General features: G+C 44.0%; 2 protein-coding genes across 7 annotated transcripts; both read left to right on the forward strand.

Annotated features, from left to right (window-relative positions):
• Positions 1-12,504: 12,504 nt before the first annotated feature.
• On the forward strand, positions 12,505-104,820 carry TMEM67 (transmembrane protein 67). 5 transcript variants are annotated; one of them, XM_073679596.1, is made up of 28 exons: positions 12,505-12,637; positions 36,413-36,443; positions 51,257-51,342; positions 52,843-52,933; positions 60,154-60,223; positions 62,382-62,456; positions 62,542-62,604; positions 65,096-65,250; positions 65,355-65,463; positions 65,866-65,958; positions 67,507-67,572; positions 69,344-69,500; positions 71,578-71,701; positions 74,653-74,758; positions 76,009-76,065; positions 76,143-76,241; positions 78,112-78,210; positions 79,024-79,110; positions 83,500-83,596; positions 89,727-89,863; positions 90,989-91,129; positions 91,213-91,293; positions 95,432-95,548; positions 97,369-97,485; positions 97,574-97,678; positions 99,527-99,629; positions 104,270-104,412; positions 104,497-104,820. In XM_073679596.1, exons 4-28 carry the CDS (start codon positions 52,875-52,877, stop codon positions 104,575-104,577), a joined length of 2,541 nt encoding a protein of 846 aa, XP_073535697.1. In that variant the 5' UTR covers positions 12,505-12,637; positions 36,413-36,443; positions 51,257-51,342; positions 52,843-52,874; the 3' UTR covers positions 104,578-104,820. The 5 variants fall into 5 exon arrangements, with proteins under 5 accessions (XP_073535697.1, XP_073535693.1, XP_073535694.1 ...); XM_073679592.1 differs by lacking the exons at positions 12,505-12,637; positions 36,413-36,443 and adding exons at positions 47,131-47,455; positions 54,747-54,846 and having other exon boundaries at positions 89,730-89,863; positions 104,497-104,819; XM_073679593.1 differs by lacking the exons at positions 12,505-12,637; positions 36,413-36,443 and adding exons at positions 47,131-47,455; positions 54,747-54,846 and having other exon boundaries at positions 65,099-65,250; positions 104,497-104,819.
• On the forward strand, positions 12,517-19,397 carry LOC141265910 (RNA-binding protein 12B-like). 2 transcript variants are annotated; one of them, XM_073679599.1, is made up of 2 exons: positions 12,517-14,420; positions 19,163-19,397. In XM_073679599.1, the coding sequence occupies exon 1, from the start codon at positions 12,517-12,519 to the stop codon at positions 14,398-14,400; it is 1,884 nt and encodes a 627-aa protein (XP_073535700.1). In that variant the 3' UTR covers positions 14,401-14,420; positions 19,163-19,397. The 2 variants fall into 2 exon arrangements, with proteins under 2 accessions (XP_073535700.1, XP_073535701.1); XM_073679600.1 differs by having other exon boundaries at positions 19,168-19,397.
• Positions 104,821-144,179: the final 39,359 nt, after the last annotated feature.

A 144,179-nucleotide genomic window follows, 5' to 3' on the forward strand; every position in this document is an offset into this window, starting at 1 on the left:
AATTAACTTTATTCCTCCGGGCAGCCAAGGGCTTTCATTCATAGAGGCGCGGCTTCAGTCACTCAATGCTCAGTGAGTGAACGGTGGCTGTAACTGCCCCCTTGCACTGACTGTCGGCTCGGCCCTGAGCAATGAGTGACTGAAGCCGCGCTGACCACGTCTCTATGAATGAAAGCCCTTGGCTGCTGGGAGGAATAAAGTTAATTTCCTCCCAGAGTTCAGTGCGGCGCCCACGCAGCTTCATAATGCTATTAACCTGCAGATTGACCCCATATCTGCAGGTCAGTGACTCTTGAGGATGTAACAGGTTGCCTTTTAACCAGGGCTGTGGAGTCTGTAAGCCAAACCTCCGACTCCTCAATTTCCCAGGCTCCGACTGCACATCCCTGCCTCACTACTGAGCGTGTATATAAAGTGCAGCACAGATTCATCTCAACTAAAAGCCAAGACCCTTAGATCAGGAACAGAACAAACATTTATAGGACATTTCATAACTTTCCCAAATTCTTATGAAAACATTTACAGCACATCCTGCATTGTACTACTGTACCCAATGTATTATATATTTTAGGAGTCGGTCCATTTTATACCGACTCCAACTAAACAGCCCTGCTTTAAACGTCTCGACAGTCTGGCTCCTACTCTGCATTGATGTTGTAAAGCGTCCCTGCATAGTAGAGCTGCTACCCGTGATTGTGCGACTAGGGATCAGGCTGTCTGAAACAACCAGAGTCCCTATAGAGAAGGCACAGGAGGTTTATTATCGTCTGTGCCTTCTTCATCACTATACACAGTGCTAAACAAGCTCTGTATGCAGTAATGGGAAGCGCTGACATCACTTCCTCCACCATACACAGCAGTCATGTGATCACTGTGTATAGGGAGGGAGCAGGAGCTGCTGGGTCATAGGAGACTCGGACAGCTCTGCTATGCAGCCAGAAGGCTGAATGTCCCCTGTAACTGGGGGTAATAGACCAGCTACAGTTACAAGGTAAATAGGATGAAGATAAAGATTTAAATATTGAAATTCCTCTCCCCTAACAAAGGTCTTTTATGATCTGATGGGGGTAAAATGTTTGAAATAAATGAAGAATAAAAAAAAATAAAGTGCCACTGTAAGTCCAAATTGCTGTTAATTAGCTCTGGCCCTGTAAAAACAAAAAAAAGTGCCCGATATATAACAATAATTGTTACAGAAAGGGGAACACATTTTTAAATTATATATTTTAAAGGTTTTTTGTAGTCTTTAAAAAAATGGGAATAAAAGTAATTAAATTTCCTTATTTTTCCACTGATTTTTGCTAGATATCAGCAAAAAAAAGACAATGTGACATAAAAATGAAGCCCCACATGTGAAAAAAAGAGGCAAAAACCACTTGAATATCCGAACGCGAAAATATTGTAAAGCTTTTTAAACCACTTGTACGATAAAACAAAACTGAATATGTGCCTGGTCAGGGACTGGTTAAACGGGCCCGGTCTTGAACTGGTTGCATATATTTTTTTCACCTTGTAAAAGAATTTATGCTCTCCTCCCGTACCGGCACCATTCCAACATTGTTGGTGCTGGGTCTCCCAAGGCTCATGTGACGTTGTTATAGCATGTGAGATGTGCGGCTCATGGGCTGCAGTGCTCGCACCTCCCCCAGTCGTCTGAAGGAAGTGAGGGCACCGCAGCCTAATATTATTGGCCACAGGGCTCACGTGACATAGTGTCATGCAAGCCTTGGGCTCTGACATCGCTGGAATGATGCCAATAATAGAGGTGAGTTCAGGGTATTTTTATTTACAAGGTGGAATATAGTATTTAAAGGAGTTGCCATAGTAGTGGCATAACCCTCTTTTTTTTTTTTTTTTTTTTTTAAGAATAGTCCTTAATAGTGGACAAGAGGTATAATAGGTTTCCTGGGCATTCTATACATGTTATGAACATAAATCCCATATAAAAATATGCGTTTTGAGCAGGGCTTTGGAGTCTGTATAAAATGGACCGACTCCTAAAATATGTGCTGTAAATGTTTTCATAATTATTTTGGAAAATTATGAAAGGTCCTATAAATGTCTGTTCTGTTCCTGATCTAAGGATCTCGGCTTTTAGTTGAAATCAATCTGTGCTGCACTTCACATACAAGCTCAGTAGTGAGGCAGGGCTGGGGATTCGGAAGTCGGGGAAATTGAGGAGACGGTGGTTTGGCTTACCGACTCCACAACCCTGGTTTTGAGTATCCTTTTAGGCAGGGCTGTGGAGTCGGTATAAAATGGACAGACTCCTAAAATATATAATAAATTAGGTACAGTAGTTCAATGCAGTTTGTGGGGAATATTTTTCTCATAAGAATTTGGGAAAGTTATGAAATGTCCTATAAATGTCTGTCCTATTCTTGATCTAAGGGTCTAGACTTTTAGCTGAGATGAATCTGTACTACAGTAAATTTATCCCTTAAACATGAGCCATGTATGGGGGAGTCGTGGAGTCAGAGTTGGAGTCGGTGACATTGAAATTGAGGAGTCGGAGGTTTGGCTTCACGTCTCCACAGCCCTGCTGGCAACCTCATTCTCCCAAGTCAGGCCGATTACAGAGATACCAGATTTATAGAAGGTTTTTTTTGTAGTGAAAAAAAGAAACATTCTAAAAAATATATTTATTTTGTCTCTGTTTTCTCAGACCCATAATTTTTTTTCATAGCTTTTATTGGTACCATTTTGGGATACATGCAACTTTTTTGTAGTTTTTTTTTATGTTTTTTGGAAGAAAAAAAAACAGCAATTCTGGTGTTCATTTTTTTATAGAATTTATTATATACATAATTCTTTTTAGGTTTAGGGGATTTAAAAAATATAATACATTTTTTTTATAGAATTATCAGTGCCTGTGATTTATTTGTCTTTTTTTGTGTTTGCAGGTTCTTGTACAAACATAACTAGCAAAGACTGCCAGAGATATCGTACAGGTAAGGCATGTTGGAATGTAGCCTCCAAAAAAAAAAAAATAGTTGTTTGTATATGGAATATGAACCATCATTGTCCTGGTCATGTCATGGATATGCAGGTGCTTGAGAATGATAGGTGGTACTGCGCATATAGCAAGCCCCCTTTTGTGTGTTCATCACATCACCAGGACATATTTTTATACAGTGGAAATAATCCACGTAAATGACTAAAGGCAGTAAAGAATTCTTACAGAAAGCAGTAACACAAAGTGGTGGTCCAAAGGAAAAGTACTTTTTCTCCTAACTCCATATCTATTTGATGGCATGAACAAAGCTATTCTATTATACTTCTTTTAAAAATTCCTTATCGTTCTCCAACTACACTGTCTAACAGCTATTGTATTTTTTTCTGTTTCCTGTCTGATGACGATAAGTTTAAGTATCAATAGTGCATGCTGGGGTACTCAAACGAAGCGTCATCCTTTGCCTTTGGACCACTCCTTTAAGGGATTTACCAGTGAAAAAATTGTCTGAGTAGCCATTCTCTGTGAAATGAACATTTTGCTTACTTCATCAGTAAGCGTTTCCAATGCTTTCTGACCTTTTTGGACATCCCCTGTTCTGACCTGAAGTTCAACAGCTCTTGGGAAGGGAGGTCTGGGGACTGCCCATTACAGGGGGTGAAGACTCATGCAGTGAGAGAGGGAGATACATCGGGTGGGACACATTGTCACCAAAGATGAGGGGAGGTTGAACAAGCTAGTGCAAAGGAATCTGCAGCATGAATATCATAGGGGCAGGAAGTAGTTTACAGCCCACAAATGCTGCAGCAAGGCTGACGAGAACGGAGGCTATAAATATGCAAAACAAAATTGCACAAAAATTGCTAAAGGGGAAGTGAAGAACATTTTGATTTGATATACAATCTCTTTAAAAGTATTCTCATTTATGAAGTAATGGCATATTATCCAATTATACCATCACTCTATGATCAGTGAAGGTCCGTCTCTTGGCATTCCCACCAATGCTCAGAATAAATGCAATGCGGACCTGCACTGGTGGCTCCTCAGGCCCCTGCTCTTTAGGGGATGCAGCAGTCTTTCCTTGCACAGACATATGACCAATGTATAGTTCTGGTGGAAAAAAGTTAGGAAGGGGCCTCTGTGCAGTTCCTGTTTAATGGGGTATTCCCATCGCAGCCATTCATGACTAAGGTGGGAATACCAGTCTGTGTGGTGGGCAGGAATATGGAAGAAACAGTGGGTCTAATGCCCTTATAGAAGGGGATGGGAGTAAGGCCAGTTTCACAAATTTTTATACAGACTGTTATTTCTGCATCAGCCATGGGTCTCCTGACCAGAACTCAGCAGCCTCTTATTTGCTTATGAGGTTGCTGAGTTTGGCCAGGAGACCCACAGCTAGTCCAGAAATCCCTGTCGTAAAACTCATTCATGTGGCACTGGCCTTATGGAATCAGCTTGGCACGTTCTGCTCAGCTGTTTCCATAATTGTGGCCACATGTGGCTGCATATTTACAGGCAGTTTTATGTCGAGCACGAAGAATAGGGTACTGCTCATTCTCTTGGTTGCGGAGGTTTTAGAGTTCAGTTTCCACCAATCGTAGTTTAAGCTCACAACAAAATATAAAAATGGTCCATTTTTGATCCAGAAAAAAGGGCAACTTTTCATGTGTGCAATTTATGTGGCATCCATTTTCATACATCATCAGTTATTAAAATGTAAAAGATCAAATACAGTTTCCTATGTATAGGAGAGTCTGGTCTTAAATACATAAGAAATATTGCATGTTGTTCGTTTTTTTTCAGACATACGTTTCATGATTTAAAAAAAAAAAAAAAAAGTCATGTGAACAGCCCTATTGAATAATATAATAATATTGGTCTGAGTTCTCTGGTTTTATTCACGGACAGCACTGGTTCGAAAATTCCCTTTAGTCCAGCATCAAATAATCCAAAAAGCTTTGGAAAGTAAACCTCAAGAGATTGTCCTTGTTTTTTTGTTTTTTTTAAATTTGGTTTACAACTAAATTTTAAACGTTTTAGCCAGTGTGCCGATCTGTGTTGTGGTTTTAGTTATACAAGCCACAGCGCTCTGTTGGGTCTATCACACGATGGGAGCAAGCAGTGCCAACTAGGTCCTGTTAACTTACAATAGGGTCTGTTGGATCACGTATTACTGGTGCCTTACTGTTCATGATTTCTGTTACTAACTATTATAGCTCCATTTATTCCATGGCGCTTTACATGTGAAAAGGTTTATACGTAATAAAAAAAAATATGTACAATATTCTTGAGCAAAACAAGTCACCGGCTGATACAGGAGGAGCTAGGACCCTGCCAGCGAGAGCTCAGTCTACAAGGGATGGGTGAGGATACAGTAGGTGAGGGTAGAGCTGGTCGTGCAGCGGTGTGGTGGAGCGAGGGTTACTGCAGGCTGTAGGCTTGTCGGAAGAGGTGGGTCTTCAGGTTTCTTTTGAAGGTTTCCAGGTAGGCGAGAGTCTATGTTGGGGTAGAGCGTTCCAGAGTAGGGGGTATGCACGGGAGAAAAGTTGTATGCGATTGTGGGAAGTGGAAATAAGAGGGGAGTAGAGAAGGAGATCTTGTGAGGATCAGCGGTTGCGTGCAGGTAAGTACCCGGGAGACTAGGTCACAGATGTATGGAGGAGACAGGTTGTGGATGGCTTTGTATGCCAAAGTTAGGGTTTTGAACTGGAGTCTCTGGGCAATGGGGAGCCAGTGAAGAGATTGACAGAGGAGAGGCCGGAGAATAGCGGGGGGACGGGGGCGGGTGGATTAGTCGGCCAACAGCTTTTAGGATAGATTCCAGGGGTGCGAGAGGGTTGGAAAAGAGGCCACAGAGCAGGAGGTTGCAGTAGTCATGGTGGGGGATAATGAGGGTGTGCACTAGTGTTTTTGCAGTTTCTTGATTTAGGAATGTGCAGATGCAGGAAATATGTTTGAGTTGGAGTAGGCATGAAGTGGAAAGGGCTTGGATGTGTGGTTTGAGGGAGAGATCAGAGTCCGGGGTTACCACGAGGCAGCGAATTTGTGGGACTGGGGAGAGTGAGCAGCAATTGACTTTGATGGATGGGTCTGTTGAGGAGAGGGGTATTGAGTGAGATGGGGAAAAGATGAATTCTGTTTTATCCATGTTAAGTTTTAGAAATGTAGCAGAGAAGAGATGAAATAGCGGACAGACATTGTGGGATTCTGGTTAGTAAGGAGGTGACATTGGGTCCAGAGAGGTAGATCTGTGTGTCATCAGCAGAGCTTTGTTAAAGGGTCACTATTGACTTAGGATTGCTACTTCCTTTAGGTGGCACTAGAGTTCTAGTCCTCTTCCTCTCTGAAGAGACAGTTTGCTGTAATCTGTGGGGCTCTTTCAGCTGTCCTAGGCCAAAGGTGTAGATGGAGAAGAGTAGAAGTCCTAGAACTGAACTTGAGGGGACATAGACAGATGGGGGGCGAGATGATGATGAGGAGGTGGTGTGTGAGTGGGTGAGGCTGAATGTCCGGTCTGTTAGGTATGATTAGATCCAAGATAGGTCCAGGTCTGTGATGGCAAGAGATGAGAATCTGCAGTAAGGGGGAATGGTCCACTGTGTTGAAGGCCGTTCCAGGAGGGGGAGGACAGAGTAGTGTCACTTGGATTTGGCGGTTAGTAGGTCGTTGGTGACTTTAGTTATGGCAGTTTCAGTGGAATGATGTGGTCGAAAGACAGATTGAAAGTGGTCAAAGAGCGAGAGGACCGTTCAAGATGGACGTGTGGTTCAAGTAGTTTTGAGGCATAGGGGAGAAGTGATAAGGGGCGATAGCTAGACACTGAGGATGGGTCAAGGGAGGGCTTTTTGAGGAGGCGTGTGATCAAGGTATGTTTAAAACATGAGTTGTTGGTGACTGGATGAAGAGAGTGTTTACGGTTGAGATGAAGACTGGTGAGGTTTGGGATGAGGTGGGACGGGATTGGGTCAAGTACAAAGGTGGTGAAATGTGATCTGGAGAGTAGAGGAAAGTTGATCTTCTGTAATGGCAGAGGAGCTGGTTTTGGAGGAGGAGGGCTGAGTAGTTGCGAGAAAGGGCTGTGGGGACTGTAGGCCAAAGCCTTTTGATATTATCAATTTGCTTGAAGAATGAAGCAAAGTCCTCAGCTGAGATGAGGAGTGGAAGAAGAGAATTGAAACTGAATAGCTGTTTAGGGTTGTGAGTCAGGGATTATATGAGAGATGAGAAGAAGGTTTGTTTTGCTGCAGTGAGTGTGGACTTGAAAGTAGTGAGGGACTGTTTGAATGTGATGAAGTGCTTGTCGTAGTGGGATCTTTTTCATCTCTGCTCGGCAACCCTGGAAGCCTGCCACAGTTCTTTAGTCAGGCTGGTGTGCCAGGGTTCCCTGTTGATTATGCGAGCTTTGGTGCGTGTGAGGGGGGTGACCGATTCGAGAGCTGCAGCTGTTGTGTTATATAAAGTAGTAGAAGCATCTTCATTGTGTAAGGAACTTATGTCTGCAAGAGTGAGAAGGGATTCAGAAAGTGAGTGTAAATCAAGATGTTTGAGATTTGAGGGTGTGCAAGTTTGTGGAGTGGGGATTGTGCATCTGGAGAGGAGAGGGAAGAGAATGTGAGTAGGTTGTGTTCAGACAGAGGGAGAGGTGAAGTTAAGAGAGGTTAGATGGGGAACAGAGGCAGGTGAAGATGAGGGCCAGTGTGTGGCCATCTTTGTGAGTGGCTGCGGAAGACAATTGAGCGAGGACATAGGAGGAGGTGAGAGTTAAAAGCTTGGAGACAGCGGAGTTGGAAGTGTCAATCGGAGATGTTGAAGTCACCCAAAATGATAGTGAGGATGTCAGCAGAAAGGAAATGCAGTAGCCGCGTGGTGAAGTGGTCAAAAAAGGTTGTGGCGGGCAGTTAGTGACAGCCAGTTGGAGGGGAAGTAAATGCACACTGAGTGCTCCTCAAAAGAAGTGAGAGTAACAGAGCGGCAGTGGAATTTGGGTGAAGGGGCAGTTATCTGACAGGAGAAAACCTGCTCCTCCACCATGCTTGCTGCTGGGGTGTGAGAAAGCTGGAATCCACCATTTGAAAGTGCAGCTATAGAGGCTTTGTCAGAGGGGGTGAGCCAGGTTTCAGTGATGCCGAGGAAGGAGAATTTGTTAGTAATGAAAAGATCATGGATGTAGGAAAGTTTGTTGCAGACAGAGCGAGTGTTCATAGAGCTCCTGTTAGAGGAAATGGGGAAGTGGGGGCTGGGCTTATGAGTATAAGATTGGAGAGGTTGCATAAATTTGTGATAGATTGTGGATCGGAGGTGGAAGTGACTGTGGGGATGTGGTGCGGAGGGCCAGGATTGGTAGATATCGCTGGCAGTGAGGAGGAGCAGAGAACCTGTTAGTAGGTGGGAGGGGGAGAGAGCATGAGGTGGATGTCTGTTTAGAGACACAGGATTGAATGTGGAGGAAGAGAGATCCCCAGTTCATTATTAGGTGTAGGGATTAGGGTGGTTAATAGGAAGTGAAGGACTATGGGGGTGAGAGTGGAAACAAAAAGAAACATTGTTTAGTGTGACTATATATCCAGTTACCTTCAATTCAAATTCTGTTCAAATTCATTGCAGTACACTTAAGCTGCACTTGGATGGTGCATTGGGAAGACTGATGTCTATGCAGACTTGGTCCTCACAATATAATAATCTTTATTTTTATATAGCGCTAACATATTCTGCAGCGCTTTACATACATTATCGTTGCTGTCCCCATCGGGGCTCACAATCTAGATTCCCTATCAGTATGTCTTTGGAGTGAGGGAGGAAACCGGAGAACCCAGAGGAAACCTACGCAAACACGGGGAGAACATACAAACTCCTTGCAGATGTTGTCCTTGGTGGGATTTGAACCCAGGACCCCAGCGCTGCAAGGCTGCAGTGCTAACCACTGAGCCACCGTACCGTGCTAACAAATGCATTCAGGTCTGAAACAGAGGGGAGAGACCTGTACTCCTCTACTAATACCGTTTTCTCTCTTTCATATATGTAGCCAATATTGGTTTCAGACAAGTTATGGAGTATACTTTGTGGATTAAATGTGTATTATCAATGTGTTTTTTTTTTTACCTTAATTTTCTAAACTTTTGCATATTTTGACTCCTAATCATGCCTAATAACTTTGCATATTTCATGTGTGTGTTTTGTAGATGTCATCCATTTAAATAAGTAAATTTGCATACAATTTATGCTAATTTATAATATATATGTGTGTGTGTGTATATAGATAGATATATAGATATAGAGTACAGTACATTTTGCCAAGTTATTCTCATGTGAAAATGTTACGGCTGTTTGATTGCTAAAGCTATCATCAAGGTGTTTCCAGTGGAGGTGGGCAATACAGCGTGTGATTTTATCTGCATGGTTCTGTTACATGCAGGGCTGTGGAGTCAGTAAGCCAAAACTTTGACTTCTCAATTTCCATGATACTGACTCCGACTCCCTCATACATGGCTCATGTTTAAGTGATAAATTTACTGTAGCACAGATTCATCTCAGCTAAAAGTCTAGACCCTTAGATCAGGAATAGGACAGACCTTTATAGGACATTTCACAACTTTCCCAAATTCTTATGAAAAATTATTCCCCACAAACTGCATTGAACTACTGTACCCAATTTATTATATATTTAGGAGTTGGAGTCGGTCCATTTAATACCAACTCCTATTCCGACTCTGACTCCACCAAAATGGACTCCGACTCCACATCCCTGGTTACATGTATGTGAGATGGCTCAGTAACAGTCATTGTGAAGCACAAGACTAAATGTTCATTTACACTGCACTGTCATGAAAGAGCATTCCTAGAAAAGCTTGTTTTGACAATAATTACGCTTTCTAAACATTCTGTGGATCACCCGACAAACAAGGAAAACGCTTATTTGTCGGGTGGAATGATCTTTTTGTTTGCAAAATACAGCATTGTGTAAACGGACCTTCACTGCCAAGGACAATGGCAGTCTATGCACACTTGGCGATCTGTAATAGATTGTTCAGTGCGCATCTGAAGCACGATCTGCCTGCCCTACAAACAAGTAGCTGATCAATGGTCATTTAGTGCCGCTAATCGTCAGATGCAAACACATCTTAAAGGGACTCTGTCAGCACAGAATGACTGTACAAACCAGTACAGGCGCTCAATGCTTCACGGCGTGGCCAGTCATTTATATACATCTTCCCACCTGCTTGGTTTCCATCTATCTCCTCCCTTATCTGACTCCATGAAGCCAGAACTGTCAATCAAAGAAGGGGGTGGAGATAGAGGGACAGCAAGCATGTGGGAAGGTGTATATAAATGATTGGCTCCGCCATGAAGCACTGAGCGGTGGGGCTTAAAGGGGTATTCCCATCTCCAAGATCCTATCCCAATTTGTAGTAGGTGTAGTAATAATATTAGCAAATACCTCCAATTAGAAATATATAGTTTTCCGGATTCGCTATGTCTTTCTTCATGTGCAGGCATTGCAGAACCTTGGGCATCCATGGTTACGACCTCTGGCAACTGTCACTATATCAGTGGTCACAACCATGGATACCTAAGGTCCTGCAATGCCTGCACCTTTCTCCACCAATTGTACATTTTGTCACTAAATTAACTACTGTATAACCCACAGTGATAGTTACGTTAGGTTGAAAAAAGACCTACGTCCATCATAGTGAATCAAAAAAACTATACTAAATTTCTAATTTGAGGTATTTTCTAATATTATTATTACACCTACTACATTTTGGGATAGGATCTTGGAGATGGGAATACCCCTTTAATTCGAACATGTCATTCTATGCTGACAGCATCCCTTAACCCCTTCATGACCGGAGCATTTTCGGTTTTTGTTTTTTGCTCCCCTTGTTCCCAGAGCCATAACTTATTTTTTTGTCTATATGGTCAGGTGAGAGCTTTTTTGCGGGACGAGTTGTACTTTTGAACGACATCACTGGTCTTACCGTATCGTGTTCTAGAAAATGGGGGGGGGGGATTCCAAGTTCGGTGAAATTGCAAAGAAAAGTGCAATTTCACAGGTGTTTTTTTTTTTTTACCACGTTCACTGAATGATAAAACTGACCTGCCATTATTATTCTCCAGGTCATTATGAATTCGAAGACACCAAACATGTATAGGTTCTTTATTATTTACGTGGTGAAAAAAAAATCCAAAGTTTGCTATAAAAAAAAAAATTTGGGGTAAAAGTAATTTTCCGAGACCGGTAGCGTCTCCATTTTTCGGGATCTGGGGCCGGATGAGGGCTTATTTTCTACACGCCGAACTGATGTTTTTATTGATACCATTTTGGGGTAGATCTGATGTTTTGATCGCCCATTATTGCATTTTATTGCAATGTTGCAGCGACCATAAAAACTTAATTCTGGCGTTTTAGAATTTTTTTTTTTTTTTCTCTTTACGCCGTTTACCGATCAGATTCTTTCTTTCTTTATATTGATAGATCGGGAGATTCTGAACGCGGCGATACCAAATGTGTGTGTGGGTTTTTTTGTTTTATTTTGAATGGGGGGAAATGGAGGTGATTTAAACTTTTATATATATATTATATTATATTTTTAAAAACTTTTTTTTTTTTTTACTTTCTGGTTGCTTAAATAGTCTCCATAGAGACTAGAAGTAGCACTTGCCTGATCGGCTCTGCTGCATACAGGCGACGAGCAGAAACTGCATTGAACTACTGCACCCAATTTATTATATATTGTCGGAGTCGGTCCATTTTATACCGACTTCGACTCCACCAAAATGGACAGGGACTCCGACTTTAACTCCACAGCCCTGATAACGTCACAGGCCCTATTAAACACCGGATGTGCCAGAATGCTGCAAATCTTTATGCTTAATTCTAGTCTGCTTCCTTTTTTTTCTGTATAGATGGCATAGTCTGACCTCTCCTTCACACCCTAGCTGATGGTTGTTTATACACGATTACTATAATGTAGTTTTACATGCTTTTAGTGAGTTTTATTATTATTTTGTTTCTGCAATCCTAAAGCTGTGTTTACACAGCAAGATAATCGTGAACAAGCGTTGTTAAAAAACGCTTGTTCCACCATTATCTTGCTGTGTAAACAGCCTACTGATCACGCAATGAACTTGCAAAGCGTTCGTTCTTCGGGTGAAATGATCTTTTGCACAGCTCAAAAAATCCACGTTTTCAGCGGCGCATCGTCCTGTGTAAATAGGACTCATTCCTGAAAACTATGGTAGCCTGTAAGTGATCTTTTACAGATCGTTTACTTTGGTCTGTTTGTGTAAGCAGGCATGTAAACGACCGCCTATCTGTATAGTGTACATTTCTTGTCATACTGTCTCAGTATGTATAAACAGGCAAGGATGTGGGAGCAAATAAGCAATATTTCTTTCTTTTCTGCCACATGCTTGTGCTATGTATGTCTCAATCACACAGCATCCCATAAAGTAGAAATTAGCTTTTATTACTGCCGCATATCCATTCTTTTATTGCAGAAAAATTACAGATTTTTATATACTTCTTTTTCCTATCTGCAGGTATAATTGCTGTTGACCTGAAAATGTCGCTAGTCGTCCGGCTGCAGGGTCTTCCTGCCGTAGCAGATTCCTTTGATATTCGGCAGTTCTTTTGTGGATTGAATATTCCCAGAGGTGGAGTGTATATCACAGGTGGAAAATACGGTGAGGCTTATATTGTATTTGCAACGTATGAAGATGCCCGTCACGCCTTGAGCCTGTCGTGCCATCTTCTTAAGGATTCATGTGTCCGTCTAACATACAGCAGTGAAGAGGAAATGAGACAAGCGCTGGAAATATACCAGATAGGTCTAAAGCCGACAACGAGTGCTCCGTATAACTCTGAGGTCAACGCAAGAGGTTATGAATCCTATTTGCCAACGTTTTCATATATTTACTTACATGGCATGCCAATCAAAGCCACAAAGGTGGACATACGAGAGTTTTTCAAGGGACTCCTGGTGGTAGATGTCTTGTTTTTGAAATTCATAAATGGCATAAGGAATGGAAATGCTATTGTCAAGTTTGGAAGAAGCACTGATTCCAGTGAAGGGCTGAAACTTCACCAGATGCCCCTTTGTGGTTCGCCAGTGACACTAAAGCTTTCTAATGAGGTTGAATGGAAAAAGAATGGTGGCGTACATATTGATGCGAGGCGGAATTCTCCTCCACCTGTACCTAGCTATGCAAGACGACGGAGCAGAACTAGATCACGATCACCAAGAATTAGAAGAAGAGCTAGAAAAGGATCACCTTTTGTACGTGAATGCTTTGTGCATATTATTAATTTGAGCTACAGAGCTGAGAAAAGAGATATCAAGAAGTTCTTTTTTGATCTTGACATGAAGGATTCTCAGATTACCTTCCTTGTTGACAAAGAAGGTAAAAGGACAAGAGAAGCTTTTGCCATGTTCACAACAGAAAAAGATTACAAAAGAGCACTCAACTTGGACAAGGAAACCTTCAAGGGTCACCGTTTAACCATAGTGCCCGTTTCCAAAAAGAACATGAATGTGTTAATCGATCGAATGAAAATGAGAGTCTGCAAAGATCGCTCTGACAAGAAAAAGTCTCCAAGTCGTTCCCCGCAAGAACGAAGGTACTTATATCTGCGAAATTTTGCATTTGATATCACTAAAAAGGATGTTAAGAATTTCTTTTATGGGCAAAGTATAAAAGAAGAAGATGTCATTCTGTTAAATGACAGTAAAGGAGTCGGGCTTGGGGAAGCATTGGTCAAATTTCCTAGTGAAAAATATGCATTGAAAGCTGAAAAAGATAACAAACAAACATATCTGGGGATTAAAGTAGTCTTAAGCCGCATCAGTGAGGAACAAATGAAGGCATTAAAGGAGTCCAATCAAGCAGATGAGTCCATGGTTACTGAAGCCGATGACATGCCTGATTTTACTTCAGATTCAACGTTTAATATGGTTACCAGTGTGAATACACCTCCAGCTCCAGTACAAACCAACGGAGAGGCATCAACGCTGGACTCCAGTGAGGTAGCGCTTCCTTCCATATCGGAAAGTGTGCCACCTTCAAATAATGAACCGGAATCCAAGGAGAAACCGGAGGAACCGGAATTGCCTCCGAAAGCACAGGAAGTTACTTTGACCGAGAACAATTCTACAGAGGACACTGTGGATGACGCCAACGCTGTCGATGAAGAAATGTCCTACGAAGGTGATGAAACCAAGTCCGCTGAAGTAACTTTACTGTTCGTTAGGAACTTGCCCTCTTCTGTCACCACTGCTGAGCTTATGGACTTTTTTCATGACTACAAAGTGAGCTCTGTGAATCTGAAAAATATTGAGAGAGGCATTGCCACTGTACTCTTGCTAAGTTACGGGGATGCGATATCTGCCATAAATACCCTTAACAAGAAAGAAGTGGGCTCTAAGCCGGTGTTCCTCAGTTTAATTTGAGTTCTGGTACAGTTCCCTTGGTAAGTGTTTGCCTTTAGCCATTCCCTATTTCTTAACATTGGGCTGTTTTCACTCTTTTCAATATTAACTTTTATTTTTAAGACATTAATTCATTGTACAAAGCGAAATAAGTAGTAAAACCAAGAAGGGGGGTTCATTTATTTCACATTTTTGTAGATTAGGCTACATCTATACATGTTACAAAAGCAGCAAAGTATCAGTTTGGAAAATAACCTTTCTGATGTAATTTTGGTAGCACTTGCCATTAAAATGGCTTTCATGATCCCTTGCGAAGGATGACATGTTAGATAATTGTTCAGTTCTACTTTTTTATGCCTTGCATCTTTAATAGTAGTTTGAAGTTGATTGTGAGCATCACCCTACAAAAGTCTTGTATTTTAAGATTATTAGTCCCAATAAAGCAACGTTTGCTGTATGTTAATACCTGTGCACGTTTCGGTGTCACCTCAGAACTTTATTATGCGGAAAGTTAGCTACAATTAAAAATGGCCTTTGTAGTAGAGATTTTTTGTTTATAAATAAGCTGTCTATACAGTAATTGTTCAGTTATTAAAGGGAATCTGTCATGTCCCCAAACGCTATTGACCTGTAGATATGGGGTTATTATGTGCCAAAGCCTAATTACAGCCACCGCTCACTGTGTACCGAGCAGTGACTGATTCCGCGCCTCATTGAAAGCCACAGGCTGCCGGGAGGAATAAAGTTGATTTCTTCCTGGTAGCCGGGCTTTCGGTGTGGTGGCCGGGCTGCTTCAGAACACTATTAACCTACAGATTAACCACGTGTTTGCAGGTTAATAGCATTTGGGGACATGTGATGGGTCGTCTTTAATCTGTAAAAGTCATCTGCTGCACTTTTTGCGACAAACTACAGTACAAAGCCAGTTCATGCAGTTATACAAAGCCCCGCTCACATTGACAAATACGCATGACCACATTGTATAATGTCCTAGCCATTCCTCATTTAGTTTCCATATTTTGTATCATGCTGCAATTAAATCTGAAAAATATATATAATTTTTAATGTTTGTGCCCTCCTACTTTTCATAATTTTGTCTGACTGTAAGACAGCTGGCTGCAAAAGGTGCCTGTCCTATCTGCAGTAGGACAAAAAGATTAACTAAGCTTCACCCACTCAGTCGTTAATATGTATGATTTTTTCAAACACTGTTTTAGACACCTGCAGAAAATCCTGTTGATTGACAGTGTTTATCTCCTGTTATTTCTGAATCATGCCAGGTTTAGTGTTTCTTTTCTTTGTGTGTGTTTCAGACTTTAAACTGGTTACCCACTACTCAAACAACTCCGTTTCAATCCGCATGTTTGCCCCAAGTAAAAAAAATAACCCTAAGGCCACGGCCCCACTGGGAGTGGGGAGCCAAAACCAGGTGAGGAACAATCAGAGAAAAAGTATAATAGAAACAAGTCACCAATTCTACATTTATCACCCACTCCTGGTTTTGGCTCTCATTCCTGAGAAAAAATACTGATAGGGGTCCGTGGCCTTAAACTCACCTCCGGTGCAGATGACATTACAGCATTGTCGCACTCCTCTCTTGGGGCCCTGTGAATCAAGAGGAAGAGCTGCGGCTGGCCGGTCACTTCCTCTTGATGTCTGATACTTCTGAAGGTGGGGAGAGTGAAGCCAGCGCTGATTGGGTGCCAGGGTTCATGTCACATAATGTGACGCGAGCCCTGGGAGAGCAAGAGCCGACATCGCTGTAACGCCATCTGAGTGGAGTGTTACCTTACGTGGGGCAAACATTCTGATTCAGACAGGGTTGTCCGAGTAGTGGAGAACCCCTTTAAAATCCAGAGCACTTCACAAATTATTTTTCATATATGCAGCTGATCTAACTTGGCGATATAGTGCAGTATTATTTTGCCATGTCTGGCAGCATTTACTGTGAATAACTAGTATATAAATACTCATGTTTGAGACTTGAGAATTCTGATACCGAAATCTGAATATTATAGCCCTATATTAAAGGATACCTCCAGTTGTACTGAAAAACGTTTATACTGCTGGAGTATACATACTATTTTTTCTATATACAGTGTATAGCAGATTTTGCTTGTAAATAGCAGCATTGATTATGCAGCTTTCTGTTTGCATCAGTGCAATATAAATGTGAATTCTACATTGCCCCAAAAGGGACCACTCCATGTTCATGCTGCTATTTTAAAATGAAATGCTTCATATTTAGAAAAATTATTATACAGACTACTGGACAATTTTTTTTTTTTTAATGTAGCATTTCAGGTTTGTTTTTTTATTCCTCCTATTTTAGTTCCCCAGTATATACAATTCAGCTACTATTATTTTTCTATTTAGTATACTTCCCTTCAGTTAAGTCATGAAATCTCATGGTGACCCCTGAGAAGGGGATCACCATCACCAGAACTTCCTGTATTGTGAGACTGCCTAGATTGTACCATACACTTTCTTCATGGGTGAGAGAGGGCAGAAACTCTTATCACAGTTACTGATGATGATCACATAGCTCCTATCATACTGGAGTAATGTGTTAGATGCCACCTCAGACTCCCTGACTGTATACTTATAATCTGTTAGCTTTTTTTTTAGCACAATATAAAGGAAAGGATAATAACTGTGTCCTCTCAGCTGGTAGGGATGGTATTGACTCTTAACTGGTAAAGGAGAGCACAGAGGAATAAAATGCAGAATGAGAGCTTGTAATGAAAATGAAGGCTGAAGGGAAGAAAGCAGGGACTGGGCTACAGGGAAATGAGTTCATCATATGAGAAGTGCAGAGTGTGATAGGCAGTCAGGTGGGGGTTGGAGTGATGGGGGGGGGGGGGGGGGATTGATTTCTTTAAAAGGTTACTCCCATCTGCATGGATGACTATGGTCCGTGTTTGTAAAGACAGGCACTTTGTAGATCATGCAAAATAAACTTATTGTGAGAGAAAATGACCTGTTGCCAGTACCATCTAGATTGCAGCAGCGTGATACCATAGGTTAGACCACTAATTAAAAAAAAAACAAAAAACTTCAGTGTGTGGTGAGGGTGGGAGGGATAAGAAAAAAGGCAGTAGATAGAAATCTTCTTTATACAAGGAAACGTGACCTCCATGTGGTGATGTGGAAAGAAGTGGTTGGCGAGGAGGATTCCTAAGGACACTGGATGAAGATCGTGACCTGCTGGTATACCATACGCTGGCTTGTTGCTGCTGAGGACAAGGATGTGCTGAAAATTGGCGTTTCTCGAGGAGCGTTGTGTGTAAGTATCTTTGAAAACTTGAGCTTGCAAAACTTGCATCAACTAATCGATATATTCTCACATTATACCTTTTACAGAGTTGCTTTCCTGTTTATTTACATGCTCACATAATTTAACAGCTCTAGAGAAGTTATTAAATACTATAAAGTACATAGATGTGCATACATTAGCCTTCATAGCATTGCCTTACAGGGAAGGGCCACCTTGGCCACAAAAATAAAATCAGAAGCTGGAAAAAGTTTTAACCATATTGTTTAGATAGGGTAGATATATTGTAGATCATGGTGAAAAATCCACACGGTACTGCAGAACTAGCATATTGGATGAGTATTTAGCCAAATCTCATCCACAGACAAACATTTGAGGAAGCACTTAAAGGGGTATTCCCATCTCATAGATTTATGACATATCGACATGATATGCCATAATTGTATAGTAGGTATGTGTCCTACCAATGGGAACGGCATCTGTCTTTAGAATATAGGGTGCTGATGGGCTTGGCTGTCAGTGCAGAGGTGGTCTGCATTTCTATGAAAATGAATGTGAATTCTGACTACTTCTGTGCTGACACCCCTTTTAGAGAGCGATGTGGGCATTGGTGGGACCTATAGCTACTATACTTTTACCACATTTCCTGTTCATATAGCATACATTTGTGAGATGAGGATATGTCTTTAAACAGCATGTTACTGACCCAGCAGGGAGTCCTCAGCTAATAAACAGCAGCAATTAGAGGAAAATACTTATTACACCTGATACTGATCCACTTACTAATGATTGAACAGGCAGCCAAGATTCGGGTGCATTAAAGAAGTTGTCCACTACTTTTACATTGATGCTCTATCTTATGGATAGGGCATCAATGTAAAAGTAGTGGATAACTTTAAGTATATTTGGTACTGTGTTAGTAGAGATTGTGGAGAATTAGAAGAACATGGCTGTTTTATTCTTTTAAAGAAAAAAAAAAAGTCCCACCAATATCCAGCGGTGGTTTGTGGTATTACAGCTCAGCTCCATTTACGTTGATGAAACTAAGCTGCTATACTGCTCATGGATAGTTGTGGTGCAGTATCTGGAAGAAAGCAGACATTTTTTTCTAAGTACAATCCAAGCAACTAAGGGCGAATTCACACACTGCCGATTTTGTTGCAGAAATTCCCACAACTGAAAATCTGTTGGAGTCATCTTCTTGGGGTCCCTTGGCTCATTTAGGTGAATGGAACTGATTTTCAGTTGCAGAAATTTCAGCAACAAAATTGGCCTATCGTTTTCCCTGGAGGCGCTAGAAGCACAGCTGTAAGTAATCTTACCAAGTTGTATTCTCTGCTGTTACTATTGCTGAAATACCAAGAAACATCACCCTGTGATTAAACAACCCAAGCTAGATTAGTTCCCATGGATTATTAGTGTATAGGAATATGAGAATCACTGCCAGGTACCAAGGTCAAAAGCCCTGTTGCCAAAAAACAAAATTCTGATGTATTGGGTTTGTCACAGGACAGCGGCGGACTCGAAACCTGTAATGGATGTGGTCTGGACCTTACACATGATGCTCCACTAGCTGATGTTGCTGACCCAGGATGTCCAGGAATGATAGAACCAAGATCTTAGGCCAACGTGGGATCCTATGCTGGAAAGACATGCAGCCATTCAACTTGCAGCACCGATTATTTTAATGGTTGACTTTCTCTTTGAAAATCTGTTTATTAAAAATGATTCTCCTTTACCATAAGCTGTTCATTTTTTTGGCTTTTTTGCATTGCTTATTTGATGGAACAGAAGTGACAGCACAGGTTTGTACCAAATTATGGCTCCTCAGAGGTCTCCAAATATGCTTTGTCTATCATCTGCTGTATTATGGAGTTATCCTACCCAAGAATCATTGTCTTCATGGGTTCTTAACTTTGTAATATATTGGCTCACAATGGCCCTGATTCTTCAGCGTTTTTTCCAGAAATCTGGCATAAAACGCTTGTCTCAAAATGTTGGTGTTTGTATGCCGGTATCGCCCTATTTCACCAAAACTGGTAGAATGGAGGCTTGACGCCGATGATCATCTATTTCTTGGCGATTTGTGCCTTACCCCAGAAATGTTACTCCAGTCACAATCCGGAGTAAGATTCGTGGAGTGGGCGCAGGGAGGGGCACACTATTTCTCAGACACGCCTGATTCATTAAGAGGTGTGCGACTCTTGAAAAATCAGGAGTGTCTGACTCATGACACACCGCCTCATCAACACAAGTGTGAACAGCCCCCTTTCTTGATGAATCGGAGCCAGAGTACTTACTCCCTCTACAAGATGTCTGCCATATCAGAGCCTGAGCAAAGTTTGAGACTTATTGGGCTCGGTTCACATCTGTGATGTTTTCCACCATAATCAGAAACCATTATGCAGTGCCAGAACCTTTAAGATTACAGTAAACAATGGTGCCTGATTGAACAATGGTGAGGGCACAGGGTCCTACTGCGGTGAATATGCAGAGTTATAGAAGCAGATGGTGAATGTCAAACTCCTGAGATTTCAACGCTGGACCAGAAGATTATGCCCCTTCACAGGTGTCTGGTTACTGCTACTAAGAGATGGAAATGGTTTTCCTAAATCGAAATAAGCAATACCATCCGAGACTGGAAATCTTCCTTCGCCTAGTTCCAATGTGGTTTGTACATGTTTTATTGTGATACCTGCGGGGGATGGATGTTCCTGGACTTTGCAGACATCCTGGTCTTGGTCACCTATTATCCAAAGTTGCAGTCAATCTATGAAGAAACTGATAGAGCAGATGGCAGGTAAGTGTGGAAATGGTCTGTTGCTGTTGATGAAATGGATGTCTCTCCTGCAGTGGAACTAAGGTAAGTGTAAATCATGGACTAAGTCTCATCCTGAGACAAAAATTGGAACAGTACATAAACTAAGAATATACGGTGGTGTGAAAGTAGTTTCCCTTCCTGATTTCTTATTCTTCTGCATGTTTGTCACACTTACATGATTCAGATCACAGAACAAATTTAAATATTAGAGTAAGATAACACAAGTAAGCACAAAATGCAGTTTTTAAATGAAGGTCTTTATTAGGGGGAAAAGAAATCCAAACCTACAGGGCCCAGTGTGAAAAAAGTGACTGCCCCTAAACTCAAGTGGTTGGGCCACCCTTAGCAGCAACAACTGCAATCAAGCATGTGCGATAATTGGCAATCAGTCTTTTACAGCGCTTTAGAGGAATTTTGGCCACTCATCTTTGAAAACTGTTGTAATTCAGCCACATTAGAGGGTTTCCGCCTTTTTAAGGTCATGCCACCGCATCTCAATTGAATTAAGGTCAGGACATTGACTAGGCCACTCCAAAGTCTTAATTTCGTTTTAAGCCATTCAGAGGTTGTCTTGCTGGTGTATTTTGGATCATTGTTCTGCTGCATAACCCAAGTGCGCTTCAGCTTGAGGTTATAAACTTATGGCCAGACATACGCCTTCATAATTTTTTGGTAGACAGCAGAATTCATGGTTCCATTTACCACAGCAAGTCTTCAAGGTCCTGAAGCAGCAAAACAGCCCCAGACCGTCACACTACCACCATCATATTTTACTGTTGGTATGATGTTCCTTTTCTGAAATGCTGTGTTACTTCTATGCAAGATGTAATGGAACATACACCTACCGAAAAGTTCAACTTTTGTTTAGTCAGTCCACAGAGTATTTTCCCAAAAGTCTTGGTGCTCATCAAGATGTTTTCTGGCAAAACTGAGATGAGCCTGTTCATTTTAGCTCAGCAGTTGTTTTCGTCTTGGAACTCTACCATGCATGCCAGTTTTTTCCAGTCTCTCTTAGGCCACGTCCCCACTATCAGTATCTGGTCAGTATTTTTTCTCAGGAGTGGGAGCCAAAGCCAGGTGAGGAACTATCAGAGAAAAGGTATAATAAAAACAAGTGTGCCAATTCTGCATTTATCACCCGCTCCTGGTTTTGGCTCCCATTCTTAAGAAAAAATGCTGACCGAATACTGATAGTGGGGCCGTGACCTTATGGCGGAGTCATGAACACTGACCTTAACTGAGGCAAATGAGGCCTGAAGTTCTTTGGATAACGTTGTGGGGTCTTTTATGACCTCTTGGATGAGTTGTCACTGTGCTCTTGGAGTAATTTTGGCCGGCTAGCTGGCCACTCCTGGGAAGGTTCACGACTGTTCGGATTTGGATTTCTTTTTACCTTAATACAAACCTTCATTGAAAAAATGCATCTTGTGTTATCTTAGCCTAAATATTAGACAATGTTCACATGTTGTGTTTTTTTAACTTTTTTTATGCCAATCTTCACCTGTCTTTTACAGTGCAGCAAGGTCTATGAAATTTCAGAAATCTCATGCACACAGCTTGGTTTTTTGTCCTCAATATTTTGTGCAAAACCTTGGCCTCTGCAAAATGCAGCATGCCAATTTTCAACGTTTTTTAAGCATTTTAAACCCATAAAAAGCAATGGGTGTTGCAAAAAACGCAGGTATCAGGTTTTGCTGCGTTTTTAGTGAAGGGGGAAAAAAACAAAGTACAGCAGTATGTGAAACAATTCTTTTGTGTTTTTCCTAAGTTTACCATCTTGTCTTGGTCACTGAGGTGGAAGTTTGGATTAGTACAGTTTAATTAACTTAGTGATGAGTACAAAGTAAACATTGGCTGACCATGGTGTGAGATTGCACAATATCTGTGGCTGACCAAGGTGTGAGATTGGTCTGCCATTGAGTTTCTCAGGTATTGTTCAAAGTGTGAAAGTAAACTGTGTCTAACTCGGTGCTCTGCCATTGGTGACCTGTGTTCATACTTCTGTGGTGAATGCAAAGCTCAACTTTGGCATCCTGAAAAACTCAGCGAAACCTGTGTTTTTGATGCTGCTGCTTTTCTACCAAGAGAGCAGGTTTTCCTGTAAGGAAAAAAAAAAACAGCAAAAACGCAACGTGTGACCATAACTTTCAATTTGTTTTGTGATCTGAAAGACTGAAGTGTGACAAACATAAAAAAGAATGGGAAATCAGGAAGGGGGCAAACACTTTCACGCCACTGTATGTGTTATGACACACAACAGCAGAAACTTGTAGGAATAAAAAGACCTTTCACAGCAGCAAGACCGCTAATATGAGGCATACAGGTAAATATAGAAATGTAAATCTATCACCTGTATACCTATATTAGAGGTCAGATAAGTGCCAGGGGGCTGACAGATTCCCTTTAAGATTTGGTGTGTTCACTTTCAGTGGGTAGGCAGCATGTGCATCTTCTAGGAGTCCATTTTAGTTATCTGCTAACCTGTCATCCACTTCAGACCTGAAGAGAAAATGGTCCTGTACACTGCCTCAGTGATCCCACTAATACATCGGACAAAAATGATATATCTTTTTATCCCATATTTATCTACAGTGGATATTAAGTCTACACACCCCTTTTAAATTGCAAGGTCTTTGTCATGTAAAAAAAAATCATACCAAGAAGAATCATTTCAGAACTTTTTTGACTGACTTTTTTATATCGCCCATAATCTGTACAATTTTTAGGTGAAAGACAAATAGTTTTTTTAAGTGGAAAAATTAAACTACCGTATTTTTTGGACTATAAGACGCTCCTAGGTTTTAGAGGAGGAAAATAGAAAAAAAAATGTAAGCAAAAAATGTGGTCATGATGCCCTGTTAAGGGGTAGGGGCTCTGCTGCTGACACTGGTATAGGGGTAATGTCCCCCAATTCTGTTACTATCCCCCATCCTGGTATATATATAGCCCCCTCCTTCCTGTTATACGTGGCCCTCATCCCCATCCTGATATGCATGGCACCCAAATCCCCCATCCTGGTATGCATGGCACCCAAATCCCCCATCCCTCTTCCTGGTATGTATGGCACCCCTCATGCCTCATCCCTGTATGTCTGGCCCCCTCATCCCAGTATTTATGGCCCACCTCATCCTCGTATGCATGGCCCCCTTCATCTCTGAATGTATGCCCCTGATCCCCGTTGCGCTGCACAGAAAAAAAAATAAACAATCATACTCCCCTCCTCTCTCTCCTCCAGCGCTGTTTCCAGCTCTGTGCCGGAATTGGCACTGCTCCCCACGATGGTACTGTCTGGTGAATATTCATGGCCTTTAATAGCAGGCATGCTGAGCTCAGCAGGAGCCATGCTGCAGCTACAGTATGCGCGCTATTAGGGAGAATGAATGGTCACTGCTCCCCACGCACGCAGTACCGGCGTGGGGAGCAGTGACTATTCCGGCACAGAGCTGGACAAAGCGCTGGAGGGGGAGTATGAAAGTTTTTATTTTTTTTTCTGTGCAGCGTGACGGATGAAGGGGGCCATGCATGCAAGGATGAGGCATGAGGGGGTCATAAATACAGGGATGAGGCATGAGGGAGTGCTAAGCATACGAGGATGAGGGTGCCATGCATACCAGGAGCCGGTTATTAAGGAAAATTAATATGCTTTTTGCTTCCCCCCCCCCCCCATGTGTAGTTTTTTTTCTGTTCTAGTTTCTTTCCCACTTTTTATGTATTTTATTTTGATTTTAATTATATGTCAATAAAATTCTATTTTATTCCACTGGCGCTAATCTTCCAATTGATTTAGCCCAGAGAAGACTGCATTGTTTCTGGATTGTGTTGATGTACATCATCTTTGCATGATAGTGCTTTCGCTTTCATTTGTGGATTGCACAGCGAACTGTGTGGACAGACAAGGTTTTCTGGAAATATCCCAAGTCCATACAGTGATTTGCACAACTAAATCATACCTGTTGGTAATGCAGTGGCGCCTGAGGACCCATAGATCACGAGTATCCATTATTGACATTCAGTCTTGTGCACATGGATTTAACCATAATCTCTGAATCCGTTGATATGTGCTGTAAGTGGTGGATATTCAAAGTCTTTGCAATTTTTTGTTTAGGAACATTATTCTGAAATTATAGATGTGACACATCTAGCTAGCTGCAAATACCACCATTTGTCCAGTTATGGATATAAAGAATCTGTATAATTCGCACTTCAGTAGAGCTGATAAGGCGACAGGGAACGTAGCAATAATGTAGACCATGTGCAATTTAATATGAAACTAGACCTAAGATCCACCGAACTGAATAGCCACAGATTATGCCACAAAATATCTGAGCGCATAGAACTACGAGGGATTGGCACTTAGCGGACTATTTATATAAAGTGCATAGTGATTAGCAGCATGAAGGATAAAAAAAAAGTCCAGCATTGGGAGGCAATGCACCTTGTAGTGTCAGTCCAGATCTTGAAGTAATGGCGTTGTCATACAAAGTTTTTCAGTTATACACTCGTGGCCGTCCAAATCCTCAGACTGGGCATCGCTCATTAACCTCGTTTTTAGCATGCAGGTTTATTATCACTTGAGCATCTGGACTTTTTTTTTCACCCTTCATGTTGCTAATCACTACAATTTATATAAGTAGTCCGCTAAGTGCCAATCCCTCGTAGTTGTATGCGGTCAGATATTTTGTGGCAGAACCTGTGGCTATACGGTTCTATGTATGTTGGGTCTAGTTTCATATTAAATTACACATTGTCTACATTATTGCTACGTTCCCTAACTGTCCCCTTATCGGCTCTAGTGCAGCCGAATTATACAGATTCTTTATTATTCTGAAATTGTTTTGCTATTTTTAGATTCAGTTGTTCAGTTTGGTGAACTTCTGACCATCTTTGCTTCTGAGAGACTCTGCCTCTCTAACATGCTCTTTTTCACACACTTATGTGACTGACTTAAAAATTGACCCTCCAGCTGTTTTTCATTAGTGACCATTCTTTTCCTGACTTTTGTTAACACTGACCCACATTTTTTGAAGCATATTGCTGCCATCAGTTTCTAAATGAGTTAAGTTTTTTTCAAAGGAAATGGGAATATTTCCAACGTCCACCTTCTGACCTGTGTTCTGTTGTGAATAATAATTATCTATAAGAGATTTCCGGATAATTGCGTTCTGGTTTTCTTTACATTTTATACAGCGTCCTAACCTTTTTGGGATATGAGTTTTATATCTTTTTCTTCCTCTCCATTGCATCCTCACTTGTTACATCTACTACCATTTCTCCAGACATTACCACATAGTACTGGCCTCTTTGCTGTTAGAGCACCACAAATTGAGGCGACAGCAGGAAAGCTGCTCAGCATGTTTGTTCTGTCCATCATTGAACACAGGAAAAGGTGGACCCGGCTTTCAGGGGGACCTACATTAAACAATGTATACATAACACCACAGACTATTTTTGATGGATGTATTTTGCAAATGTACATTGTTGCAGCGGTTTTTATTCTGACCCAAAGTCAAATATGCCGGATCACCAGTGAGACGAATGTCTTCTTGTCACATACAGTGGACCACTCCTAATGGAACCCCTTATATCAATCATGGACTTATTTATTGGTCCCTTATACTCAATTACTCATCACTCATGTGATTCAGAGATTCTCTTAAGCATACATACAAAAATTCACAAAAACTCACAGCCTGCCTATTCAACCTATGAAATAAGTACAAATTTATAAGGACTGAAGTGCTCCCTGACACTCCAGTAGCACTGAAAGCCACTTACATAAACACAGCCTATACAGCATTAAACAATGTACTACCAATCCGAGATGGCCACAGCAATAGAATCACAGAGATTGCCCCAACTCTGCAGCTCTGCACAATGCAACAAGTTAGTAGAAAGACAAATAATACAGATAATCCTTATCTTAATACAGGCATGAAATCACAAAACTCACTGTGATCTGCTTTTACTCAGATATTGCAAGAGTTCCAAGAGATTGAAAGCACAATGACAAGGTGTAAGAATAAAGGCTTCTTACCTTGCTGCAGCTGGAATTTGAAGTTGCAATCTCTAAGAAAATTCCCACATATGGCTTCTAAATAGGCTAGTTACCGTGGCCCCACGTTGGGCGCCAAAACGGTTGTAGCTATTTTTGTTCTGACCCAAAGTCAGATATGCCGGATCACCAGTGAGACCGAATTAAGAGATCAGGCCCTCCAATATAATGAGCGCTCAGAGAAAAGACCACACTGGTTGTGAGCGAATCAATTTGTTTATTCACACACACAATACTATCTCTTATACCATTTACAAGCAATGCGACTCAATGTAGCCCTCCCTCTACCCAGATCATGATGACTTTATTCACCCTGTACCCATAACATGTTTTTGCAGAAATCAACAGAATATTGCATATGAGATAAGAAGCATAAAATCCTTGGCTGCGAGACTGATGCTGGATATTTCTAAAGAAAGTATAAAACAGAGAACAGACAGAAATGTAGAGCAGAGAGGAAAAACATTAACCCTTCTATATCAACATCATTTGACATACTCTGAGTTTTGAATAATTCTTTACTTGGGACAGACGCTATGATACTCATACAAAATTGGATTAGATGTATGCCGCAATCTTTAAAAGAGTTGTACAGGACTTTTATATTGATGGTCTATTCATAGGTCATCAATGTCTGATCAGTGGTAGTGCGACACACCCTGCATCTCCGCCGATCAGCTGTTCTCTGGGCTGGCTGAATGTGCCGAGTTGTAGATCTGCCCAGCTCCGTCAACAGAATAGTGGCCATGGCTGGGTACTGCACATCTGCCCCCTACTCAAATCAATAGGTGGCAGATGTGCTGTAACTGGCCACAGCCAATATGCAGTTGACGGGACTGTGCTGTGCAGTTCAGCAACCCAGCACATCAGGCTGGTACTGGGAACAGCTGAAGGTGTCAGGTGTTGCACTCCTGTCAATCAGATATTGATGACCTATTCTAAGGATATAAAAGTCCTGTACAACCCCTTTAAAGTTTTGCATAAGATGATAGTATCCTGTTGATGGACACACATACCATTATTTGGAACGTTCGAAATCTTTTTCTTTTTTTTTATTTACTGCTCGTCGTTATTGTTATAATTGTACTACTAGAAGAACTTTGCATTATGGAAAGTACAAACCGCTTTAGTGTTTATGTAGAATCTGGATAGTGTAGAAGTTGAAGCTAAGTTAAAGCTGGTGGAGGAAAAAAAAGGGTCCGTCCCCCCCCCCTATTTTGAAAACACTCCCTTCCTTTCCCTGTGACTGAACAACTATCTGTGACTTAACCCCTTCACGATATTTGACAAACTTATACGCCAAGATCGGGTAGGGATTCCTGACCATGCATAAAAGCACAGTCAACCACAGTTTTATGCTCTTCTGAAAAGGACACAGCTGAACAGAGGCTAGACTGTGTCCACAGTAACTCTGGTGCCTCATTATAGTGAATGGACCTCTTAGGGGTTTCATCTAAATTACGTCATTCAGAGATTTAGATGGAAACCCGATGTAAGTGCTCAGCGTAAAGCGCAGGATGAATGTGATCCCAAATGTTATGTAAAATGTTTCCAATAAAAGCATCGCATTTCCAAAAAAAAGCCCCCACTCAGGTCCGTCAACTGTCAGTGGAAATATAGCAGCTTCCACGTTACTGGTAGTACAAGTACAAAAGCTCTGGAACAGTGCTTTGGCTCCTCGCCCCGCAAAAGAAATCCAGCAAATGTTTCTCTGTCAAATCCAAATGCTCCCTTTCCTTCTGAGCCCCAGTGTGCCTAAACCAATTTTACTGTCCACATGTTTGGCATTTCTGTAGCGATGAGAGCCCGCTTAATTTTCAGGTGCATGTCTCCAGAAGAACGAGCTGGGTATAACACACTGGGCACTAAAATGGCATATTTGCAATTTTCACTTTATCTACATCCACTGCTGCTTGTTTCTGAAAAACACCCATGGAATCAAAATCATAATTACACCTGTGGATGAATTCCCAGAGGGGTGTAATTTCCAAAATGGGGTCACTTGAGGTAGGTATTCTGTATTTCTGGCCTTAGGGGCTCTCTGTATATGGAGTCCACAAACTAATCCACGAAAATTTGTTCTCCAAAAGTCAAACTTTGTCATGGATTATTATTCAGAATATCACAGGCCGGGAGTCACTCAGAGCCACCCGCTGTGACCTTTGGAGCGAACAGCTCTCTGCTGCCCCCTATCGTACAAACAATTACACGATTGACCAACAGTTAATGGAAGAGGCTGCCGGCTGTTTGCACTAACAGGTCGGTTATCGGAAAACTAACAGTGAGTGTATGGTATATACACCTTCGGATTCCAATGTCTGGAATATATGTACATACTCCCCATCACCGCTGTCTCCACGATAACCGCTGACTGCTCGCCGCCACCACCAATCCGTTTCAAAAATGATGCTGATGTAAATTGACATATGGGAAAAGTTAGTTTATCAACTATTTTGTGTGATATAACAATCTGATTTAAGGGTTTATTTGGCCCTCGACACTAGAACCACCACCCCTATATGGAACCATTATTCTGTATGAAGGAGTATGTGGGGCCATTATTCTGTATGGCAGACTATATGGGGCCTATATTTTGTATGGAGGACTATTTGGTGCCCATAATACTGTATGAAGAACTATGGGGTCATTATACTGTATGGAGGACTATGAGGTCATTATACTGTATGGAGGACTATGTGGGGCCGATTATACTGTATGGAGGACTATATGGGGCCATTATACTCTATGGAGCACTATGTGGGGCTCATTCTGTATGGAGCACTTTGTGGATCCATTATACTGTATGGAGGACTTTGAGGGGCCCATTATACTATATACTGGTTGACTTTGTCCAAGTTTTTCATTTTGGCCCTCAGTGCATTTGAGTTTGACATCCCTGCCTTAAAGGGATTGTCCACTTTTTATAGCAAAAATCAATATTTCTGAATATGTCTGTCCATATGATGAGCATGGTACCGGTCAAATGATTGTACTGTGATTTTCTATCTGGCTGTCTTTAGAATCTTCCTTACATTGACAAGTTAAGCACCTGTGCAGAAGTGGGGGCAGCCCAGGGGTAAATTGCATGGTATAGTGATCATGGCTGCTACCATCTTCATCACATTGAGAGTTGACACATTGTTTGCTTAGTGGGAAGATGAATAGCGGGGGGGGGGGGGGGTGTCTTTTTTGGCACAGCAGGGATGGCATATGCAGGTATTTATACTTTTCCCAGAAGAGGGTCACTTTTTAGTACCTGTTCCAATTTTTGTCCTAAAAGTGGACAACCCCATTCATTATTAATTTCAGAGAAAATCTACTTTGAAAAGCCGGCTGTGGACGAGGCGTCTCAACGGACTAATCCGAGGCATGTCCTTAGCGCCTTCTCCTCACCTCAGTCCTTTCATTGACACTCAAGGATAGACCTGTCAGTCTAGTGGAGTCAGATGGGGAGAAGCCACTGTGGGCCGGTCTCGGACTAGTCATCCAAGAAGCATAGTCCCCGGACGACTTTTCAAAGTAGGTTTTCTCTGAAACGCCGTAACGTTTCAGAGTGAAACAATCATGGCTGTAATAAATCAGATGACAAGTTTCCCTTGAACATGTGTCAGGAATGGGAAATTCTGTAGGCAACCCATGAAGATGGGCTGCTATACCATAGTTTCTCTTAGACCTCATTTAGATGTCGGTATTTCACCTACGTGTTTTATTTGTTTTTCACGTATAGAACAACACTTTTGCATTGCTTTCAACAGTGAAAAATACATTCACCGGTAAATGTCATTTTAACACTTTACTACTTTATCTGCCCATGTGGTGTGTGAGACATGATCAGACACATCCTGTTTCATTTATGGAGGGACTCTGAAAGTCACAAAGCCTATTTTTATAGGGCCATCAGGCTGCCCTTACTATTGTTAGAGGGCCATCAGCTGTCTATGCTTTGTTGCTCCCATTATTAAGGAGCGGGTTCCCTATACTGTTATTGCGTATGCAATGAGTGCAAGGCCTGCCTAAAATTTGGACAAACCCCAATACACCTTTGAAGAGACATAGAGGAGGGCCCCAGGAAAAATTTTTTTCCCATTATAAGGCAGCGGGTCTCATATAGTGGTAATGCCCATGCAGTGACTGCAAGCGCTGCCCAAGAATTGGACTTACTCTAATATCCCTTTGAAGAGATGTAGAGGAGGTCCTCATTAAAAAAAATTATTACTATTGTTAAGGAGTGGGTCTCCTATACTGGTAATGCCCATGTACTAAGTGCATGGGCTAAAAAACATTTACCCCTAGGGGTATACATGAACATACTGTGTTACATACAGAATGTTAGAGGTAGGCCTCTAAAAACATTTCCTACAGGCATCATAAACACCCTTAAAAATAATTATGTGGGTGTTGCATCACGGTCACCCTGGTGATACGGTGGCGGAGGATGAAGAGAAGGAGGAGGACAAAAGAAAATAGACAAAATCAGGAAGCGTATACCCATGTCTGGGTGTGAAGAGGTGCATGGGAATAGACCCCTCACCCCCCCCCCCCCACCCCAAAAAAAAAAAGCCACTGGATTTGAGTTTATTCCGCTGCTATCGTCCGGTGGTGTTGAGAAGTCTGGCCCTATCCAGGTGTTGTTCATTTTTATAAGAGTCAGCTTGTCAGCATTTTCAGTTGACAGGCGGATGCGCCTATCGGTTATAATGCCCCCGGCGGCGCTAAAAATCCGCTATGACAAAATGCTAGCAGCAGGGCAGACTAGGACCTCCATGGCATATAGAGCCAGTCCTTGCCACATGTCCAGCTTGAATACCCAATAATTATAAGATACAGAGGAATCACGGAAGACGTTGGTACAGTCGGCAAGGTACTCATTCAGCATCTACCAAAACTTTTCCCCTCCTTATCAGAGTACCCTGCACATCAGGGCCTGGGCGCTGGGAGGGTCTAAGAAAACTTGTCCCACACATTTGACAGGGTTCTCTTGTCTCTGCTGCTTTGTATTTGTGTCTCCCTCGCCTGTACTCCTTAGCAGGGCTGTGGAGTCGGTAAGCCAAACCTCCGACTCCTCAATTTCCATGACACCGACTCCCTCATACATGGCACATGTTTAAATGATAAATTTACTGTAGCACAGATTCATGTCAGCTAAAAGTCTAGATCCTTTGATCAGGAATAGGACAGACATTTATAGGACATTTCATAACTTTCCCAAATTCGTATGAAAAAATTTTCCCCACAAACTGCATTGAACTACTGTACCCAATTTATTATATCTTTTAGGAGTCTAAGTTAGTACATTTTATACCGACTCCACCAAAATGGGCTCCGACTCCACAGTCCTGCTCCTTGGTTGTCCAAGGAACTGTGACCTCTACCGTCAGCGTTTTCAGATTGGAATTTTTTTTTAAAATTCCGCATCAAAAGCCTTCTGGTACTGCACCATTTTACCAGACCTCTCTGCCGCGGGAAGGAGAGATGGAAAGTTCTCCTTGTAGCGGGGATCTAGAAGTGTGACCAACCAGTAATTACTGTCTGCCAAAATGCGTACAACGCGATGGTCATGGGAAAGGCAGAGGAACATAAAGTCAGCCATGTGAGCCAGACTGGTAACAGCCAAGTCTTCCCTGTTATGACCAGGAGGACGACTGTCCATGCTCTCCTCCTCCTCATTCTCCCTTTCCTCAGGCCATCCACCCTGAACAGACTATATGACCGTTGTGTCAGTAGTACCGCCTGTAGCGCAGGAAAACCGCTCCTGTTCCTCCTCATCACCCAATCCGTGTTGGGATGAGATCAGGCTGGGATGTGTGGCGTCACCCTGTATGGTTCCTTGCTCCATCTCCTTGTGCTTGCAATGCCTCCTCTTTAATTGTGAGCAGCGAGCATTGCAGAAGACAGAGAAGCGGGATGGTGACGTTAATTATGGCGTCCTCACTGCTCACCATCTTGGTGGAGTCCTCAAAGTTTTGGAGGACAACACAGATGTCTCCATGCCCACTCCTCAGTTCTTATGTGCGGAGGCTGACCTGAATAACGACAGGCGTCTTGAAGCTGGTACTCAACAACTGTCCTCTGCTGCTTACACATCCTTCCCAACATCTGCAACGTTGAGTTCCAACACGTGGCGACATCGCACACTAATTGGTGAGCTGGAAGCTGCAAACGCTGCTGAAGCACAGCGAGGGCGACAAAAGCTGTAGGTGATTTTCGAAAATCGGCACACACGCGGCGTACTTTGACAAGCAGCTCAGTCAGGTAGGTTTTGAGAAACCGCTGAACCACTAGGTTGAGCACATGGGCCAGGCATGGTACGTTTGTGAGGTTGCCTAGCTTAAGAGCCGCCACCAGGTTCCTGCCATTGTCACACACGACCATGGCTGGCTGTAGGTTCAGCGGTGACAGCAACAGATCTGCCTGCTCTGTTTCAGCTGTCAACAACTCTTCAGAGGTGTTTTGTTTGTCCCCTATGCATATTAGCTTTAGCAGTGCCTGTTGCCGCTTGGCCGAGGCAGTGCTGCAGTGCTTCCAGCTGATGTCATTTCGGAGATTGAGGCTGAGGAGGTGGTGCAGGAGTGGGGTAGTGACAACTGAACGCTGCTCTGGGACAAGCATGTGGACAATGACTGTGATGGTTGCAAGTGTGCAACGACAGATGCAGGGTGGGAGGCATCTGCTCCATGGACAGAGGATTGGCGTGCACACATAACAGCTGAACAAGCAGTGGTGTCACCTGCAGACACTGTTTCTGGACCCTGGTATTCGGCCCAACTAGTCGGGTGCTTTGCTGTCAGGAGCCTGAGCATGCTGGTAGTGGTCAGGCTGGTAGTCTTGCTACCCCTGCAGATGGTGGCATGGCAGAGGGTACAAATGGCCTTTTTGGGGTTATCTAGACAGCCTTTAAAAAAGAGCCAGACTCTGGAAGACCTAACACTTGGGCTGGCAACTTCCCTCGTATTGGTGTTTCGGGGAACAGTTGCCCGCCTTGTGTCTGTGGCCACACCACTGCTTGTTCCTCACTGTTATGGTGCTACGCCTCCCTCCCCCTGTGTGCTCCCATCCTCTCTATGCATGTCACCTTGCCAGGTTGGGTCAGTGACTTCATCGTCCACCTACTTGTCTTCCACGTACACACCCTGGGCCTCCTCCTGACTTGGTGGCATTTGTGTCTAATCATCAACATCTACCTCTTGCGACAGTAATTGCACTTTCCCACCGTTGCCTTCGTGTGACCGTGGCTGCTCAAATATTTGGGCATGACTACATGCGATCTCAGCTTGCCCCGCTTGAAGCAGGCTGGGCGAGAGGCCCGAATCGATAAGTGGAAAAGTGAACAGCTCTTCAGAGTGTCCAAGTGTGGGATCAGTTGTCTCTGGGCACTTGGCATGGTGGGAGGAAGGAGGATCAGGGTGAGGAATATAATGGTCCAGTCTCACGGCTACTGAGACTTGACCTTGTGGAAGACAGGCAAACTGACTGGGAGCATTAACTGCTATCCAACCAACAACCTTTTCACACTTCTATGGCCTCAAGAATGGTGTTCCGTGGCCCCCTAGTAATTGGGACAGGAAGTTAGTTCATCATGATGTGGGTGTTTGTTGTGCTCCCTTAGCAGGCATAGTTTCATCTCGGCCTCTGCGTTCACCCTCACATTCACTTCCCTGTCCCTTGCCACGCGCCTTTTTTACCATTTTAAATGGAGTGTAATATTTGGCCCGCTCCACAAAATGTCACAATTATTACCACAGTAATATGGGATCACGTGTGATGACCAAAGTTTTAGAAAGTGGCCTTACAGATGTGCTATTTACTGATTTATTGCTATAGGGTATATGCTAAATTTTGTTTTGTTCTTTGGTTGTGTCTATGACTTGGGCATAGTGTGAACGTGCGCTTACACTTTTGCACATATACCAGTTTTATAGTCCAGCTCAGTTTTTTGGTTTTGAGTGATTGCACAGCAGCTAATCGGAGCACAGAGCAGTTTCCTATCTGATTCAGTAAACTGCAGTTACTGATCACGACATCTACCACCATTAAAGAAGCTGTACCTGTATGGTAATCGCTTGAAAATAATTATAATCTCAAGTAGAATTTTGCTATAATTGGAGTTAATTTTAATTGCTATAGAGCTCTTATCGCTAATCTCGTAGACACTTGTATGTTGAAATCTCATCAGCCTGTGGTTCATGCTAGAGACTAGTTTCATTCTGACCTTTCCTTAAAGGGACTCTGCACGGAACGACTGTTCAAACCCAGTACAGGCGTTCAGTGCATCATGGTGTGGCCAACCTTTAAGAGCTCCTTTGCTCCTGCTTGTTTTCCCTCTATCTTCACACCTCTTCTTTGATTGACAGCTCTGGCTTCATAAACCAGAGAAGGGCAGAGATAGATGGAAAACAAGCAGGTGGGAAAGTGCATTTAAATGTTTGGCCCCACTATGGTGCACTGAGCTCCTGTACTTGGTTGAACAGTCATTCTGGCAGACTCCTTTTAAACCTGCTGCCGATTGTTCCTGTCCAAGACTAATCAATCAATCCAGTTGGATTTGTTTTCACGAACAGTGGAAATCTTACAATAAGGCCTACACTTGCATTGAACGAGGCCAAATGCAGACTAGTCGGCATGTGACCGCATGTATGCAAATCTTATACTTGTACTCGCGCCCCCTCCTCTTCTGACGTCTGCATCAGAGAATCCTCAAAGTGCGTGATGTGGGGATTCACAAGTCTGCAGACTTGTAATTTAAGACTAGACAGCCCCTTTAGAGATCAAATTCGCCAATTTGATTGAATAGAAAAAAAAAGCCACATGGATGTCATCAGTGCTGTCAATGTTACTAATAAGTATAAAAAACATGCCTCGCTGATGGTAAAAAAATGGGGGTACAGACCCAAAAACATGAAAATTGATCCTTTTGTCTTGTTAAAGTTAAAGGAAATCTGTCAGTAGGATCAACCCTCCTAAGCTGTCTATATGGGCATGTAGGTCATAAGAAGCTGAATAAAATGATAGCTTGATATCTGTGATCTGATCTGTCTTGTTCTAGAGAAATTCACATTTTTCTTAAAATGTAAATGAGCTGTTAAGATCTACAGGCCGGACATAGATCTCCCTGAGAATCTGCCTCCAGAGATTATTATAAATGAAAGGAGGCATTACCAGTGTGAGACAAGTAGAACAGGAGAGCAGACTGTCAGTCACTACATGTCTCACGCTGCTAGTAACGCACTGTTTCATTTAAATTAAGCTCTGGAGGCAGGTTCTCAGGGAGATCTGTGTCCGGCCGATAGATCTTAACAGCTCATTTACATATTGAGAAATATGTTAATTTCATTGCAGACATATTCACATTTGTTTCTCCTTGAATGCAGTATGTGAAATCTCTGTTTGCAGTTTAACTAAGCATTTCTTCAGTTTTTGGGGGGGGGCGAGTGCTTTCTCCCCTCTCTCCCAGACACAGCTAATCACAGTTCGATAGCTGATCTAGCAGTCTCAAATGCTGGTAACCTGTGATTGGCAGTGTCTAGGAGGGAAGGGTTAGAGCCTTCCCTAAAGAAGACTCTGAAAAAACACAGAGCTGGCCTGCAAGCAGCTTGAGGAGAAACAAAAGTGAATATCTTTGCAATGGTGTGACGCTGCACAAAATGGATGAGTGGTAGAATAATGGGAGCTCACGGATTTTTACAATATATGTAACTCAATTTTTTGACCAAGTGACAGGTCAACTTTAAAGCAAGGTCTCGCAACTCAAAAAACATTGTGTAGCAAGTTGAACTGTTGGAAAGTGACCTGTAAGTGAGCTAAAGTAGATGTACAGTGTGTGGACTGTTGTGCCATAAATATTCTGTTTTTATAACTTTTTTTTCCATATTTCCTTTTTTTTTTACAGGTGATAAGTAAACAGCCGGTGATATGGATCTGTAAGTATTGAACATCGAAAAATCAAGACACAAAGAAAAGGTGGTTCAGACCTCAAAGGGGTTGTCCCACAAACATAGTGCTCTTTGAAAATTAATAGATATCAGAATAATAAATTCCATAATTGGATGTGCTAAAAAATGTTTCTGTGCTGAGATAATCTTGTAAGGCTATATGCACAATGTCCAAAAAAGCTAAGTAATCCGTCTGCCAGCTAATGCAATGACAATCCTGATGCGGAATTTTCTGCTCAGGATTGTCATTGCATTTAATTCCGCAGCATGTCCATTCTTTGTAGCGTTCCTGCAGCGCAAAAATGCACAAAAGAATGGCACGCGGGCCGGCCGGGAAAGAAGACTACTTCTCTCATCATTGGACTGCCGCTTGCGCTGTTGAAAAAAAAAAGTAAAAATCAATATTAAACACCTTATTCTCACCTGTCCGCCGTCCTCCCGATATCCCCCTGCGACCCTATAATCTGGTGGCCAGCGGTACATTGACGGGAGCGCGCTCACTCCCGGCAGTGTACATCGCTGCTGCCGGAGACTGAGTTAACCGGAGTTCATCAGTGGAAGATCAGCTGATGAGCTCCGGGACCTCACTTTACGGCATCTGTGCTGTGTGGGAATGTTTCCACGCATCACTGATGCAGTAAATGTGGTCACCGAGGCTGATCAGCTGATCTTCAGCTGATGAACTCAGCCAGCAGCACAGCGATGTACACTGACAGGAGTGATTACACTCCCGTCAGTGTACAGTGCTGTCTTCAACAGCAGTCACATCAGTGATTGATGTAGCTGTTGTAGAAGTGACCCAGATCGCTGTGGAACAATCGCATTACGTCATGACGGCGGACAGGTGAGGGATATGGTTGGTTGGTTGTTTTTTTACAGGAGACGAGGGATTCGGGAATTAGAAGAATATTAAATTCTTAAAACCATGTGTAATTTTATTTCAATAAAAGACTATTCTGACCGTGTCTTTATTGAAAAAGCATCGTAAACCTTACTACGGGGTTAGTAATGGGAGCGTCTTGTAGACGCCTCTCCATTACTAACCTGGGCTTCATGTCAGTCGCCAATAAAAGGCTGACATTAACCCCAACCTTATTACCGCACTTGCCACCGCTACATGGCAGTGGGAAGAGCGAGGATCCATGGCCCCTTCCCTAGCTATTAATATCAGCCCGCAGCTCTCTGTTTAGCCTTTGCTGGTTAGATTTTATAGGGTGACCCTACGTTAATTTTTTTTTCCGGGGTCCCCCTGTAATCTAGCCAGTAAAGGCTAAGCAACAGCTGTGGGCTGTAATTAATAGCCAGGAAACATTTTGGCTAATGGCCCCTTCCCCAGCTACTAATATCAGCTCCCAGCAGTCGGCTTTCCCTCTGCTGGTTATGAAAATGATGCAGGAGCCCACGCCATTACTTTAATTTCATGTGATCACAATCTGGACGTAGCAGCATTTTGGACGCAGCATATTTTTGCTGCGTCCAAAACGTTGCGTTCTATTGAACGCAGGTAAATCCGCATGTGTTCACTGAACCATGCAGATTTACCGCATTCAGTATTTTAGTGGTGAAATTTCTGTTGTAGAGACTAGCGACTCTCGCAAGAGAAATTCACATGCTGATGTCCAGAAAGACGTGCCGCATGTCAGTGTCCACGGGTGATCTGTAGCCTCAGATGCACGCATAGTGGACATGGGATTTCTAGAAATCCCATCCACTATGCTGTAACATCTGGATGCTGCGGGTTTGACGCTGTATAAACACGCAGCCTCAAACCTGCAGCGCCTCCTGATTGTGGCCACGTACCCAAACTCACCCGCAGCATGTCAATTTCTGTAGTGGAGACGCGAGTCTGCGCTGCAAATTTTGACCGATTGAAGTGTCAATTACATGCAGTGGATCTGTATGTATTGACAAGAAAATTGTGGCATTTTGGACGCAGCTAAAATACTTAAAAGACTTAGCGGCTAAACAAACAGCTATGAGCTGTTAATAGCCAGGGAACATGTTTGCACCTTCCTAGGCTAAAAAATAGCAGCCCACTTCCCCAGAAATTACATGAATGGGAATGCTAATGAGATTTGTTTAGCTGACACCTAGCCCTTTTGTTTAGTGATGACAACGTGTCAATCAGACCCTTTCATTACTAAGCCTAAGTAAAACACTTTATTTGAAATACAAGAGACACATTCTTTAATCATTTAAATTTACCAATATACTCACCCCAGGTCTGAGGGTAATCCAAGGCTTAAAGCGATGTCACACGTTTCTTTTTTCAAATATCTTTATTTAGCTCCAAAAAGCATTCGTTGATGTACAAAATCGCATCAAAATCATGGCAAGACGCACGTTTTTTTCTGCAGCACTTTTCCTGCCAAGAGATGCAGAAATTTCTGCAATCAAATCCTGAACATGCGCACATAACCTGAATGTGCCCCTACTCTATATTCTTATTTGCTGTGTCCGACCATGTAGAGCTGCTCCAGTTCATGGTCAACACATATGACTGCTCCTGACCAGGGTGGAAGTATAAGTCACTTACAGTTAGGTCCATATATATTTGGACAGAGACATTTTTCTAATTTTGGTTCTAGACATTACCACAATGAATTTTAAACAAAACAATTCAGATGCAGCTGAAGTTCAGACTTTCAGCTTTCATTTGAGGGTATCCACATTAAAATTGGATGAAGGGTTTAGGAGTTTCAGCTCCTTAACACGTGCCACCCTGTTTTTAAAGGGACCAAAAGTAATTGGACTATTGACTCCAAGGCTATTTCATGGACAGTTGTGGGCAATCCCTTTGTTATGTCATTCTCAATTAAGCAGATAAAAGGCCTGGAGTTGATTTGAGGTGTGGTGCTTGCATTTGGAAGGTTTTGCTATGAAGTAAACATGCGGTCAAAGGAGCTCTCCATGCAGGTGAAACAAGCCATCCTTAAGCTGCAAAAACAGAAAAAAACCATCTGAGAAATTGCTACAATGTTAGGAGTGGCAAAATCTACAGTTTGGTACATCCTGATAAAGAAAGAAAGCACTGGTGAACTCATCAATGCAAAAAGACCTGGTCGCCCACGGAAGACAACAGTGGTGGATGATCGCAGAATAATCTCCATGGTGAAGAGAAACCCCTTCACAACAGCCAACCAAGTGAACAACACTCTCCAGGAGGTAGGCGTATCAATATCCAAATCTACCATAAAGAGAAGACTGCATGAAAGTAAATACAGAGGGTTCACTGCACGGTGCAAGCCACTCATAAGCATCAAGAATAAAAAGGCTAGACTGGACTTTGCTAAAAAAAACATCTAAAAAAGCCAGCACAGTTCTGGAAGAAGATTCTTTGGACAGATGAAACCAAGATCAACGTCTACCAGAATGATGGAAAGAGAAAAGTATGGCGAAGGCGTGGTACACCTCATGATCCAAAGCATACCACATCATCTGTAAAACACGGCGGAAGCTGTGTGATGACTTGGGCATGCACGGCTGCCAGTGGCACTGGGTCACTAGTGTTTATTGATGATGTGACACAGGACAGAAGTAGCCGAATGAATTCTGATGTATTCAGAGCCACACTGTGTGCTCAGATCCAGCCAAATGCGGCCAAACTGATTGGTCGTCGTTTCATACTACAGATGGACAATGACCCAAAACATAAAGCCAACGCAACCCAGGAGTTTATTAAAGCAAAGAAGTGGAATATTCTTCAATGGCCAAGTCAGTCACCTGATCTCAACCCAATTGAGCATGCATTTCACTTGTTAAAGACTAAACTTCAGACAGAAAGGCCCACAAAGAAAACCGCAACTGAAAACTACCGCAGTGAAGTCCTGGCAGAGCATCAAAAAGGAGGAAACAGCGTCTGGTGATGTCCATGAGTTCAAGACTTCAGGCAGTCATTGCCAACAAAGGGTTTTCAACCAAGTACTAGAAATGAACATTTTATTTACAATTATTTAATCTGTCCAATTACTTTTGGTCCCTTTAAAAACAGGGTGGCACATGTTAAGGAGCTGAAACTCCTAAACCCTTCATCCAATTTTAATGTGGATACCCTCAAATGAATGCTGAAAGTCTGAACTTCAACTGCATCTGAATTGTTTTGCTTAAAATTCATTGTGGTAATGTCTAGAACCAAAATTAGAAAAATGTTGTCTCTGTCCAAATATATATGGACCTAACTGTATAAGTTAGTATACAGACAAAACAGCAGGTGCTCACAGCTGCTGTTTTCTGAGGTAACACGTTTCTCCTGTGATACCTCGGCCAGGGCAAGTGTTTCTGCCAAGTGTTCAGCCGTCTGCTAGAGTAGCGCCGGCGCCCCTGCACGTGTCACCTTCCTCCTCCCAGCAGGGACGCCGACGTGTTCACTTACCCGCCCACGCTCCTGCGGCATCTGTTTTCTCCCAGAACCTGCATACAGCATGCACATCACCTGGGAAGAATTGCATAGGGTGTGCGTGCGTGCACTTCCCTGCTTCTTAAAGAGGCCGCACGCACTTCTGAAAATGTCCCCAGCCAATGGCTAGGAGACATTAGGTGCTCAAGACACCCTCCCCAAATGGGTGGTGCCTTAGCAGCATCAAATATCGCAGTATAGTCCTGTTACCAGGTTGTAAGGTCCTTATTCCTGTGTTCCCTGAATGTGACTCTGTCTGCACGTGGTCCTGTCCATCACGTACCTGAGCCTGTTCTGTTTCTACCTAGCCCCGAGCCTGATCCGCCTTGCCTGCACCTATACCGCTACCCTCATTTGTCCAGTCTAAACTTGCACCTGTGATCCTGTACCCAAGTCCATCCCTTGTTCCAGTACCTATCCTGCTCGTGCCTGATCCAGCAGCGGTTGTCTAGTTACATCTCTCGCGTTATCCAGTTCCTGGCCGATCCTGCTTCCCTGCCCCCTTGGGGGTCAGCTGCTGCGGCTCTGCGCTCTGTCCTGGATTAGCACCTGTGTTCAAGTCTAACCACATCATCAAGGGCTCTAGTGAACTTATAAGTGACTTACATAATCTCCTGGCCAGGGGGAAAGCATATATCAATCAAGAACTGGAGCAGCTTTGCACGACACAGCCATTACACCACATGGTCACATTTATAAGATTATCTCAGCACAGGAATATTTTTTTAACACATCCAATTGTGGAAGTTATTATTGAAAGATTTATTGGTTAAAATGTAGTATGTTTATGGGACAAGTTTGTGTTTTACCAGGCAGTAAGTTGGAAATAAAGATAGGCAGCCACACGAATATCAGTGCGTGGTCTAAGGCAACAACTTGGTTTCTGGCTTTTTTGGCAGTAGTGCGGCAGGCTGCTCTATACTTGCTGTTCTGGAAAACGGACATAACATAGAATAAATCTCATTCAAATACTCAACCATTTGGTTTTTTTTGTTAAGGAAGCTTTGGCCAGGTACACACAAGATTTTTCCATTGTGAAGTTGCAGAAAAATGCTGATTTAACCCTTCACATTGAAACTGGTTGAAAATCAGCATGAGAAATTGACAGGCTGTGGATTTACAGCTTTGCAAGGAAGGTCAATATACAGGATGCAAAAGTCTGCAGCATGTGACTTAGATTTGTGAAATCTCATCCATATGCCTCATGGTATAACCCATTTCCGATTTTATCTCCACAAATCCACAGATAAAATCTTAAACATTTCTGACCCATGTGGATGTAATCGTTTAGGCAGAACTCCTGATAATTGATTTGTGCCTGTATTTTTTTTGGGGGGGTGGGGGGAGGTTGAAAAGAATTGCAAATTTTGAGCTTAAAAAAAAAAAACTACAACTTTTTAAATATTCTGCAACTCACAACACATCTCTAAAAAGTTTGCGGGGGGCTGGGCATTGTGTGGCTTGAAAAATCTACTTCCATTTAGGTGAGGAAGTGGCTTGAGTTCATTTGACTTCCTGGGGAATAGATAGGCAAGGAAAGCAAATAGTTTATTAAGAGACATCTGACTAGATTTATTGCATTTAAAGGGAACGGGTTGGAAACTTTACATCTTAAAACCATTTATATGACTGTGTAGCCCTTTAAAAAATGAGCAAGTCGATCTTTTTATGACCTCAAAGCGATGCTCCAGCAGTGAGAAATTGGGCTTTGAACTTTTATATACAGTCGGTAGTCTGAAAGTGCATTGGGGCATAATGATGCACTTCCAGCTCCTCAGCCTCACAGCTTTATTCTGTGCCTAGCACCACCCTCCTCAGGATGATTGACAGGTCATTGGCACTGGTAGAAGGTCGAACGGCTTGTTAATCGGACAGAAGAGTGACAGGTGGAATATATGTGGATACACAATCATCTAAATTGTTTAAGGGGTGTTGAAGTTTTTGCTGTTTCCCTTTGCTCCAGCTGGCTCAACCCTACAAACTGCATATTAAACGCAGGAACAAGTAAATTCCACCCATTGTCTGACCAGTTAGTGTCAGGAATTTGGCTCATTGCAGTGTTACATTATACATATCAGTAATCTCATCATGGCCCACGTACACTGGTGAATTTTGTCTTTCAGGACTTATTCTGCCTTTCATTAGATTACAATGTTGTAAATAAATTAATTTTCTAAAGCCAAATGTGTTGTTTCATTTTCTTACATTTAGCTACATATAGACCTCTAAATTCATGTACTGGTGATTATGCATATGTGACTGCAAGTGTGCAATATGCATACGCCTGGCCACATTCCGACTAGATGGGCAGAGTGAGGACAGGAACAGTCTAGTCAGAATGTGGCTGGGAGTATGCAGATCACAAACTTGCAGTCACATGACCGCTCGCTACCAGAGAATCCTCACAGCATGCAGTGCGCGAGATATGGAGATTTCAGCAGTCTGCAGTGAGACTTCACTCGATGCTGAGGAGGATGACGCGTGTCAGGGAGTGTCAGAAAGAAGAGGCTGGAGCATGCAAGGGGAAGGGTGAGGGCCACCCTTTCCTGGACCTCTACAATTCTGGCCACAAAGAAGAAGAAGAATGCACACAAAGTGGATTCTGAAAACTGGACAATTAAATTCTCAAATTCACTCACCTCTAGTATACACTAATGTAACAGGTGTAGAAACAAGAGAAATATTAGGGGGAATTTATCATTCCCTGTACCAGTTTTGTTGTGTAGAAAAAAATAAAATTTAGAGCTAGGAGCATTAGAACAGTGTGTTGTAACTTTTTGCCTTTTGCGACTGTGAATCAATGCACAACAAATTTTCTAGTATGTACACTTGAAAACTGGTGTAATTTGTAGCTGATATCTATGGCAGCTCATAGCTGTCAAAAAATCTTATTTTCTGATACAGACAGTCCAATATTGTGGTAAGTTTCTTAAGAATTGTGCTCCTCTTAATAAATTTGGCTTGTGGTTCAAGACTGGTGTCCTGATACTGGGGTACCAACAATTTTGACCACGTGTGTATAGTATAATGGCCCCCACAGCTCCCTATATACAGTATCATGGTCCCAGAGCCTCCTATTTGCAGTATAATGCTCCCCACAGGGCCCTATATGCAGTATGATGCCCCCCCAAAGCTTCCTATGTACAGTGTTATGCCTCCATACTGTACTGCATTATAGATACACTATTATATCCATGGCAGCCCCTTCTAATAGCCCCCATGTTGTAAACACAAAGATTGCAGTCATCTAATTCCCACTTCCACCGCAGCCTCCTCCCATTTGTATAATCAGTAGGTAGCCCAATGCTTGACGTTGTTGAGATGCTGATGTCTTGCAATGTGCAGGCATACAGCAACCTTCCAGACAGTGAGTGATATCAGTCAAAAAACAAACTACGTGTGAACAGCCTCAGTCTATAATAGTTACAAGTTATAGCCACGAAAAACACGGATGTCTAAATAAGTCCTGCTGAGGGAGTGAAGATGTTAAACATAAGTTGACATTGGTGATCACAATTTTTTTTATTTTATGAGCTTAGTTGAAAGTAAGGCCTGTCCTGTTGGGAGCATATCCTGAAGATAAATTATGTAAGTAAACTACAAAGTACACGCATATTATGGGTCATACAGATGTCCAAATTCTACTTTTGTAAACCTTTGACTGTTCACACACACACACACACACACACACACACACACACACACACACACACACACACACACACACACGAGTGCATGCATCACTATTGTTAATAACGCCTTCTACAATGGATGATTAGAGCAACGTAATCTCAGACAGTAAAGAGGGGCAGTTCAAAGTTTTGTTTTTTTTTCTTACTTATTGAAAATGATTTTGAGTCATCCCCAAGGGACTCGCTGTACAGCACCAGTGTGCTGTGTACTTGTCAGCTGGCCCGTAAAACCCCACCCAACCGTAAAACCAGAGAATCCTCTCTTTGTGATGATACCTACATTCATACTTTGAAAGGCCTTACCTGGATCATAAAGCGAAAACGGAAATTGTGTGCCCCTTACAGTAGATAAATCAGACAGAATTAGAGTGAATCTGTCAGCAGGGTTTTGATATGTAATCTGAGAGCAGTATGATGTAGGGACAAAGACCCTGATTCCAGAGATGTGTCAGTTACTGGGCTGCTTGATGTAGGTTTTGTAAAATCACTGTTTTATCAACAGGAGATCATCATTAGAGGACTAGTAAACCTGCTGCCAGGTAGTCAAGCCTATTCATGAGCTGTGTATAACCTCCCCCCACCACTGATTGGCAGATTTCTGTGTACTTTGTACAGCAGCAGACAGTGCTGTAGGCGGATTATACAGGGCTCAGCATTCAGAGAACTGCTAGATCTGCAGCAAAGAGAACAGATTTTTATCAAAATGTCAACAACCAGCAAAGAAAGTGACATCGCAGCCCCTTACATGATGCTCTCAGATTACATGTAAAAAAAAAAAAACTGCTGACAGATTTCATTGGAGAGATGAGCGAATAGATTCCCCAGACAGCCCTACACACTGCCTCCTACTGGCCGGATCCTCTGACTCTTCCTCCAATTTGTCACACAGCATTGATGGCATGAAGCCGGGTTTAGTAATCCAGACAGGCGCCAGCAGGTAGGAGGCAGTTTGCAGGGCTCCAGTCTGGCAGCTACAGAATACTGATCTGGCTGCTGTACCAGGGTCTTGTCTGGCAAATCTATTTGATCGTGTACAAAAGGATGAAAGTCTGGGTGCACATTTAAAAGGGTTGACCAGTGTAGAATGAGACATCTGCAGTCACCGTGTGTGACTGTAGACTTGTGAATCCTCCCAGTGCATACACTGCACTGCAAGGATTTGCCGGTGTGGGTCGGGAACAGCAGTCTAGTATGTGGCATACATACTCACAGGCAGAACTGCCACGCCCCGTCTAGTTGAGCTAGCCTACACCCAATAGATGGGTTCTGGCCAGGAGTGTGCATATCACCACTCCCCAGGTAGCCACCGGCGAATGCTCGCAGCAACTTTACGTCCACTGAGAGGATTCGTAAGTCAGAGTGACTGCAGACCTGTCATTCTAGATCGGTCAGCCCCTTTAAAGGGGTTGTCCACTACTTTTACATTGATGCCCTATCTGTAGGATGAGAACCAGCTGTTATTGGTGCAGGCGGCCGCCGGCCGGAAGTGCTCACCTGTGGGGCTCCACCGTCAAGTGGTAGTGGCCGCTGCGGTGTACTGCACATCAGCCTCCTATTCAATTGAATGGGAAGTGTGTGTGCAGTACACCGCGGCAGCCACTACCACTTGACGACGGAGCCCCGCAGGTGAGTACTTCCTGCGGCCGCCGCTGCCGGCACCGATAACAGCTGATCGGCAGGGGTGCCAAGTGCGGGACCCCAGCCGGTCATACATTGATAGGGCATCAATGTGAAAGTAGTGGACAACTTCTTTAAGAAGAGAGGTGTAGTAACATCCATTAGCGAAATTAAAAAGTTTTTCCACTTTGGAAAAGCAGACAAAGTAAAATATCTAAAATAACAGACACAGCAGATACTCCCTCCCCAGGTCCGGCCTGAACTCACTGCCACCGCTCTGGTCTCTGCGTTGTGGCTGGAGTGGTGACATGACGTCGCCATCGCACATAACTGCATAGTCATTCAGTGAGCTCAGAAGCTGTGCCAAGCAGGGCTGTGGAGTCCGTAAGCCAAACTTCCAACTCCTCAGTTTCCACGACTCCCTCATACATGGCTCATGTTTAAGGGATAAATTTACTGTAGCACAGATTAATCTCAGCTAAAAGTCTAGACCCTTAGATCAGGATTAGGACAGACATTTATAGGACATTTCATAACTTTACCAAATTCTTAAGAAAAAATATTCCCCACAAACTGCATTGAACTACTGTACCCAATTTATTATATATTTTAGGAGTTGGTCCATTTTTATACCGACTCCAACTCCACAGCCCTGGTGCCAAGGTAAACTACACAAGCTGGTGATGAACCAGGGGTGGGTGAGAACCTGCGGTTTGTTATTTTACAGCGTTTGGTGATGGTGAATAGTAGTAGAAAGGCTTCCATCATATCACTTGTCATTTTTGTCCATAGTCTCCATGGATAAAAATATTGGACTTTTGGGTGAGATGAGGCTGATTCATGCAAACCAGTGCAAGAACCAATCAGGAGCCAGTTCTCATTTGACGGAACAACGAAAGCTGCAGCTAATTGGTTGTTACGGAGAATTACCGTATATACACGTATAACTGTCCCTTGAGTCTGGAGAATTACCGTATATACCCGTATAACTGTGCCCAGCTCTGTGTCCCCCTCTGCACGTGTTAGAGGCGCATCCTCCTCATCCACCCTCCTCCGCTCTGGGGCCGCCGCCTGTCGTATCATGGACACAGGGAAGCGGTTCATCTCAGGCTCCCGATGCGGAGGTCTCAGGCTGCTGCACTGCTTGTGTGTAGCCGTGACATGTCTGCCGCGCTCCGGCCTCGGATACTCCATCCCGCTGCAGCGTCCTCAGGACTGCACGGCGCAGCAGTACTACCACCCGGGAAACCTCTCCTGCGTGCAGTGCCCGGACACACAGAGGCCCAGCCAGGACGGTACAGACAATGCGCGACCATTGTGGTGTGAATACTGAGCGCTACTGCTGATATATACACGGTGGGCGGGACATACCGACCGGCCAGCTGCAGCCAATCAGATTACTGTTTTGGGCGTTTACCTGCTCGGGAAAAATGAAAACAAGAATCTGATAGGTTGCTATGGGCAACTGCTCCGCCTATTCCGCACTTCTGCGTATATATGAGGCATTTTGTAGCCACATATGTATATAAATGTATGTTTCACGTCCCTGTGCAGCACAGCGCACACTATAGATGAATAGCAGGGATTCGGTTATGTTGATCATATGTAATTATCTTTAACAGCCAGTCACCATGTTATTACTAATTATCACCCATTCATTACATAAGGGCTGGTTCACACATCCAACCTGTACATCTCCCTCATTTCTGCTTATCGGCCTACCCGTTCTCTACGCTCCGCAAGCGACTTTCAACTAACATCCGCACTAATCTGTACCTCCCACTCCCGGCTCCAAGACTTCTCCCGAGCTGTACCTATTCTTTGGAATGCTCTACCCCAAGAAATTAGGACGAACCACAACTTACACAGTTTTAGGCGCTCCCTAAAAACACACCTGTTTAGGGCGGCCTTTCACGTTCCCTAATTGAAGTCCTTTTAGATTTTTATAGCCCATTCATTATTTCTCCAAACATAAGTCTCCACCGCACCCAAAAACACTACAGATACTGGCTGGTGATGAGCTCACGCAGCCTTTATCTATCCCTCATCCCCCTCAAGATGGCTGGACCATCGTTGTAATGTAAATAAGCCCCTGTATTTTGTGTCACCCCCACCTCATTGTAGATCGTAAGCTCTTACGAACAGGGTCGCCATTATTTTTCCTGTAATTATTGTATTATCTTTAGCTATGTTACTTACACTGTTGTATATGATCCTCTGAATTTTAAAGCGCTTCGGAATAGGTTGGCGCTATATAAATAAAGATTATTATTACTATTACTGTCTGGGTACACACTATAGAAGTCAATGGGAAGGGTACAAACACACATGGAAGCTTTCTGGGCATTTTGTAAGCATTTTTGAGGCATTTTCACTTAAAAAAATGCATTGAAAATTGCTTAAAGGGGTTGTTCACTTTCATTAAAAGTTATTCCCCCACTGCAGATCATTATAAAAAAACAAAGTACACTGTACTCATCCTACCCAGATCCATCAACTATACACTACTCATCCTACCCAGGCCCATCAATTACACCACTCACCCTACCCAGATCCACCAACTACACTACTCACCCTACCCAGATCCACCAACTACACTACTCACCCTACCCAGATCCGCCAACTACACTACTCACCCTACCCAGATCCGCCAACTACACTACTCACCCTACCCAGGTCCACCAACTACACTACTCACCCTACCCAGGTCCACCAACTACACTACTCACCCTACTAAGGTTCACTGGGGAGTCTCCGCCACTGCTCCTGGTGTCTGGCTTTGGCTACGCTGTTGTTATGTCGGCAGCCAATCAGTGAGCTCGGCGGCTCTGAGCGAGGAGTTTATAGAAAGACAAAACACCCCGCACAGAGCTGCTGAGTTCACTGATTGGCTGTCGACATGCCGGATATCGGGTGCAGTGGCAGAGACTGAGTGGTGGACTCAGGGCGAGCACAGTGCTGTCTGCTTCTTTATAATAACTTGCAGTCAGGGATTAATTTTAAATGAAAGGGAATGCCACAAAAAATGCCTAAAAAAACACCCCAAAAAGTTTACAGAATAAGCCCTAGAAAAACATTAACAAGCCACCTCAGGAAATGTTAACAAAAGCGAATCAGAACAAAAAAATAAAAATAAAAACGCCAGCATTCTTTGAGGCGGTTTTTATGTTGATCCATTTTGAAAACCCATAGTTTTTAACACCTGAAAATAACATGGTGTGAACATCGCCTTACTGGTAGTTTGGTCAGGGTGCCTTGAATGGTTGGACACCTGCTACGTCTTTATTTATTGTGCGTGGGAGCGTTGAATTCCCTTCTTGTAGGGGGAGCGTTGTACTCCCTTCTTGTAGGGGGAGCGCTGTTCTCGTCAATCTTCGTCAGGCCCAGGGGTGGACATGTCATTGGTGTAATCTGTTCAACTGCACAGGGGCCCAAGAGGTAAGGGGGCCCATTTATACCTCCAAAACAGGCGCAATTTTGCTCTTGGGCTCCAAGGGGCCCATATATTCTTGCACAGGGGCCTTTTTCTGTATGTGTCCGCCAATGGTTAGGCCCATAGATAGGAACGGTAGCACTCATGCTCGACCACTGCTCATTTCACACGTTGGATTGGGAACCACCGTTCTTGTGATCATGAAGGGGACCACTCAAAAGACCCCCACAATCTATCAGTTATCACGTATCCAGTTTATAGGTATAAATTGATTACTCTTTTCCACAAAAATACCCTTGAAGGGCCTGCACACCTTCAGAGACACTTTGACCCCCTATTCATCAGAGCGATTACACGTTGATGATTCTAACGTACATCGCTTTGAAAAGTCACACAATGCGAAGATGAGCTGAAATTTTTAGACTTTTGGCATTTTCACGCTAGTTTTGCACAGCTCTGTCAAAATGAGCAGATAGGGGCACAGAGGGGGCATGAGGCCACAGCTCGCCTAATTCATCATGAACCGAGGCGTTACTTACTGCAGGCCCTGACTGGACTAAGATTTGTGGCTTGTTGCACGAAGGCGCTCACCACTATTCATATACTTCTGATTCATTAATTGGCAGGCACTAGTGATGAGCGAGCTTGCTCATTTAACCCCTTCGCCGAGCACACACGGATTCTTTTCTGGTATCTTCGGTGTGCTCGTATATCAAGTTTGAGTCCCTGCGTCTGCATGATTTATGGCTGTTAGTCAGTGTCAACACATGCAGAGATTGCCTGTTTGTTAGGGAATCCTCACTGGTGAAGAGCGAGCGAGCGAGCGAGCGTGCTCGTTTAACATTTTCGCCGAGCACGCTCGGGTGCTTACCGAGTATCTTCGGCGTGCTCGTATATTAAGTTAGAGTCCCTGCGTCTGCATGAGTTAGTCAGCCTCAACACGTGAGAATTCCCTAGCAATCAGGCAATCTCTGCATGTGTTGAGGCTGACTAACAACCATAACTTATTATATATTATTATGGCGCTATTTATTCCATAGCGCTTTACATGTGAAAAAAAGAATTGGGAATACATACAAAAACAATTTCAATGGTTACAATGATCTTTAACAAAACGAGTCACCGACTGGTACAGGAGGAGCGAGGACCCTGCCCGCGAGGGCTCACTGTCTACAAGGGATGGGTGACGATACAGTAGGTGAGGGTAGAGCTGGTCGTGCAGTGGTATCGTGGAGCAATGATTACTGCCAGTTGTAGGCTTGTCGGAAGAGGTGACGCAGGGACTCAAACTTAATATACAAGCAAGCAGAAGATACTCAGAAAGCACCCGAGCGTGCTCGGCGAAAGGGTTAAACGAGCACGCTCGCTCATCAGTAGCAGGCACCTCTTAACGAATCAGGAGCATCTGTCTACACTATGTCCCCTCATCAAGAGTGGCATGAAAATCACTGATCTTGATGAATCGGGGCATTTATTGTTACTTAACCATGCATCTTCAGCTAAAGGAATCATTTTTGCAAATGGGTTTAATTTAAAATTTTGCACTTTTTGAGTGATGTGAATATTTCCAGTAGACTTTTATATTCAGTATTAATATATGGGTATTGCAGCTGAGGAATATTACCTGCTGCCATAAGAGAACATGCTGCTCTCTTTCCCTCAGGCATCACGTGTGAGTGTCTCCCGGGATATAAACTTCTATCCAAGAATGACCACAGTGTCCATTGCCAGAAATGTCCTGATAATCTGGTGAGTATTTGACTTAGCCCTTATTCAGACATCCATCCATTGCTGTTTTTTCTATATTTGAAGAAAAGAACTAACCATTATTCATCAGTGCACTGGATCCAGTTTTCATCCATTTTCAGCCCATGTATATATTTCCAAGCTTTTCCTACCCATTACTAACAAATAATGTAACACTATAGCATGTAAACATGAAATATATGAAATTTGAATTGTATTACTGTTCTAGATAATAGGTAAAAACGCAGATACTTAGCACATAATTTGGCCAATTCATGCATGACCAGCATCCACGGCAAGGCGATCTCCTTTTGCTGGGAACCTATCCTAATGTGATTCCTCTCCTGGGCTGAAGCCTACACTTATATGGGTAGGTAGGATCCTGCTGTAATTAAAACCGCCTGAGGCTAATAGGTGGAGTGCCCAGTCAGAGAGTCTATGTATACAAATATCAAAAGACTGATCGTCACTTCCAAACAGAATACTGGTGTGTACAGGTGCTTACTAAGAGTAACCATCTCCATATATAACTAACAAATAAAGTAGCTCTCTGTAACGCTATAGCATGCAAACATGAAATATATGATATTTAAATTGCATTACTGCTCTAGATAATAGGAAAAAATGAAGATACTTGGCACATAAGTTGACCAATTGATGCATGCCCAGCAGCCAACTGGATCCTTATATGGGTAGGATCCTACCTAGGTTTCAACCTAGGAGAGGATTCACATTAGGATAGGTTCTCAGCAAAAAAAGATTGTCTAGTCGTTGGCTGCTTAGCATGCATGAATTGCCAATTATGTACTAAGTATTTTCCTACCCATTAAACCATAAAATAGAGACAGCACTCGGGTGACAAATAGGTGGTATCAAAGTGCTATCTGTTTTTTTTCGGTCCCATTCACTTGAATGGGTGAGATTGATCTGTACCTCAGAGCAAAAACGGATATGTCTCTTTCTTTTCTTTTTTTTCGCACGTGCAGAAAAAAGAAAACGGACATGCAACTGGCACATAGACTATAATGTGTACATGTTACATCCATGAAAAACACTGACATCTGAATGAGGCCTTAGTGAGAGTCTAAATTTAGTTAAAGGGGTTGTCCAGCCGTAGGGTACAAGTCTGCAGTCACTTTGAGAATTCTCCATGAGCAGTTGGTGCGTGACCGCAATTATGTGATTTGTATACATGCTGTCACATGTCGTCTAGAGGTGTGGCCTCACTCAATACAAATGTACTGACCGAGGCCGGACACGTCTAGTCGGAATGTGGCCAGAAGTATGCCAATTTGTCACTTGCTGTCAAATGACCACCTGTTGCTGGCGCCGGAGAATCCTCACAGTGCAAACGATGTGAGGATTCACAAGTCTGTAGTCACATAAAGTGTCTGCAGACTTATAGCATAAGGCAGACAACCCCTTTAAATCAAAACTACATCTTCCATCAGTTCTATCTTCTCTGCAGAAAAATAAAATATATGAACTGATGTTCTCTTTCAGGGCGTTACAACCGATGGGTGGAATTGTATTAAATGTCCTGGTGGATTAACTTTATCCGGAAACTGCCAGTGTTCAATTGGGAAGATTTTAGGTAATTTTTTTTATTTGTTACAAATTGTTGGTACTGTGATTTAAATGTCGTGGATGGACACCTTTACATCTTTTTTAATTGCTTGTATTTTGTACTAATAAAACCTTTTTGCTAATTGAGTGTAATTAAATATTTGGCTTTGTTTGGTTTCTGAGGCTGAGATTTATTTCTATGTAGTACATAAGAAGCTGCAGAATGCCTTGGGGTGAGACTGGACATGCAAAACACCACCGACCTGGGGCGGTCAATGGCGGCACTATTTTGTCAGTAGGATAGAGGACCCCTTGTGGTCTCCCCTTCTGGCTAAGTTCATACGAGCGTTTAAATAAAAAATCGCTTATGGGGCAGCATGTGGCTCAATGGTTAACACTTATCCGTGGTTGAGATCCCACCAAGGACAACATCTGCAAGGAGTTTGTATGTTCTCCCCTGGTTTTTGTGGGTTTCCCCCGGGTTCTATGGTTTTCTCCAACACTCCAAAGACATACTGGTAGGGATTGAAGATTTTCAGCCCCAAAAGGGACAGTAATTATGTCTGGAAAGCGCCGTGGAATATGATGGCGCTATATAAGTGAGTAAAAATATCTGCTCAGCCTCATTGAATAACATTGGCTTGAGTGCTGTCGGTTTTTTCACGGACAGCACTCAGATCAAAAATACAGTCATGTGAACTTGGCCTATCTGGCGGACTTATCACAGTGAGGCCATCTTGATTTCCAGCCCCTTTCGCACATCTGATATTCATGGTTTGAGTACGGAGCACAATATCTATACCAGTCGTGGGTCTCCAGACCTGGACTCAGCAGCCGCACTTATAGCTATGACGTTATTGAGTTGAGGTCAGGAGAGCCGTGAGTCCTCATGACATGGTAGTCTGTACACGGACCGTAAATGTCATGAATGTGAATCCGGACTGAGACATAAATCATCTTCCAGGATCATTCAAGAAAGGACAGAGATGTGACGCCGTCTATCCTTTGGAGTTCACATACATCCATTCTGCCTCTATGTGCTATGTACTACATGTGCTCCAGAAGTCAAACAAATGAACACATTTAGGTGTTTTTTTTACTACAAAATACATAACGTTTATTAATAAAAAAAAAATTTAATGCAAAAGTATCCATACCCTAAAGCCTTGTTAACTACTTATCCACCATATCTAGCTGACCCTTTTCTCTCTTGAAGGCCACGTTCACATGTTCAGTATTTGGTCAGTATTTTCCATCAGTATTTGTAAGCCAAAACCAGGAGTGGGTGATAAATCCAGAAGTGGTGACGTGTTTCTATTATACTTTCCCTCTTATTGTTCCACTCCTGCTTTTGGCTTAGAAATACTTGTGAAGCCGCATTCACCAGTGTCATGACAAACGATCACGAGGAATTTTGTTTCTCTTCTGCAGCCTTTACTCTATTACTCTTACAATATTTGGGCAAATGTGTAAGTTTAAAGGGATTGTCCATTCTTCTTATGAAAGTCTGCAGTGACTGCAGACTGTTATCAGAAGACCGGGCGACCCCTTAACTTATGACAACCCTTTGTGTCCTTCAGATTTTTCATTGTTATGAGGTTTCCTGCCGGGATCCTTTTTGATGTCAGTAACTCAAAATAATACAATTTTACAAGCTTCATAAGTTTTATGTTTTTCCCTTTTACTGGTAGGTTGTTTGGACAATGCTGCCAATGCACAACCACATCCGAGATTAGGACAGCTGGGGGTGTAAAGGAATTGGAGAAGGAGTTACTTATAATGAGGGTTTCAGCGTATGGACCCTAGAATTTCAGTTTTTATCTTCTCATTCATTCATTTAGTGGAGAGAGGCATTAACGGGACATTGCTGCACGAAGCTGAATGTGTCGACTGTGACGGGTTTGAGCCATCCTTTACATGGCCTGATGCTTCTGGATTCCGGTATTTTCTTTGCACATTTTTTATATTATGTTATATTTTGTGTTCCTTACTAAAGCATCAGTTGAGTAGTGTTCACTACCATTCATTGCACACGTGCAACATTCAGGCTACAGGTGTTCACAATTCGGGTGTTAAGCCATGTTCACACTATCAGTATTTGGTCAGTATTTGTAATCCAAACTGATAAGTGATTGATAAATGCAGAAGTGGTGACGTTTTTTCTATTATATTTTTCCTCTGATTGTTCCACTCCTGATTTTGACTTACAAATTCTGATGTAAAAAACTGACCACATACTGAATGTGTGAATGTGGCCTATAAGGGATAACCCTCCCCTTTGTCTTCTCACATTTGCATACTTTATAAAGATGTATTATAACATTGAAAGGTGCAAAGTTTTGGATCTTCAAATGAATAAATAACATGTTTCCTGAACTAACGTCTTCACCACCTAAGATCATCAAGGATGGTCTCATTAACCACATTACTGGCCATGAATACCACAAATTAGGTTAGGGCTACATGTGAATCTCTGTATGGCATCTTTTAAGGGTATGTGCACACAGCTTCCTTTAGACCAGGGGTCTCAAACTCGGCTGGGTATATGGGCCACAAATGGAAAAAATTTGAATTTGGGGGGCCGCATTTTTTGTTCAATGTGACATTTTTAGTGATACCATTTTTTTTTGTATACACCTTTTGAACATTTTTCCCGTGTTTATTTTTTTATAGCTTGGGTCGTTATGGATGTGGCGATAATAAACGTGTACTTTTTTGTGTTTGCTTTAGTTTACATATTAAACAGCATTTTTAGTGCCCAATATTTTTTCATGCTTTATTTTTATTTTTTGGATTTTTACAATTTTCTTTCCTCCAATTGGCCACATACAGTAAAATTGTCATACCATTAGCATCATATAGTAATAATGGCAAACATCTTGTAGTAATGTCCCCATCTTGTACTAATGTGCCCCAACCAGGTCCCCATCCTGTGGCTATGTGCCCCATCCAGGTCCCCATCCTGTGGCTATGTGCCCCATCCAGGTCCCCATCCTGTGGCTATGTGCCCCATCCAGGTGCCCATCCTGTGGCAATGTTCCCGATCCAGGTCCCCATCCTGTGGCAATGTTCCCGATCCAGGTCCCCATCTTGTGGCTATGTGACCATCCAGGTTTCCATCTTGTGGCAATGTTCCCCATCCTGGCCCCCATCTTGTACTAATGTGCCTCATCCAGGTCCCCATCCTGTGGCTATGTGCCCCATCCAGGTCCCCATCTTGTGGCTATGTTCCCGATCCAGGTCCCCATCCTGTGGCAATGTTCCCGATCCAGGTCCTCATCTTGTGGCTATGTGCCTCATCCATGTCCCCATCTTGTGGCTATGTGCCCCATCCAGGTCCCCATCTTGTGGCTATGTGCCCCATCCATGTCCCCATCTTGTGGCTATGTGCCCCATCCAGGTCCCCATCTTGTGGCTATGTGCCCCATCCAGGTCCCCATCTTGTGGCTATGTGCCCCATCCAGGTCCCCATCTTGTGGCTATGTGCCCCATCCAGGTCCCCATCTTGTGGCTATGTGCCCCATCCAGGTCCCCATCTTGTGGCTATGTGCCCCATCCAGGTCCCCATCTTGTGGCTATGTGCCTCATCCAGGTCCCCTCTTGTGGCTATGTGCCCCATCCAGGTCCCCATCCTGTGGCTATGTGCCCCATCCAGGTCCCCTCTTGTGGCTATGTGCCCCATCCAGGTCCCCATCTTGTGGCTATGTGCCCCATCCAGGTCCCCATCCTGTGGCTATGTGCCCCATCCAGGTCCCCTCTTGTGGCTATGTGCCCCATCCAGGTCCCCTCTTGTGGCTATGTGCCCCATCCAGGTCCCCTCTTGTGGCTATGTGCCCCATCCAGGTCCCCTCTTGTGGCTATGTGCCCCCTGTGCTGTTCTTCACACACATAAAAAAAAAAAAAGATGATTCTCACCTGTCCTCCGTTCCCTCGGCGGCCTTCCTGCAGATGTGGCCCGCAGGCACCACAGAGTCCGACCCCTTGACGATCCCGACCTGGTCCAGGAGGAGCCGCCGACAGCAGCGCTGCATTGCCGCACACAGAGACTGTCTCCCAGCACAGCATTTCCAATGCCAGCCGCCGGCCAATCAGAGGCCAGCAGCTGACATCTGCGTATGGCAATGACGTCATACTCGCTGCGCCGACACGCAGATATCAGCTGCTGGCCTCTGATTGGCCAGCGGCTGTCATTGGAAATGCTGTGCTGGGAGACAGTTTCTGTGTGCGGCAATGCAGCGCTGCTGTCGGCGGCTCCTCCTGGACCAGGTCGGGATCGTCAAGGGGTTTGTGCCTGCGGGCCGCATAAAGCAGCCTCAGGGGCCGCATGCGGCCCGCGGGCCGCGTGTTTGAGACCCCTGCTTTAGACGCTGGTGAAGTCGCACAGATTTTAAAGCAGAAGACGCTGCAGGAGAAATGGCAGCGGTGTTTTTCCTGAAGTACAGTATGTTCTTTGTATTTTTTTTTGTCATTTTTGCAGGGGCTTTGCCTCCAGCATTTTTTTTTTACTTTAGATAGTGGTGGTTTCCAAGCAGAAGCCACCTGAAAAATATAAGAATATACAGGTCGCTTTTTTCAGCTGCTTCAAGGCTTTCGAAGTCTGAAGCGGTTAATAGAAGTTAAAGGTAACTTGTCACATGAAAATATGCTATTAACTTGCTATGGGGGCATTGTCATTGAACCATTTCTTCACCAATCTCAACGTATACTTCGGGTCGTTGTCATGCTGAAACACTATGTCGTCCTTTTCATACCCATACTACTCGAATGTATGAAGTAACTCGTCTTGTAAGATACTCACATATAGCTTCCTCCACTGAACTTGACAGTTCCTTCAATTTGTCGATCCATTGTCCCCTTTTTCCCCTTGTTTCTTCCAGACCCATTTGCACCCATGAGAGTCTAGTCTATTGACTTTCGTTTCATCGCTTCAAATCACCCGTTTCCAATCGTCTACTGTCCACTTTTCTTACTTTTTTGCAAACTTGAGCCAACGCTTCTTATGATGATATTGAAGTCGAGGTTTCTTCACCTTTTTTCTGTCCACCATTCCAGACTTATGTAACGTGCATTACACAGTGCTTGCATGGACGTCTGTGATCTCAATATTACGAAGCATACGAGCCACCTCCACTGCCATGTTTGTCGGGCGAAAACTGATAGACCCTGTGATGAGCCAACTTGTTGACTGAACGTTCACCTCTTGGCTTTTCAATGGATAGACGAACTTCATTTTGTTTTCTTCCAACTGTCATGGCACTCACATGATGCAGTTTGGCAATTTTCTTTGCCAAGAGGCCACTATCGATGATTCTGTTTGTCTTTTCTTGGGAAATCTTCTTCATTGCTGCTCCTCGATTCGAACCAGTGACCTTTCGCTTGGGAAAAAACCTAATATCACACTGAGCTATTAGGGAATGTGAGAACAGGTTGTAAATGTGATGCTAGTCACTACTCATGTACAGACCTTGAGGCAGAAAAGTCAGACGTCCCGTGGCCATTACCAAGAGAGCATGTAGAAAACCAAGGGGAAAGGCAAAGGCATAAGTCAGGCCACGGTCCGGGGTCAAAATACCAGGAGATAGCGGATCATAGCAAAAGGACAAGATGAAGGGATAGTCAGAACACAGTCCAAAGGGTCAGACAGCTGAAGATCAGCACAACAATCAGGCAAGCACTCACCAGGAAGCACAAACTATGTCTGGCAGGGATCAGAGGTAGACAGCTCAGTTAAGTAGCTGGGCAATCTCCAGAACAGAGAACACCTGGAGAAAGCCCAGCACCTCTCATTTATAGATTGGACGGCTGATCTGTCAATCAGAGTACCAACAGCTCACAACGCCCATCACAACCTTGGACGACTGAGCTATCATTCAAAACACCGACAACTCAGCATGACCCAGATTCCATTGGGCAGCAAAACAGTCACTCACTGAGCGGAGGAATCATGACAGTAATTTGTAGCATACAGGAAGAAAACGATTTTTCCACCACCAGGAGCAAAACAGTAACAATGCAGTGACATGACAAGAATCTGCATAACTAATCATATGCAAGTCAAATTTATGTATGAAACAGCCAAGATGATTGTCTATAAAATGATGGTAGTCTCATGATCGAAGCAGTAGTGGATGGTGAGATATGGAGCCTGAAAATCAAAAGTTCAAAACATCGTTACCCTATTGCTCGTCAGTGTAGGGGCGGCGCCAGCACAGGTTCAGTGACTGCTTTGTGTATAGAGAGCGTCAGCTGCAACCGAGCCCCCGATACTGACTGACAACCGGCACTAATGCTGAGCCTTCTGTCAGTCAGTGCTGGGGGTGCGGTGTCGCCACTCTATACTCAGAGCCTTGACTGAAACTCGAACGCTGCCAGGGGGAACAAAGTTCATCTCCTCCCAGCAGCATAGCTCAAAGTGCGGGCGCCAGGGAGGTTCAGAACGCTATTAACCCCTTATCTCTAGGTTAATAGCATTTTTTCATGTGACAGGCTCCCTTTAAAAAAGACGGAACATGTGCATAGCAATTATTTTTATGTCCATATACCCTAATGTTTCTCTGCTGGGAAAATAAATCTAGAGGGACCTTGAGACCATTAAAAAAAATCTCCAATAATCTCTGTATAACTGTAATAGCATGCACTGCTATGGTTTTAGGCCTCAGTCAGACATTTGTTTTATTTTCTCATACTTGTGGGGGACAGACCAATTTTTATCAGTGTATTGGATCAGATTTTCATCAGTGTTTGGTCTTTGTGTTCATTTTTGACCATCAGTGATTTTTGGCTTATGCCAAAAGAAAAAAAAAAGATTACAAAGTTTATCCTGCAAGTTTCAATGTTAAAAATGGACAGCACAGGAAATGCACATGGATGACCTCCATATGCATGCTCCGTATGCCGTCCTTGATTTTCACACTCCCATAAACTTGTATGGGTAATTTTGATCCATGACTCGGAGTAAAAACAGATGATTATTTGTAGATGAACTGCATTAAACAGCGGCATAGATGGATCGGTCACATACATGAAAAGCAATCATCTGAATAAGAGTCATTACCATCTAGGCCACCTTATTACTCATCTGTGCAGTTTTTTTAACCTGTAAAACCATTTTATTCAGGCGCTATCACTATATACAAGAACATAATGACTTTGGTCTTAATGCAGACCTTTATTTCATCCATGTATTCAATATCCTCAGGGACCCTGTACTATTGAGGTTTAAGGTATTGTTTTATGTTATCATCCTAGGTGCGAGAGATGTCATGAGACGTTCATCAATAAGACCAACTCTTGCAACTGCAACCTGCCAAATACTTTGGTAATTAGCTTAAAAATACTATTGTTAAACAATATTCACTCTATGTTTCATGGCCACCGCTGGAAAAAAAAAACTCCCAATTTATAGATTAAACTGTCACGCCAGGTGTGGGGAAGTCTTAGTGCAACACATAGGGAAAAGGGAAAGGGAGCCCAGACACTAGGGAAAGGGGGGGAAGTGGAGACCTCCTAGTCTAGTCTAGCGTCACCCTGTCTCAACTATCGTCCCTATATTACCTCCTCATCAATCGCAGCACGTGTGCCTCGCCCTACTCTCCCTGGCGTATGGCTACGGCTAGGGATGGGAGGAGATGAGCACTAGTCAACCTCCACTAAATTCAACAAGGCAACAAGACAACAAGGGTGGACAAAATAGCGGAAATAGCTTAGCTTTAGATGAACTCCAAATAAGCACACGGCCTCAAGCTCCAGAGAGGACAAAGTACTGCTCCTGCTAAGCTTCACAAGTAGAAATGGATATAACCGGCGACTCCCTCTCAAACACACCAGGTATATATACACCCAGGCCAGAGTGCTAATTAGCAAGAGAGAGGTAGCCACTCGGTCCTAAAGACAGCCTCTTATCTAAGAAACTGTCTGCAATGCCAAATGTAGAGATCTCCTGCAACCCACTGCAGGGCGACTGTCTGACACACCCGTGACATAAACAGAGGCTGTGACGGCTGCCTAACATTGTCATCCGTCACTAACAGACTTGTTAAACAATAAAAACATATTCCTTAATTTTCATTGGATCTTGCAGGATGGAGAAGCATAGTCTACTTCACTATTCCGGCCAGACAAAAGCCAAAAAGTCACGGGCCCTTTTAGCATGTACACTAGGACTTTCACATATACACAATACATATATCCCACGTACATATTTAAAAAGTAGTTGAGGATCCAGCACTCGCAGATACAAAATAAATTAATAATATTTATTTTTAAAAAATTGTATAAAAGGACACATCAGGTAAATCCAAAAGCACATGTTAAACGTGGGAGTGTTTATGCGTTTCAAACCTTTAAGCTCCCTGGTTCTGAGTCATAACATCACACATATTTGTAAACCTCTTTTTTTATTTTTTTCTTGTCAAAGGCATCCATAGTTTTTAATTGTGACAGATTATTAAAAGAAGGATTTAATGTTAAAGTTTATGGATCTTGTAGATTTATCATACACTTGATAAAGTGTTATTGGAGTAGTGATTTGTCCTCCCTAGAAGGCGGCTGAAAGGCAGAATAACCAGAAACGCCGATGAAGTGTAGAATTTTCTGAATTATTTCAATATCATATATCTTATTCTACCAGGCGTGCGTTGTTACCTCTGCTCCGGTGCGCCTGCTCACTTATATGCTAATATTGTATATTTTATATACTGTACATGTAGAAATAATTCTTGGAAAAGTTCAGTATCTAGGTAAAAATGTTAGAATATAATGAGATGTTAAAACATCGGGAGGCCTAGCTACTGTCGGTAATATAAATAGTTCGCTAGTAAATTCCAAAGCTGAGCATAATACAGAAGCAACGGGAAAAGGTGATTAATTCGGAGCGTGTAGAAATCATGTTTAGAAAATATTAGAAAACCTTGCTTGTTGAAATATCAAGAAGAGATTTAGAAAGATAGAAGAGAAAAATATACAGATCATACAATACTAAATTTTAAAGGGGGTTGCCTACTACTCGGACAACCCCTTCTCAATCACTATATTTTAAGCTATACTGCCCTCCGGTGTTGGTGCCTTTCCAGCGCTGTCGGCGCCTGCTCTCCCGGGGTTCACGTGACATTTTTATGTCATGTGAACCCTGCAGCCAGGCAGCGGCCACTACATTGTCACCTCCTTTGGACATTACTGACACCCGGAGGACGTCAAAAAGCAGCAGCACACTCTCACTTCTTCTGGGTATCAGTTGAGCCCAAAGGAAGAGAGAGTGAAGCGGTCGCTGATTTGGCTTCATTATGTCACACAAGCCCTGGGACAGCACCCAGACCGGAGATAAGTATAGCTGCTATCATTTTACATGGGGAAAATGCTTGAGAAGGGGTGGTCTGAGTAGAGGACAATCCCATTAAGTAGCATTTCAAAGAATTGAAATGTGGCTTAAGGCTTATTTTACTCTAACAGGCGCTTTAAAGGGTGCTTTATCTTCCTAGGCTGGCGGCATATGTTTTAATGGAGCAGGTCATATCTTGTCCAGAGTTGTTTCAACTATTCGATTTGGGCAGCTAGTAAGTATTTGTATTTGGCAGAATCGACTTTATACATAATGTGAAGACAGTGAAGCCAAACTTCTGCTTATGTTTGTGTTTTCAGGGAGTATTATTACGCTCTGAATGGCTTTCCGTGCACTTGCAGGCATCGGCGGCAGCTTGTCTGGTAAGAAGTATAGTACATACAGTATGTGCAGTATATTGTAATGTCTCATATTTTGTACAATTAACAATATAATTTACAGTATAGATGTTGGAGATCCATTCCAACATCCAATCAGCGGCTGCATATTATTTCTTTAGAACGGACATCCGATCTAATGGATATTGATGAGCTGAAGCTGATCCGCAGCTGCTGATTGGCTGCAGCGGTCATGTGATATAACAGTGTCACATCACCCACAGGGAACACCAGTGCTGACATTGCTGGAACAGCACTGCTACTGGAGGTGAGTATACATTTGTTTTTATTTTCTCTGGTACCCTGAATTGATTAAAGGGGACCTCTCAGTAGGATCATTCCTCCTAAGCCGTCTATATGGGCCTGCAGGTCATAGGACGCTGAATAAATTGATACCTTGATATCTGTGATCCGATGTCTTATTCCAAACAAATCCACATTTTTCTTAATATGTAAATGAGCTGTTAAGATCTACAGGCCGGACATAGATCTCTCTGAGAATCTGCCTCCAGAGATTATTATAAATGAAAGGAGACGTTACCAGATTGAAACATCTAATGACTGACAGTCTGCTCTCCAGATCTACATGTCTCACACTGGTAACAATGTCTTTCATTTATAATAATCTCTAAAGGCAGATTCTCAGGAAGATCTATTTCTGGCCCATAAATCTTCATAGCTCATTTACATGTTAAGACAAAATGTGGATTTCTATGAAATAAAACATAGGATCGCAGATCTCAAGCTATAATTTTATTCAGCTTCCTATGACCTGCATGTCCATATAGACGGCTTAGGAGGGTTGATCCTTCTGACAGATTCCCTTTAAGCAAGGATTGTTTAGAGGTGGACACTCCCCTTAAAAGATAGCATGATACAGTAGTGCATACATGTCAAACTCTGGCCCGTGGGCCAAATCTTCCTCGCAGGGTAGTTTTATTTGGCCCGCGTCAGCAGATCCACCTCCCTTATGTGGGGCAATTATTCTGTATGGAGGACTATGTGGGGCCCATTATTCTGTATGGAGGACTATGTGGGGCCCATTATACTGTATGGAGGACTATGTGGGGCCCATTATTCTGTATGGAGGACTATGTGGGGCCCATTATACTGTATGGAGGACTATGTGGGGCCCATTATACTGTATGGAGGACTATGTGGGGCCCATTATTCTGTATGGAGGACTATGTGGGGCCCATTATTCTGTATGGAGGACTATGTGGGGCCCATTATTCTGTATGGAGGACTATGTTGAGCCTATTATTTTGTATGGAGGACTATGTGGGGTCCATTATTCTGTATGGAGGACTATGTGGGGCCCATTATTCTGTATGGAGGACTATGTGGGGCCCATTATTCTGTATGGAGGACTGTTGAGCCTATTATTTTGTATGGAGGACTATGTGGGGTCCATTATTCTGTATGGAGGACTATGTGGGGTCCATTGTTCTGTATGGAGGACTATGTGGGGCCCATTATTCTGTATGGAGGACTATGTGGGGCCCATTATTCTGTATGGAGGACTATGTTGAGCCTATTATTTTGTATGGAGGACTATGTGGGGTCCATTATTCTGTATGGAGGACTATGTGGGGCCATTATTCTGTATGGAGGACTATGTTGAGCCTATTATTTTGTATGGAGGACTATGTGGGGTCCATTATTCTGTATGGAGGACTATGTGGAGCCATTATTCTGTATGGAGGACTATGTGGGGCCCATTATTCTGTATGGAGGACTATGTTGAGCCTATTATTTTGTACGGAGGACTATGTGGGGTCCATTATTCTGTATGGAGGACTATGTGGGGTCCATTATTCTGTATGGAGGACTATGTTGAGCCTATTATTTTGTACGGAGGACTATGTGGGGTCCATTATTCTGTATGGAGGACTATGTGGGGTCCATTATTCTGTATGGAGTACTATGTGGGGTCCATTGTTCTGTATGGAGGACTATGTGGGGTCCATTGTTCTGTATGGAGGACTATGTGGGGCCCATTATTCTGTATGGAGGACTATGTTGAGCCTATTATTTTGTACGGAGGACTATGTGGGGTCCATTATTCTGTATGGAGGACTATGTGGGGCCCATTATTCTGTATGGAGGACTATGTGGGGCCCATTATTCTGTATGGAGGACTATGTGGGGCCCATTGTTCTGTATGGAGGACTATGTGGGGCCCATTATTCTGTATGGAGCACTATGTGGGGCCCATTATTCTGTATGGAGGACTATGTTGAGCCTATTATTTTGTATGGAGGACTGCGTGGGTCCCATTATACTGTGTACTGGTCGGCCTGTGACTTTGTCCAAGTTTTTCATTTTGGCCCTCTGTGTTTGAGTTTGACATACCTTTTCTAGTGTTATCTTCGAAACTTTACAGCTATTAATCAGAGGTAAATCAGTAAAGTTTAAACCTATGCATAAATGCGCTATTTTTAATTGTTGTTCTCTTTTCATATCCATTTTGTAGCAGGACTCCAATCAGACGGCATGCCAAGCATTAGGGAACATGTGTGTGATGAACATGCATTCTACAAGCGCCCAGAGCGCCGACGCCTGCGGTCTCTTCCGATACGTATTCACCAATACGGCTGCACTCGGAGTCGTCCACTCCATTTCTTTCTGGTACAATAAAAAGCCCACATAAATGTAACCTATATGGCATCATCATGAACAAGACACAATGTAGGGGCTGTTCATATCATTTTGTTTTTTAATGTGTTTCACAGGAGAACCAATATCCCCTGGTTGTATTATGATGACCAGCCAGGATTAGCAGCCCGGGTCCTTACTGCCTTTCCATTTCCGGAAAACTTCAGCTTTAAGCTAAATGACCAAGTGAGGAAATCTAATTTTATGTCTGGCCTTACCGGTGTGGTTAAAGAGAGGAAATAGCGGATCATATTTATTAGAGGGGTTATATAGGTGTGCGCTTAGTATATTAGATTGATGGGGTCCTCCTTTCCGCACTCACACTGGTCGCAGAGCACAGAAGATCGACACCTTCCTTTTCATTCCTTACCACCACAGCGCCGTCCTTTAACAGTGGCTAAGTCTGGAAATGCGGCTCCATCTTTTTCACTTAGAAGGGACAAAGTTGTGAATTGTAACACCAGGCACAGACATTATTAAAAGTGCGGAGCTGTGCCACATAATATTTGGTGTCTCTAAAATTATCAATTGTGTTTTCTTTTCTGACATCTCTGATATGCGGATTAACCCCCTCTTTTTGTTTTACAGTCACGAAACACAAATATTAAACTTTTAGCGGCTCTATATGATGTTCGCGGGCGGTTCAGTGGATGGAGGTCATTAAATAGAGGCCTGTTACAGGTAAAAGAAAATATCAGTTTGTACTGAGCTTGTTTGTAGTCTCTAACTATGGAAACATATAAGTCAGCGTAGGAGCTGCAGGCAAGTCTTTTTTTTGGTTCATTGTTATTTTGAATGAAATAATAAAAAATAGTTGCAAGCCTGCACATAGTTTTTGAAGGGGTTGTCTTCATGGGGAGGGGACACAGTGCCAACATTACAGGAACCGTGCCGGTGCGGGAGGTAAATTTGACGTTTTTTTATTTTATGATGGGCTTTTAAGAAGGGGTTGTCCAGTCGTGGCCAGGCTCTTTAATTAGTTTAGCAATGGACCAGTTTTACCTTTTAATGACCTAATAGTTTTACCTGGTTTAATAAATGTCCCAAGCTCCCTGACTGACGGGTCACTCTTGTATAGGTACACGTTCACACTGTGGCCACCTTGCAGACAAAAACTAAGATAAAAACAAAGTGAGCAAATACCCTGCAGTAAACAAGCAAATAAATAGTAAATGTAAATAACACAGGGCAGCTAGTTGACACTGTTTTGATCATAAATGCACAAAAGCCACCCCACCACGACAAGGTGCACCCAACGGGAACAGTCCCATCTCTAGTATTAAACTTCACCATGTGTCAGCAGACGTCAATGGAGATAGGGGCAGAGCAGGACCCAGATCCAACTGTTGAGGCACGTATACCAATATATGTTCTTGCTCATTTCTTTGGTTTTTCATTTCAGTTTTTTTGTACAAACAGTGGCGTGGCTCCCTCCTTTTTGGGCTGGGCATTTTGTCTATAGTAGCTTCTCATGGCAGGTGTCTGAACAGTCAGGTCTGGGTCTTGCTCTGCCCCCATCTATATTGAGGTCTGCTGACACATGGTGAGGTTTAATACCAGAGATGGGGCCATCCCGGTTGGGTACACCTTGTCGTGGTAGGATGTTTTTTGTGCTTTTTTGATCAAAATGGTGTCAACTAGGTACCCTGTGTTATTTACATGTACTATTTGATGTTTACCTCAGGGTATTTGCTCATTTTGTTTTTATCCTAGGTTTTGGTAGGTCACTCTTGTCTGAGTAATCCGCCTCCCCATGTGAAAACTTGCGAAGGCGCCTTCACTCCCTACACCATTCGTTATCTCAGAGGGGGCAGCGCATGTGCAGATGCATAGTCCTGATCTCGCTGCGTCATCAGGAATTAACTGTGCATACACAGCTCTGGGAATGACGGCACCTGTATGAGATTTCGGACGGGGTTGCAGGTCACTCAGAGAGCTGTGGGCAGTGGTGGGCAGGGAAAGATGGAAGGAGACCAGAGAGCTGTAAGTGCTGGGTCTTGTGCCTCGTTTGTATAACAGTTGGATAAGGGATTACTTTGGAATGGAAGCGAAGATCACAAAAAATAAGGTATAGATTTAATCTGCATTACAGTGACCTAACATAGTGTCTGGTGTATGGTGCAAAACCTGCTGAAGGTTTCCTGGAATATAACATTATAAAAGTGTTTTATTTTTTGCGAGTGAAACGCCGTAGATATGTATATTTTAATTGTCTCGATTTCTTTGCAGCTTTGTCCCGACATTGACAAACGCTTGGACGCTGCATTTCTTTTCGGAACAGCATATGAACAAAACGTAAGAATTGTATGATACCAAAGGCACAGAGAATTGCAATTTCATTAGCGCGATCGCGTTTCTGAGAGCAAGGAAAATCCATTTATACATACAAGTGCTTCTCACTAAATTAGAATATTATCAAAAAGTTAATTTATTTCAGTTCTTCAATACAAAAAGTGAAACTCATATATTATATAGAGTTAATACAAACAGAGTGATCTATTTCAAGTGTTTATTTCTGTTAATGTTGGTGATTATGGCTTACAGCCAATGAAAACACAAACGTCATTATCTCCGTAAATTAGAATACTTTATAACAACAGCTTGAAAAATGATTTTAAAATCCGAAATGTTGCCCTGCTGAAATGTATGTTCAGTAAATGCACTCAATACTTGGTCGGGGCTCCTTTTGCATCAATTACTGCATCAATGCGGCGTGGCATGGAGGCGATCAGCCTGTGGCACTGCTGAGGTGTTATGGAAGCCCAGATTGCTTTGATAGCAGCCTTCAGCTCGTCTGCATTGTTGGGTCTGGTGTCGCTCATCTTCCTCTTGACAATACCCCATAGATTCTCTATGGGGTTAAGGTCAGGCCAGTTTGCTGCTAATCAAGCACAGTGATACTGTTGTGTGTAAACCAGGTATCGGTACTTTTGGCAGTGTGGACAGGGGCCGAGTCCTGCTGGAGAATGAAATTTCCATCTCCAAAAAGCTTCTCGGCACAGGGAAGCATGAAGTGCTGTAAATTTCCTGGTAGACGGCTGCACTGACTTTGGTCTTGATAAAACACAGTGGACCTACACCAGCAGATGACATGGCTCCCCAAACCATCACTGATTGTGGAAACTTCACACTAGACCTCAAGCAGCTTGGATTGTGGCCTCTCCACTCTTCTTCCAGACTCTGAGATCTTGATATCTAAATAAAATGCAAAATTTACTTTCATCTGAAAACACCACCTTGGACCACTGAGCAACAGTCCAGGTCTTTTTCACCTTGGCCCAGGTAAGACGCTTCTGACGTTGTCTATTGGTCATGAGTGGCTTGTCACAAGGCATGCGACACTTGTAGCCCATGTCCTGGATACGTCTGTGTGTGGTGGCTCTTGAAGCAATGACTCCAGCAGCAGTCCACTCCTTGTGAATCTCCCCCAAATTTTTTAATTGCCTTTTCTTAACAATCCTTTCAAGGCTGCGGTTATCCCGGTTGGTTGTGCACCTTTTTCCTTCCACTCAACTTTCCATTAATATGCTTGGATATAGCACTCTGTGAACAGCCCGCTTCTTTAGCAATGACCTTTTGTGGCTTTCCCTCCTTGTGGAGTGTGTCAATGACTGCCTTCTGGACATCTGTCAAGTCAGCAGTCTTCCCCATGATTGTGCAGCCTACTGGAACAGACTAAGGGACCTTTTTAAACACTTGGGAAGCCTTTGCAGGTGTTTTTCATCAACATTAACAGAAATAAACACTTGAAATAGATCGCTCTGTTTGTAATGACTCTATATAATATATGAGTTTCACTTTTTGTATTGAATAACTGAAATAAATTAACTTTTTGATGATATTCTAATTTAGTGAGAAACACTTGTATATATGTTTCCGATCTCTATTGCCTCTTTAGTGACTGATCATTACTAATTGCAAAATGTTAGAATAATGAATTGTCTTCACATATATATGAAGGTGCTGCAAGCCATGTAAAGGTTCCTGGGTATAAATATATGACAAAAGTAGCACAATTTTCATTATATCTATAGTAACAAAAACTTATTTCCTCACTTTTGTTCAGTGTGAACTCTCCATCTCCAATCTTCTGCGTGATCATCCTGAACCTGTGTTCTTTGATGTGTATCTAACCTATGGGGGGACTGACGGACAGCAGAATATCTGGCCTGTACCTGTATTAAACCGAAACCTGCAGCACAATGACCAATTTATTAATTCAGGTAAGTTTTAAGGTCCATTTAAATATTGTGGATTTAAAGGAGTTGTCCACCACTGAACATCACCGACTTAAAAGCTCTTCTGTACAGAATAAAATGAAAATATACGCCCTGATGGAATAGTAAAGGCTGCAGATAATCTACTGATTGGCTGCAGCAGTCACGTTACATTGTCTATGTAACACAGCCAACAGGTGACAGAGCAGAGAAGGGGGGAATGGTGCTGGTTTGAGAGCTAATTATACAGTTTTTTTTGTTCTGGACAACAGAATTATTAAGAATGGGTTTTCCGGTGCTTAAAGAAACCCTCCCATAAAGTTTATTTTCACTAAATCTGTGTATATAGTGTAGTGTAGTGTATGTGTTAATATACTCACCTTCCGCTGTCCTCTCCGGTATCCAGCGCTGTGCTGCTCCTCCTCTCAGTGACGTCACCGCTCTTCAGACTCTCCGTATCACATTGCGCTCTGTCTGACCCGGAAGTGGCTTTTACAATATACAGTCATGGCCGAAAGTGTTGGATCCCTTGAAATTGTTCCAGAAAATGAAGTATTTTCCCAGAAAATTATTGCCACTACACATGTTTTGTTATACACATGTTTATTTCATTTATGTATATTGGAACAACACAAAAAGAGAAAATGGAAAATTGAACATAATTTCTCACAAAACCCCAAAAAATGGACCGGACAAAATCGCTTCCTATAACCATCAGCAAGTTTCTTACACCTCTCAACTGGAATTTTGGAGCACTCTTCTTTTGCAAACTGCTCCAGGTGTTTCATATTTGAAGGCACCTTCTCTCAACAGCAATTTTAAGATCTTTCCACAGGTGTTCAATGGGATTTAGATCCGGACTCATTGCTGCCACTTCAGAACTCTCCTTCGCTTTGTTTCCATCCATTTCTGGGTGCTTCTTGAAGTATGTTTGGGGTCATTGTCCTGCTCGAAGACCCATGACCTAGGACGCAAACCCAGCTTTCTGACACTGGGCACTACATTGCAACCCAAAATCCTTTGGTCATCTTCAGATTTCATGATGCCTTGCACACAGTCAAGGCACCCAGTGCCAGAGGCAGCAAAACAGCCCCAACACATCTTCGATCCTCCACCATATCTGACTGTAGGTACTGCGTTCTTTTCTTTGTAGGCCTTATTCCATTTTCGGTAAACAATAGATTTTTGTGCTTTACCAAAAAGCTCTATCTTGGTCTCATCTGTCCACAAGACGCTTTCCCAGAAGGATTTTGGCTTACTCACGTACATTTTGGCAAACTGCAGTCTAGCTTTTTTATGAGTTTGAACGAGCATCACATGCTTGAAACAAAGTTGTTGACCCACAATTTTGGAAAGGTGCCAACAATTTTGTCCAACCCAGTTTGGGGGTTTTATGTGAAATGATGTCCAATTTGCCTTATTTTCTCTGTTATATTGTGTTGTTCCAACACACACAAAGGAAATAAACATGTGTATCATAAAACGTGTAATTGCAATAATTTTCTGAGAGAAATACTTCACATACATACACACATAGGCAGGGATTTTAGGGAATAATAAACAGCTAGGCGGGGATTTCTTGGCGTCCGGGGGACGCCAAGCCTGTGGAAAACAGAGGTGATAAAAACACTTTTCTCTGCAATCAGACCTCTACCATGAACCATACAGGTAAGTATAGATTTACTTTTCTATAACCTGTATGTCCATAGTAGAGGTCTGATATCGCCTAGGGGGGTGACACATTCCCTTTAATATGGAGGACTACAAGGCAGTAGGTTTCCCAGTCCTCTAGTGATAATCTCCTGCTGATAAAACAGTGATTTTATCAAAACTGCACTAAGCAGCCCAGTCAGTGACACATCACTGGAATCAGGGTCTCTGTCCCTACATTATGCTGCACTCAGATTAGGTGGCGAAAACCTGGTGACAGATTTCCCTTAAAAAAAAAAATCTAATTTTATTGTTCAAGACAGCTTCAGAAACAATCCCAAAAGAAATAGATTACTCGGTGACGCATTTCGGGCCAATTGTGGTTCTTAAGACGTAGCATGAGTTAACCTGTCTGTAACTTTTGTTCTCCAAGGAAACAACATTAACAATTGGATCCTGACGCGGCGCATACTCCTGGTTGACTCACTGAGTGGGAGAGAAAACACCCTAACCAGTTTGCCCCATGTAATCCGAATTGCCAGGAAAATAACAATCAGGTAAAGGAATAGCGTTGAATAATGTGTAACTGTCACCTGCTCACAATGGAAATTCCTGTTTGAAGAATGACGTATATACAAAGTAATAGAAATCATAAGGCCATGTATCTTACTACTGTCATATATTCAGTGGTTTAGAAAATGGAAAGTTATCTGTGATAACTGCCAAGAAGACTTTATGCCTAAAACTGTCTATAAACTTCATATCAAACTAGAGTAGACTGAACGCGCCTTCTATTAGCAGAATCGTCGTTTAGTCTAATGTGTATCGCTTCCTGGTGCCAGATGTTGTATAGAAAAAAGGATTGGGCATGTTGGATTTCAGCATGCCCAGTCCTTTGTTTCATAGTAGATAAACTGCTGACAAATGTGTTTAGCACTTTTTTCTCCATTGAAATCGCATATATCAGGGTTGGGCATACCATAGGTGCAACCTTTGCACCAACACAGGAGCCCAATAGGTCAGGGGGCTCTCTTCTTCCTCTGAAGCAGGTGGAATTGTGCATTATGATGACCTACTAGAGTGAGAAGGGCCCATATACTGTTCTTGCACATGGACCCACCTCTGTCTGACATACACTCTCATCAGATGAGTATTCAGCTGGGTTCTCTTGAATTACTTTACCCAATCACTGGGAAAACTATGTGTCTGTAGAGTTACAGCTGCACAGTCCTCTGCATCCTCACCCTGCCTTCATGGAATTGGTTAATGCAGTGAGGAATCAATACTATCACCAGGGATTTTTGCATTGTCCCTTTTACTGCCCTAGACCACCAGGGATCCTTACATTACCTCTCCATGGCCATAGATCACCATTGATATAGGAACCAGTCCCCCAATTCCCTGAATCACAAGGGATATTGAGTTTAAACTCTTCTAGGATTTCTAACACTAACCACATTTACTGCCGTAGACCACCAGGGATCCTTATATTACCTCTCCATGCCCATAGACCACCATGGATACAGGAATCAGTTCCCCAGTTCCCTGGACCACAAGGGATATTGAGATTAAGCCCTTCAATGACCTTGACCACTAAGATTTCTAACACTAACCCCTTTACTGCTCTAGACCACCAGGAATATTAACATTAACACTTTACTGTCCTAAAACCAGCAGGTATACTGATAGTAACCCTTTTTCACTGCCTTTGAGTATTATAGATAACTTTCAACTCTGCCCTAGACAACCAAGGTACAGACAGTAAAGACACTCACATAGACTAAAGTTGGGGGAAGAAAGATCTACCCTGTTGGAATTTCAACATCTGATCTTTCTTTTGGGAAGGAAGATAAGGCGCTGCCATAGAGAGTGCAGGAGCGCTTTGTGTATGGGGAGTCAGTCGTATGTCGTACAGCGGACAGCTATGTAATGTGTATGGGGGGGACCTTACTTTTCACTGTGCTAGATGTGGATGCTGTTTAATGCTATGGTGGGTTTACACAGCTAAATGTGTCAGAACTTTGGTGCAGTTTACACCAGCTAACAGGTGTTGTAATCTGAGACTAGACCAGGGATGTCAAACTCAAACACACAAAAGACTAAAATGAAAAACTCGGACAAAGTCGCAGGCCAACCAGTATACAGTATAATGGGCCCCACATAATCCTCCACACAGAATAATGGGCTCAACATAGTCCTCCATACAGTATAATGGGCCCCACATAGTCCTCCATACAGAATAATGGGCCCCACATAGTCCTCCATACAGTATAATGGGCCCCACATTGTCCTCCATACAGTATAATGGACCCCACATAGCCCTCCATACAGTATAATGGCCCCACATAGTCCTCCATACAGTATAATGGACCCCACATAGTCCTCCATACAGTATTAAGGCCCCACATAGTCCTCCATACAGTATAATGGACCCCACATAGTCCTCCATACAGTATTAAGGCCCCACATAGTCCTCCATACAGTATAATGGACCACACATAGTCCTCCATACAGTATAATGGACCCCTAATAGTCCTCCATACAGTATTAAGGCCCCACATAGTCCTCCATACAGAATAATGGGCGCCCCATAGTCCTCTATGCAGTATAATGGACCCCACATAGTCCTCCATACAGTATAATGACCCCACACAGTCCCCCATACAGAATAATGGCCCCACATAGTCCCCCATACAGAATAATGGCCCCACATAGTCCTCTATACAGAATAATGGCCCCACATAGTCCCCCATACAGAATAATGGCCCCACATAGTCCTCTATACAGAATAATGGCCCCACATAGTGCTCCACAGAATAATGGCGCCACATAGGAGTGGCTGTTCTTGTGTTGCGGGCCATATAAAACCACCCTGCGTGCCAGTTTTGGCCCACGGGCCAGAGTTTGACATGTGTGGACTAGACGGTCTAAAATACATCGTTTATCATTTAGCATAAGCCACTGTAATAAATTTGCGACATTTTAAAGGGATCATCTATCCGCTGAGATCTGCACCCATCATTGGAACAGGGAATTATTATCCCAGAAGGGTCAGTTTTATCCCTGTTACAAAATGGAGCACCGGGTCAGATGCCCAATCGCTGCTCCATTAATTTGTTATGGGGCTGCAGGAAAATAACAAAATGCTGCTCTTTGTAGCCCTGTTGTGAATTAACGGAGCAAGGGTTGAACATGCGCACTGCTGCATGCTGGGATGAAAGTGCCCCTTTCTACCTAATGGATCGGACCCCCACCAATCAGTCAGTTGTCACTATCTTGTGGATAGGTGGTAACTTGTTTTCACCAGACAGCCCCTTTAAGACTGTTATGCTGTCCTGATTATCTTGCCATATGTGATTTACTACATGTGATTCTGTATTGCCCAGCTTAGCGGGAACAGTATCTAGGTCTCTAGCTAAAAAGATTAAAATACTGCTCCATATTTTGTATATTCTAACTTTCCACAACACTGATTTTACATATATTAAACTAAATTTATCACCCTTAGTATCAGCCTTGTACCAGAAGCTCATAGAGGAACAATCTACCCTCCACTGATGATTGTTGAATACACAGATGTACAAGTACAGAACCCAGACAACCAGATTGTACAGGTACGGTCCACATTGACAGAAGCACTCCTCCTCCTCCTCCCATCAAAATTTTTATCTTAATATATTGCAGTCATCCTATTATATAGCACTGTGTACTTACAATTGCTCATTTTGCCTTTCTACCAGTGAATTGTTCTCTTTTCTCTGCTCTATGTAGAAACAGGAAGTCTCTTGTCCCTGCATTTATCATTTCCCTCTTCAACTCCTGACCCAGCTGCTCCCTTCTTGCCCGCTGCCAGGGATTTTTTTCAGTGATGACTCATGCACGGAAAAGTGACTTCCTGTTTCTACATAGAGTTTAGTCAGTGTTCACATGTTGCGTTTGTGCTGCTTTTTTTTATGCAAATTTTCAGCGGCGTTTTACAGTACCAGCAAAAGCTCTGAGATTTCAGAAATCTCATGCACACACATTAGTTTTTTTTTCTGACTGATTTGGAAAACTGCTGCGCTTTTGGAAACTGCAGCATGTCACTTCTTTCAGCGTTTCTGGAGCGTTTTTACACCCATAGAAAGCAATGAGTAAGTGCAGAAGCGCACGTATCAGGTTTTCCTGCATTTTTGGTACAAAAGCCTAAGGAAGTTGCATCATGTTTTTTTGAGGGGGCACTAAACTTTATCAGAATGCACAAGAGACAATAAGAAGCAGCAAATACGCAGCAAAACCTGCTTTTTGTAAACAGAGAACAGGTTTTACCTGCAGAAAAAAAACACAGCAAAAACGCAACGTATGAACATAGCCTTAAAAGGAGTCAGCTAGTCTGTTTTTAATCACCGGATGTCATAGACCTAATGGAAAAGAGAAGAATTATCTGAGTAGAAAGGCAAAATGAGCAATTGTAAGTACACAGTGCTATATAATATGATGACTGCAATATATAAAGAGGATACAAATTTTGATGGGAATAGGAGGAGTGCTTCTTCAAATAATTATGCTCACAAATTATTTCCTAGAATAACAAAATATCATGCAGAGTGTGTCACGTGTCAGATTCCTATATTTCCTTATGGAAAATTAGTATGGCTTTGAAAAATCACAACATGAATTAGGGTTTATAGAACACGTCATATTCTTTATGGATCACTTAAAAACATGGACCAATGTGTCCAGAGCTCGGTGAGACCCAATCTGTGACTCCCCTGCTTTTGTCTATGTTCAGCTCCCATCGTGCCTTAGCAGCTGACACGCTGAGGGTTGTAGTTCTACAAGCAATGAGGATCATGTAGTTTACAGGATGCTTTTCTTGTTCCAGGTTTCTTTTTCAGTAAAGTATGAAATGAACCAGTCAGACTCCCTCATCCAGGCAGACGTAAGTGATCTGTTATTAGCTTTCTCTGGGGTCTTTCACCCATTGGGTGCATGTTATAATTGGCCTTAATTTTACAGGTGGCTTTGGGGGTGCTGGGTGGTCTGGCTGTATTGTGGTCCCTTCTGAAAACTGCAGCCTGGAAAAGGAGAATCGGTAGTCAAGTAATCGACCTACAGGTAATAAGTGCAAAAATAAGCGTTTGGTATCATAATATAGAATTTCATAAACTTGTAGTTCCTTCATATAGCAGCAAACATTTAGACACTTCTTCTATTCTGAATAGTAGTTGCAATCAAAATTAATCAACGCCCATTGAAAATTAGGTTAATTAGAAAAATGTACAACCGTTCTGCTGTTTGCTATGATCCAAAAAACATTCCGGGAGTCTTTGCCTCCAGTTTGATGATATTCTTGGCATTTTCCTTCTGCAGCCGCCTTCTTCAAATCCCACAAAATATTTTCTATGGGGTTCAAGTCAGGCAACTCAAGAAAAATGTTTGGAAAAAAATACAATAAAAAACAGAAGTAACCTAGTTTAGCTAATTGGTACAAAAATGCTACAAAAAAATCTGCAATATCAAATACTCATCATGGGAACGTAGCCTAGGCCAGATTCAGCAAAGGATTTCCGCCAGTATTCTAGCTTAAAAAGCTTTTAAAAATCACAACATTTTGGCTCAACTGGAGACAGCGATAAAATTTTTCAACTTTTGCCCTTCTCATGCCGTTTTCACCCAGCTGTCAGCTCTGATAAAATGGGAAAAGCTGGGGCGCGGGGGCTGCAGCTCGCCAAATACATAACGAGTGGTGTTATTCACTATGCCGCAAATTTTACTCCAGCTGGGACTAGTGCATATGTGGCAAACTCTGGCCCACAGGGTCGTTTTATTTGGCCCGCGGCACCAGAACCACCACCACTATGTGGTGCCAATTATTTTGTATGGAGGACTTTGTAGAGCCATTATACTGTATGGAGGACTATGTGGGGCCCATTATACTCTATGGAGGACTATGTGGGGCCATTATAGTGTATGGAGGACTATGTGGGGCCCATTATACTCTATGGAGGACTATGTGGGGCCATTATTCTGCATGGAGGACTATGTGGGGCCCATTATAGTGTATGGAGGACTATTTGGGGCCCATTATACTCTATGGAGGACTATGTGGGGCCATTATTCTGTATGGAGGACTATGTGGGGCCCATTATAGTGTATGGAGGACTATTTGGGGCCCATTATACTCTATGGAGGACTATGTGGGGCCATTATTCTGTATGGAGGACTATGTGGGGCCCATTATTCTGTATGGAGCATTATATGGGGCCATCATACTGTATAGAGGACTATGTGGGACCCATTATACTGTATGGAGGACTATATAGGGCCATTATTCTGTATGGAGGACTATTTGGGGCCATTATTCTGAATGAAGGACTATGTGGGGCCATTATACTGTATGAAGGACTATGTAATGCCATTATTCTGTATGGAGGACTACGTGGGGCCCATTATTTTGTATGGAGGACTATGTGGGGCCCATTACTCTGTATGGAGGACTATGTGGAGCCCATTATTCTGTATGGAGGACTATGTGGGGCCCATTATTCTGTATGGAGGACTATGTTGGGCCATTGTACTATATGGAGGACTATGTGGGACCCATTATTCTGTATAGAGGACTATATGGGGCCATTATTCTGTATGGAGGACTATGTGGGACCCATTATATTGTATACTTGTTGGCCCGCTACTTGGTCCAAGGGTTTCATTTTGGCCCTCTGTATGTTTGAGTTTGACAGCCCTGGACTAGAGTAAAATTTGTGGCTAGTCACACACAGGTGTGCACCTCTTAATGAATCAGGTGCCTTGCACCCACCATGCCCCCTCACCAAGACCTGCATGAAGTTTGCCAGTCTCTGGGCCTTAGACTATACACTGACTTTTTTCTTGGGTGACAACTGTAGTCCAAAAGCCAATCATTGAGGGATCGACCCATTTTATAAATATTTGATTTAATTCCTCCTTTGTCCTTTTCAATTCCTAGACTGCTACTCAGTTTCTAATTTTGTATGCTGGAGTTTTGGCCGATGTGTTTTTCGCTGTGACTGTGGGGACTGGACTCTACTGGCTGCTGCTGTTCAAAGTAGGTATTCATCTTTTATTTTGGTGTTAGGGCTCGTTCAGACGTCAGTTTTTCTCGTAGATCGGCTCAAAATCGCCAAATTCAAGTTAATGAGTCTGTGATAAAATCAGACTGCTCTCAGAAGCCTTCACGGCAGAAAAATAGAATCATTACGGGTCTCAGAAAAATGAGACAGAAATCCCCCCAAATTTTTACTTTTTTTTTTTTACAAACTTCAACATTTTTTATCCTTTCTTAAATAAAAAAAAAATCTACGCAGGTTTTATTTTGCTGTAGTCATAATGACCTAGATAATCATGCATCCTGGTAATTTTTACAACAGAATGAACAAAGAGAAAGCCCCCAAAATAATAAAAGAATTGCATTTATTTTCACCATTTTATCCCTCTTCTATTTTTTTTTTTTCATTTTCCAGTACATTGTATTGTAAAATGAATGGCGTCATTTAAAACTACAGCTTGTCCTGCAAACAGCCCTCATACAGCTACATTCTGACGCGTTTTGCGCACATAGTTTTCTTAGCCACAACTAGGAGCACACTACATGATCGAAACGCGTCAGAATTGTTCCATGTGCAGGATTTTTTTTTATATTTTTTTTACGAAAATAAGTGTTTTTACTTGTTCAAATACTAGATGAGTGCTGGAATTTCTCCATTGGTTTCCTGCCATAGACTATCAGAGGTACTAGTGCTATCCGTGAAAATCAGACGTCTGAATGAGGCCTAAGTTTATTGAGTCATGTGTGAAGGATTAAATGCTAGTCTCAATTTGCCTACAAATCAAGTTGTTACCTGGTTGTTTGCACTTTCAGGGCCAGCAGCATGTCTCTGTCTTGTTACCTCTGCCAGATGATGAAAAAAACTTCATAACTTATGTATCCTGTGCATTTTCTCTGAAGGTATGTGAGCTTTTCTGCTCATCATTTTGTGATCACTGGAGATGCTGTAAAATTATGTCCACCAAGTAGTGAAATAAACCAGATTCCACTTTTTCATTAATTGAATTGGGGTTTGCAAAGGGAAGTGGAAATCAGAATGGTCCCTGCGGCTCCACCACTGCCCCCTGCACTTTTTATATGCACCATTAAGCATCACCAGACGGCTGTATTTTTTCTCATACGCAAAAAAGGGTCCATGTTTTAATAGTGTTTTTTCATCACAGTTTGGTCAGTGTCAGTTATCTACTGAGTTTTGTCAGAGTTTCATCAGTTTTTCTCAAGGTTCTCTTATCAAATGGCCCTTGACAAACGGACATCTCACAGATCGCACCCACTTGCTGTCCGATACTTTTCACGGACCCATAGAGTTAGGCCACGGCGCCACTATCAGTATTGGTCAGTATTCAGTCAGTATGTTTTCTCAGGAGTGGGAGCCAAAACCAGGAGTGGGTGATAAATGCAGAATTGGTGACTTGTTTCTACAACCCCTGGCAAAAATTATGGAATCACCGGGCTCGGAGGATGTTCATTCAGTTGTTTAATGTTGTTGAAAAAAAGCAGATTACAGACATGACACAAAACTAAAGTCATTTCAAATGGCAACTTTAGGGCTTTAAGAAACACTAAAAGAAATGAAGATTAAAAATGTGGTACTCAGTAAGGGTAATTTTTTTCAGACCAAGCAGAGGGAAAAAATTATGGAATCACTCAATTCTGAGGAAAAAATTATGGAATCATGAAAAACCAACACACAAAAGAACACTCCAATACATCACTAGTATTTTGTTGAACCACCTCTGACTTTAATAACAGCTTGCAGTTTCTGAGGCATGGACTTAATGAGTGACAAACAGTATTCTTCATCAATCTGGCTCCAACTTTCTCTGATTGCTGTTGCCAGATCAGCTTTGCAGGTTGGAGCCTTGTCATGGACCATTTTCTTCAACTTCCACCAAAGATTTTCAATTGGATTGAGATCCGGACTATTTGCAGGCCATGACATTGACCTTATGTGTCTTCTTTCAAGGAATGTTTTCAAAGTTTTTGCTCTATGGCAGGATGCATTATCATCTTAAAAAACGATGTCATCATCCCCAAACATCCTTTCAATTGATGGGATAAGAAAACTGTCCAAAATATCAATGTAAACTTGGCCATTTATTGAAGATGTAATGACTGCCAACTCCCCAGTGCCTTTACCTGACATGTAGCCCCATATCATCAATGACTGTGGAAATTTGCATGTTCTCTTCATGCAGTCATCTTTATAAATCTCATTGGAACGGCTCCAAACAAAAGTTCCAGCATCATCACCTTGCCCAATGCAGATTCACAATTCATCACTGAATATGACTTTCATCCAGTCAGCCATAGTCCACGATTGTTTTTCCTTAGCACATTGTAACCTTATTTTTTTGTGTTTAAGTGTTACTGATGGCTTATGTTTAGCTTTTCTGTATGTAAATCCCATTTCCTTTAGGCGGTTTCTTACAGTTCGGTTACAGACATTGACTCCAGTTTCTTCCCATCCGTTCCTCATTTGTTTTGTTGTGCATTTCCTGTTTTGGAGACATATTGCTTTAAGTTTCCGGTCTTGACTCTTTGATGTCTTCCTTGGTCTACCAGTATGTTTTCCTTTAACAACCTTCCCGTGTTGTTTGTATTTGGTCCAGATTTAGACACAGCTGACTGTGAACAACCAACATCTTTTGCAACATTGCGTGATGATTTACCTTCTTTTAAGAGATTGATAATCCTCTCCTTTGTTTCAATTGACATCTCTCGTGTTGGAGCCATGATTCATGTCAGTCCCCTTGGTGCAACAGCTCTCCAAGGTGTGATCACTCCTTTTTAGACGCAGACTAACGAGCAGATCTAATTTGATGCAGGTGTTAGTTTTGGAAATTAAAATTTACAGGGTGATTCCATAATTTTTTCCTCAGAATTGAGTGATTCCATAATTTTTTCCCTCTGCTTGGTCTGAAAAAAATGACCCTTACTGAGTACCACATTTTTAATCTGGATTTCTTTTAGTGTTTCTTAAAGCCCTAAAGTTGCCATTTGAAATGACTTTAGTTTTGTGCCACGTCTGTGATTTGCTTTTTTTCAACAACATTAAACAACTGAATGAACATCCTCCGAGCCCGGTGATTCCATAATTTTTGCCAGGGGTTGTATTATACCTTTTCTCTGATTGTTCCTCACCTGGTTTTGGCTCCAACTCCTGAGAAAAAACACTGACCAAATACTGATAGTGGGGCAGTGGCCTTAGATTGATTCAAGACTCAGATCAAAATCAAATATGTCTGTGATTTTGGGCAGACTTCTGAGTGCATGAAAATACACAGAGATGTGAACAGGCCCATAGACTGTAATAGGTATGAGTTCTGTCCGTGAAAAATACGGTCAATCTCGTACGCGAAAAACTGAATGAGGCGTTAGAGCAACTGATGTGAGTGGTAGGTACAGTACACACTGTACTGCACCATCATACTTTTTAGAGCTGCACTCAAAGACTGGGAAAGGACCGTTCTAGGTTATACCTCCTTGATGGCCTCAGACAGCAGGATGAGTGCAGGTTTATTACTCCATGCTGAGATTATTGTTTTCCTTGTCTCACAGATCATTATTTTACTGCCTAATGAATGCATGGCATCCAGTTGAGGCTTCCATTGCAACAACGTCTCAAAGGGAGCGGTGTCTAATTTAGGGGTCACTGTTTCGAGTACGCGTAGTGTCCGTTTCCACACGTACTGGAGACACTGACACATGTAGACCCATTCAAATGAATGGGTCCGTGCACGTCAGTGTGTTTCCACAGACCGGACCGTGTGTCCGTGGATAAAACATGCTGACGTCCATTTTTTACCCGCAGCACGGGCCGCAAAACATCCGGCGCACGTTCACACTGACGACACATATGACATCCGTGTGACACGTACCGGCGCCTGGGAAGCAGCTGTACAGTTATTGCTGTTCCCAAGCGCCAGGTGTTGCTGGCATCTGTCATCATTGCCACCTGCTTGCGCTGCGATCAGCGTGAGCAAGGGACAATGTTGAGAGTAGTACTCTGCCCCCGCTTTGTCCAGCAAGTGTAAAATAAGAATAAAATAAAAAAAACATTATACTCACCTTTACACCTAATTCCCTGAAGCCATTGTGCCGTGGAATAAAAATAAAATAAAAAACAACCATAATACTCACCTGTCCGACATACTGCCCCACGCTGTAATCCATCTGACCAACAATTCTGGATCAGTGTCTGCTGTGGCTCGAGGCGATCGCACCCGCTGAGGAACTGGGGAGAATGCGCTGAGCTCACTGAGGGACAAGACACCGCTCAGTGAGCTCAGCGAAAATCAGGGACCCGCTTCTTGGAGCGAGTCATTCTCCTCAGCGTGTCTCCTCTCCTCAGCTCCTCAGCGTGTGCGGTTAGATGGATTACAGCATGGGACACTTATTTCATCTTCGGACAGGTGAGTATAAGAATTTTTTTATTTTATTCTCATTTTTATAGGTTTTGGAGACAGTAGGAGCAGAATACTACACTCAACATTGTCCCCTGCTGGTGCTGATCGCAGCACAAGCAGGGGACAATGATGACGGCAGCGTTCAGCACCCGGCGCTTGGAAACAACGCTAACTGTACCGCTGATTCCAATGCGCCGGTATGTGTGATACTGATGCGGCACACAGTTGCCACACGTATACATGGACACGGATATCTCCGGTACTGGTTTTTCCAGTAGCAGAATTATCCGGACGTGTGAAAGAGGCCTAGAGGAATCGTGGAAGATATTATTATATTTTTGCACCACATGTACAAGAGAACAACGTGCATCGTTAGTGTGAATGTTTTTAGAAACAGTGTAACCATCATTAAGACATGCTAGTTCTGATCAGTCATTCAGTCAACTCTTCTCCGAGACTGAGGACGAGCTCAATAAAAAGTTTATGAAGCTGTTTGCAATATGACCAAGTCCTTTTGCCCCTTCATTTTGGAAATTGGTGGCGATCCCTTGATTACTATGGGTCTGACCTCCATTACACCAGAAAGATGGGGATGCCGCAGTGCTCCTCATCATTTTCTAGACAGGGTCAGTTGCTTGTCCATACAGATGACTGTGCCTAGTACTGCAGCTCTTCTCATTCATTAAGTAGGACTTGGCACGTGAGCTGCAGTACCAGGCACAGTCGCTCATCTGGAAAAGCTGCTGAACCTATAAAGCAATGAAGATAACATCTGTAAGATCTGTTCAGCTGTATATCAGTTATATTACATTCACTTTGCTTGTCACTTAGGTGCCTTGATTTCTTTATTGCCGTTTCACCCTGCGCTCTTTTTGTTCAGGGTCTACAGTTCCTGCACACCCTCATCTCACAACTTTCCATCCATATTTTCTTCATTGACTGGGAGCGACCAAAAACTAAACCATTAAAATCTGAAGGTAAGTACCATGGACTTTGAAGAGATCGAAATTATGATTTTCTGGCATAAACCAAATAGCGCTGTACTCAGCTATCTCCGTTGGTGCCTTAAGACCCCCATACACATTAGGCTTAATTCTTCAAACCTGCTGATATCAGCGGGATCGGCTGGCAGTCTAATGTGTATGGGGGCCTCCTGACTCTTCCTCAATAGATAATGTCAGGGAGAGAGGGGTCCGGCCTGCTGAAGCAGCTGCTAGAGGAGTCTGGCAGCAGTTGCCTTATAGAAAGCACAGGAGCGATCGGAAGAGTATTCCTGTGTATGGAGGAGTCGGGCGAGAACAGTTGTTCAACCAACAGATATCTCATGTGTGTGGGGGCTTTAGACCTTGATTAGAGCAGCTTGACGGCCACTATATAAATATTCGGGACTCTTTTCCCCTGGTCTTTTGATTGTGGGGGTTCAGTAAGTTATTTCCTAGCCTGTGATCCTGCTCGGCCCTTATTCATATTGAGGTCATTTTTGACACATGGTAAGATTTTAATACTAGAGGTTAGAACTAGAGATGAGCGGTGTTCGACTAGAACTGTTCGCCAATCTCAAATTCGAGCTGTTTTGGGCGGTGTTCGAGTTGTTCGACGAACCCGAACGATTTGCAAAAAATTCGGCTGTTCGAGGTTATGTTCGATAACTGTTCGTGCACCAAAAGCGTGTCCTGCATGTCTGGTGCTATTTAGAGCACCAATCATGCAGGGATTGTCTGCCACTCACTGTAATGCCACAGCCATGGTGGTTGTGGCATTACAGTGATTGCCCAAATCGATGGGAACTGTGCTCACAGTGAAACACGAAAAGCCGGCAATTCAGCAGCGGCATACACCGGTACCTGACAATTTAGAACCGAAAGAATAGAGCTTCCCACATAGATTAGATAGATATAAACATGTCAGCCACATATATACGAAGTACAGTGAAAGTGCTGCTTACTGTACTTGTCATTTAGCGTAAAGGATTTATCAAAAAAAATAATAGTGTTTTCATGCACCGTCTCTTTAAAAAAGCCGGCCGGCAATTCAGCAGCGGTACCCGACAATTTAGAATAGAAGGAATAGAGAATCACACATAGATTAGATAGATAGAAACATGTCAGTCACATATATATGAAGTACAGTGACAGTGTTGATTACTGTACTTGTCATTTAGCGTAAAGGATTTATCAAAAAAAATAATAGTGTTTTCATGCACCGTCTCTTTAAAAAAGCCGGCCGGCAATTCAGCATCTGTACCCGACAATTTATAACAGACAGAATAGAGCATCACACATAGATTAGATAGATAGAAACATGTCAGTCACATATATATGAAGTACAGTGATAGTGTTGGTTACTGTACTTGTCATTTAGTATTAAAATAAAGGATTTATTATTAAAAAAATTGGCGTGGGGTTCCCCTTAATTTTAGGCTCTAGCGGAGGTTAAGCAGACAGCTGGGGCAGATGTTTGAAGCCTGGGAAGGGGGTAATACCCATGGAGCTTCCCAGGCTACTAATATCAGCCCCCAGCTGAATACATAGCCTTTACTAGCTATTAAAATGGGGGAGCCCCCCAAAAAAATGACGTGGGGTCCCCCCTAATTTAATAGCTAGCAAAGGCTAGGCAGACAGCTGGGGGCTGATATTAATAGCCCAGGAAGGGAGCCATGAATATTGGCCCCCTCCCAGGCTAGAAACACCAGCCGTCAGCCGCCCCAGAAATGGCGCATTCATAGGATGCGCCAATTCTGGCACTTAGCCTCGCTCTTCCCACTGCCCTGTAGCGGTGGCAGGGGGTAATAGGGCTGGGGTTGATGTCAGCTTATAATGCCAGCTGACATCAAGCCCAGGTTAGTAATGGAGAGGCGTCTATAAGACACCCCCATTACTAACCCCATAGTCAAAGTTAAAAAAAACACAAACACCCAGAATAAAGTCCTTTAATTGAAATAAACACACAATTCTTTATTGTTCTAAATTAAACCATACTTACCGTCACGCCCATTCCAGCTGAAGCCAACGATCTCCTGTAATAAAAATAAAATAATAAAGCAACCTCATCCTTACCTTTCCATGGTTCCCACGACAGCTTCAGCTCTGCTACATCGAGATGACAGGCTGGACCGCAGCAGAACGCTGCCATCCAGCCTGTCATCCCACAGACACTGAGAAGAGCAGGCATGCTTGCGCTCCACATTGTCTCTCTGTGACGGCATAAAGATGAGCCGAGGTCATGTCCAATGAACTCGGCTCACCTCATGCACGTCACTTACAGCGTGGGAGAATTCTCACGCTGAAGCGCTGAGTGCAGGAAAATTTTCCCACGCTGTCAGTGACGTGCATGAGGTGAGCCGAGTTCATTGGACATGACCTCGGCTCATCTTTATGCCGTCACAGAGAGACACTGAGGAGCACAAGCATGCCTGCGCTTCTCAGTGTCTGCGGGATGACAGGCTGGATGGCGGCGTTCTGCTGCGGTCCAGCCTGTCATCTCGATGTAGCAGAGCTGAAGCTGTCGTGGGAACCATGGAAAGGTAAGGATGAGGTTGGTTTATTATTTTTCTTTTATTGCAGGAGATCGTTGGCTTCAGCTGGAATGGGTGTGATGGTAAGTATGGTTTAATTTAGAACAATAAAGAATTGTGTGTTTATTTCAATTAAAGGACTTTATTCTGGGTGTTGTGTTTTTTTTAAATACTTTACTAGAAATTCATGGCGGTCACGTCTAATACTGGCGTGACCCCATGAATTTTGGGCTTGGGGCCAGCTGATAATACCAAGCTGGCCCTAACCCCTTTATTACCCAGTGAGCCACCGCACCAGGGCCCTGGATGAGTTGGGTACAGCGCCAGAAGATGGCGCTTCTATGAACGCGCCATTTTCCGGGGTGGCTGCGGACTGCAATTTGCAGCGGGGGGGGGGGGGGGGGCCCAGAAAGCTTGGGCCTCCCTGCGCTGCAGATTCCAGCCCCCGGCTGCCTAGTTGTACCTGGCTGGACACAAAAATAGGGCGAAGCCCCACGTATTTTTTTTTTAATTATTTCATGAAATTCATGAAATAATTAAGAAAAAAAGGCCTTCCCTATATTGTTGTGTCCGGCCAGGTACAAATAGTCAGCTGGTGGTTGGGGGCAGCCCGTTCCTGCCTGCTGTACCTGGCTGGACACAAATATAGTGCGAAGCCCCACTTCAATTTTTTTTAATTATTTCAGGAAATTCATGAAATAATTAAAAAAAAATTGACGTGGGGCTTCGCACTATATTTGTGTCCAGTCAGGTGCAGCAGGCAGGAACGGGCTGCCCCCAACCACCAGCTGCCTATTTGTACCTGGCCGGACACAACAATATAGGGAAGCCCTTTTTTTCTTAATTATTTCATGAAATAATTTAAAGAAAATTGACGTGGGGCTTCGCCCTGTTTTTGTGTCCAGCCAGGTACAACTATGCAGCTGGGGGCTGGAATCCGCAGCGCAGGGAGGCCCAAGCTTTCTGGGCCCCCCCGCTGCAAATTGCAGTCCGCAGCCACCCCGGAAAATGGCGCGTTCATAGAAGCGCCATCTTCTGGCGCTGTACCCAACTCATCCAGGGCCCTGATGCGGTGGCTCACTGGGTAATAAAGGGGTTAAGGCCAGCTTGGCATTATCAGCTGGCCCTAAGCCCAAAATTCATGGGGTCACGCCAATATTAGACATGACCACCATGAATTTCTAGTAAAGTATTTAAAAAAAACACAACACCCAGAAAAAAGTCCTTTAATTGAAATAAACACACAATTCTTTATTGTTCTAAATTAAACCATACTTACCGTCACGCCCATTCCAGCTGAAGCCAACGATCTCCTGAAATAAAAGAAAAATAATAAAGCAACATCATCCTTACCTTTCCATGGTTCCCATGACAGCTTCAGCTCTGCTACATCGAGATGACAGGCTGGACCGCAGCAGAACGCTGCCATCCAGCCTGTCATCCCGCAGACACTGAGAAGCGCAGGCTTGCTTGCACTCCACAGTGTCTCTCTGTGAGGGCATCCAGATGAGCCGAGTTAATGTCCAATGAACTCGGCTCACCTCATGCACGTCACTGACAGCGTGGGAAAATTCTCCTGCACTCAGCGCTTCAGCGTGGGAGAATTCTCACACTGAAGCGCTGAGTGCAGGAGAATTCTCCCACGCTGTCAGTGACGTGCAGGAGGTGAGCTGAGTTCATTGGACATGAGCTCACCTTATGCACGTCACTGACAGCGTGGGAAAATTCTCCTGCACTCAGCGCTTCAGCGTGAGAATTTTCCCACGCTGTCAGTGACGTGCATGAGGTGCGCCGAGTTCATTGGACATGAACTCGTCTCATCTTTATGCCGTCACAGCCAGACACTGCAGAGCGCAAGCATGCCTGCGCTTCTCAGTGTCTGCGGGATGACAGGCTGGATGGCAGCGTTCTGCTGCGGTCCAGCCTGTCATCTCGATGTAGCAGAGCTGAAGCTGTCGTGGGAACCATGGAAAGGTAAGGATGATGTTGCTTTATTATTTTTCTTTTATTGCAGGAGATCGTTGGCTTCAGCTGGAATGGGCGTGATGGTAAGTATGGTTTAATTTAGAACAATAAAGGATTGTGTCTTTATTTCAATTAAAGGACTTTATTCTGGGTGTTTGTGTTTTCTTTTAACTTTGACTATGGGGTTAGTAATGGGGGTGTCTTATAGACGCCTCTCCATTACTAACCTGGGCTTGATGTCAGCTGGCATTATAAGCTGACATCAACCCCAGCCCTATTACCCCCTGCCACCGCTACAGGGCAGCGTGGAAGAGCGAGGCTAAGTGCCAGAATTGGCGCATCCTATGAATGCGCCATTTCTGGGGCGGCTGACGGCTGGTGTTTCTAGCCTGGGAGGGGGCCAATATTCATGGCTCCCTTCCTGGGCTATTAATATCAGCCCCCAGCTGTCTGCCTAGCCTTTGCTAGCTATTAAATTAGGGGGGACCCCACGTCATTTTTTTGGGGGGGTCCCCCATTTTAATAGCTAGTAAAGGCTATGTATTCAGCTGGGGGCTCATATTAGTAGCCTGGGAAGCTCCGTGGGTATTACCCCCTTCCCAGGCTTCAAACATCTGCCCCAGCTGTCTGCTTAACCTCCGCTAGAGACTAAAATTAAGGGGAACCCCACGCCAATTTTTTTTAATAATAAATCCTTTATTTTAATACTAAATGACAAGTACAGTAACCAACACTATCACTGTACTTTATATATATGTGACTGACATGTTTCTATCTATCTAATCTATGTGTGAAGCTCTATTCTGTCTGTTCTAAATTGTCGGGTACCGCTGCTGAATTGCCGGCCGGCTTTTTTAAAGAGACGGTGCATGAAAACACTATTATATTTTTTAATAAATCCTTTACACTAAATGACAAGTACAGTAAGCAACACTGTCACTGTACTTCATATATATGTGACTGACATGTTTCTATCTATCTAATCTATGTGTGAGGCTCTATTCCTTCTTGTCTAAATTGTCGGGTACCGGTGTATGCCGCTGCTGAATTGCCGGCCGGCTTTTTTAAAGAAAGCGTCTTCTGAGCAGTTTGTCAGCTTTTGGACACCTTTGAAGGTGTTTTCTATGTGTTTCTATGTGTTTTTGTTTGCCTGCCATTGGTTTTAACGGTGTTCGACGGTGTTCTAAGGTGTTCGACAAACAGTTCGACGAACAGTTCCTCGAACATCCCGGTGTTCGACGAACCGAACCGAACCCGAACCCGAACACTACGGGGGTGGCTCAACACTAGTTAGAACTGTCCCGACTGGGTACACATTGTTACTGATGGGATGGCTTGTATACTTTTTTTGATCGAAAACAGTGCTAACTGAGTACCCTATGTTATTCATATTCACTTTCTTTTTACTTACTTACAGCAGGGTATATGTTCATTTTGTTTCTATCTTAGATTTTGTCTGTTTAATGGCCTGTGTGAACGTGCTCCTACACGTTGTATGTATACCAACTTATACTCCAGATCATTTCTTTCCGTTTTCCTTTAGGTAAAAGCATGGTACAATGTGGGAAGGTTGGTAAATGCTAAGATTTGCTGTATGATGGACCTGGTTTTATTTTTCAATATCTTAGCAGGTGGTGGAAAAAGTGGCGCATCTCCAGTGAGTATCTGGAGGACGTACTTCATAGCGAATGAGTGGAATGAAATCCAGACTGTGCGCAAGACCAATCCTCTCTTTCAAGTTCTTGCTGTCCTCTTCTGTCTTAAGGTATGTGTATATACAGTATATTGTGGTCCCCTTATAAAGAACCTACAAAAGGGGGACCTGGCCCAAACCCCAGGAATAAACTGTAGTTATAGTATAGATATACATTACTATAGTATATGGAATTACGAAACTACATACATGTCTCATGGATACATACTTGTCCTTCCTGTGTACCCCCCATAAACATGCATGTTTGACCACTGATTTTTTATAGTTATCAGTGCAGTCACGAGAATGGTGACCCCTAATAATCAATTCTAGTAAAAACTGCATAATCTTCTCTTACATATATTAAATGGTACCTATTGTTTTGACATTATGGCACCTCAGAAGTTTCAATCTGTGGGAGTACAAATGCTGAAATATTCCCGAATCTCTAACATAAAGGGGCATAAGTGCTCAACTGAGTGTTCTGCCCCTTCTTTTCTCTTTGGCCCCACTCAGAGAGCTGAGCGATCGGTGTAAGGATTTTTTTTACAAAGTCTATATTCAAATTGTTTTTTAAATGTTTTTTTAATTGAATGTCGATTTGTTTTGGAATTAAGATTTGTAAAATTAATTCTATTAACTGGTAGGTGTGCTTATCATTTGATGTGGCTCCTTTCTTCTCTGTATTTATTCCTGCTGTTCCATAACACACAGGAATTCATCTTCCATCTCTTATCAAACTACATCTATTATGAATATAACAGCACCTTGCCTGTGTATGAAGATGACAGGATCTCTCCTGTGTTTGCATGCTGCACACGCCCCATCTTTCCCCACACAGCGGCATCTCCCAGCTGAGAAGCAGGAAGTCTCACACTACTGTCAAATAGTGAGACAGCGGAGAGTCCCAATTTCAGCCTCTCTTTCTTGTAGGGCCAGAGCTGTTGTCAATAAATTTGACATTATTTTTTTTTTTAGTTTTCCTGATTATATATTTTGGAGAACATTTTTATGTTTTGATCTTCTACATCATATTGTTGTTCTGGAGGTGATTGGTCCTCATAAGCATAGAGAATATTTGCGACATCATTCCTTTATAAAGCAACCACTACTGCGACCTACACTAGACAATGATCAGCACTAAAAGGGCAAAGTATGTGTATAGTAATAGCTATATAATCACCTGATGCTTTTCAGATTGTTGGCTTTGAAAACCTCGCATTGCGTGACTCTTCTTCCAGTCTGTCCAGAGACGTACAGGATTATGTAGCCCCATGGAGCCGTATTCTGAGATACGGTGTGACTACCGCCTTGTGGCTTGCGATTGGTGGTTTACAGGTATGAGCTCATTCTAAATTATCTTTTTACCTTAGAAAATAAGACATTTCTGCTTCATACATTAAACTATTTTATATTTTCAGATTCTCTTCCACTCTGGAATTTATGAGCGATTTGTGGAAGATAAAATCCGACAGTTTGTAGATTTGTGCTCCATGAGTAATGTAAGTTACTGGAGTCTAAGTAATATATTACTTTCATGCCTACATCTGCAGTATTCAGTAATTTATCAGAAATTCTGATTCTCCCCTTTTCTGCTTTTCAATTTAGAAGTATTAACAGTAGAGGTGTGTAAATTGCTCTTAGTGAACATTTCCATGGATTTTTTGGATTGGGTCTCTGGATATGTCTTAAAATTAGACTCAGCTCACATCATAGTTATGATTTACATTCAATGTATGCCCCATACATTACTATAATGTACTTTTTTTTAAGAACTATCTTGAAAGGTGCAATCTGTGACACTGAGTCACTTCTCATGGACAAGCCGTGAGTCAGGGAAAGTCATGGAGTCCAAGGTCATAAGCCAGGCGGGTACATCATAAACAGAGGGGCGAGACAAAGGTGTAGTCAGGTCACAGTCCGGGGTTAAAATTCCAAGAAGGTAGCGGATCAAGGTAAAGGAGCTAGGCAAGCGGATAGTCAAAGGTAAATCCAAGGTTGGGCAACAAAGATCAGAATATAATAACTCAGAGCACAGAGCAAACACACACCACTTGAGCTAAGCTCCAACTGGCAAGGCTCTAATCATTGCCAGTCAGTTAAAAAGCCAGGTAATCACCCAGAACTGGCGACACCTTGAGGAAACCACACAGGCCTGGCAAATTGGACCGCTGAGCTGTCATTCACAATTCTGACGGCTCAGCACGCCCCTGCCTCAGTTTGGGCGGCTGAGCTGTCACTCACAATCCCGAAAGCTCAGCACACCCCTGATCCTTTAGGGCGGCTGAGCTGTCACCCACAGCATCCTTAGGACACCGTGAGTGGTGGAATCATGACACAATCACCATGACTTTTTAATACAATGAGTTTCCACCATACAGATATATACCATATGGTGATCAATTGTGTACATTGGATAGCATGCTGCACCAAATGTAAAGTTCTGAAAATGCCATAAATAGCGTTTTACTTGATAATATATGTTTTCTTAATCTTTTTCCTCTCTATAACACATATATCTGTCATGGATCCGTGTATGGAGCTTTCTCCACACAGGTCCAATGCCGGCTGTGTTATAAAGCCAGCACTGGCCTGTAATTGCAGCACTTAAAGGGAATTTATTATTAGAAAATTACATTTTGCTTAAATCATATTTTTGTGTTACATGTATTTAAAAAAAAAATTGTGATATGTTGTTTTTTTTGTTCTTTCTTTTATATAACGATCTGTATTAAAAAAAATTAAATCTTGCCATCTTCACACCAGCCACTGGAGATTTGTTAGATTCATACTTCCTGTCTTTTCCAGGAAGAATTTTCAGCTGGCTCCTTATCAGCAGAGACATGATTACAATGACATGTAACACCTGTATACACAGCTGATAACACAGGATCCACCAATCACAGTAGGCGATGTCACAGCCGACCCTGCTTCTCCCCCCTCACAATGATCTTTGCACACGCTCATTAGATGCTTCAATACAGAACATTGGATCAAAGTCAGTCTTTTGCTGCTGATTTACATGTGAATTTCCTAGCAGAACAGGAAGTACGAGCCTAGACTAGCTCCGGTTGCCCATGTGAAAATTACAAGATTTCTACATTTTTTAATACAGATCATGTTATGCCAAATTATTTAAAACAAATACCAAAATGTTTTAAAAAACACATCTCGCCTGATTTAAATAATGGGTAATTTTCTGTTTACGCATTCCCATTGCCTCCTCCCGAATGAGGGAAAAAAAATAACTCACATCAGGGACCGCTCCTGCTGCCCCGCCGCCCTCCATACGGTCTTTTTCTTTCCGTCGTCAGGCTGCCACATATTTTAGCTTATTCACTATAAGCCAGGAATAACAGCCGCGTCAACAACCTTACGACACTCCGTGATCTTCGGGGCCTGGATGCGGCTACGTGTCTTGGAACTGCGGCGTGTGATGGCGGAAGGAGGACCAAATGACAAGCCACGGGGCGGCTGGAGAGATGAGTTTTTTGTACTTTTACCAATACTTCTCCATCCTTATGACGGACATTGACCTTTAGGGCTTGGACGCGGCTGCAAGTCTTGGAGATGCAGTGCGTGACAGGGAAAGAAGAGGGACGGAGAAATGAGGATTTGTTTTTTTTTTTTAATACTCAACTCTTCATCCGGTCCTTATCTTTCTGTCTTCGGGTGTGCCCAGTCTCTGGCCTCTTCACTACATGCCAGGATTCCAGTTGCATAAATGCCGTAACTTACTGCACGTCATAAGGTTGTGATACGATGTGACCGTATGACGAGCAGTGAGCTCCGGCCAGGCCTATAGTGAGGAGGCCGGAGATGTGGCCTGTAACAGCGGAAAGAAGAAGACTAGATGGCTTACGGAGAGGTCAGCGGTGAGGTGAGCCTTAGGTGTTTTTTTTAACATCTGACGTTGGTAACTATGAGTCGTACATCAGGAGGAGGTTTGTAAGTTGCAGACTGATGGTTATCTTACTGACCCGAAGACTCGTGTTGCCAGGTAATTTTTACAACACAATGAACACCATAAAAACAAAAAACAATTGTGGAATTGCAATTTTGTTTTCACCAATTGACTACACAGTGAATTTTTTTTTGTTGTTCACTTTTTTCAGTTCGCTACATTGCAAAGTGAATGGTGTCTTTAAAGACCTCAAGTTTTATTGCAAAAAAAACGTCTTATGTCTAAGGTGACGGAAAAATGTATGGCTCTTTAAAGAAGAGAAGGAAATGAACGAAAATTGACTTAGGAAGTTAATGGCGGTTTATTTGCTTTTAGTTTACAGGGAACCTGTCAGCAAGATTTAGGCCCCCAAACCAGCACCAACCTGTCATGCAGGATGCTTACAGGTCCACAATGATAATCTTTTGTCCTCTTGCAGATTCAGCATGACAGAGAAAAATAACTTTGAACGCCGTATTAAAAAGTTTTGAAAAGTGTCTAGCAAAGGGGACGTGGGCATCTGGAGTTGTAATTAGTAATTGCATGCGCCATTATTGTGGCACCTAATGTTGTCCTAAAATAAACCTGCCACAGGTGGCATAAGAAAGACTGTAGTGTCTAAGGCACTGTATATAACACAACAGTTGTGATTAACCATTGTAAGGCTGGTTTTACATATCCATGGAACATGGACCTCTCTTGCAATGGAAGACTGGGCACGACCGCTTAGTCTTCCAATCTGGGCTAACTGCTTCATATATGCCAATGGAGAAGTTCACTCAGGTCAGGAGACCCGGCGGTGGGGTAAGAACAGATCATACTTCACAGAGGTGTGACACTGGCTTTAGACTAACGTTACTGTTCCACTTGGTCTATATTCAGCTTACAGGGCTGTTCCCAACATTACAAGTTAAAGGGGTTTTCTGGTTTCTGAAAACCTTTTCCTCCCTGCTGAAGTTTGTTTAAAAACAACAAACATATGCTTTCCACACCCTCACTGGGTCCAGCGGTTCATCTTCACCGCTGCGACCTGTGTCTGTTATTGTCTACAGTGCTGACGTCACATCGAAAGCACTGCAACCAATAAGTGAGCTCAACGGCTCTGCCTAAGTTGATGCTGAGCTCACTGATTGGCTGCAGTGCTGTCAATGACTTGTCAACGCTGCAAACAATAACAGACACCAGGAACAACATTGATGACTTTGTGTTAGACCCAGGGAGGGTGTGTAAAGCACATATTTTTTTGTTTCATAATAAATTGTAGCCAAGGTAATTTGGTTTTCAAAAAAAAAAAAAAATGTAATTAGGATAGGTAATAACTTGATAATTAGTGGGGAACAAATTCCCGGGACCCTCTCTGATCCCGAGAACAGGGCTCTATAATACCCCATCGGATGAAGGGGCGACCAGACAAGCACAAAGGAAGGCGAGCGCGATCCTGTGCATAGTGGATAACTTGAAATGTTAGTAATGAGGTCTTCCGCCTGGCTCATATCCTTTATCCTTCGTTATCCTAAAATGTTTGGAAAGGAGAAGAAAATCACTCAAGATACATTCCTGAATTCTAGAATTATTTTTGTTTATTTTGCACAAAAGTTGTAAATTCAACTGTAATTAAAGGTATGTTGTAATTGTAGGTGAAGGATGTATCTGACCTTGTAGACTTCTTAACCTCCAAACAAGTTTCAATTTTGCAGATCTCCGTATTCATACTGTCCCACAGATGCTATGGCTACTACATTCACGGCCGCTCAATCCACGGACACTCGGACACAAACATGGAGGAGATGAATATGAATTTAAAGAGAGAAGCGGTTAGTTTGCTGGATTATTTTGTTTTGTGCTACAGTGATAAAAAAATAGTGAAATAAAGGATCCTATCTAAAAGGAGGCAAGCCTCCACCGCAGGGGCCAGGAGGCGGATTACTGCCCTGCCCACTTCCCATCAAGAACCAATGCAGGATCTAAACAATCTTGTGTTTATGTCAGATGAGGATCCCATCTATGGGACCCCCATGATCCAAGGAACCTAGGACCTTTCTTCTCAGCTTCATTCAACTGAATACAGCCGGCTGCTACATCTAGAGCAGGGATGTCAAACTCAAACACACAGCGGGCCGAAATGAAAAACTTGGACAAAGTCGCAGGCCAACCAGTATACAGTGTAATGGGCCCAACAAAGTCCTCCATACAGAATAATGGCCCCACATAGTCCTCTATACAGAATAATGGTCCCCACATAGTCCTCCATACAGTTTAATGGGCCCCACATAGTCCTCTATACAGTATAATGGGCCCCACATAGTCCCCCATACAGTATAATGGGCCCCACATATTCCTCCATACAGAATAATGGGCCCCACATTGTCCCCCATACAGAATAATGGCCCCATATAGTCCTCCATACAGAATAATGGCCCCACATAGTCTTCCATACAGAATAATGGGCCCCACATAGTCCTCCATACAGTATAGTGGGCCCCATAGAGTCCTCAATACAGTATAATGGGCCCCATATAGTCCTCCATACAGAATAATGGCCCCACATAGTCCTCTATACAGAATAATGGCCCCACATAGTCCTCCATACAGAATAATGGCCCCACATAGTCCTCCATACAGAATAATGGACCCCACATAGTCCTCCATACAGAATAATGGCCCCACATAGTCCTCCATGTAGAATAATGGACCCCATATAGGGGTGGTGGTTCTGGTGTTTCGGCCAAATAAAACCACTTTGCGGGCCTGATTTGGCCCACTGGCCAGAGTTTGACATCTATGATCTAGGTGACCAAGGAACTGTTGTGAAGAGAAGGGGCAACAGGACTGAATCAGCAACGTGGCCCCTTCATTCTGAGCGCTGATGTCAAATTCTCATGATGATAAACTGATAGTATATGTTGACGATATACCATCACTTTATGAAATACCCCTTTAAGATATAGGGAATAAAAATATATGTAACGATTTTAATCACCCTTATTTTGCTTCATCAAAAAAACAAGTGCTCACACAGCTCATTTTTATCGCGCAATGAACACTGTAAAAACAAAAGCCCAAAAACTTTGGCAGAATTGCATTTTTTTCAACATTTCATCCCTTCTCGGATTTTGTTCCCATTTCTCAGTACCGTGTATGATAAAGTATATAGTGTAATTTATAACTACAACTTGTCCTTACAAAAAAATAGACATTAAATGGCTGTCGACAAAAAAATAAATAAGTTTTGCGACTTTTAAAAAAGGGAAGAAAAAAACAAAAAGTGCAAAAATGAAGTTCTTCTAAGTTAATTAAAAAGGTGCACACAGCCAGCAACGTAGCTAAAATAAGTAAATAATATAAACTCACATATTTCATCCCAAAACATTCCAGTCTATCATCCCTAATCCTCTCCACTGGTCTTCTGCTTACTTTGTCTGTAGTGGTGACATCCCATAAACCCCATGCGACTGCTACAGTAGATCTCAGGCCTGAGCTGTATACAGCATGGGACTCCTGAGGCCAGGTATACAGAAGACCGGCCGGTAAGGTTGGGGATACGTTGCTGGAAGGTCGGGGATTAAATGGGTGAGTATTGTTTTAATAACAAATATCAGTTAATTAAAAACTTTTTTTTACTTCTCTATTTTAGGAGAATATGTGCAGCCAAAGAGGGCTACAGCCGAACACCGATATTCAGACATTTCAGATTTCTATTTCCAGCCGGACCAGGGCACAGTTTGATCGGATCCATGATAATTTTATAAAGGTTGTTATGATAACACCCTTCTGCAACGAGGCCTGGATTTGCCACAAAACATTTTTTATTTTTTTTTGTCTTTTTTTTTTAATTCCAGAGTCATGGACCCTCTCGTTTTTTACGGAGTTTTACAACAGTTTCAGAACAAAGCACAAAAGCCTATAACACCATGAATAAATTCCTGAGTTCGTTCATTGATCATGTATGTATTTTGTCCTAATAGTTATGCATTGAGTTTTGTAGGGGCCTGGACATTTTTCTTGTGTATATAAGTTATGGGTAACAAAAAACATTTCCAGTAAGGATATGCTACCAAAACCTGTATGAAAAAAAAAACTTTAAAATTTACCTTTTATCTTTATGTGTTAAAAATCTTCATTAAGGGTACCAAAATTATTGAATTAATTACTGCCCCTGAGAAAACAAGGCAAATATGTAACCTCTTTGCATACCAAATGCCAGTTCTCAAATTATATCAATCCTTAAAAAAAAAGGGAGGGTACAAGCAAGAACAATATAATATGCTGAGTAGGGTTGAGCGAGTATGTTCTGCCCGAGTATGCTCGAGCCGAGCTCCGAGTATTTACAGCTGCTCGGTGATATGGTTAAATCGCTCCCGTGTGCATGATTTGCAACTGTTTGACAGTTTTATTACATGTGAGAATGTGTAAAAAATAGACATTCCTCCCATGTAATAAAGCTGTCAAACAGTTGCAAATCATGCACACGGGAGCGATTCAACCACATCACCGAGCAGCTATAAATACGTGGAGCTCGGCCCGAGCATACTCCGCGAAAGGGTTAATAGAACATACTCGCTCAACACTAATGCTGAGCGCTATATTGGGAGGGGATAAAAAGATGCCAGAGATGTTGATAAACTAGATATTCTCCTACCTATTGGGAAAATTTGGACCAACCTCCACTCGACATCCCCAACCACCTCTCCATTGACGTCCTTGGAGAGTATCCAGACTGAATTTGCGAAGAAGGCTCACAGGACCACCATTCTTATGATAATCAAGGTTCCTAGAGATACGACCCATATCTATCAGGCACTTTTGGAATATCCTATGGATAGGCCATATATTTTTATGATAGGAATACCCCAAGTATTTGCAATGGCTGTTAAAGTAGCTGTCTGGCTTGGACAGACTTCCAAGTTCTGACTTCTAGCAAGTGTTTATAGAAAACACACATGGAAGACCCCACAATAAACTATTTTCTTGGAAGGGACAGGGGTTAACCTCTCTTGCTGAAAATACAAAAAAATCCCTTTTATTGGATTTTTCAGTCCTCCAAAGCCATGGGTCATGATTGATGCAACTCTTGGATTTGGTTAAAAATGGAAGTTCTCATGGAGGAACTCAACATGCCCAAAAGAGGGTACATATAAGAAGGGTTTGTCTAATGCAGAATATCTGTTTTATAGTGACACTCCCAATATTAGTATTCTAGTCCTTATAATCAAATATGATGTGAAAGCATGGAGCCCAAAACCTTGTTTGGCCGACAGCTATCCCTCCATCAGACAAATGCTCAATTTGACCAAGCATTCACATGTTCCCAATGAAGAGAGTGGTTTAAGTCACTGCCGGACTCCTCTGGCAGCAGCTTCTCTTTCCCAGGAATAAAAGGATCAATGTTAAAATTTAAGAGGCATGTACGCCTTCCCACTACTCCTTCTCTATAGCACTGCCTTAGATAGCTAAGCGCTGTATTTCCCATAGAAAATAAATGGAGCCGTGACATGCATGTTGCTCCATTTCCATGGGCCATTTCAGAGCCCCATTCTTAGGATCACACCCCTGTTGATCTGCAATTTGTTTGCATAGTTGATAACTTTTAATTGTAAGTATAAGCCTGTTAGTACTATATATAATGAATAAAGTGCAGTAACATTAATTTTCAGGATGGGCCAGTTGTGAGGGAGTCAGAAATCTCTGCTGTCTTATAACCAATACATAATTTGTTATTAGAAATGATAATTGTCTAAAGTAGGCAAAACTGAAGAAGAGCTGATTGTTTCTCTTTCTTGGGCTTATTACAGGCTTTTAAAGACATGGATTACTTTGTGAAAGACAAGCTTCTTCTGGAACGAATCCTCAGTATGGAGTTCATGGAGCCAATGGAAAGAAGCATCTTTTACAATGGTACTGAGTATTCTACATTAGTAGAGATGGGATGAGTCTGGGGAGAAAGACTACTAAGTGCAGCGCCTCATCCTCCTGGGAACAGCAAGGTGATGCCGCCCCTCGCTAACTTGACAGATGATGTCGAGGGAGAGAAGGATCCAGTCTGTTGGATTTCCATCGGCCGATCCTTTTGTTCTCACTAGAGATAAGTCACCGCCAGTGGAGTTTGGCAGCAACCTTCTCATAGAGAACACAGGAGTGTTCATGGCTGTAGGGCAGTTAGCTGTCGACTGAACCATGTCCCCTATCTAATGTGTATGGGAGCCTTAATAGACATCTGATTATTGCTAATCTGTGGTTACCACTGTTACATGGGCAAAATGGATTGTAGATTGTCATGGACGCTAGGGATGGTATATATGCTCACTTTTACTCATACTGTTATATGAGAACTATGACGGTATGTGGATAGCATTATATAGAACCTGATATGGCTTTAAGTATTATAGTAATACCTCCATCAGTTGATATAGCACTAATATGACTGACAGGTAAAATTATATGGATGGTAGGAGGATATTTTTCTAGACTTGCTCGTCCTTCCCATTAAGCCATTGTCTTCCACTCTTTCATCAGATTATTATGTGGTCAGCTTGTATGTGAATCTGCTCACAGTTGAGTACTAGTAGGTTCTATGCTTGACATAAGGCCACAGCCCCACTATCAGTATTTGGTCAGTATTTTTTCTCAGGAGTGGGAGCCAAAACCAGGAGGGGGTGATAAATGTAGAATTGGTGACTTGTTTCTATTATACCTTTTCTCTGATTGTTCCTCACCTGGTTTTGGCTCCGACTCCTGAGAAAAAATACTGACCGAATACTGATAGTGGGGCCGTGGCCTAAACCCTAGACCAGTGATGGTGAACCTTTTAGAGACCGAGTGCCCAAACTGCAACCCAAAACCCACTTACTTATCGCCAAGTGCCAACACGGCATTTTAACCTGAATACTGAGGTTTTAGTTTAGGAAAAACAACTCTTACAGAGAGTGGGTGGGGTAGGGGCAGAGAGCAGCCACAGACAGGAGCAGGGGTATGAGGCTGCAGATATAAAGAATATGCTCGCCCCCATCCTAATATATGCCCCTCCATCATTGTATATATATGCTGCCCCCAGCCTTGTATATACAGGTGCATCTCACTAAATTAGAATATCATCAAAAATTAATTTATTTCAGTTCTTCAATACAAAAAGTGAAACTCATATATTATATAGAGTCATTACAAAAGGAGTGATCTATTTCACGTGTTTATTTCTGTTAATGTTGATGATTATGGCTTACAGCCAATGAAAACACAAAAGTCATTATCTCAGTAAATTAGAATACTTAATAACAACAGCTTGAAAAATTATTTTAAAATCCGAAATGTTGGCCTACTGAAATGTATGTTCAGTAAATGCACTCAATACTTGGTCGGGGCTCCTTTTGCATCAATTACTGCATCATTGCGGCGTGGCATGGAGGCGATCAGCCTGTGGCACTGCTGAGGTGTTATGGAAGCCCAGGTTGCTTTGATAGCAGCCTTCAGCTCGTCTGCATTGTTGGGTCTGGTGTCGCTCATCTTCCTCTTGACAATACCCTATAGATTGTCTATGGGAATAAGGTCAGGCGAGTTTGCTGGCCAATCAAGCACAGTGATACTGTTGTTTGTAAACCAGGTATTGGTACTTTTGGCAGTGTGGACAGGTGCCAAGTCCTGCTGGACAATGACATTTCCATCTTCAAAAAGCTTGTCGACACAGGGAAGCATGAAGTGCTGTAAAATTTCCTGGTAGACGGCTGCGCTGACTTTGGTCTTGATAAAACACAGTGGACCTACACCAGCAGATGACATGGCTCCTCAAACCATCACTGATTGTGGAAACTTCACACTAGACCTCAAGCAGCTTGGATTGTGGCCTCTCCACTCTTCCTCCAGACTCTGAGATCTTGATTTCCAAATGAAAACTGGAACTCTGGGACCTTGTGGAGTGTGTCAATGACTGCCTTCTGGACATCTGTCAAGTCAGCAGTCTTCCCCATGATTGTGGAGCCTACTGAAACAGACTAAGGGACATTTTTAAACGCTTAGGAAGCCTTTGCAAGTGTTTTTTGTTAATTATTTTAATTTACTGAGATAATGACTTTTGTGTTTTCATTGGCTGTAAGCCATAATCATCAACATTAACAGAAATAAACACTTGAAATAGATCACTCTGTTTGTAATGACTCTATATAATATGAGTTTCACTTTTTGTATTGAAGAAATGACATAAATTAACTTTTTGGTGATATTCTAATTTAGTGAAATGCACCTGTATGTTGCTCCCAATCCTTGTATATGTTCCCCCAATCCATGAATGTGCCTCCCATCCTTGTATATGCTCTCCCAATCCTGGTATATCCCCCTTCCTTGTATATGCACCCCCATCCTGGTATATGCCCCCCCATCCTTGTATATTCCCCATCAGTGTATATGCTGCCCCCCATCCTGATATATCCCCCATCAGTGTATATGCTTCCCCCATCCTGATATACCCCCATCAGTGTATATGCTGTCCCCATCCTGGTATATCCCGTAACATTGTATATGAGCCTCCATCCTGGTATTTTCCCTATAAGTGTATATGCGCCACCATCCTGGTATATGCCCCCCCATCATTGTATATGCGCCCCCATCCTGGTATATGCCCCATCAGTGTATATGCGCCCTCATCCTGGTATATGCCCCATCAGTGTATATGCTGCCCCCATCCTGGTATATCCCGTAACATTGTATATGAGCCTCCATCCTGGTATTTTCCCTATAAGTGTATATGCGCCACCATCCTGGTATATGCCCCCCCATCATTGTATATGCGCCCCCATCCTGGTATATGCCCCATCAGTGTATATGCGCCCTCATCCTGGTATATGCCCCATCAGTGTATATGCGCCCCCATCCTGGTATATGCCCCATCAGTGTATATGCGCTCTGATCTTGGTATATGCCCCATCAGTGTATATGTGGCACCCCAGGGGTCTGGTTTCCACAGTAACAGCAATGTTATGTCTGAGAGCAGGTGGGAGGTCTCTTGGTCAGGAATCCTATGCATGCCACACCTCCTGCCCAGTCCTGGGAGGGGAAGAACTTCCCCTGTATAAACCTGGGGCTGAGGCAGGGTTAGAGAGTTGAGAGGGAGAGTTGAGCCAGGAGGGCTGACAGGGAGCTGTGGCTCCGGCTGGGCCCAGCTCCTGGGCCATGCCAGAAGTAGAGAAGAGAAGCAGCATAGGAAGAAACAACAGGAGCTCTGTGGGAGCAGTGTTACAAAGAGTCAGGGGCTGGCAGCTGCAGAGCTCGCCCTGACTGAGAAGCTATCACCGGACCCGGAGTCCGAGGCTGTGGGGACTAACTCCTACCCAGCAGCAGAATCCGTCAGGCAGGGGATTTCAGGTCCTCTGGCCAAGAAACCCGAAGGCACGGTCACACGCATGGGACCAGCACCGCCGTCGTGGAGCGGAAGCTACTAGAAGGCCCCGAGTCACCGGCCATACGGGTGAGCACCACACGGTACACTCAGGGACGTGGGCTACTTATACTCGCTTCTAGCAAGGTAGCCAGAAGAGTATCATTAGTTTGGGAGGCCTACAACTCCGCCTGGCCAGGGGAGATCCCATCTGCTCAAGGACTGACCAGGCCCCAACCGCTAGCCAGTACTCCGGGAGGGTCTATCTTTGTCACCAGTAAAGACCCTGAACTACACCGCATCGTCTCTGAGTGGTTCCTGCTACCCCCATCATCCACGTCGGCTGCCCTGAGGCCATACCCCTCCCGTTGGGGGTTATACCATCCACGCTGCACCATCCTTCCACCGGCCTCAGCGGTCTGCCCTGCAGCGGCAGCTCCATAGCTGCATTCAACGGGTGGCGTAGTCGTCCATCATCTACCGCTGATACAGCGCCACTTAGTCTGACTCCCTGGGCACGGACCGGATCACCGCCACGAGACTACAACCCTCAAGAGATCCGGCTCCGGGTAAGCTCCCGCGTGCGCAACGCAGCGCGACACAGGCCCAGGGGCGCGTCATATATGTGCCCCCATCCTGGTATATGCCACATCAGTGTATATGCACCACCATCCTACCAGCACCACTGTTCATCACATAGAAAAAAAAACATAATAAGCACCCCTACTCACCTCTCCCGCTCTGCGTCATCTTCTGAAGCCGGCAGCTGACTTCAGAATCCAAGCAATGGGGGCGCATGACATAACTGCCATGCGCCCAGTTACATGTACGCTGACGTCAGCTGTTGGCCTCTGATTGGCCAGCAGCATGTATTGCGGCACACGGGCCTGGCAAGTTCGTGCGCTGCAATACACTTCAGCTAAATGTGCGGCCGAGAACTCACATCTAGCTGAAGTAGGGGCTGGCGTCGGCGGGCTCCTAGTCCTCACCCGCCGGGAGCGCTAGTGCTGAGGCGACATCACGCGTGCCCTTAGGGAGGGCTCTGCGTACCCCGTCTGGCACGCGTTCCATAGGTTCGCCAGCACTGCCCTAGACCGACATTACTGTTCTTGGCATGTTACCAACCGAAAGATGTCATTTTCCTTTTTCTTTACCATTTTGTTGTCCTCCTTAGATGAGACTCACTCCTTCAGTGACGTCCTCTTCTACGGTCATGAATCGACACTCCTCATCTTTGATACTCTCGTCTTCTGCGTTGTTGATATCATGTCTCAAAACTTTGTTCTGGCTGGGATAATCACCTATCTGCAACAAGAAGTAAGTCTATTTTTTGCTAAAATTATAAAATACTAAATATTTATTTTGCTTTTATGTATTTATGTTGTTTTTTTGTCTACCCAGTGTTTCCGGCGCATTCGTGCTGCTGTAGGACAGAGGAATTTGGCATCCAAAACCCTTATAGATGAAAGATTCTTGATTTAGGCAAGTTCAGGAAATTTCCACTAGTTGAGGTCTCAGCATCGTTCACTGTAAACCATTCTTACAAGTATTACTTTTATATTAGACATAAAAATATTTTTTTAATGCACTGAAGGGTTTTATATTTTTGTTCCTATTGGGCGAATTCTTGTACATATCAAATAAACCATTTTGTATCACGTGTTTATTACTGAAGTAGAGTACTTTTATTGCTTTTGTTCTAGCTGTCGCATAAAAGGATTGGTTGTTTCAATTCAGACTGTTTTATCTCTGTGAATGGCGGGATCAGACAACTATAATGTATTGTTTAACCGTTTCACCCCAAAGCCTGTTTTCAGCTTCCTGACCAGGACAATTTTTTTTAATTCTGACCACTGTCACTTTATGAGGTAATTACTCTGGAACGCTTCAACGGATCTTTGTGATTCTGAGATAGTTTTTTCGTGATATTGTACTTCATGATTGTGGTAAAATTTATATGATATGACTTACGTTTATTTGTGAAAAAGTCGGAAATTTGGTGAAAATTTAGCAATTTTCAAACTTTTAATTTTTATATCCTTAAATCAGAGAGCCATGTCACACAATATAGTTAATAAATAACATTTCCCACAGGTCTACTTTACATCAGCACAATTTTGGAAGCATAATTTTTTTTGTTAGGGAGCTATAAGGGTTAAAAGTTGAACAACAATTTCTCATTTTTCAACAAAATTTACAAAACCATTTTTTTAGGGACCACATCACATTGGAAGTGACTTTGAGGGGTCTATATGACAGAAAATACCCAAAATTACACCATTCTAAAAACTTCACCCCTCAAGGTGCTCAAAACCACATTCAAAAAGTTTATTAACTATTCAGGTGCTTCACAGGAATTAATGGAACGTGCTAGGGAAAAATAAACATTTTAACTTTTTTCACAATTTTTTTTACTTTAGATTCAATTTCATTTACTTTCACAAGGGTAACAGGAGAAAATTTACCACAAAATTTGTTGTGCAATTTCTCCTGAGCACACCGATACCCAATATGTGGGGGAAAACCACTGTTTGAGTTCACGGCAGGACTCGGAACGGAACAAGTGCAATTTGACTTTTTGAATGTAAAATTTGCTGGCATAAATAGAGGCGACCATGTCGCGTTTGGAGAGCTACTGATGTGCCTAAACAGTGGAAACCCCTAAAAGTGACACCATTCTGGAAACTAGACCCCTCAGGGAACTAGTATAGATGTGTAGTGAGCACTTTGAACCTCCAGGTGCTTCACAGAAGTTTATAACGTTGAGCCGTGAAAATAAAAAAAAATCACATTTTTCCCATAAAAATGTTTTTTATTCCCAAATTTTGCATTTTCATAAGGGTAATAGGAGAAATTGCACCATGCAATTTGTTGTGCAATTTCTCCTGAGTACACTGATACCCAATATGTGGAGGAAAACTACTGTTTGGGCGCACGCCAGGGCTTAGAAGTGAAGGAGAGCCATTTGACTTTATGAATGCAAAATTTGCTTGAATAATTAGTAGTGATGACCGAGCACTAAAATGCTCGGGTACTCGTTGCTCGGGTCGAACAAATTGGAATACTCGGGTGCTTGGACCGAGTAACGATCCCAATGTAAGTCTATGGGAAACTCAAGCATTTTTCCGGCGGCTCCCCCCGGCGGTCTGCAGAGGGCCTAAAAATTGCCCAAATCGATGGGAACAGTGCTCAAATGACATGGGAACAGCATGGGGAAGACCCATGGAAGCATTTCTGACTCCCAGGTCACTTCTATCAACAACGTTGTCAGAGGTATTACGCCACTTTTACGGACTCACAATAAAACATACAAAAACAAAACCAATATGGATTTTCCTGGGAAATATGTTAAGGAACATCTTTTCCAGGGCAATGACTTGTATATAAGGCAAAATAAATATACAAAAACAAAAATGCTCCTCCACACTTGGACTATGTTCACACGTAGCGTTTTTGCACTTTTGCATTGTTTTCAACCAAGACAAATGCATTCACCGGGAAATGTCATTTTAACATTTTACAACCTTATCTGGCCATGTGGTGTGTGACACATCATCAGACACATCCTGTTTCATTTATGATGGAGGGACTCTGAAAGTCACAAAGACTATTTTTATAGGGCCATCAGGTGGCCCTTACTGTTCTTAAAGGGCCAGCAGTTGGCTATGCTTTGTTGTTCCCATTATTAACGAGTGTGTCTCCTATACTGTTATTGCGTATGCAGTGACTGCAATGGCTGCCAAAAATTTGGAGGAACTCCAATGCCCCTTGCAAGAGACGTTGATATGGTACATATGGTGGTGATATGGTGGTGGAGGATGAGGATGCAGAGAAGGAGGAGGACAAAAGCAAATAGACAAAATCAGGAAGCGTATACCCATGTCTGGGTGTGAAGACAGAGGTGCATGGGAATAGAGTTAGACCTCCCAAAAAAATGACACTGTATTTGAGTTTATGTTACGCTGCCATCTTCCGAAACTTTTCCTTCCTTGGGAGAATACCCCGCGCCTCAGGGCCTGTGTGATGGGAGGGTCTGAGAAAACTGTCCTAGAACTGCGCCAGCGTTTTCAGATGGGAATTTTTTAAATAATTCCGCAACAAGGGCCTTCTCGTACTGCCCCATATTATTAGGCCTGTCCTGCAAGGGAATAAGAGACAGAAAGTTCTCCTTGTAGTGTGGGTCTAGAAGTGTCACCAACCAGTAATGACTGTCACCCAAAATTTGGACAACGTGAGGGTCACGGGAAAGGTAGCATAACATAAACTCAGCCATGTGTACCAGACTGCAAAAAGGCAAGACTTCCGTGTCCTCACCAAGAGGACGACTGACCATGCTCTCCTCCTCCTCTTCCTTCTCCCTGTCCTCAAGCCATCCACGCTGAACAGACGGTATGACAATTGTTCAGGTAGTACCGTCTATAGCACAGGAAACTAGCTCCTGTTCTCCTCCTCCTCCTCATTGTCACCCAATCCACGTTAGGATGAGATGAGGCTGGGCTGTGTGTAATCAACCAGTATGGTTCCTTGCTCCATCTCATCGATCTCGGCCTACAATGCAATCCTCTTTAATTGTGAGCAGAGAGCATTTCAGAAGAGAGAGAAGCGGGATGGTGACGCTAATTATGGCGTCATCACCGCTCACCATCTTGGTGGAGTCCTCAAAGTTTTGGAGGATGGTACAAATGTCTGACATCCATGTCCACTCCTGAGGTTTTATGTGTAGAGTCTGACCTGAATACCGACGGCCTTGTTGATGCTGGTAGTCAACAACTGCCCTCTTCTGCTCACAAATCCTTCCCAACATCTGCAATGTAGAGTTCCAAAGCGTGGGTACATCGCAGATCTGTCGGTGAGGTGGAAGCTGCAAACGCTGCTGAAGCACGACAAGGGTTGTGGAAGCTGTAGCTGATTTTCTAAAATGGGCACACACGCAGCGTACTTTGACAAGCAGATCCGACAGATCCGGGTAGGTTTTGAGAAACCGCTGAACCACGAGGTTAAGCACATTGGCCAGGCATGGTACGTGTGTGAGCTAGCTTCGCCTCAGAGCCGCCACCAGGTTCCGGCCATTGTCACACACGACCATGCCTGGCTGTAGGGTCAGCCGTGTCAGCCACAGATCTGCCTGCTCTTTCCGAGCTGTCCACAACTCTTCATCGTTGTGCGGTTTGTCAACTAAGCATATTAGCTTCAGCACAGCCTGTTGCCGCTTGGCCGAGGCAGTGCTGCAGTGCTTCCAGCTTGTGACTGATGTGGTCATTTCAGAGATGGAGGTTGAAGAGGAGGAGGTGCAGGTGCTGTAGAATGTGGGGGCAACCCTGATTGACCCAGGCCCCGCAATCCTCGGCGTCGGGAGGACCTGTTCCGTTCCAAGGTCCGACTGGGTCCCGGCTTCCACTATATTAACCCAGTGTGCCGTCAGCGAGATGTACCGTCCCTGGCCACAGGCACTTGTCCATGTGTCCGTGGTTAGGTGGACTTTCCAAGTAACTGCGTTGTTGAGGGAACGTCTAATGTTATGTGACACGTGCTCGTGTTATGCTGGTGGCGGCACACCGGGAGAAATAGTGGCGGCTGGGGACCGAGTACCAAGGGACGGCCGCCGCCATCAGGTTGCGGAAAGCTTCTGTCTCCATGAGCCTAAAAGGCAACATTTCGAGCGCAAGCATTCGCGAAATGTGTGAATTTAATAGTGTGGCCAGTGGGTCATTGGCTGTATATTTGCGCTTGTGTTCCAAGAACTGGGGTAGGGACAACTGAATGCTGCGCTGGGTCCTCGACATGGTTGGAGAAAGGAGGATCAAGGTGAGGAATATGTGGTCCACGGTTTTAAATAGCAGGCCTGTAATTTACAAATACTATTCTTCACAGACACCTATTTTTTTAACTGGAAGAAATGTCTGATTTTGGAACACTCTTATAGGTGTTATGTCTGACAGAGAACCACAGTTTTAAATAGCAGGCCTGTAATTTGCTAATACTATCCTTCACAGACACCTAGTGTGAATAGCTTGACCGACACACTGCAACGGAATGAAAATTGAAGAAATGTCTGATTTTGGAACACTTTTATAGGTGATATGTCTGACAGAGAACCACGGTTTTAAATAGCAGGCCTGTAATTTACTAATACTATTCTTCACAGACACCTAGTGTGAATAGCTTGACCGACACACTGCAACAGAATGGAAAAGGAGGCCAATATTTTCCACGTTCAGTTTAAATTTCTGGATTTTTATCGCTGAAATATGGAACAGATCTGGCTTCATTCTGCAGTGAGAACAAGCAAATGGAGCAGAAAAATGGTGTACTCTGGATTGCTTTTTAAGCAAATAACTATGGTTAAGATAAAAAAAAAAAAATCCCTGGCTCCTGATATCTGGTGCTATGTCTATAAATATCTGTAAGAACAGCAGCAGCAGGAACGTTCAATGGACCCTCTTGCACTATATGCACTGCAGTCTGCCACATACACTGCCTGCCTGCTTAATTCCTGCTATTACCACTGAATATATACAGCTGGATTAGTCCTCAGAAGGACTGTTAGTTCAGATGGATATATATATATATGTTGTGGAATACCTATGATAACAGGACGTTTAATGGACCCTCTTGTGCTGTATTATGCACTGCAGTCAGCCACATACACTGCCTGCCTGCCTGCCTAATTCCTGCTATCACCACTGAGTATATGCAGCTGGATTAGTCTTCAGAAGGACTGTTAGTTCAGTTGGATATATATATGTTGTGGAATACCTATACTAACTACTGTATAAACAAGCAAATCTCTCCCTGACGCAGCAGCAGCTCTCCCTACCCTGCCTGGTTCCGGAGTAGACTGTGATGAGCATGGTGGTCCAGGTCTTGTATACACCTGATGACGCTGTGCGGCCAGCCAATCACTGTAATGCCACAACCAACATGGCTACGGCATTACAATGTGTGGCAGGCAATCCCAGCATGTTCATTGGCTCTCTAAAGAGCGCCAAACATACAGGGAGGGGACCTGAGATCCCACCCAAGCAACCTGAAAATACTTGCCGAGCTTGTTGAGCACAGTGATGCACGGGCGAGTACCGAGCAGCGGCGAGCACGTTTGCTCATCACTAGTGGACGCCATGTCGTGTTTGGAGAGCCCCTGATGTGCCTAAACAGTGGAAACCCCCCCCACAAATGACACCATTTTGGAAACTATAACCCTAAGGGAACTTATTTAGATGTACTGTGAGTACTTTGAAACCCCAGGTGCTTCACAGAAGTTTATAACTTTGAGCCATGAAAATGTAAAAAAAATCAAATTTTCCGCAAGAATATATTTTAGCTCCAAATTTTGCATTTTCTCAAGGGTAGCAGGAGAAAATAGGCCCCAAAATGTGTTGTGCAATTTCTCCTGAGTATGCAGATACCCCCATATGTGGTTGAAAACTACTTTTGAGGCATAGAGCAAAGCTCAGAAAGGAAGAAGCGCCATATTGGAGTTCAGCTTTTGCCGGACTGGTTTGAGGGTGCCATGTCACATTGGTAGAGCCCCTGAGGTGCCAGATCAGCCGATCCCCTCCATAAGTGACCCCATTTTACAAACTACACCTCTCAATGAATTTATCTAGGGGATCATATTGACACCACAGGTGTGTCACAACATTTTATACCATTGGGTAGTGAAGAAAAAAATAATTACATTTTTACCACCAAAATTTTGTTTTAGCCCCAGATTTTACATTTTCACACTGGGAAATTGGGTAAAAATGGCACCAAAATTTGTCCCACAATTTCTGCTGAATGTAGAAATACCCCATATGTGGCTGTGCAGTACTGTTAAGCCATACAGCGAGACTCAGGAGGGACGTAGCCCTTTTTGCCTCCTGGAGTGCAGGTTTTCCTAGAATAGTTTGCAGACTCCATATACATAGCCCTTACGTGCTAGAAGAGCAGAATTCCCCTCAAGTGTCCCCATTTTGGAAATTATACCCTTTTTGAATTAATTTGCAGGTGTTGTGATGATTTTAACTTCATGAGTGTTTTCCAAAAACTAGCAGCAGTGGATTTTGCTAAGTGGAGATTGCAAACTGCCGTTGTAGTCACCAGTATGTTGTAGTGACCAGTATGTTATGCCCAGCTCGTGCTTCTGGAGGCATGCACCTGTAAATTAGGCGGGCTCTCATCGCTACAGGAACGCCAAACATGTGGACACTAAGGGTGGTTTAGGCACACTGTGTATCTCAGAAGAGAGGGGACATTTGGATTTGTGAGTGCATAATTCTCTGGATTTCTTTTGAAGGATGAGGAGCCATTTTGTTTTTCCAGAGCCTTTGTGCTACTAGGAATGTTGAAGCCCCCCATATTTCCGTTAACAGATGACGGACCTGAGTGGGGACTTGTTTTTTTTTGTGAATGGAGATGAAGCTTTTATTGGGAACATTTTACATAACATTTGGGATCACATTTATCCTGCGCTCTACAGTGAGTACTTATATTGGGGTTTCAATCTAAATGTTTCAGTGACGTGATTCAGATGAAACTCCCTGAGACCATCCACTATAATGAGGCAGCAGAGTTACCCTGGACTCCGTCTGGCCTCTGTTCAGCGTCGTCATTTTTTTCAGAAGTGCACAAAACTGTGGCGGACGGCACTTTTATGCACACCTCATAAAATGACGGACACCGTGGGATCATAGGCCAGACGGTTTCCACAGTGCCTCTATCTGCCTCATTATAGGAATTCTTCATCCGGGGTTTCCTCCTGAATCACGTATTTCAGAGATTTACACGGAAATCCCGGTATAAAATCCAGCTTAGAGCGCAGGAGTAAATGTGAGCTGAGTCTTACTGCGAACTTTGAGAGGCCGAATGAACAAATCAACAAAAGGTGAAGAATTTGTTTTATTTATTTTTTAAGCTGTTCCTCGTATAATTGATTAGACGACTTTATTCTTTTGATCGGTGCGATTACAGCAATTCCAGATTTATATTAGGTTTTTATTATTGCCAGCTGTCATACATTAAAATACGCTTTTTATTGTAAAAACTAGTTTTTGCATCGCCTATAATTTTTCCAGATTTCTGCCGACAGAGTCGTGTGATGGCTTGTTTTTTTGCGGGACGAGTTGACGTTTTTATTTGTACCATTTTCGGTCAAATGACATCTTTGCTTTCTATTCCATTTTTTGGGAGGCAGAATGAACATAAAACAGCAATTCAGGAATTGTTTTTTGGGAATTTTTTTATGCCGTTCCGCGTGTGGTAAAATTGATAAGGCAGCTTTATTTTTCGGGTCAGTACGATTATAGCGATGCCACATTTGTATAGTTTTTTCATGTTTTGGTGCTTTTACACAATAAAAACTATTTAATAGAAAAAATAAGTATTTTTGCATTGCTTTATCCTGAGAGCTGTAACTTTTTTATTTTTTGGCTGATGGAGCAGTATGGTGGCTTGTTTTTTGCAGGACAAGATAACGTTTTCCGAGGTACCATTTTTATTTATATCCGTCTTTTTGTTAGCATTTTATTCCAATTTTTGTTCGATGGTATGATAAAGCATCGTTTTTTGCCTTGTTTTTCTTTTTTTTTTTTTTAAGGTGTTCACTTAAAGGGTTAACTAGTGGGACAGTTTTATAGGTCGGGTCATTCCAGACAAGGCGATACCAAATATGTGTACTTTTTTTTTTTTTACACAGATAAATGTATTTATTGGATTAATATATATATATATTTTTTGTTCTTTATTTATTTATTTTTTTATATATTTTTAGAATTTTTATTAACTTTTTTTTTACTGTTTCACATTGTCACAGTATGGGACATCAGCTTTCAGCTGCCCTGATCGCTGATCTAATACTGATCTAATGCTCTGCAATGCTTCTGCACTGCAGAGCATCCGAGCAGCGTCTGACAGGCAGGAAGGAGACGACTCAGCTCCTGCTCTCTGAGCAGGTGCTGACAGGCCACCTTCCTGTAGGACCCTGATGGACCCTGCGGCCATCTTGGGACCGGAGATCACCATGCAGACCATCAGTACAACGCTTTCACATCACGTCATGCTGATGGAAGCAGACAGGGAGCTCACTCTGCAATGCCCTGCGGTGTCGCTGTCACTATTGACACATCTCACATAGAGCTGACATCCGCACGCGATCGCAACGGCGCTAGGCGTGAGCCCGCTCGATTTCTGCGCTTTGCGGGAACGCAGCTCCCACAGCGCCGTATATGTACGGCGCATGTCGGGAAGGGTTTAACCCCTTAAGGACCTTGGGATTTTCTGTTTTTGCGTTTTCGTTTTTTGCTCCCCTTGCTCCCAGAGCCATAGCATATTTATTTTTCTGTCAATATGGCCGTGTGAGGGCTTATTTTTTGCGGGACAAGTTGTAATTTTGAACGACATTACTGGTTTTACCATATCATGTACTGGAAAACGGGAAAAAATTTCCAAGTGCGGTGAAATTGCAAAAGAAGTACAATACCACAGTTCTTTTTTGGGTTGTTTTTTTTACCATGTTCACTGAATGCTAAAACTGACCTGCCATTCTTTTTCTCCAGGTCATTACGAGTTCGTAGACACCAAACATGTATAGGTTCTTTTTTATTTAAGTGGTGAAAAAAAAATCCAAAGTTTGCTAAAAAAATTTAAAAAAATTAAAAAGCGCCATTTCCGAGACCCTTAGCATCTCCAATTTTTGGGATCTGGGGCCGGGTGGCAGCTTATTTTTTGCGCGCCGAGCTGACGTTTTTATTGATACCATTTTGGGGTAGATCCGATGTTTTGATCGCGCGTTATTGCATTTTATTGCACTGTTTCGGTGACCAAAAAAAACGTAATTCTAGTGTTTCAAATTTTTTTCTCATTACGCCGTTTACCGATCGGATTAATTACTTTTTTTATATTGATAGATCAGGCAATTGTGAACGCTGCGATACCAAATATGTGTACAGTACAGACCAAAAGTTTGGACACATCTCATTTAAAGATTTTTCTGTATTTTCATGACTTTGAAAATTGTACATTCACACTGAAGGCATCAAAACTATGACTTAACACATGTGGAATTATATACTTAACAAAAAAGTGTGAAACAACTGAAAATATGTCTTATATTCTAGGTTCTTCAAAGTAGCCACCTTTTGCTTTGATGACTGCTTTGCACACTCTTGGCATTCTCTTGATGAGCTTCAAGAGGTAGTCACCGGAAATGGTTTTCACTTCACAGGTGTGCCCTGTCAGGTTTAAAACGTGGGATTTCTTGCCTTATAAATGGGGTTGGGACCATCAGTTGTGTTTGCAGAAGTCTGGTGGATACACAGCTGATAGTCCTACTGAATAGACTGTTAGAATTTGTATTATGGCAAGAAAAAAGCAGCTAAGTAAAGAAAAACGAGTGGCCATCATTACTTTAAGAAATGAAGGTCAGTCAGTCCAAAAAATTAGGCAAACTTTGAAAGTGTCCCCAAGTGCAGTTGCAAAAACCATCAAGCACTACAAAGAAACTGGCTCACATGAGGACCGCCCCAGGAAAGGAAGACCAAGAGTCACCTCTGCTTCTGAGGATAAGTTTATCCGCGTTACCAGATTCAGAAATCACAGGTTAACAGCAGCTCAGATTACAGACCAGGTCAATGCCACACACAGTTCTAGCAGCAGACACATCTCTACAACAACTGTTAAGAGGAGACTTTGTGCCACAGGCCTTCATGGTAAAATAGCTGCTAGGAAACCACTGCTAAGGACAGGCAACAAGCAGAAGAGAATTGTTTGGGCTAAAGAACACAAGGAATGGACATTAGAACAGTGGAAACCTGTTCTTTGGTCTGATGAGTCCAAATTTGAGATCTTTGGTTCCAACCACCGTGTCTTTGTGCGACGCAGAAAAGGTGAACGGATGGACTCTACATGCCTGGTTCCCACCGTGAAGCATGGAGGAGGAGGTGTGATGGTGTGGGGGTGCTTTGCTGGTGACACTGTTGGGGATTTATTCAAAATTGAAGGCATACTGAACCAGCATGGCTACCACAGCATCTTGCAGCGGCATGCTATTCCATCCGGTTTGCGTTTAGTTGGACCATCATTTATTTTTCAACAGGACCATGACCCCAAACACACCCCCAGGCTGTGTAAGGGCTATTTGACCAAGAAGGAGAGTGATGGGGTGCTACGCCAGATGACCTGGCCTCCACAGTCACCAGACCTGAACCCAATTGAGATGGTTTGGGGTGAGCTGGACCGCAGAGTGAAGGCAAAAGGGCCAACAAGTGCTAAGCATCTCTGGGAACTCCTTCAAGATTGTTGGAAGACCATTTCCGGTGACTACCTCTTGAAGCTCATCAAGAGAATGCCAAGAGTGTTCAAAGCAGTCATCAAAGCAAAAGGTGGCTACTTTGAAGAACCTAGAATGTGTCCAAACTTTTGCTCTGTACTGTATATAGTTTTTTTTTTAATTATTTTATTGTGAATGGAGGAGATCGCCTGTATGCAGTAGAAATGCTCACTTGAGCAATTGAGACATGACAACCACAGGGGTCTGCTGCAGACCACGTGTTGTCATGCCAACCCATCGGTGACCTGCGATCATGTGACGGGGTCACCGATGGTTGGGGCTAATTTCGTGCTTCCGGCGCGGCGATGTTAAATGCCACTGTCAGAGATTGACAGCGGCATTTAACTGGTTAACAGCCGCGAGTGGATCGCGATTCTACCTGCGGCTGTTGTGGGCACATTTCAACTGTATAGATCAGCTGACATGTGCCTGGGTCAGTGCGGGCTCAGCGCCGGAGCCCGCGCTTAACCGGGGGTGATGGCGTACTAATACACCCCAGGCTTTAAAGGAGTTTAAAGAACCATTCACATCAAAAATTGTATCCTCTTAATATATTGCAGTTATCATATTATATAGCACCGTGTACTTACAATTGCTCATTTTGCCTTTCTACCCAGATAATTCTTCTCTTTTCCATTAGATCTATGACATCACATGATTGAAAGCTGACTAGCTGAATCCTTCTAAGCTCCATGTCGAAACAGGAGGTCAGTTTTCCCTGCATGAGTCCTCACTGTAAAAGTCAATGGCTGTGGACAGGGGCAGAAGCTGGGTCAGGAGTTAAAGAAGGGGAATGATTTCTGCCGGGATACGAGACTTCCTGTTTCCTGTACATAGTGCTATATAATATGATGACTGAAATATTTTAAGAGGATAAAAACTTTGATGGAAGGAGTTCTTCTTCAAGGGGCTTTTAGACATTTAGGCCCCGATTCATTAAGACTGACATCTTGTACACCACTCTTAATGAGGGCCGTGCAGGTATAAGATGCGCTAAATTCATTAAGAGGCGCATGCCACTTAATTAATTTGGCGCATTTTATCAGTGGTACATAGTCCGGTCTCTCCCCAACTGCACTCAACTTCACTTTGCATCAAAATATTGTGACTGTTCAAAGTGATTTACAAAAACGTTGATGAATTAGGGCCTTAGACTTTGAGTTTGAAGGACCTGGCATGTTGCATCACTGCACAGCAATTATCAGTCATTATCTGCTTCCTCCAGTGGTAGCACAGCCGTTGCCAGGTGCAGCAACAAAAGCACCTACTTTTAGCTCATCATTGGGAAATCTGTCAAATAGAAAGGGGTTTTCTTCCTCTATACAGAGAAAGCAGATAGCGCCCCCACTCCCAGTAAAAAGAAAACATAGCTACAGTAGTATAACACTGCACATTTTTTTTCCTTGTGCATTGCATCATTGTGTATCATAGAGTGCACACAATAATAAAGGGGAATATATAAATATATATACCGTATGTGTATATATAGCTGCCATTCAAGTTTTAATATTTTACCGTGTGAACCTAGAACACCTAGTACAACCCGCACCATAGTAAGGGTATGCTAGGAGTAAATCTACAATTTAATGATCAGAAGCGGAACAAACCGTGCCTTACATGTAAGATGTACTCCAGAGTTCCTCTTTTTTTTCTTTTCCACCTGCTCCTGTCCTTTATAATGACTTCTCCCAGGCCAAGATGAGAGATTACTGCCTTGGTGGCTTGGGGTTCATTGCTTTTGCAGCAAATCCATACATCGCGCCTCTGAAAATAATTTCTTATACCCGTTCTGCCCTAACTTAACCTAGGCTGTGCCTGAACAAATATTGACCCACAAGATGCTCCTAAATGTATAATATATATTAGCAATTGTTCCTTCCTAAACAAATATCATGAGCTCACTGTGTCCCACAAATCTAAATAATTATCCAATGTGCTCCTCTAAATGTCAGCCACTGTGCCTCTAAATCTTTATGATTAGGCACTGCGCTCCCCTAAATATATATCATTAGCCACTGTGCTTGTGACGATACAACTTAAAATCTTAGTTAGCCAGACGATTCGATTTGTTAATCCAAGAGAAATACCTTATTGTGTTTTACTAGAGATTGCTGGCTGTGTTTTATTAATGTTCTGCTTGCTCGTCAGTTTATGTACACTAATTTAACTTGTAAAGTGTCCAGCATTCCACTAATCTCATTAGTATCTCAGGAGCCTCTAACCATTGTTCAAATATCGTCTAGGCCAATTGTGTAAGGGTTGAAAGAAGATCTGGTGGAGCCTTCACCACAGGGAGTCTCACATGTAGACCCAGGTGTTGAGGTCACCTGAGAAAGATACCTCCACTAATGCACACTTAGCTTTGGGGGGGGGTGAGAGCATTTCTGCCATTAAGGTGGCTGAGCCCAGAGAAGCAGAAGGGACATGTGTTTTTGTAGCAGTCAGACTTGGAAAAGAGAATCAAGGAGCATCAGAAAGACTTTACAAGGAGAATGAGAAACATCCTTCAGGAAAGTAGATGGATAGCATGGCACCCAAAGAGACACAGATTTGTATTCTATATGATTGTAGTCTAAGGGTATCGGCCCTGACTAGAAAGATACGGATCTGCTCCATTTGACCATCAGAGAGACATGGATACATTTTTGGGAGACCAGGGTTGGGACGAAGAAGTCACCTGGCCCCATGGATATGTTGTTTGGGGTTGCCAGGAGGGACCCACCGGTCGCCTGCACCCACGTAAACTCTCGGAGAGGCCAGGTTGGGACCCTCGGGTCTCCTGGCCTTGTACCTCGATGGACTACTAGCTTCCTAAGCTTGCCGCTACCTTCTCTCTGTGGGGGCCCGCCAGAAGCGGGGGCCACTGGTTGTCGGCCCTGGAAGTCTCCAAAGTCGCAGCTGTTCTATCCCAGGCGGGCTGAGAAGGAAGGATGAGACTGTGTAATGTATCATCTTGGGTATTTTTTGGGACTGTTCTCTGTGTTTATTGTCCGCTTGGTGGTTCAATAAAGTATTGCCACACTGTTATACCCTCACCCTGTGTTGTCTGAGTAGTATTACGCCCACGGAAGACCCCGTGTATATTCACAGTGCCCCTTAATCATATATAATTATCCCACTGTGCCCCCTCACCCATAAACTTCATGGGAAGGCCTTCACAATGGAATGTCACACTGGCCCTGGGTTTCTGGTGTGAGGTGGCATAATGTACGGTAGCCAGACTCTAGACTTCATTCCAGGTACATTAACAGCTCGAAGAAACATTGATTTAGTCATGGAACTAGTGTCATGGCCATTTCTGCAAGTGTCCCAGGAGCGATTTTTCAACACGACAATGCCAAGCCACATTGTTACACACATCTCCCGGGCCTGAGCTGTGTTTTCTACACCCCGATCCGCTAAACTTTCTTGTGCTCCACATTGAGCTTTCTTTGGGTTCCCATGTCTTGAGCTTTCTAGGCTAATATATGGCCTACCAAGACACACACCTGTGTCTTGGTATGAAGACTTTTAGTTTGTCTGTGCATAGTTCCCTGTCTGCGGTTTTCAGGACATCTCCTAGCTGCCTGTGGCTTCCAGTCCTTCAGTTACCTGTCTGCCTGCAGCCATCAGTACCTCAACTAGCTGTCTGCGGTCTCCCAGATTTCTCCAGTCTGCCTGTGGCTTCCAGTACTTCTGCCACCAGTCTGTGGTGTCCAGGACATCACCTGGCTGACTGCGGCTCTCTGCACTCTTCCAGGACCTCTGCTCCATGTCTGTCTGTGGCTTCCAAGTCATCTCCTGTCTGCCTGTGGCTTCCAGTACCTCTTTTACTCGTTTCTGGTCTTCCAGGACCTTTGCTTCTTGTCTGTCTGTGGCTTCCAGGACATCTCCTGTCCGCCTGTGGCTTCCAATACCTCTGCTACCAGTCTGCGGCCTCCCAGACATCTCCGGTCTGCCAGTGGCTTCCAGTATCTTACAACTTGTCTGTGGTCTCCTGCAGAACATCTCTAGGCTGCCTGCGGTTTCCAGTACCTCAGTTACCTGTCTGCCTGTACCTTCCAATACCTCTGCAACCTGTCTGCGGTCTCCAGGACGTCTCCTGTCTGCTTGAGGCTTTCGTTCCCTCAGTTACCTGTCAGCAAGTTTCACTACCTATCCAACCTGTCTGCGGCCTCCAGAATGTCTCCTGGCAGCTTGCAGCTAACAGTCCTTCAGTTACCTGTCTACACTCTTCCAGGACCTCTGCTACATGTCTGTTTGTGGCTTCCAGGCCATTTCCTATCTGCCTGTGGCTTCAAGTACCTCTGCTATGTGTTCGCCTGCAGATTCCAGGACATCTCCTGTCCACCTGTGGCTTTCAGTACCTCTGCTACTCATCCCAGTTCTTACAGGACCTCTGCAACCTGTCTGGGTTATTCTGGACGTCTTTTGTCTACCTCCAGTTTCCAGTACCCCTGCTATTTATTCACGGTACTCCAGGACCTCTGCTACATGTACATGTGGCTTTAGATCAGATAGGGTAGACAGCAGTGTGAGCAGTCTCTCACCTCAGCACCCCTTGTATCTCCATTATTAGATCAAAAAGGGTGGAGAGCAATGTGAGCAGCCTCTTCTTACTTCAGCACTACTGATATCTTCAGTATTAGATCAGGCCGGGTGAACAGCAGTTTGAGCAGCCTCTTCTTACCTCCGTACCCCTGGTATCTCGAGTATTAGATCAGAAAGACATACATAACCAAATTGTGTGTACATACGCTGACATTGTCCTTAGCAGCACAGGTCCTATTTACTCAAGATTTGCTGCTGAGAATGTTTACTTTTAAGACTGCTTACAAATCATTTCGAACAAGTGTTTTACTTGTTCATCGGGTGATATGCCGCCTCTTTATGCTGCCAGATTAGGCAACGTTCATTCTCAGTGATTATTATTAGTGATGAGCGAGCACTAAAATGCTCGGGTACTCGTCGCTCGGGTCGAGCAAATTGGAATACTCAGGTGCTCGACCCGAGCAACGAGCCCAGTGTAAGTCTATGGGAAACTCAAGCATTTTTCAGGCGGCTCCCCCCCGGCGGTCTGCAGAGGACCTAAAAATTGCCCAAATCGATGGGAACAGTGCTCAAATGACATGGGAACTGCATGGGGAAGACCCCTGGAAGCATCTCTGACTCCCAGATCACTGCTGTCAACAACGTTGTCAGAGGTATTACGCCACTTTTACGGACTCACAATAAAACATACAAAAACTAAACCAAAATGGATTTTCCTGGGAAATATGTTAAGGAACATCCTTTCCAGGGTAATGACTTGTATATAAGGCAAAATAAATAACCAAAAACAAAAATACTCCTCCACAACTTGGGCTATGTTCACACGTAGCGTTTTTGATGCGTTTTTGCACTTTTGCATTGCTTTCAACCAAGACCAATGCATTCACCAGGAAATGTCATTTTAACATTTTACAACCTTATCTGGCCATGTGGTGTGTGACACATCATAAGACACATGCATACAGTGCTGAAAAGACATGGGAACAGCATGGGGAATAACCTCTGGAAGCATCTCTGACTCCCAGGTCACTGCCTAAAAGTGTGCCCATCATAAGTGATCCTTGGCGCATGCGAAGATGCCTCCCGCCATGCACTTGTCATTGCAGACTTGCAACAATCCCGTCCACGTCCTTGTCCCAGCACAGCGTTCAGCTGTCCCTACCCCATTCCTTGAAATGCAAGTGCAAGTATGCAGCCAGCCACCCACCACAGACAGGCTGCAATACTATACTGTCAAATTTTTGACAGCTGCTTGCACTTGAAATGTGGCCTTTTAGGCTCGTGCAGGTGGAAGCTTTTCATAACCTCATACCGGCGGCGGCCGGGTGTCCATACTCGGTCCCCAGCCGCCACTATATTTCCACCTTCCACAAGCACAGGTCCCACAACATTACCCTTGCCCTCCCCAGTGCACTTACTGGGAAGGACCACCTAACCACAAACACGTGGACAGGTGAATGTGTGAAGCCCAGCTGTGCTTGGTATCACAAGATCCTAGAAGGGTGTATTGAAGGATTCCTCCACAAGAGGCCCCCATAACCATTCACACATCTCCACCTTCCACCTCAGACTACCAGAGGGAGCCCGTTAGGGATAGATAAATAGGGAAGGTGGAGCCAGGCAGCTTAGTTCCTCTGAAGAGTTCAGCAAGTACAAACCTGAATGCAGAGTCGAGCTCAGTTAGTCTAGACTGGAGTTGACAGAAAGCAAACCTGTTGAGAGAGTTCCTGCAGTGCAAAAGCCTGAGAGAGGTTAGTCTGCAGTGGAGCACGTTCTAGACTCAGTTGTAGCTCAGAGAGGTGAGCTTTAGGTGTGCCGGCACCATAAGATCGGTGAAGCGCGGCAAGCTGCCGTTAGTGTGAGTAGCCTATTGAGGGCCCGAGTAGGCCGAAGGCGAGTAGAGAGAGTTCATAGGGGGCAGGGGAGCTTAACTAGCTCACCCGAAGAAGCAGTTACCGGACACCGGGTCCGAAGCTTACCGGGATCTCCATGACCCAGTAAGATGAACCGGAATACCTGGAGAACTACAAGTCCCAGGATCGCTAAAGTGCTGATACGTATCAGAGCCAGGAGGCACATAGGCCCCGTAAGTCGGGAGCATGTAATCCAACAGAAGGCCCTACCACAAGGTCAGCCAGCGCAGGACAGAGACAAAGTTAGGCCTAGCTCCAGGCAGGTCAGAAACTTACTACGCAGAGTCAAGAAACAGGAGGCCCAAACCCGCTCATTGGGGAGGATACGGACATACACCCTTCACCCTACAGTGCTCTGGGGAGTGCCAGAATTTCCATCAGTAAAAGGTACTGAAGTGACTATAGTGTCTGTCCCTGTTCTTGCTCTGACCCGGCGGGGTCTCTTGGTCCTGCTTTCCCCGTTCATACACTGCCCTGAAGCCTAGCTCCACCTGTGGGGAGCTATACCATCCAGCTGCCTTACCACCAGCCTCAGTATCCTGCGCAGCGCTGGTGATCATCACCAGAAGCCACAGGTGGCGTCACGAACTCTTTTATAAACTTAACAAATCACCAACCCCTTTTTAAAGGAGAGGCCCAGGGTACGGGCCCGGGAGCCGACCACCGCGACATCCCTAAAGGCCAGGCTAAAGGCCCGGGTACCGAGTCATCCCCATCTCCCCCTGGGCTAGTCATCTCCTTCTTGGCGTCACGAACAGGATTGCGTGCCCGCTGCAATGACGCCATGTTTTGCCCGTTGCCACCGGGTACTGTGCGCCTTTATTCTGAACTGTGTACGTAAAGTTGTGGTGAAGGTTGCCGCCATTGTTGGGCCGCTGAGCGAGAAGAAGGGCGTAACCGCGGGAAAATAAGGGGCGTACCTGCAAAAGAGCGCGAAGTCCCGGGCACGCCCCACGCCTCGACGTCGAATCAGGAAGCGCCAGGTCCTGTACGGAACGTCGCTGAACGCTCTGACGTAGGACGCAAGCAACGCAAGGTCCTGAAGATAACCGTCACCTGCGGAGCTGCAGCCTACCGGAAGAAAAACCAGAAGGTAGGCCACGGTTAACTAGGGGGGCGCTAAGATGTCCGACGAGCAGCGGAACGCCGACCTGCCGGTCAACGTCCCTGAAGTTCAACCCGTGCCCGATGATGAGCAGGCCGAAGCCGCCGCCCCACCAGCAGCGCCTGCAACACCCGTCATTCCTTTGACTTTATCGTACATTCCTGGAGCCAAGTGGCTCCCCCAGTACAACGGCAAACCAGATACCCTGTCTGGATTCAAACGGAAGATATGTGGTATCTTAGACATGTACTCTATGACCGGCAAACAAAGAGCTGCCGTTGTATTAGGACAACTGACCGGTGCTGTGGAACGGGAAGTGGAAACATGGTCAGCCGCAGACCAGGAGTCAGTGTCCGCAATATTCCAAAAACTACAGACTGTATTTGAGGACCTTACTGAGGCGGACCTCCGGATGAGGTTCTACAGCTGCTCCCAACAACCAGAGGACAATGTTCGGGACTACGCCTGGCGTCTCCAAGGGGCCCTGCGGGCTCTGAACCAGGTTAGTCCAACCAGCGTTGAGAATGAGAACAAAATGCTGAAGGAACAGTTTGTCCGGGGACTGAAGTCTCCAGAGCAGAGCAGGACTGTGCGTTGGTGGTCCCTGGATCATCCGGATGCCACCTTTGACAATCTTAAGGACATGGCTATAAAAGGACTGCAGCCCCTGGAAACAAATGCCATCCAACGTTACCAGGGTGGGGCTACTCCAGTGCCTGCTACACCCACCTTATCCCCAGTGGCTGCTGAAGTTAAAGTCCCAGCAACGTCCCCTAAAGAACCGGACAGTCTGCGCTCTGAGGTGCGTCAGTTTAGCAAAACTCTGACCACCGTGCTGAGTGCTCTGCAGCTGCGGACGGAGCCCGAGGAAGGAGGGAAGATCCTGCTAGCCGATAGCCCTGAGGATGTCCCCTGGATGCGCAGGAGGAGGAGGCCAACACCGCCCTCGCCGAGGACCAGTGACCAGCGACGTCCACCGAGGGACCCGACCTGCTACCGCTGCCGCAAGACCGGACACCTCGCCCAGAAGTGTCCTTTAAACGAGAAAACCCTGGGTCCGAGGGCCAACACCCAGGAGTAGACTCACCAGGCCCATCAGACTGGTACAACAGGTTCGTCGGAGGAAGACCTTTCCTGTCCATTGTACTGGACGGGATCCCGACGCATGCCCTGCTGGACACAGGATCTCAGGTAAACATCATGCCTGACGTTCTCTACAAGAGGTTCAGGTCCATGGACGACCTACATCCGCCAGCTCCAAATTTGACTGTATATGCCTCAAATGGACTCCCCCTTAACCTATTCGGGGTTAAGAATGTGACTGTAAAGGTGGGGAGAGTGGAGCTGAAGGACCAGGGACTAACTGTAGTAGAGACCAATGCTGATGACACTAATCCGTATATGGTACTGTTGGTAACTGTTTGGGAGAGGTTGTGTTCTTGCTCCAACAGATCGCCGACACTGCCAAACCAGGACAGAGAAGGGCGCTACAGAAGGAGATCTGAGTCCTGATGTATCAACAACAAGTAAGGCTAACAGACGGTTAAATCGGTAACATGAGGGTAACAGACCCCATACCCATTGTCGTCCCCCCAATGAGTGAAATGCTCATCTGGTATAGAGCTGCCATAGGTCTTAGAGGACAGAGCTACCAGGCGGTAGTAGAACCCCTTTGCTCCGAGCATAGACCCACGCTCTTAACCGCCAGGGGAGTGGTAGATGTACGTAATGGGAGGGTGCCCGTCCGTCTTCTCAACTTAGGGGAAGATGAGGTCAAACTGCCACGTTATGCCACTGTTGCCAAATTACATGCTGTCAATAATAACTGCATCCATGAGGCGGAGTCCTTAACCTCAGCAGATGAAGTAGAGGATAATGACTAGTGTTGAGCCACCCCCGTAGTGTTCGAGTTCGGTTCGTCGAACACCCGTGTGTTCGCCGAACTGTTCGTCGAACTGTTCGTCGAACACCTTCGAACACCGTTAAAACCAATGGCAGGCAAACAAAAACACATAGAAACACATAGAAAACACCTTCAAAGGTGTCCAAAAGCTGACAAACTGCTCAGAAGACATAACTAACACATGGAAAAGTGACAAGTACATATAGTCATGCGAAAATAAAAGAGGTGGAGGAGTAAAAGGAGGGGGAGACACAGATATAGGCATGTCATGCCCTTCTAAAATCCAAAAAGTGAGAAGCCGACACGGCCAGTCCGCTCCTGCCCGTGCCACCTCCGTGTCGCCGGGTTTGTGCCAGAGCCGCGGTGAACCCTGACGGCCAGCCCCCCTCTCCCAATACTGGTGCCTGTCCGCTGGTGGGTCGAGCGAGCCCCCCTGTGGTGGAGGCAGCTCTAAGCTTTTTAATTTAAATTGTCTCTCTAATTTGAATGAATACACTTTAAATCCATTTACAAGGATCTATTGGAGGGCAAGTCTCATGCCAGCAGCCGCGGTAATTCCAGCTCCAGTAGCGTCCACTAAAGCTGCTGCAGTTAAAAAGCTTTTATAAGGATCGAGCTCGGCTGTCCACCGCAAGGCATCCTACTGCCAGTCCCAGCCCCTATGCCTTGGGGTGCCTCCTGATGCTCTTCACTAAGTATCCCATGGTCCCGAAGCATTTCCTTTGAAAAAATTAAGTGTCTAAACTACAGATGGTGCAGCTTGCTTAACAGCCGGGATAATCCGCTCACTAGCAGACACTGCTACTAGGCACAAAGTATTTCCTGGGCTAGATGCAGTTAAAAATTTGTAATTAGATACTCTCGTTGGATGCTGAGAAAGCATTCCATAGAGTCTCCTGGCACGCCATATATGATTCTCTTAAAAAGCTTGGGGTAGGGGTCTAGGGGACCCTTTTATAGCCAAAATCACGGCCCTGTATCGCAATACGTCACCTAGGCTGAAGATAAATGGAACTGTAGCACCCTGAGGGCTCGGTTGCTACAGACGTATTGCACCTCACCCAGAGGTGTGATATCTCACTCTCAGGTAAGGATGGAGTGTGGATCAGGACCCGACACCTGCATGCATTACACCACATTGCCGTGGGGCAGGGCGACCAATATGCCCCTGAGATGGGCACGACAGTCCCTGTCCCTGGCTGGAGTGGGGGGAGGGAACACTGAGGAAGGGGAACCCTGTAGTGCAGGAGCAGGGAGGAAGCAGTTCCTGGGTGCATTGAGAAGGGAGTATAAAAGGTGGGCACCATCTTAGTTCAGTGCAGAGAAGTCTGAGCAGAAGTGGCAGGGAGCAGGGGCTCTGCATGAGCTCTGCTCCGGAGGCGGGCCTAGTAACAGAGGCCCAGGCCTGGAAGAGGGAGAAGGAAGGAAGAGGAGCGGAGAAGGCTCCAGGAACGAGGAATGAAGGGATTCCAGGGGTGCGGACGGGCGAGTCGCCACCGCACGCCCGAATCCACCTGCGTGGAGGGGTCAGGCCAAAGGGGGAGACCGGTCCCCGAACTAGTGGAGGCAGGAAACGACCCTCAGCTAGAAACCGGAGGCTCTGACATTTTATGTGGCGCAGCCCCTCGCTACACCCGCTAGGAAGGCACCACATAGGGTCAGGGAAACTGGCGCCAAGTTTACCAAGAGGAGGCCCGAGGCAGCCGGACAGAAGTGTTGGTAAGAAAGGCCAGACAAAGGACACACAAAGGGGGTCCTGTGAAGTGCTCCAAAGTTATCTGGGAGTTGTCTGAGCCCCTCACCTGGTGAGCACAGTACGACGTGGGCAGCCGTTACCTGCAGACGTGGTCTGGATAATAAGAACTGTGAGTAAAGGCCCTGAACTGCATCACTGACTCTGTGTCGTTACTGCTGCTGCCCTGCACCATCACCCCCATCCTCCGCATACACTGCCCTGAGGCTATACTCCTCCCGTGGGGAGTTATGCTACGCTCTGCTGCACCCACAACACCAGCCTCAGTGGTCTGCCCTGTAGCGGCGGTTCACTCTGACCGCAATCCACAGGTGGCGTAGTCGGACATTTAAACATGAAAACCACATAAATAGTTCCGCCACTGGTTTGACCGCCCTGAGCCACGGAACTGGGTCGCCGCCACGAAGACTACAACCACCAGCATCCACCAAAAAGGGTCCGGCTCCGGGTGTCCCAAGGCCCAGGGGGTGCGTCAGAACATTTTCATCACCTTTCACAATCACCAATGGGACAAGGCAGTGATGTCCTCTGTCCCCTCTCTTATACATCCTAGTGACGGAGCACCTGCTCTCATCAATTCGCCATAACCCCAATATTAGGTGGATTGAGGTGGGAGGCACCGAGTACAAGTGCTCTCTATTTGCTGATGATGTCCTAGTATATATCACTCAATCACATATATCCATCCATGCTGTTATGGCTGAAATAGATCACTTTGTTACATGGTAAAATTTTAAAATCAATGCAGCGAAGTCTGAGGCCCTCGATGTCTCCCTCCCCAAATCCATATAGGATTCCATCCAGTCCAACTTTCCCTTTGCCTGGCCCTCACAGGGTATCAAATACTTAGGAATTCCTATTCATAGAGACCTCTCCCATCTATGTTATCTTAATTTTGGGCCCTTTATTGAACAACTCCATACAGACCACGGTTGGCAAGTTAGAACTGTAAGATTCACTACGTGAACCACTGGTGTTTTGTGGAAAAGCACATGTACACTGCGTTCCAAATTATTATACAAAAAGTGTTTAGGAGTGATAAGGGAAGAATTTGTTTGTTTGTCAGTTAAACTCATTGATGGTGATGTGTGTCAGGGCTCTTTATATCACTGTAAGCAATTGCAGACACCTGTGCTAATTAGTTTGGCAGGTGTGTCCAATGAAAGGCAAGACTACTTAAGAAGGCTCTCTCACATTATTAAGCAGCCTACATTTTCTGCCAAAATGGGAAAGAAAAAGGATGTGTCGGCTGCTGAGAAGCAACAAATTGTGGAGTGTTTAGGTCAAGGCATGACTACAATCAACATTGTGCAATGATCAGGATGAAGTGTCTTGGCAATCAAGAAGTATGTAGCTGATTCACAGTACACACGTGTGCGTGCTGATAAGGGCAAATTGAGGACTCTTTCCTACAGGCAATTACGTCAGGTTGAAAGAGCAGCGGCAAAAAAGCCTTGTCATAGCAGCAGACAAGTTTTTGAAGCTGCTTGTGCCTCCAACGTCCCCCGAACAACAAGATGCAGGGTCCTTCAGAGGTTTACAGCTGTGCATGCGCCATCCTGTCGACCTCCTCTATCCACTTCACACAAGCAGAAACGGCTCCAGTGGGCCAAACATTACATGAAGACTGATTTCAAAACTGTTTTGTTCACAGATGAGTGCCGTGCAGCGCTCGATGGTCCAGATGGATGGAGTGGAGGATGGCTGGTTGATGGACACCCCACGCAAACACGGCTACAGCGCCAACAAGGAGGAGGTGGAGTAATGTTTTGGGCTGGAATCATGGGGAGAGAGATTGTCGGCCCCTTTAGGATCCCTGAAGGCGCTAAAGATGAACTCCATAATGTATGTGGATTTTCTCAAACAGCACTTCCTGCCATGGTTCAAGAAGAAGAACCGTGTATTTCACAGCAAGATCATTTTTCTGCATGATAATGCACCATCTCATGCTGCACATAAAACATCTGCATCTCTGGCTGATATGGGCATAAAAGGGGACAAACTTATGGTGTGACCCCCATGCTCCCCTGACCTCTACCCCATTCAGAACCTTTGGAGCATCATTAAAAGGAGTGTCTATGATGGCGGGAGGCAGTTCACATCTAAGCAACAGCTCTGGTAGGGTATTCTGTCCTCATGCAAAACAATTGAAGCAGAAACCATCCAAAACCTGACAAATTCAATGGACGAGAGAGTTCAGAAGCTCCTTTCGAACAAGGGGTCCTATGTGAAAATGTAACATCACCTAGAATAAAGTTTTGAGTTGAAAACTGTTTGATTTCAGTTTCTAACAACCTGCTAATGCTTATAATTTCAAAAATGACCATTTTTTTGGTCTTTATTAAAATGAAAAGGTTGATCGAAAAGTTTGGGGGATCTAAGAGTGTGGCAACCCAGTAGTCATGATTACTTCGAATTCTGACAATATGAGGGTCATGCTGCAGGTAGTGCAGCAAGAAGGCACTTATGTGCCTTGCGCATCTCGGAGCCCCAAAATTATTTTCCGGGCTAGATGCAGCTAAAAATTATTTTTAATTTTAAATCTGGTGAAACTTTAGTATAGATGGCCTAATAGGATCAGTGCTGCACACTGCTACAAAGCCCAAATTATTTTCCAGTCAAGATACAGATAAACATGATTAGTAATTTGAAAGCTTAAAACGGTTGGTAGGGTGATTTTAACCAATCATCAAGCTTTTACTCTCCCCAGGATGACACAGGGGTAGAAAAGTCGTTTCGGATCCATGATTTGTTCATCTTTATGAACGTGAGTCTGTCTACATTATCAGTGGAGAGCCGCGTGCGCTTATCTGTCAGCACACCACCAGCAGCGCTGAACACACGTTCAGACAGAACGCTGGCTGCGGGGCATGACAAGATCTCCAAGGCGTAAGTGGCTAGCTCCGGCCATTTATCCAGATTGGAAGCCCAAAAAGAGCAAGGGTCCAGTGACACAGTCGTGGCTTCAATGTTTACTTGGAGATACTCCTGTACCATCGTCTCTAGGCGTTGACTATGTGTCAGACTTCTTGTCTCCTGTGGCCTTGCAAAGGATGGGCTAAAAAAGTGGTGAAATGATTCCGCAAAATTGATGTTACCAGCAGATACTGTGGTTCTGTTACGGTTTGAGTGCTGAACACTTGACGGTCCCATGGTTGGCAAGTTGGAACTGTGAGATTCACTACGTGCACCACTGGTATTTTGTGGAAAAGCACATGTAAGATTCTGCAACAGTCTCTGCTGATACTCCTGCATGCGTGCATCCCTTTCTATGGCAGGAATAATTTCTGCAAATTTACTTTTGTACCGGGGATCTAACAGTGTGGCAACCCAGTAGTCAGGATTATTTCTAATTCTCACAATTCGAGGGTCATGTTGCAGGTAGTGCAGCAAGAAGGCACTCATGTGTGTTGCGCATCCAGGAGCACCAAGTCCCTGTTGTGTTGGTGGCGAGGTAACAATCATGCTTCCTTCCTCTGTCCTCTCCCCCCAACCTCGCACAACAGAAATGTGATCAAGGTCTCCCTCATCTGATGAGTCTTCCATCAGTTCGTCCTCCACTTCTTCCTGGGCTCCTGCACCTTCCTCACTAGTTTGGCTGCTACCATGCGCCCTGGTAAAACCATCTCCCCCACCCTCACATGCCTGCCGCCTTGGTGCTGCCGACCGTCTGGACCTTGCAGATGTTAGCCCTTCCGCATACAACTCCTCCTCCTCTACTTCCTCCACCTCCTCTTGTGCCACCACCTGACTCCGAATTCTGTTTAACATGTGCTCCAGCATGTAAATCACCGGAATAGTCATGCTGATAATGGCATCGTCAGCACTAAACATCTTCGTCGCCATTTCAAAACTGTGCAGAAGGGTGCATAGGTCCCTGATCTGAGACCACTCCTCCAGCGTGATTTGCCCCACCTCTGAATCTCGTTGGCCCAGGCTATACGTCAGAACGTATTGCACCAGGGCTTGTCGGTGCTGCCACAGTCGCTGCAACATGTGCAGAGTTGAATTCCACCGGGTAGGCACATCGCATTTTAGCCGGTGAAGTGGCAGGCCCAACGACTTCTGTAGAGATGTAAGTCGCTGAGCTGCAGGATGCGAACGGCGGAAGTGAGCACACAGCGACCGTGCCCTCTGCAGAAGGCCATCTAGTCTGGGATAGTGGGCTAAAAATTGTTGGACAACCAGGTTCAACACGTGAGCCATACAAGGCACGTGTGTGACATTGCCCCGGCGAAGGGCCGCACCCAGGTTTGCAGCATTGTCGCACACGGCCTTCCCTGGTTTCAGGTCCAGTGGAGACAACCATTCATGAAATTGGTTCTCCAGAGCTGACCACAACTCCTCAGCTGTGTGACTCACATTTCCCAGACATTTCAATGTAAAAACCGCCTGATGACGTTGAGCCCTACTGCCAGCATAGTAAGGAGGTGTGCAGGATCCCTTCTGCGCAGTTAGAAAGCTTGTGGCATGACCAGACAGGCTTTGGGTGCAGGTGGAAGACCGAGAGGAGGTTGAGGAGGCAGAAGCAGTGGAGGAACTTTGACATAAAGAGGATTGACGCACAACTCGTGGGGACGGCAAGACTTGGACAGCAGCCCCTTGTCCTGCTGTCACCATAGTTACCCAGTGCCCAGTCAGCGACATGTAACGCCCCTGTCCATGCCTACTCGTCCAAGTGTCTGTGGTGAAATGCACCCTGTCACACACAGAGTTTCTCAAAGAAGCGGTGATGTTGTGTGCGACATGCTGGTGGAGCGCAGGCACACCTTTCTTTGAGAAGTAGTGCCGACTGGGCATCTGGTACTGGGGCACTGCGATGGACATAAGGTCTCGAAAATCCTCTGTGTCCACCAGGCGGAAAGGCAGCATTTCTGTAGCCAAGAGCTTGCAGATGGTGAAATTCAACCTCTTAGCTTTCTCATGGCTAGGAGGAAATGGTCTTTTACTTGTCCACATCTGAGGGACCGAGGGCTGGCTATTGTGCTTAGACGGGGTTGATAAGGGTGTCCCCGGCAAACTGCCGGTCTGTGAGGAAGATGCAGGCGGACATGTTAGGTTGCCTTGATCCAAAGGTGGTGCTATCGATGTCGGACAGCGCTCAACACCAGCTGGTGTTACCACCTCCAAAGAAAATGATGACCTGCCAATCACGCTGGCTGTTGCGGGTAAAGAGGTGGCAGGTCTGCGCCCCAAAACAGGTGTGACTGCTGTCCCCCCAGTCACAGAGGATGAAGAGGCCGTGGATGCACAAGATATGGCAGACGGTGATTGGCCCGGCCGGCTAGGCCGCATTGTAGCACACTGAGCTTCCCACTGCAACTTATGCTTCATGTCCATGTGCCGGTTCATGCATGAAGTACTCAAACTATGTATTTTTTGGCCTCTACTTAGCTTTTGCTGACAAATGTTACAGATAACACGAGTTGGGTCATCTTTATCGATCTGAAAAAATGCCCAGGCTATGCAAGGCTTAGCACCCATGCGACCTGAAGAGCCACCACGACTTGTGGTGAGAGGCAGAGTTGTGTTTGAGGATGCAGCTGTTGACGTGCTTCCAGTACTACGTCTCTGTCCAGGAAGGCGCAACCTGACCTCGTCGTCACTAGCATCTTCCTCCACCTCCTCTGCTGACCTCATCTCTTGGCTGACTGTGGGTTGACAGTAAGTGGGATCTCCGACCTCATCATCATCACCCTGTGCGTTATCACACCCGTCGTCCTCAGAGCCAACCTGTTCCTGCCCTGACAAAAAACTAAAGTTGTCGCTCCAATCAGGTATTTGAGTCTTATCATCGTCTTCCTCATTGTCTCCACCAACAGGAGTTACAGTTTGGGAATGAGGGTCTACATTATGGTCAGAACCTTCTGCGTCTGGTCCTGGATCCGACTCATAAAGATTCTGGGCATCAGTGCAGATCATTTCCTCGTCTGGATTCACAGAAGCGCTGGAGTCGACCTCTGATTCCCAGGCTATAGTATGAGTAAACAGCTCTGCAGACTCAACCATCTGTTCTATCTCATACTCAGACGGGCAGCTGGAGATTTGGGAGCTGTGAGGAAGCAAGTGCGATTTGGGTGACACCTTTGAGGACTGGAGTATTTGTGATGTTGAAGTTGATGTGGAGGAGAGCCCACTTAAAGGAGCACTTGATATCCGTTGAAGCACCTGCTGTTTTTGTGCCTCATCTGGAATTTGTAGCGATTGGCGTGGCCGTAAGAAAGGGATCTTATCACATTGTCCGCTAAAAGAAGTAGACATTTTAGTTTGGCTGGAAGATGGTCTTTCTTCTGCAGATGTTACTGTTGCTTTAACACCTACCCCACGGACACAACCTTTTTTCCCCTTCCCAACACGCCTATTCCCCTTTCCACCAGCAGCAGGCCTTTTTCCACTCATTTTGGTGGTTAACTAATTCACAACTCTGGAGTTGTTTGCACAAAAAAACAATGGATGGTAACCGAGCAGAGCTGAGTGGCCAAACTGTGGTATTAGGCCAAAACTATTGGCTGGGTTAGATGCAGAAAAAAATTATTTTGAATTTGCAACCTGATGGAGGTCAGTATAGATGGACTAATACAAATAGTCCCACACACTGCTAGAAGCCCAAATATTTTTTCAGAGGTACTGTAGATGCAGATAAAAATTATTTTTAATTTGCAACCTGATGGAGGTCAGTATAGATGGACTAATAGACCAAGTCCCACACACTGCTAGAAGCCCAAATATTTTTTCAGAGCTAGATGCAGAAAAAAATTATTTTTAATTTGCAACCTGATGGAGGTCAGTATAGATGGACTAATAGACCAAGTCCCACACACCGCTAGAAGCCCAACTATTTTTTCAGAGCTAGATGCAGAAAAAAATTATATTCAATTTGCAACCTGCTGGAGGTCAGTATAGAAGGACTAATAGAACAAGTCCCACACACTGCTAGAAGCCCAAATATTTTTTCAGAGCTAAATGAAGAAAAAAATTATTTTTAATTTGCAACCTGATGGAGGTCAGTATAGATGGACTAATAGACCAAGTCCCACACACTGCTAGAAGCCCAAATATTTTTTCAGAGCTAGATGCAGAAAAAAATTATTTTTAATTTGCAACCTGATGGAGGTCAGTATAGATGGACTAATAGACCAAGTCCCACACACCGCTAGAAGCCCAAATATTTTTTCAGAGCTAGATGCAGAAAAAAATTATTTTTAATTTGCAACCTGATGGAGGTCAGTATAGATGGACTAATAGACCAAGTCCCACACACTGCTAGAAGCCCAAATATTTTTTCAGAGCTAGATGCAGAAAAAAATTATTTTTAATTTGCAACCTGATGGAGGTCAGTATAGATGGACTAATAGACCAAGTCCCACACACTGCTAGAAGCCCAAATATTTTTTCAGAGCTAGATGCAGAAAAAAATTATTTTTAATTTGCAACCTGATGGAGGTCAGTATAGATGGACTAATAGACCAAGTCCCACACACCGCTAGAAGCCCAAATATTTTTTCAGAGCTAGATGCAGAAAAAAATTATTTTTAATTTGCAACCTGATGGAGGTCAGTATAGATGGACTAATAGACCAAGTCCCACACACTGCTAGAAACCCAAATATTTTTTCAGAGCTAGATGCAGAAAAAAATTATTTTTAATTTGCAACCTGATGGAGGTCAGTATAGATGGACTAATAGACCAAGTCCCACACACTGCTAGAAGCCCAAATATTTTTTCAGAGCTAGATGCAGAAAAAAATTATTTTTAATTTGCAACCTGATGGAGGTCAGTATAGATGGACTAATAGACCAAGTCCCACACACTGCTAGAAGCCCAAATATTTTTTCAGAGCTAGATGCAGAAAAAAATTATTTTTAATTTGCAACCTGATGGAGGTCAGTATAGATGGACTAATAGACCAAGTCCCACACACCGCTAGAAGCCCAACTATTTTTTCAGAGCTAGATGCAGAAAAAAATTATATTCAATTTGCAACCTGCTGGAGGTCAGTATAGAAGGACTAATAGAACAAGTCCCACACACTGCTAGAAGCCCAAATATTTTTTCAGAGCTAAATGAAGAAAAAAATTATTTTTAATTTGCAACCTGATGGAGGTCAGTATAGATGGACTAATAGACCAAGTCCCACACACTGCTAGAAGCCCAAATATTTTTTCAGAGCTAGATGCAGAAAAAAATTATATTCAGTTTGCAACCTGATGGAGGTCAGTATAGATGGACTAATAGAATGATGCTATGCCCAAAAGATTTTACTTCACTAGGTGCAGTAAAAAAATTGGTATTCTATACACAGGTGTTATATCTTGCAACACAGATAGGCTACTCCACTGACTAACACACTCTGCAATAGGCCAAAAAGGATTAGCTTTGCTAGATTCAGCCAAATGCTGTGAAAAAAACTTGCACAGCACTGGCACAGACCTGCCTGGCAAAAACTGATAGGAACTCATGTAACCTAGTCCTGAAAAGGACTCCAATTACAATTAGTCTTTACTCCCACAACCTATCTATTTAAGAGCACAGACCTCCCTGATAAAAGTCGTAGGAAATGCTGTAACCTAGTCCTTAAAAGGACTGCAATCACAACTATTCCCTACTCCCAAGCTATCTGTATATTTGTGCGAAAATTGGCTTGAAATTAACAAGGTATAGCGCACACAGCAACAGCGGTGCCGTCTAACACGCAGCTGCAGCAGTGAGAAAATGGTGGCAACGGGGAAAATGGCTTGGTCTTATAGGGCAAGGACATGTGACATACACTGCCAATGACACATGCCCTTGCTTGTGTGAAAAAAAGCACTTCGCTCCGTGTGTGCGCTGCTGATAGGCTGACAGATTGCACCTCCCCACTGCAAATGCGGGAAAGAGAAAAAAAAATGGAGATCTTCATTGTTCCTGCAGAGATCCATCCCCTGCCCCTCCCCCCACCCCGCTGTACACTCAAACTGCGTATTAACATTAATTTTCATCATTACTGAGAAAAAATCCAGTTATGATTTTGGTGCACGAACAGTTATCGAACATAACCTCGAACAGCCGAATTTTTCTCAAATTGTTCGTGTTCGCCGAACGGCTCGAACACCGCCCAAAACAGCTCGAATTTGAGATTGGCGAACAGTTCGAGTAGAACAACGCTCATCTCTAATAATGACCCTGCAACCCAGGTGGAGGATTGGTGTCAACAGCTCCATGTTGGGACAGACACCACTCCTGCCCATCAAAAACAGGGTGTACACCGGGTGGTTCAAGAGTACTCGCAGTTGTTCAGTAAACATCCACTAGATTTCGGGAGGGTTAAGGGGGTTCAACATCATATCCCCACAGGCATCCATTCCCCAATCAAAGAACGTTATAGGCCTATACCCCCAGCTCACTATCAGAAGGCAAAAGAAATGCTGCATGACATGAGGAAGGCGGGAGTGATAAGGGATAGTTGTAGTCCCTGGGCGGCTCCCCTAGTGCTGGTTAGGAAAAAGGACGGGAGCATGAGAATGTGTGTAGATTACTGTCAAGTAAATCGCTTTACACATAAAGATGCATACCCTTTGCCACGCATAGAGGAGTCCCTAGCTGCCTTGAAGTCTGCAAATTACTTTTCCACCCTTGACCTCACTAGTGGGTACTGGCAAGTAGCTGTGGCTGCGGAGGATCGAGAGAAGACGGCCTTCACCACCCCGATGGGACTCTGCGAGTTCAACAGCATGCCGTTTGGACTCTGCAATGCCCCCGGAACTTTCCAGAGATTGATGGAGTGCTGCCTGGGACACCGCAACTTCGAGACTGTGTTACTTTACCTGGATGACTTAATTGTGTACTCCAGAACGTACGAGGACCACTTGAAACACCCGGCAGAGGTATTTGAGTCACTGTCCCGGTACGGGATGAAGTTGATGCCCTCAAAGTGCCACCTGCTCAAGAAGAAGGTACAGTACCTGGGACACATTGTCAGTCCGGAAGGCGTAGCACCAGACCCGGAGAAAGTCACAGCCATCCAGAAGTGGCCGGAGCCTAAGAACCTCAAGGAGGTGCGTCAGTTCTTGGGACTAGTAGGATACTACCGGAGGTTCGTAAAGGACTACACAAAGAAAGCAGCTCCTCTGCAAGTCCTCCTGGTAGGGCAGTCCCCCAAAGGCAAAAACCCTCCATTCCACTGGGGTAAGGAGCAAGCAGAGTCGTTTCAGGAGATGAAGGAGATCCTGACAGGTGATGAGATCCTAGCCTACCCTGACTACAGCCAACCGTTCCTGCTGTATACAGATGCCAGCAACGAAGGGCTGGGCACTGTCCTAAGTCAGAAGCAGAATAGGCAAGAGAAAGTCATCGCATACGCAAGCAGGAAGCTCCGCCCGACTGAGAGGAACCCAGAGAACTATAGCAGCTTCAAGTTGGAGTTCTTGGCCTTGGTCTGGGCCATCACTGAAAGATTCAAGCACTATCTTGGCTTCCAGCAAGTTCACTGCCTTTACTGATAACAACCCCTTGACCCATCTTGAAACAGCTAAGTTGGGGGCACTGGAACAACGATGGATGGCTCGGCTGTCAAACTACCAATTTACAATTAAATACCGGGCGGGCCGCAAGAACGCCAACGCTGATGCCCTGTCTAGGATGCCTCACCAGTCAGACACAGAAGAAGAAGTGGATGACCTGGAAGAGATAGAGCTACCTGCCTTTCACCGGAGTGGGATGATCCACGAGAAACGAGCCTCCAGGAAGCAGTGTGGAAAGACATTAAACCCCATTCCTCACCACAGCTGGAAAGAGACCCAGGACAGCGACCCGGTTGTCAGCCGCATCAAACAGCTGATAACCCAAGAAGGTGCCTCCCTGGAGAAAGATGCGTCTCTGCAAGCAAAGCAGCTATGGAACGAAAGAAGCCGGCTGTTTATCTACCGTGAGAAGCTGTGCCGGAGGTACTTTAATCCAAGAACCCATGAGATGGTATGGCAGATAGTAGTCCCTAAGACAGACATCCAGATGGTATTGGAAGCTTACCACGATCAGGCGGGGCACTTTGGCTGGAAAAAGCTAGAGACCCTGCTGAAGTGTCGATTCTACTGGGTAGGAATGCGCAGCTCCATTGAGAGGTGGTGTCGGGACTGTGGACCCTGCGGCCTAAGAAGGAAAGACTTCAGTAGCCAGAAGGCACCGCTGCAGCCCATCAAGATGACTCGGCCCCTGGAGATCGTGGCCCTGGACCATGTCAAGCTCTCCCCCAGCAGGTCAGGGAACTCCTATGCTCTGACCATGGTAGATCACTACTCACGTTTCCTGGTGGTCGCCCCCGTCAAAGACCTGATGGCAGAGACAGCAGCAAAAACGTTCCAAGCGTATTTCTGCAGACCCCATGGCTACCCTGAGCAGGTGCTGACGGACCAAGGCCCGGCCTTTGAGGCTGAGTTGTTCAAGGAGTTCTGCCATCTCTACGGGTGTAAAAAAATAAGAACTACACCTTACCACCCACAAACAAACGGTCTCTGCGAAAAGATGAACAACATCATCATCGACCTGCTAAAGAACATACCACTTGAGGAGAGAAACCAGTGGCCAGACCTACTACCAGACCTAGTGGATCTGTACAATCATATACCAGTCAGTTCCACCAATTGCACTCCGGCATATCTCATGCGGGCAAGGCCAGGAAAGCTGCCCATGGATTTGGAGCTTGGTGTTGTTGAACCTGAAGCTGATATGACCACTGAGGACTGGGACAAGACCAGACAAGAGCAGTACAGAAGGGTACAAGCTTGTGTCAAGGACAGTCTTACTCGGGTGAGAGAAAAGCAGGAGGCGCACTACAACAAAAACGCACCAGCAGAACCTTTCGCACCAGGTGAAACAGTACTATAAAGGAAAAGACGTAACCACAAACTTGATGACCAGTGGGAAAAAAGACCCCTACACTGTGTTACTGTCAAGATTTGACAACAAAAAGACATGCATAATCAGTCGTGATGGAGGAAAAACATCTGTTACAGTGTCCAGGGACCACTTAAAGTTGTGTCCAGAATTACTGAAACCCCAAGAAAAAGTGCCTCTCACAATCCCGGAAGAACCTAAAGAAGCGGTGATACACACTGACCTTGGAGACTTCCCAGCTGATTGGCCTCAGATAGGAGATGCAGTAATCATTCCAGTACTCCAATTCTATGAACAGCTAGAAAACCCTCCACAGCAAGTTGTACCTGTAAGTGCTGCAGAAGTGCCAGCTCAAGAAGTATCCCCGGATGAAGGATCCCCATCAGGAGCAGAGCAAGAAGGCCCAGCCAATGGTAGACTTGCCAGTCCAAGAGAGAGGTTAAGGCAGTTTTACAACATGCTTACACGTAGAACTGATAGAGTAACTGAGGATACAGACACTGACACTCCACCAACCACAGCACTACGCAGATCAGTACGCAGCACGAGAGGTAAACCCCCTGCTAGGTACACTGAGTAAAGTAGCAAAATTTCAGAGAGTGTAGATAGTTACCCCTGGGGTATTGTATATCAAATTGTGATGTACTGCATAGTTGTATAATTTCATGCATGCTTATCAATTTGTGCTTTTTCCTATTAATTCTTTATGCCTACATAATGAACTTCGTGGCTGAGGACTGTGTGCAGCCCAAAAACTTTTATTGTATATAATTGCGCTCCCTGGAGTGCCCTTTAGGTGACCTCAGAAGGAAAACCTGCCTGGAGTGGCTCTCTTGGAGGTCCAACTCGGGATCTTCATGCCCTGCAGCCACCCCAGGGCCTACGTAGAGGGTTTAGGACAGGTCCCTCAAAACCAACAAAGTACTCTACCTTGTGAGATGGACATCCTTTCTGGGAACCTCACCACAGGAGACTTGGATTCTGAGGACGCTTTGCATTTGTTATTGTTATGTAACGTTTAAGATTTGTGCCTCCCATAAAGGGAAGATTGTTTTAGTATTGCTTATATTTCCTATTGTTACTGTTTTTTATAAAATGTACTTCATCCCGGGAGTGCTGAGTTTAACTAGGGGGGAATGTGAAGCCCAGCTGTGCTTGGTATCACAGATCCTAGAAGGGTGTATTGAAGGATTCCTCCACAAGAGGCCCCCATAACCATTCACACATCTCCACCTTCCACCTCAGACCACCAGAGGGAGCCCGCTAGGGATAGATAAATAGGGAAGGTGGAGCCAGGCAGCTCAGTTCCTCTGAAGAGTTCAGCAAGTACAAACCTGAATGCAGAGTCGAGCTCAGTTAGTCTAGACTGGAGTTGACAGAAAGCAAACCTGTTGAGAGAGTTCCTGCAGTGCAAAAGCCTGAGAGAGGTCAGTCTGCAGTGGAGCACGTTCTAGACTCAGTTGTAGCTCAGAGAGGTGAGCTTTAGGTGTGCCGGCGCCATAAGATCGGTGAAGCGCGGCAAGCTGCCGTTAGTGTGAGTAGCCTATTGAGGGCCCGAGTAGGCCGAAGGCGAGTAGAGAGAGTTAGTTCATAGGGGGCAGAGGAGCTTAACTAGCTCACCCCGAAGAAGCAGTTACCGGACACCGGGTCCGAAGCTTACCGGGATCTCCATGACCCAGTAAGATGAACCGGAATCCCTGGAGAACTACAAGTCCCAGGATCGCTAAAGTGCTGATACGTATCAGAGCCAGGAGGCACATAGGCCCCGTAAGTCGGGAGCGTGTAATCCAACAGAAGGCCCTACCACAAGGTCAGCCAGCGCAGGACAGAGACAAAGTTAGGCCTAGCTCCAGGCAGGTCAGAAACTTACTACGCAGAGTCAAGAAACAGGAGGCCCAAACCCGCTCATTGGGGAGGATCCGGACATACACCCTTCACCCTACAGTGCTCTGGGGAGTGCCTGAATTTCCATCAGTAAAAGGTACTGAAGTGACTATAGTGTCTGTCCCTGTTCTTGCTCTGACCCGGCGGGGGAGCTATACCATCCAGCTGCCTTACCACCAGCCTCAGTGGACTGCGCAGCGCTGGTGATCATCACCAGAAGCCACAGGTGGCGTCACGAACTCTTTTATAAACTTAACAAATCACCAACCCCTTTTTAAAGGAGAGGCCCAGGGTACGGGCCCGGGAGCCGACCACCGCGACATCCCTAAAGGCCAGGCTAAAGGCCCGGGTACCGAGTCATCCCCATCTCCCCCTGGGCTAGTCAAATGTAGCCAGGGACGGTACGGAGCCAGTCCACAACTTTTTTGCTGAGAGTTGTATTTAGCTCAGTGAAAGGACTGGCATAGAGGGAAATCGTATCTACCCTGCGTGTCATTTCTCCCAGGAAGTCCTGTAATTGAGCTTGTTGCAGAAGCAATGGCAGCCCGTCCAACATCAACTCGCACTTGTCGGTGGTGCTTTGACACACACACACATCTTTCTTTGCGCATTTAATTTCTTGAATACAGAGTTGGACCCTGGCCTGATCTGTAATGCATTTTGAGAAATAACATGCATAAGCATGGCCGATCCACATTAAAAAAGCAGCCATAGAGTGTCCGGGAACCTTCCCCCACACTTTTCTTAGCCAGGGCTGCTTTTCGGCAGGGTTGGACGGACCCACCAGAGAACCGGAGACTCCTCCGGCGGGCCCTGGCTTCTCCTTCAGGGGAGTTCATAGTGCCGAGGTGAGGCCATGATTATGATAGAGGCCACCATCTGCTTAGTTTTCTGTCACTTGGAATGCAAGTGCAAGTATGCAGCCAGCCACCCACCCACCCACAGGCCGCAACACTAAACTGCCAGATTTCTGGGCAGCTCTTTGCACTTAAAATATGGCCTTTAAAGCTCTTGGAGGCGGAAGCTTTTCACAACCAGATGCCAGCGGCGGCCGGGTGTCCATACTCGGTTCCCAGCCGCCACTATATTTCCCGGTATCGCCTCCGCCTTCCACAAGCACGGGTCCCACAACATTACCCGTGCCCTCCCCAGTGAACTTACTGGGAACGACAGCCTAATCACAAACACGTGGACAGGTGAATGTGGCCAGGGACGGTACGGAGCCAGTCCACAACTTTTTTTTGCTGAGAGTTGTATTTAGCTTGGTGAAAGGACTGGCATAGAGGGAAACCGTATCTACCCTGTGTGTCATTTCTCCCAGTAAGTCCTCTAAAGCTGCTTGCACTTGAAATGTGGCCTGAACAATACTGCTGGTACTTTTCTGTGGGAATTTGCTTGCCTCCTACCAGCCTGGAATATTTCCAGCAAACTATGGTACGACGCCATTGTATTAGCACTGCCCCCAGTACCAGTAGCGAAACCATCCCCAATTTCCTTCTCAGCAATTTTATTTGGTAGACTGAGTGGCTGCCCAAATACATTTTCTCAAAAAGGAGCTGAAGATAGACTGGTAGTAGGTGCAAGTTTCTCCAGCCTGTTAGATATTAGAGGGTGAACGGCAGCACATTGGATCAGTGGTTAGCACTGAAGCCTTGCAGCGCTGGGATCCTGGGTTCAAATCCCAGCAAGGACAACATCTGCAAGGACTTTGTATGTTCTCCCAGTATTTGCGTGTGTTTCCTCCTCAGGACAATAGAGTGTCCGGGAACCTTCCCACACACTTTTCTTAGCAAGGACTGCTTCTCGGCAGGGTTGAACGGTCCCACCAGAGAATTCTCTGGTGTGCCTTGGCTTCTAACTCAGGAGAGTTCATGATAGCGCTAACTTTGCAGCTGCTATGGGGCTCTTGAGCGGGTGAGAAAGGTTATCCCTCAGAATCAAATCCTCTGGTGGGCACAATGTTTTTCAATCTGAAACAGCTTCTCAGTGGGAGTTGTATTTCACCACAGCCATATTCTTTAGCTCGGTGAAAGGACTGGCATAGAGGGAAACCATATCTACCCCGGCTGTCATTTCTCCGTCACCAGGTTCCGCCCATTGTCACACACGACCATGCCTGGCTGTATGTTCAGCGGTGAGAGCCACAGATCAGGCTGCTGTGTTACAGCTTTCAACAACTCTGCAGTGCTGGGCGGTTTGTCAATTAAGCATTAAGCTTGTTATCTTCAGCACAGCCTGTTGCCTCTTGGTCAAGGCAGTGCTGCAGTGCTGTCAGCTTGTGACTGTTGTAGTCATTTCGGAGATGGAGGAGGAGGTGCATGAGCTGAACAATGTGATTACATTGAGGTTAAATTGGTGATGCTGTTTTTTATACTAAAGAGATCCTATTGTTTCGTTTTTTACGTTATTTTTTAAGACAAATGCATTCACCGGGAAATGTCATTTTGACATTTTACAACCTTATCTGACAATGTGGTGTGTGACACATCATCAGACACATCCTGTTTTATTTATGATGGAGGGACTCTGAAAGTCACAAAGCCTATGTTTATAGGGCCATCAGACGGCCCTTACTATTCTTAAAAGGCCAGCAGTCGGCCCTCGCTATTGTTAGAGAGCCATCAGCCGGCTATGCTTTGTTGTTCTTCTTATTAACAAGTGGGTCTCCTATACTGTTATTGCGTATCCAGTGACTGCAAGGGCTGCCAAAAATTTGGACGCAACCCAATACCCCTTTGAAGAGACATAGAGGAGGGTCTCAGTAAAAAAAATGTTCCCATTATAAAGGAGCGGGTCTCCTATAGTGTAATGCCCATGCTGTGACTGCAAGGGCTGCCAAAATTTGGGAAAAACCCCACTAAGAATTTAAAGACACATAGAGCAGGGCCACAGTAACGACAAATTCCATTTAGAAAGGAGAGAGTCTGCTATACAGTTATAGGGTATGCAGTGTGTCCAGCGGCTGACGAATTTTAGGAAAAACCCCACTAAGAATTTAAAGACACACAGAGCAGGGCCACAGTAACAAGTACGACATGTTCCCATTAGAAAGGAGAGGGTCTGCTATACAGTTATAGGGTATGCAGTGAGTCCAACGGCTGACAAATTTTAGGAAAAACCCCACTAAGAATTTATAGACACATAGAGCAGGGCCACAGTAACAAGGTACGACATGTTCCCATTAGAAAGGAGAGGGTCTGCTATACAGTTATAGGGTATGCAGTGAGTCCAACAGCTGACCAAATTTAGGAAAAACCCCACTAAGAATTTAAAGACACATAGAGTAGGGCCACAGTAACGACAAATTCCCATTAGAAAGGAGAGAGTCTGCTATACAGTTATAGGGTATGCAGTGAGTCCAACGGCTGACGAATTTTAGTAAAAACCCAACTAAGAATTTAAAGACACATAGAGCAGGGCCACAGTAATGAGGTACGACATGTTCCCATTAGAAATGAGAGGGTCGGCTATACAGTTATAGGGTATGCAGTGAGTCCAAAGGCTGACGAATTTTAGGAAAAACCCAACTAAGAATTTAAAGACACATAGAGCAGGGCCACAGTAATGACAAATTCCCATTAGAAAGGAGAGAGTCTTCCATAGTGTTGGCCTATGCAGTGAATGCAAGGGCTGCCAAAAATTTGGAGGCACCTCAATGATCCTTGGAAGAGACGTGGAGGAGGGCCTCATAAAAAAAATGTTCCCATTAGAAAGGAGCGGGCCTACTATACTTGTAATGCCCATGCACTAAGTGTATGGGCTGACAAACATTTACCCCTGGGGGGTATACATGAACATACTGTATAAAAAAATTTTTTTAT

Source organism: Phyllobates terribilis, unplaced genomic scaffold, assembly GCF_046119375.1.
Source record: "Phyllobates terribilis strain yellow unplaced genomic scaffold, ASM4611937v1 Scaffold_4__5_contigs__length_816908805, whole genome shotgun sequence".
NCBI lineage: Eukaryota > Metazoa > Chordata > Amphibia > Anura > Dendrobatidae > Phyllobates > Phyllobates terribilis.

Bases quoted from the DNA above. Each gene is read 5' to 3' on its own strand.
- LOC141265910 (XM_073679599.1), top strand. From the start codon at position 12,517: ATGTCGCTAGTCGTCCGGCTGCAGGGTCTTCCTGCCGTAGCAGATTCC.
- TMEM67 (XM_073679591.1), top strand. From the start codon at position 47,242: ATGGACACAGGGAAGCGGTTCATCTCAGGCTCCCGATGCGGAGGTCTC. The intron at 65,464-65,865 runs GTGAGGAAATCT...TTTGTTTTACAG, and splicing joins GCTTTAAGCTAAATGACCAA to TCACGAAACACAAATATTAA. The intron at 71,702-74,652 runs GTAAAGGAATAG...TATCACCCTTAG, and splicing joins GCCAGGAAAATAACAATCAG to TATCAGCCTTGTACCAGAAG.